Source organism: Dermochelys coriacea, chromosome 23 (assembly GCF_009764565.3).
Source record: "Dermochelys coriacea isolate rDerCor1 chromosome 23, rDerCor1.pri.v4, whole genome shotgun sequence".
In the NCBI taxonomy this organism is placed as follows: domain Eukaryota; kingdom Metazoa; phylum Chordata; order Testudines; family Dermochelyidae; genus Dermochelys; species Dermochelys coriacea.
The window spans coordinates 13,960,074-14,076,431 of NC_050090.1; the positions used below are offsets into that span (position 1 = coordinate 13,960,074).

The 116,358-nt window shown below is 60.4% G+C and overlaps 6 protein-coding genes across 13 annotated transcripts; 1 reads left to right on the top strand and 5 right to left on the bottom strand.

The window, feature by feature from the left end:
- The first annotated feature begins 2,475 nt into the window (after nt 1–2,475).
- On the top strand, nt 2,476–21,148 carry LENG8 (leukocyte receptor cluster member 8). The gene is made up of 16 exons (XM_043501168.1): nt 2,476–2,825; nt 2,861–3,000; nt 6,977–7,148; nt 7,966–8,073; nt 8,323–8,436; nt 9,108–9,354; nt 10,631–10,766; nt 12,483–12,668; nt 12,888–13,193; nt 13,879–14,013; nt 14,344–14,629; nt 15,504–15,605; nt 16,630–16,698; nt 17,048–17,177; nt 17,661–17,868; nt 19,340–21,148. The coding sequence occupies exons 2-16, from the start codon at nt 2,960–2,962 to the stop codon at nt 19,500–19,502; spliced, it is 2,403 nt and encodes an 800-aa protein (XP_043357103.1). The 5' UTR covers nt 2,476–2,825; nt 2,861–2,959; the 3' UTR covers nt 19,503–21,148.
- A 16-nt stretch (nt 21,149–21,164) lies between these two features.
- On the bottom strand, nt 21,165–24,322 carry LENG9 (leukocyte receptor cluster member 9). Its single transcript, XM_038381489.2, has 2 exons — nt 24,078–24,322; nt 21,165–23,851 (listed from the first exon to the last, which is right to left on the bottom strand). The coding sequence occupies exon 2, from the start codon at nt 23,830–23,832 to the stop codon at nt 22,549–22,551; it is 1,284 nt and encodes a 427-aa protein (XP_038237417.1). The 5' UTR covers nt 23,833–23,851; nt 24,078–24,322; the 3' UTR covers nt 21,165–22,548.
- Nucleotides 24,323–25,976: 1,654 nt separating this feature from the next.
- CDC42EP5 (CDC42 effector protein 5) lies at nt 25,977–40,517 on the bottom strand. Of its 5 annotated transcripts, XM_043501250.1 has the most exons (5): nt 40,405–40,517; nt 38,321–38,327; nt 37,283–37,287; nt 34,910–35,335; nt 25,977–28,776 (listed from the first exon to the last, which is right to left on the bottom strand). In XM_043501250.1, the coding sequence occupies exons 4-5, from the start codon at nt 34,961–34,963 to the stop codon at nt 28,213–28,215; spliced, it is 618 nt and encodes a 205-aa protein (XP_043357185.1). In that variant the 5' UTR covers nt 34,964–35,335; nt 37,283–37,287; nt 38,321–38,327; nt 40,405–40,517; the 3' UTR covers nt 25,977–28,212. The 5 variants fall into 5 exon arrangements, with proteins under 5 accessions (XP_043357185.1, XP_038237419.1, XP_038237418.1 ...); XM_038381491.2 differs by lacking the exons at nt 37,283–37,287; nt 38,321–38,327; nt 40,405–40,517 and adding an exon at nt 38,815–38,968 and having other exon boundaries at nt 25,977–28,777; nt 35,022–35,335; XM_038381490.2 differs by lacking the exons at nt 37,283–37,287; nt 38,321–38,327; nt 40,405–40,517 and adding an exon at nt 38,815–38,968.
- A 9,093-nt stretch (nt 40,518–49,610) lies between these two features.
- EPS8L1 (EPS8 like 1) lies at nt 49,611–71,214 on the bottom strand. The gene is made up of 21 exons (XM_038381693.2): nt 70,502–71,214; nt 69,853–69,901; nt 69,618–69,652; nt 66,545–66,603; nt 65,777–65,938; nt 65,202–65,351; nt 59,155–59,237; nt 58,452–58,594; nt 58,261–58,304; nt 57,870–57,996; nt 56,979–57,067; nt 56,585–56,659; nt 55,839–55,987; nt 55,118–55,259; nt 54,731–54,759; nt 53,453–53,552; nt 52,698–52,862; nt 52,354–52,453; nt 51,652–51,814; nt 50,603–50,735; nt 49,611–50,399 (listed from the first exon to the last, which is right to left on the bottom strand). The coding sequence occupies exons 2-21, from the start codon at nt 69,867–69,869 to the stop codon at nt 50,313–50,315; spliced, it is 2,052 nt and encodes a 683-aa protein (XP_038237621.1). The 5' UTR covers nt 69,870–69,901; nt 70,502–71,214; the 3' UTR covers nt 49,611–50,312.
- A 7,550-nt stretch (nt 71,215–78,764) lies between these two features.
- On the bottom strand, nt 78,765–102,309 carry PPP1R12C (protein phosphatase 1 regulatory subunit 12C). 2 transcript variants are annotated; one of them, XM_038382161.2, is made up of 23 exons: nt 102,010–102,309; nt 98,632–98,762; nt 97,248–97,366; nt 97,006–97,165; nt 95,888–96,032; nt 95,557–95,631; nt 95,148–95,236; nt 94,695–94,834; nt 94,441–94,526; nt 90,972–91,148; nt 90,614–90,736; nt 89,937–90,022; nt 89,446–89,538; nt 88,991–89,081; nt 88,449–88,580; nt 83,721–83,811; nt 82,750–82,877; nt 82,340–82,425; nt 81,817–81,922; nt 81,311–81,415; nt 80,294–80,344; nt 80,045–80,095; nt 78,765–79,127 (listed from the first exon to the last, which is right to left on the bottom strand). In XM_038382161.2, the coding sequence occupies exons 1-23, from the start codon at nt 102,280–102,282 to the stop codon at nt 79,041–79,043; spliced, it is 2,625 nt and encodes an 874-aa protein (XP_038238089.1). In that variant the 5' UTR covers nt 102,283–102,309; the 3' UTR covers nt 78,765–79,040. The 2 variants fall into 2 exon arrangements, with proteins under 2 accessions (XP_038238089.1, XP_038238090.2); XM_038382162.2 differs by lacking the exon at nt 90,614–90,736.
- A 382-nt stretch (nt 102,310–102,691) lies between these two features.
- Nucleotides 102,692–115,667, bottom strand: TNNT1 (troponin T1, slow skeletal type). 3 transcript variants are annotated; one of them, XM_043501224.1, is made up of 14 exons: nt 115,611–115,667; nt 114,378–114,431; nt 113,954–113,967; nt 111,045–111,080; nt 109,879–109,911; nt 105,878–105,899; nt 105,463–105,526; nt 105,167–105,283; nt 104,790–104,867; nt 104,566–104,676; nt 104,152–104,261; nt 103,326–103,416; nt 103,163–103,203; nt 102,692–102,897 (listed from the first exon to the last, which is right to left on the bottom strand). In XM_043501224.1, the coding sequence occupies exons 2-14, from the start codon at nt 114,407–114,409 to the stop codon at nt 102,852–102,854; spliced, it is 795 nt and encodes a 264-aa protein (XP_043357159.1). In that variant the 5' UTR covers nt 114,410–114,431; nt 115,611–115,667; the 3' UTR covers nt 102,692–102,851. The 3 variants fall into 3 exon arrangements, with proteins under 3 accessions (XP_043357159.1, XP_043357160.1, XP_038237511.1); XM_043501225.1 differs by lacking the exon at nt 109,879–109,911; XM_038381583.2 differs by lacking the exons at nt 109,879–109,911; nt 111,045–111,080.
- Nucleotides 115,668–116,358: the final 691 nt, after the last annotated feature.

A 116,358-nucleotide genomic window follows, 5' to 3' on the forward strand; every position in this document is an offset into this window, starting at 1 on the left:
GGGAAAGCTGGCATCTGGTTGACCACTGTCAGACACAGAAGCCCTAGCTTCCACCTCTTCCCCTCCCAGAGCTGGAGATAGAACCCAGGAGTCCTGGCTCCCAGCCTCTCTCACTCGACCCCGCTCCCCTCTCAGAGCAGGGGATAAAACCCAGGAGTCCTGGCCACCCCTCTGAGCTCTAAGCACTAGACCCCGTCACAGACCCCCAAGCCCTGTTCTCTCTCAGCTCCGTACGGCCCCTGGGAGAACCCCCTTCGGTATGAGAGCCCCCTCCCCCGAGGGTCATCGTTCTCTGGGGTTAGGCCCTCAGGTCCCACCACCTCCTGGGGCTGCACCTCTGAGCCTCCAGTCCGCCTGGCTTTCTCCGTGAGACCCATTCAGGGAGGCCACTCACTCTGGCCCCATGGCACTGTCTACACTGAGAGTTAGGTGGGTGTAACTGCGTTGCTCCGGGGTGTGGATTTCCCCACATCCTCTGAGTGATGTAGTTATACTGGTATCGGTCTGTAGCATAGACCTGGCCAGAGAAAAATTTTCCCGGCATCTGTTTTTATTTCCTTCCAGAATTTCAAGCGGCTGGGATGAGCAGATTTGCAGGTCGCTTCTTCACGGGGCAGTGAGCAACATTTTTGTATTGTGATGTCTGTGTTTCGCCAGCCTTGGTGATGGGCAGGGGCCGATCCCTGCAGCGGGCAGGGCCGTGGATCCAGAGCAAACCTTTTATTACAGCCAGGAAGCAAAAACTTGGAGAAAGAAATTCAAAGTGAGATTAACGCTGGCAGCAACTTGCATCAAGTCTAAACACGGTGTTATAAGTCTAGCACCCCGCTGAGCCCTCCCGACACCCCGGGGAGTGGGACGTTGCCAGCAACGAATTTGGGAGTGCTCAGCTGAGGCCCAAAGCTTTGGGAAAGGCTGGCACCAGGTCAGCCACCATCACATGTAGGAGTCCTGGCTCCCACCTCCCTCCCAGAGCCAGGGAGAGAACCCAGGAGTCCTGGCTCCCAGCCCCCTCCCCCCTGCTCTAACCACTAGACCCCACTCCCCTCCCAGAGCCAGGGAGAGAACCCAAGAGTCCTGGCTCTCAGCCTCCTCCCCCCCCCGCTCTAACCACTAGACCCCACTCCCCTCCCAGAGCCAGGGAGAGAACCCAAGAGTCCTGGCTCCCAGCCCCCTCCTCCCTGCTCTAACCACTAGACCCCACTCCCCTCCCAGAGCCAGGGAGAGAACCCAGGAGTCCTGGCTCCCAGCCCCCTCCCCCCCCGCTCTAACCACTAGACCCCACTCCCCTCCCAGAGCCAGGGAGAAAAACCAGAAGTCCTGGCTCTCAGCCTCCCCCCCCCCCGCTCTAACCACTAGACCCCACTCCCCTCCCAGAGCCAGGGAGAGAACCCGAGTCCTGGCTCCCAGCCCCCTCCCCCCGCTCTAACCACTAGACCCCACTCCCCTCCCAGAGCCAGGGAGAGAACCCAGGAGTCCTGGCTCCCAGCCCCCTCCCCCTGCTCTAACCAGTAGACCCCGCTCCCCTACTCTGACAGCGCCGAGAAGAGAACCCAGGCGATCCCTGGCTCGGAGCCCCTCCCCCAGTGCTCGCTTCCGCCTTTGAAGTGATATGTCCCTCCTACGCCACTATCTCTCTACGGGCAAACACCCTCTTTGATCTCATTGGCTGCTCCTGACGCGCCCCGCCTTTCCGCCCTGTTCGCCAATCTAACCCCAGCTCCTCCCTCCCGATTGGTCAGAAGGTCAGGAAAGGGGGAGGGGAAGCGCAGCGCCGCGCCGCGCCCTGCGTCGTGATGTCACCCCGCCGCTGAACTTTGTGCTCTTTTTCTCGCGCGCGCGCGCGCTCTCTCTCTCTCTCTCTCTCTCTCCACCCTCTCCGCGTGAGTCACGCTACGTGCCGCGCGAGGCGCCCCGGAAGGACGCGAGCGGGGGAAAAAAAAAACAACAAAAAACCAGGGGCTGCCGCCGCCGCCATCTTGAGAGCGCGGGACGGAGCCAGCGCGGCGCGCGAGACACCCCCCGGCCCCGCCCCTCCCCCGCAGCGCAGCGCGCGGCGCCCGGACGTCGGCGGCCGAGCCCGGGCCTGGAGCGGAGCCCGCGGCCGAGGCGCGGCCTGAGGCCTAGAGGAGCCGGCGGGGGTGCAGGGCCCTGGGTGCGGCCTCGAGGGCCCGGAGCCCTAACAGGGCCCTTGGGGCCAGGCAGGACCCTGAGAAGGGCCGAGGCGGGGCCTGAGCCGGGGCAGGGTTTCGGGGGCCTAGCGAGGGGCTGTGAGGCCAGACAAGGCCCTTAAGGCCTTGGGGGCCGCTGTGAGGGGCCTGCCGGGGCCAGGCAGGGAGCGGGAGTCTCAGAGTCGGGGGGGCTGAGGTGGGGGGGTGCTAGGAGCCGGGGGGGGCCTGCGGGGTCCAGGCAGGGAGCGGGAGTCTCTGAGAGTTGGGGGGGCTGAGGTGGGGGGGGCCAGGAGCCAGGGGGGCCTGGAGAAGCAGGGCAGGGAGGCTTGTAGGGGAATCAGGGGCTGGAGGCCTGGTCGGGCCCCGTCGCTGGGGGGGGGGGGATAGCGGGCGTAGGCCTGGGGAGGGGGTCTGCACCCCTAAGAGGGCCGTGACTGAAGGGGGAGCTTTCTGACGCACGCCCTGCCGGCCTCCCGACCTGAAGGGGCCTCGGTTTCCTGCCCTGAACAGTGGGGCTGGGCAGCCTGAGTTCCTGCCCTCCCAGACCAGCGCCCAGCAGGCTGAGCCGGTCCCCCGCCGCCCATACAGAGAGAAGGGGAGCGCCCCGGATTCTTGCCCGAGGAAGTACCCGGAAGGCACACACTTGAGGCTGCCGTGACTTTTTACCCTGCCCCCCCGGGACATTTGAGAGCGGGGGCACCACCCCAGGGTGCTGCGTTCTGTCTTCGGAGCTGGGTCGGGGAGCGACAGCTATAATCCCAGATTCCCCCCCTTCCACCAGCGACTGCATGATGGCAACCAACATAGGCGACCAGCGATCCTCTGAATGGTGATCATTGCATGTTGGGTGCTTGGATGGGAACAGTAGAGGTTGCTCGTTAATACACTGCTGCTTCATGTGCATGGTGTTGACGTATTTGTGGGGAAGGGGATTAGAGGAAACAGTGAAATGTCTCTAGCAGTGACTGTCTTCGTTTGACAGAAGCCTGGATTTATGGGCCTAAAGCAAACTAAGCTCTCCTTATTCTCCCAGGCTGCCACATGCCCTAGTCAATTAGCTGGGCTGAACCGTCTTGTCACCAAATAGTTACAAAGGAATCTTCTATTTCAGAACATAAGCTAGTGACTCAGAAGGGACAGGAATGGATCCTTGTTCTCTGTGTATTGTAGCGAGCCGGACACAGCAGCTTGCTGTGCTCCTTCCTCTGAAGCAAGAGCTAGTAAGCGCACAGGATCATCCTTGTCTTGTGTACTTATCATTTTAAATGGAAGAGAATGTTGACTTTTTCAAGGCAAGAGTTACCATGTGCTATATGGGACCCTGACCCTGTTGAGGCTCTTTTTTTACTGCAGCATAGAAAGGCCCATCTTTTCTCACGGCATTTGAAAATGGGGTGAAGAAATGCTGGAGGGAAGACTGGTGGGTTAAGCCACACAGATTTTGTACTGGTATAGCTGTTTCCATTAGGGGTACGATTGATATTGCTGAAATAGTTATGTCAGTACAACCCTTAGAGTGGATGCAGCTATGCCAGTATAAAGGTATACCAGTATAGCTAATTTCCCTCATGTGGGAATGAGCTGTACCAGTATAAACACTTTGATAATTGAATCCATGCTGGGAAGATTAATGCACTGGCTTTAATTATACTGGTATCAAAGTGGTCCAGCTTTTGTGTCTAAACAAGGCTTCTGCATCTTGGTTATGTCAAGTGTGACTAGAGTAGATGAGTGAACCCCTTTAAATGCTTTAGTAAGGTGGGATGTTTATTAGTACTGACAGTGTGGGGATAAAAATTCCAAGCACAAATCTGAAAGAGCCAATCAAGTGACCAAGGAAGCCAGAAGCAAATTAATGAGCTCATCACTAAAGAGTGGCAGTAAAACCTTTTAAGTGGTCTGTGGATTTCACATAATTTTAGGGGCGGTTTCTCTGTCGGAAACATTAAATGAAAGGCGTAGAAATATAGCACAAAGCAGACTGCCTTAGTACAAGAACCTGTCAAATTAGTGTTAGTCAAAAATGTTGTTTGGCTGACTTTGGTATTAAGCGTAATATTCGTGATTTGCATGGCTGGGTTTAGCACCGTGAAATTCTGAGCTCTAGTTCTGCAATGAATTCTCCGCAGGGCAAAACCACTTGGCCCATGTGGGTCCCCTGTCAATTTTGTTCGGGGAGGCCCATGCTGTGCTCATTGCAGAATGGGACCCTCCTGGAGTGGAAATAACGCACAGGTTTTCAGTTCCTTTCTAAAGGCTTCAAAACTATGTGTGAACCGTTTTGCTGCATGCCAGGGTGTTGTGGGTTTTAACGGTTGTCAGGGATAGGAGGAAAACGGAGGATGTTTCTTTTTTTTCTTGTTTTGTGATGTATAAAGAAATCTCTCCTTTACCGTTAACTGTTTATTGGGGTTTGCCTGTGTTTGAGGGGGAGGTTTATGTGGTAGGCAAGGGGGCCATAGCTTAGCAAACTTTTAAGGCCAGGAGGGACATTAAATCATCTAGTCTGACCTACCATTTAACAGGTCATAGAATTTCCCCTAATTCCCCTTGTACTGATCCCAATAACTTTCATTTAACTAAGAAAGCATCTTTCAGAAAAGCATCCAGTCTTGATTTGATACCATCAAGAGATGGAGAATTCAATTCAGCACAACCTGTGGGAGGTTGTTCTATTGGCCACTGACCCTTACTGTTACAAATTTGTGACTTGTTTCTAATTTATTTGGCTTTAACTTCCAGCTACAGGGTCTTGTGCTGCATCATGATGTGGATCAAAACCTTTTTTTATGAAACCAAGAGGATGGGTGCATTGGATAAAGATTCAAAGAGATCTTTTCTCCTAACAATCAGTTTTGAGTTAAATCAGTGTTGGAAGGAGAGTCTGACGATCTTCGCCTTCCCATTGGCTTAGAATCCTGCAAAGACTTAATTTTCCCCATGTCACCTTGGTACCGGTGATGTCATAGTCCTGCCAGTTCTCCAGCTGGATGAATAGATATAAAGCATGATTTGATTCACCAAGTGGAAAGCCTCAATTTAAACCATCGATTTAAATCAACTTTTCCATTTGTACTTCAGTTATTTTCTAATGAAAGGTGCATTCTCATTGATTGATACATCCATTAAAATGTAGCACCTTTACAGTAGATGTGTTACATCCTTTTGCTATCTTTGGGTGTACAGTATATCTATATACACTTATTTAAACAGTAATATAGTTTTATGTTTTCAGATTATTAATTGTAAATTTTAGTATGTTGGAAAAAGGTGAATGAGATATTGCTTAGTTATTACTATTGTGCCATATATTTAAAGTTTGACGTCAAAAGTTAATGTTTTTCCCCCGGATTCTTTCTTTATCTAGAAAAGAAGCTTTTAACTCAGAGTTTTTTGGTAGAAGCTCATGAATTCAGCAATTTTATTTTTTAATTATTTAGGCCTACCATATCTTGTATTAAATTCAGATTTCCTTTTAAACAGGTTTATTTTTAAAAAGTAAACCTTATTAAAGTTTAAATAATCAAAAAATCTGATTTCATAAAAATAATCTTTGGTCAACCATAGAGTCTTTCAGGAAAGAACTGGGTAGACAAGACATGAATTTCTACCATAAAACCTCTTAAACCCTTTATTATAAGTAAAAGGAGACATAAAATTGGTATGAAATCTGATCCATTTAGGGGCATTCTACTCAGCTTCCTAAAATATCTTCTCCCTGGCCAAGCAAGATGACTTTGCATAGTTTTCTTCACAGTTCAGTTGGGAGTTTTCTAAGCCCTGGGGCTTGCCAGATATTGGACAACTGAAAATAAGTCGTGTAATTTTGAAGTGGGAAGCATGCTTCTTTTATATTTTTTAGAGATTCCTTTTTTATTTAAAAAAAAAACTAAATTGACAGCTATTTGAAAGTCACTCAGAGGTTTGATGCATAGAAGTATTTCTGGCAGCAGGTGGATTAATGAGCAAAATGCAGGTGAGAAGGCCAGAGGTATAATACGCTGTAACGTTGCCCTCTGACTTGCCTGTGAAGACGAAAGCTTGTTTGTGTAGTCATAAAGTCACTCCTGGGCATCTAATGTAATAGTCCCAGTGAGACTGGTGTGGCTATCTGGGCATGTGCGCCTCTTTCACAGCAGGCCAGGTTTCCCTAATGGGGAAGGGGACTGGCAGTAAGGGACAGAGCTAGCGACTTCTAGGTTTGACTCTGGATCTCATGCGTGAAGGCTTCTCCCCTCTGGCAGTTTAGTGATCTGTGTGAAATGAAGTATCTCAGTCTAGTTCCTAGTGGCCATATCGTGTTTGGCTGGGGGGCGGGGGGGTCATGGAGACATGACTCCCAGAGTAGGATGGACCTAGTGATTAGGGTTCCTTTCCCTCCTAGCCTCTCTGTGCCTCAGTTTCCCCTCTGTAGCATGGGGATAATAGCCCTGCCCAGCCTCATAGGGCTGCTGTGGGGATTAATACATTAAGATTACAAGGTGCTTAGATACTACAGCGGGGAGGGGAGGGTGGGGCAGATAAGCATCATAGTGTGTCCTCATTAGTTACCATGTGTGAGCAGGAGACCCTAGAGTGGAGGAGGAGGGCACAGCGGCAGAGTTGAGGTGTGTGCAATATGGTGACTGCCAAGAGAATCGCTGTATTTATCCTCTAGATAGTACTCCTGCCTCCCTTCTGCTCTTAGCTTAAACTGCAGCTTGCTTTACCCTCGACTGCCTGGGGCTGACCCTTACCTGTGCAGCCAGGGCAGAGGGATTCCCAGACTCCAAGCGTAACTCTCATCTTTCTCTTGACGTGTCCAGGGCTCCCCAGTACAATCTAGGGAACAGCACAGCCCGGGAAAACAGCATGGAGGGGCAGGCGCACGAGAACCCTGAGTGGGAGAAAGCCAGGCAGGCACTGGCTAGTATCAGCAAAGCCAACGCCGCCTCTGGGACCAACAAGGGCTCCAACAATGGACTGGCTAACATGCAGGTAACAGGCCCCCCTGCTTTTTCATGGGGTTCTGGTCTCTTGGGAGCCAGCATGCCGGGAGATCTTACCCCACCCCAGCACCCAAGAGAAGGATCAAAGGTTTAATTTCCATGCCGTTTCACTTAGTTCATTACGTGACTCAGGCTGCGGGTGTGACCTAGTCAGTAGAGTGCAGGACTAGAACTTGGGGGAGACCTGGCTTTGCTGGGTGAACCCTGGGGAAGTCACTTACCCTCCAGTCCCCTTCCTCTACCCGTCTTGTCCATTTAGAGCGTCAGACTCTCTAGAGCAGGGACTGTCTCATGTAGGGACAGCGCCAAGCGCTGCGGAGCCCCCATCTGGTCCCACAAATCACTCAGACCACTTGGGATGACTGCATTTTATACCTTGCTGATTGGACGCATTCGCTCTTCTTTATCTACGTGGCTACCGCCCTCAGGAGCCACAGTCATGGATTGGGGCCCCGTCGTGTGAGCTGCTGTACAAACCTAGAACAAGCCCCCCAGGGAGCTTCCAATCTGTCGACTGACCCGGTTTGGTGGTGTCCACACTCTGGTTTTAGACACAGTCTTCTGTCGACCGTGTCTTGTGTGCATGCGCCTCCCCTGCGCTACCTTACTGTGCATGCTGGGGAAACCCTGGGTTGCTATCCCCTGCTGCCGCAGCAGCAGCTCATATCCAGAGGTCTGTTACCCGGTGCAGTGCACCCTGGGATAGCCAGTGGAGGACTAACCGCAGCCCTGCACAAGGCTAATGGGGTCCAGTCTGCCCTCCCTCATCACTGTCTTTCCTGATGATCCCCTGTGTTTCTCTGCAGTATGCCTCCCAGCAAAGCGACCCAAACGCTATGCAGCAGCAGCAACAATATTACCAGTGGTACCAGCCATACAGCTTCGGATACCCCTATAATTACTGTTACCCAATGGTGAGCGATTTATCCCCGTCCCTGTGTTTGTGATCTCTTAGGAGCCCTGGGTTCTAACCCCAGCTCATCTCTTGCTAAGTGACTTAGCATCAGCTCATGAGAGGTGCTGGGTGGTGGGAGCTGACTTTGGGACATGTGGGGGGCATTTAATGTCTTGGGGTGGGCGGGGGGGGTTAGCCAGCATTTGTTAAACTCTTGCCAAGTGCTGTGTCCTGATGCAACTCTGTGGGGCTGGGCTCTTCTCTGCAGAACGTCTACCCAGGCTACAGCTTCCCCAACCAGTATGGGGTCGCGGGGTCATATTCCTCTTCGTCAGCCCAGCAGCCGCAAGGTCCGGGCCAGCACCAAGGGAACATGAGCCAGGTAGGTCCCAATGTCCCAGCCCTCGCAGAGTACTCAGGGGTCATGGTACCCAACCTTCTGGACAGCTCTTGGTTCTTTCCTCCCGCCCGGGGCCAGGTGTCACATCAGGATTGTGGCCTAGTGGTTAGAACAGGACTTTGAACACTTGGGTTCTGTCCTTGGCTCAGAGGTGCAGTGTTCCCTGGGGGTTGGAGTAGGAGGGACTGGGAGTGAGAAATCACTGGATTCTGTTTGAAGCTCTTGGCGGGAGTGTTGTCTAGTTAAAGTGTGGGGCTGGGAGTCAGGACTCCTGGGTTCCCTCCCCAGCTCTGGGAAGTGGGCAGGATAGAGCACAGGGACTGGGTGTCAGGGCTGCCACCTGCCAGTTGTATGACAGCAGGCAAGAAACTGAGTTAGAGACTTTTCCTCTTGAACCAGGGGCTTGTAACGCTTGGCCAATTCTTCCCCAACCCTTCCCCAATTCTTAAGACAACAGGCTGAAAATTGCTGTTGGCCCAGTTTTCCCCTCCTTGCCCCGTGAAGGCTGTGGGGCTACACTGGTGTATCTGGTACGGGGGATGGGCCAGTTTGTCTACACCTCTACCCGTAATCTGCTTCTCACCGGGCCTTGAAACCTGTGCAGGACAGTCGTGTGCCACACTCCATTGAGAGCATCTTCCTCTCCCTTCCAGCCCCCAGTCCCTGGCATGGAGGAAGGCATGGCCTACCCCAACCAACAGCAGCAGATGGCCACCTCCAACCCCCCGCAGCCGCCTCCGCAGCATGGCAGCCATCCCGGGGGCGCCATGGGCCAGCAGCAGGGTGGCTCGTCTGGGGGCCAGCACCTGCAGCAGAACTCGGGTGCCTCCTACAGCCAGCACGCCTACTCAGAGGGGCCCAAGCCCAAGAAGGGGCAGCAGCTGTGGAACCGCATGAAACGTGAGTCCTGGCCCTGGGTGCAAATGGCTGCTCCTGGGTACCAGGCCTAGGTGGGTGGGGGTGTCAAAGGATTAGACAAAGCAGGGGAGGCTGGGAGCCAGGACTCCTAGGTTATACACCTGGGTTTGGTGGGTTAGAGCAGTGGGGAAGGGGCAGAGAGGCAGGAACAGACCCAGACGTCCTGGGGGAGCGTGTTCCAGTGGCTAGAATGGGGAGCGAAGGCTTCTGGATTCTGTTCCCAGCTCTGGGTGGTTCTTAGGGGTTAAAGCAGGAAGGGAGATGGAACGGGGGAGACTGGTGGTCAGGTCTCCTGGGCTCTACTTCACTTTCCTCAGCCGAGTGGCTGGATGAGCTGGAGTGGGTCTCTCAGCACAGCTCCTTGGAAGTGACTAACTCGCCAGCCCCAAGCCTTGCATCTTCCCCGTGGCATCTGCACGTGCTCCTGACTCAGGTCAGCCGCTCATCCCCATTGGCGGCACAGAGCCAGCCCTGCCCTGGCAGCGGGAGCAGGACTGTATATTGGCTCACACAACATCCCAGCTGTTGATGATGATCCCGTTGCTGACCCTTTACTGGTGGTGGACGTGAGAGTTGGGGCCCAGCGCAATTTTCAGAGCCTAGGTGAAGTTTGTGGCCCTGGTAATGAGGAAAAGCATCTCTTGACTTGTAAATGAGCGCGTGCAATTATAAATCAAGACATGGTAAACACAGAGCTGTGTACACAGCTCTTCAGAGCATAGCAGCACTTTGTACTCGCTCCCCATCTGTCAAACGACAGTAATACCCCTTCCTACCTCATGGTGGCGTGCTCTGCAATGGAGACATTCCTCTAAGGGGCATCAAGTGTGTTAGGCTTCTGCCTTCTCTCTAGAGGCACTCATTTCCCCTCCTGTGAGAAGTCAGTATTGCTTTCCCTGTGTTTGCATGCAGTCGCATCTAGGGTGGAGTGTGGGACTGGCTACACAGAGGTCCCTCACCTGATGCAAAGATGAAGACACCTCTGGGATGCGATGTGGGGCTGTTTATACAGGGGTTTTACCATCAGCACAACAAGACAACATAGCAGTTCAGGACAGGAAGTGAAGGAGATTCTCTTTCCAAGTAAAATTAGAGAGATGGTGGATTGGCTTAAATCAAGTCCGACAGATGTTGGGGTCTCGTGTATCTAGTTTTGGGGCTTGATCTCGAGTGAGTCCCTCAAACCCAAGGATTTAATAATCTCGGAACTCACCTCCTGCTTCAAGCCATCCGGTAAACTTCTCTCTTGTCTCAGCAGAAGCCCCTGGAGCCGGTGGTCTGAAATTCAACATCCAGAAACGCCCCTTCGTGCTAACGAATCAGAACTTTGGGGCCTCGGACCAGCACTGCAACTTCGGGCCACAGCAGAACTCGGAGAAACATCACAACCAAGGGTACGTATCTCGCTCCCCTGCCACTCCGTCAGTCATGCTCACAATGCCTAAGGGAAGTGGGATGGTCTACAAAGGGGGAAGCGACACAGGGCTAAGAGTGACAGCTGAGTTAGATTCCCAGCATTGCCCCTGAACTCCCTGTGGGCAAAATTTTCTCATAAAATCAGCTGTCTGCTCCCCGATGGTCCTAGCAGCCCTTCTCTGCCCATCTGGCTTGGATTCCTCTTCCTTGAATTATTTCCAGGGAGTTCTCTGATCTGTGTTAAAGAGATCCGACTAGGTGATCACAACGGTGCCTCCTGGTTTTGGAATCTGTGGGGAGGAAAACCCATGGGTCCCCGAAATGGGACACAGTCCTCCGGTTGGGGGCTTCCCAGTTCCTTGTCCAACAGGTCAATACTTCCCATTGTGATGAGTTGGACCCCCCCTTCCAGGGTGCCACCTGATGTACTGGGGTCCCACTGAGCCCACCCGTTCCACCAGCCTGGCCTCACCTGTCCTGCTGCACACACACACACGGGTAGGGACACACTCAGGTGCAGAATCACACACAGTCTGCAATCAGCTCTGCGTGGGAAGACTCAGCTCAGGGAATTGCCTAGCACTCTGGTGCACACGCCCTGTGCAGTGTAAACCCGAAATTATATTGTCTTGTGCTGTATAGAGATCTATGAATTGCACAATCTGGGTTTCAGAATAAACAAAAAAGTTTATTAACTAAAGGTAAATTGTATGTGATTCTGATAGATAGCGAACAGAACAAAGCAGATTACTGAGCAAATAAACAAAACGCAAACTAAGCTTAATACACTAAAGAATATTGGCTACAAATGATGATTTCTCACCCTAAATGTTGTTTCAAACAGTTTGCAGAGTTTCTTGAAGGTAAACTGCATTGCTTGCAGCTTAAATCTCCAGGTATTCCTTTCACAGGCCAGACCTTTCTCGCCTGGGCTCAACCCCTGCCGCCTCACCCCTCAGCATAGTTCCTTTTGTTTCTTCAGGTGTTTTCAGCAGTCTTCCTTCTTGGGCGGGGAGGCAATGGAGAAGAACCAAGATTAACTCACTTCCCCGCCTTAAATAGGATTTGCATATGGCAGGAATCCTTTGTTTCCCTGTTTGACCCCCATCCCCTCTTAATGGAAAAACACTAGCAGCCCAAGATGGAGCCTAGTACTAGGTGACATGATCACCTGACCCTGTAATGTCAAAGCGGCATCCCAGGAGACTTCTCTGGAAGACAGGAGAGATTAGTATCTTCAAAGTCCTATTGTCCTTCCTAATGGCCCATCCAGGCTGTTTGCATGTTCCCTGGGTTTACACACAGTTGTAATTGTTACATAGTCGGTATTCCTAACTTCAGCTATAGAAATGATCCATGCATACAAATAGGATAATCATATTCAGTAAATCATAATCTTTCCCATGATACCTCATATGACCCATGTTACATAGAACATACTTTAGTTATACTGTATCCATATCATGACCATATCTCTATGAAGAATATGGGGCGTCATGTCGCACCCATATCTTCTGGAAACATCTAGCCTGATCTATTCTAGGGTTGCCCCATCTTGGGATCTATAAGTCCCATCAACTAGGAGCTAGTCTATGCCCTGGACCGCATGAGTTTATCTCCCATCCCAAACCCTGCTTCAGTGGCTCACCTTGGGTCTCTAACGTCTGGCTTCTATTCTGGTCCTTCCCCTGCAGCTCATCTGCCGGCAAACCAGAGGACTGGCCCCAGGACATGAAGGAGTATGTCCAACGCTGCTTCACCGCCTGCGAGTCAGAGGAGGACAAGGACCGGACGGAGAAGCTGCTGAAAGAGGTGCTGCAAGCCAGGCTGCAAGACGGCACGGCCTACACCATCGACTGGAGCAGGGAGCCACTGCCGGGGTGAGCCATGGTGCCAGAGGGCTGAGGGTCGGGGGGCGGAACAGTGCGGGGCTGGGAGCCAGGACTCCTGGGTTCTCCAGATACTGTCAGGAGTAGGCACTGTTGGAAAACTGGTGATCTCAGCCCCACAAGAGGCAGGTAGCTGAGGCTCCCTCAGCGAACACTAGCGACGCTCTGACCCTCATCGGCCTCTCTTGTAACGTGTGCTCTCCCCTCCAGGCTGGGCAGGGACAGCACGGCTGAGAGCCCCAAGAAGAAGCGCTGGGAAATGTCTTCGCTTCACACTCCCCGGGGCCCCATGCCTTCCGGCCTGTCACCGCAGCAGAGGGGCAGCAGTGGGGGCGGCGCAGTGGGCTCCCAGTCCCAGCGCGGGGGGGGCGGCGGCGCTGGCCGGGCCCGAGGGAACAGCTTCCCCACCAAATTCGGGAACCGCAACGTCTTTATGAAGGAGAACAGCTCGTCCTCCAGCGCTGGCTCCCGCTCCCGCTCGTCTTCTCGCTCACCCAGCCGCCACTTCCGCCGCAGGTAGGGACTGCAGGGCTGGGGCTGCATGGGGGCCCAGCCAGTCCTCGGGGAGTCATCATCAACCCGGGATACCTGAGGGCTGAGCCCCTCAGACAGCCCTAGCTAGACCCCGAGGGCGTGATAGGATTAGAGACAGGATGAGACCTCAGGGGCTAGTCCTACCTGGTGTCCTGCCCCCTCGTCCTCCCCCTTCCCCCAGTCTGGTCCCTGGGCCTGTCTAGCCTGGTATTCCCCACCCCGGCCGCCTCTTGGATCAGACCAAGAGACCTAGCCAAGCTGGTATCTCTGACACCACGCTGGCTCAGCCCCTCGGGCCCCTCCAGGACACTTAAAAGCTAAGTTAACCTGCTGCCCTGGTGGGAGACAACACTGGAAATGGGACCTCGGTGTGACCGGCACGGCGACACCTGCCTGAGTCTGCGGAGAGCCTGAGCCATTGCTCTGAGAGTGGGGGAAGAACTTCCTGTGGATCCCAGTGCCTCTCCTGCTCAGGGGGAGCTCTCACCCCCCATGTAGGGGACTCAGGGGGCAGGGGGGACAGCTGAGGAAGAGCCCTTGCCCCCTGCCAAATTTCAGGGGTGGGCTGGCTCTCGGGGCGGGTGACACCAGGACTGCTGTGGGCAGGCCCTTCAGAGAAGGGGGCAGGGCTGAGATGCTGTGTTCTAACCCTGCCTCTTTCGGGCAGCGATTCCCATTCGGACTCCGACAGCTCCTTCTCCGGCACCGATTGCCGTCTGGCCAGCCGCAGGAGCGTGCCGAAAAACCGCGGCCGAGGGGGGCACGTGGACCGGGGCCGCATGAGGATGCAGAGGGGTAAAAGGTAACCCCGCCGTGTACCGGTCTTGGGCACGCCAGCCAGGAAGTGGTTAGGTGGGGGGCTCTTGGGGGTCGGGACCAGCCTGCCTTAGCTTGAGGTTGGTCCGTGGCTTCAGTGTACAAAGAAGCAGAGTTTGAGCCCAGATGGGGAACCAGGACTCCTGGGCTCTCGGTGGGGAATGGGGGCTAGTGGGTTAGAGTGAGGGCAGAGTGGGAGTCAGGAGTCCTGGGTTCTTCCCAGTTCCTCCCACAGATTTGCCATGTGACCCTGGGCAAATCTGCTGCCCCCTCCACTTGGCTGCTGAGCTGAGCCTCCCGGCCACGTCCCTTTCAGGCATGACCAGGGCCCTTCCAAGCGCAACCGCCGGCGGAACGCCATGGACTACGAGGACCCCGAGAAGGAGTTCAAGAAGCAGCGGCGGGCGGCCCGCTTCCAGCATGGCCACTCCAAGAAGCTGCGCCTGGAGCCCCTCATCCTGTCCATCAATAGCCTGGACCCTGCTGGCTCAGAGAGCCTGGACTGGAATGAGCTGAAGATTATGGGCACCTGTCAGGAGATCACCAAGCACTACCTGCGGCTCACGTGTGCCCCTGACCCCTCCACCGTCCGGCCTGTCTCGGTGAGCGCCAGGCAGCCTCCACTGGCCCCAGATGGGATTGGAGAGGGGACCATAGTTCTGGGAGCCGAGGGGGTATCCCAGCTGAGATCACAGCTCCGAGGGTATCCTGTGACCCAGCAAGGCGAGGAGCTAATGCTCTGCCCCGTGAAAGCTGCTGGTGCCATTGTGTGCTAGTGGACAGAGCACCGGACTAGAGTCCAGGATGCCGTGGGGGAGGGGAAGCCACTTCCCTGTTTCCTGCCTCAGTTTCCCTCCCAGGCTTTGTCTATGTCATACTCCAGCATGGGGACTCTGTCTAGGCAACAGCCCACATATGGAAGCTGGGCCTCTGGTCTCAATTTGGGCCTGTGCGGTGTGATTGGGACCCCCAAATTTTTCATGGCATGTTTGTGTGGGGGAAGGTGGAGGCCTGCTGTGATAGTGAGCCCTGATCTGGGGTTGGGAGGGGCATAGGGGATGGGTTTATGTCAGAGGGGGTGCAACGTTGCGTCTCAGGTCCTGGCAGGGTCGGTATGGGTCAGATCCTGGGGTTGGGGTCTGTGCAGGGTGAGGGTGGACCCTGGATCTTGGTTGGGGTCTGGGCATGGGGGGCTGATCTTGGGTAGGGGTCTAGGCAGCCCCTGGCACTATGGTCATCACCCCCAAAATCACACCCCTCCAAAGCAGCCATCAGCCTGCTCGTGGCCTGGGGCCCAGCCTGGCTTCGTGGCCTGCTGTCTCATGAAGCACTGGGGCTGGGAGCTGAGGCTCCGCTCCCCGTGGCAGCCAGGGCTCTAACACCGTCCTGTCTAGCGAGGGCGCTGCTGTCCCCGGGCGTCGCCGCTCTCACGCGCGTCCCCTGTCCCCTGCTCACCCGGGCGCTCTGCGTTCCCAGGTGCTGAAGAAATCCCTGTCCATGGTGAAGTCGCACTGGAAGGAGAAGCAGGATTACGCCTTTGCTTGCGAGCAGATGAAATCCCTCCGGCAGGACCTCACGGTGAGCTGCCGGCCCCTCTCCCGGGAGGGGTCCCCGGGGAGCAGAGCTGCAAATACAGGTCTTGGCAGAGCCCTTTTCTCTGGGGGCTCCTCTGCGCAGGGAAGCCAGTCGCTTTGGACACAGAGTAGTGACTCCAGTCTCCGGTGTCTTCACAGGGTCACACTGGATCATTCTTCTGCTACAGCCGTGTTGATTAACTTCTCAATGTAGACAAGCCCTAAATGGCTAGACATGGTGTGACTTGGGGCTCCTGGGTTCTCTCCCCGGCTCTGGGAGGGGAGTGGGGTCCAGCGGTTAGAGCAGGAGGGGGCTGGGAGCTGGGAGCCAGGACTCCTGGGTGTTCTCTCCAGCTCTGGAAGGGGAGGGGGGTCCAGTGGTTAGAGCAGGGAGGGTTGGGAGCCAGGACTCCTGGGTTCTTTCTCCAGCTCTGGGAGGGGAGGGGGGTCCAGTGGTTAGAGCAGGGAGGGTTGGGAGCTAGGACTCCTGGGTTCTCTATCCAACCGTGCCATTTACTTGCTGTTTGACTTCAGTCAAAATTGGTGTCAGCTACAAGCAACTTCCTGTCTTGAGTCGGGGCGGGGGGGGGGAATTCTCCCTTCCTAGACAGGTGGCTGTGTGCGTTGCTGTATCACTATATTGTGTGTACAACCTCTTCCTCCCGGCCCTTGGATCCACCAGCGCTGACTCCTGGGCTGTGGGGTTAACTTCTCCTAGCTCTTCGGAGCTGCCCACCTCGCTGGCTTGCCCTGTTGGCACCCCTGGGGGAGCAGCTAGTCAGAGCAGTTAACGTGGCAGCACTCCGTCAGCCGGGTTACTGGGAGCCCCCGACATTCCCTTTAGGAGGCCCCCGACCTCTGCCACTCTCAGTACAGGAGAAGTGGCTCCATGGGACAGTCTGGTGGCAGGCCACTCATCACCGGGGGAGGGGGTTGTGTTCGAATCCGACCCTGATGATGCAGGCTGTAGAGTGTCCCCTGGGGATCCCTGCTTGTCTGGAGTAACCCCTCTCCCCTGCTCCATGCAGGTTCAGGGCATCCGCACAGAGTTCACGGTGGAGGTGTACGAAACCCATGCCCGGATAGCGCTGGAGAAGGTGAGGTGGGGGGGGGGGGTCTTGGTTGTTGCCTGCACGTTTGCTCTGTCGTTGAGGGTAGGTGTCAGGAGGCGGGGGCAGGATGTCTGTCCACTGAGATAAAACCAGAGCATTGGGGGCAACGTGGAATGGGCCAGGTGTAAGGGGGACAAAAAAGGGCAAGTGGGCTTGAGCATCCAATTGGACTCCTGGGTTCTATCCCTGACTTTGGGAGAGGAGTGGGGCTTAGTAGTTAGAGCAGTGGGGGGCTGGGAGCCAGGACTCCTGGGTTCTCTCCCCAGTCCGTTGTCAATGCGCCTTGGGTGAGTCGGGCCCTGGCCCGGTAACAGGAATTCCCATCTCTCCCCAGGGAGATCATGAGGAATTCAACCAGTGTCAGACCCAGCTCAAGTCTCTCTATGCAGAGAACCTGCCGGGCAATGTGGGGGAGTTCACTGCCTACCGCATCCTCTATTACATCTTCACCAAGAACTCCGGCGGTGAGCAAGCTGGGCAGGCCCTGGCCGGGGACGGGACTAGGAGGCTCATGCAGTGTAAATATGCAGAGCTGCCACCTTGGCATAAGTCCTCTTTGGCGGCTGGCCCCACATTCCCTAACCATAGAGACCCTGCCCCTAGAGTGGTGTCATCCCCCCCAGCTCGGCCCTTGGCCGCAGAGCAGGGCTTCCCAGCCCTCGGGTGGGGCCCCCCCTCCCTTGGCCCCAGAGTGGCTGCCTATGTAAGTGCCACTCTGTCCGTCACCCTGCTCCAGTCTGGCACTCTATGGTGAGCCTTGGAGGACTCCCCAGGGATTCTGAGTTATAGAGCCCCCAGGGATGCCCAAAGAGCCAATGAAAATGGCCATCTGAGATGGAAAGCCTCCCAGCCAGTACCAGGAGACCGCATCCGCTCTGCAGTGCCCCCAGGGCTAGGAACTGGCCTGTGGCCAGCCACGATAACCGCCTGCCTCCCGTCTCCTGCAGACATCACCACAGAGCTGGCCTACCTGACCAAGGAGCTGAAGGCGGACCCCTGTGTGGCCCACGCACTGGCCCTGCGCGCCGCTTGGGCCCTGTCCAACTACCACCGCTTCTTCAGGCTTTACCGCCAGGCGCCCTGCATGTCCGGCTACCTCATTGACAAGTTCGCCGAGCGGGAGAGGAAGGCGGCACTCAAAGCCATGATCAAAACGTATGTCGGGCCGGGAGGGCGCCCCGCCCGCTAACCCCACCCCCTGCCTGGCGGCTGGGCTGTGGTGCCCCCTCGCTGGCTGAGTGCTGTCCTCCGGAGGCGCCTGGCGCCTCCTGTCCGAATCGGGGTAGAGATGTGGGTGCATCCAGTCACCTCTCCCCCGGTCGTCTCCCAGCTCGCTGTACGGCTGTGTCCGATTGGCCAACTAGGGCCAGGGTTAGGAAGGATCCCACACTGGTTGGGGGGGTGACCTAGCTCGGTGGGGAGAGTGGGGATCGTCCATGATCTTAACCAGCTCCTCTGGTTCCGAGTAGCCGTCTCCCTCCAGCAGGTAAGTAGAACGTAGCCAGTGTGCAGCGGGGCCCCATCAGGGACTCGTCTCTGCTCTGTGTCCAGATGCTGTGTAGCCCTTGGGTCAAAGCGGGGAGCTGGGACCGGCCTGGCTTGGGCTGAGTTAGGGGATTGTATCCCAGCAGCAAATCTTCAGAGTGTGGGGGGCTTAATTCATGGGAGATAAAGGTTCGGACCTTGCCAAGCGGTGGCAGAGCCAGGTGTCCTAGTGCCGTTGCCCCCGGACAGAACTGGAGGGGAGGGGTTCCCGTGACATTGGCAGTTGTAGCACCCAGGTCGGGATCAGGGTGGTGCCATGATGCTGGATGGTGGCACTTTTCTGGAGGTCAGATCTCCTGAAACCTTCTCTGTTCTGATTCGGAAAGCGCTGGGGAGGCTCGGCTGGGCTCGGCTTCTCTCAGCTGCCCTCCCTCTCCAGCTGAGATTCACAGGGGCCAGGCTGCTGCCTAAAGTGGTGGAGGCCACAAACTTCCTGCTGTGTGGGGCGAGGAGACAAAGGCAAAGCTAGAGAGGGAGGAGAGTTGGGAGTGGCCTAAGTGGCCACACATGAGATTCTAGCAATCAGATCGGCCCCATGGCAGCTGCCTTCCCTGCTCTTGAAACCAGGGACCTCGCGCTGCCCCTTACAGGCGTGGGGTGCATCCCCCCGAAGAACATGGGTGCAGGGGAAGGGTGTATCTGCTACCCACTGCTTGACCTGGGATGCGGATAGTTGCTGGCGGGGGTGCAGGCTACTGAACTGACTGCAGTGATTGGTGGGAGCTAGCAGTTTGGGGCAGGCAGTTACCCGTTTGGGTTTGATCTTTGTTGCGGGGGTGCTGCCTGGGGGTCAGGTCTGGGAAGGGCGTGGGGGGGATCAGAGCTGCGGAGGGAGGAGTGTGTGTGCAGGCTGTTTGGGAGTCGGGTCCGGGGGGGAATGGTGGTGTGGGGTCAGATCTAATGGGGCAGGCAGGGCATTGCGGGGGGCAGATCTGAGGTGGAGGGGTGTACTGGCTACATCCCTGAGGCCGAGATCCATTAGGTGGTGGTTCAGTCTGTGCTTGTCCTAACCTGTCTCCTGCTGCGTTTTCCCCCGTTCCTTGGTGGGTTTTGTTTATTTGTTTCGTTTTGTTTCCTTCAGTTTCCGCCCGGTGCTCCCTGTCTCCTACGTTCAGTCGGAGCTGGCCTTCGAGGCTGCGGAGGAGTGCCAGCTCTTCCTAGCCGCTCTGTCCCTGGTGTACACAGGCACCGACGCAACCAAGATTGACTGCAGGCAGAGCTTAGCAGTCCTGGCCAACTTCTAACCTACCCCCCACTCCTCCAAAGCCCCCCTCTAATCGCAACCAAAGGGTAATGGCGGCTTGGTGTGTGCCACAGGCCAGCCTCCAGGGCATTCCCCCTTGCCCCCACGCACCTCCGCAGACGGAAGAGGGTAAGACGGCCGGCCGCTGGACAACTCCTCCATGGCGTGCCGGGCAGGGGCCCACACGATGTTAACGCTTTTCTTTAGTCTCTTGCCAGCGGATCATTCTCCTGGGGCGGGGAGGGTCAGGGAACGCAGCCTATCCTCCACAGCAAAATGCCCTCACCTAGTGTGAACGCCGTTCCGTTTGGCCATGCCAACCCGCGCCATCTCAGTCTTCGGCTCGGCGCAAACACGCCCGTGTTCGAAGAACCGCCCCTACCCCAGCTGATCTGTGCAAATTGTGTCGGGAGAAATCAACTACGAAACACAACACACTTTCCTTTCCTCCCGCCCGGAGCAATCAGAAGTGAACTCCGGAAGGAAAGAAAAACCCAGAGCTTAGCCGGGCTGCCTAGTTAAACAACCCTAGCAACAGGAAGCAAACGTCTAGAACCGGCCGGTCTGGAAGTCTTTTCCAGAACTGTCTAGATCCTCCTGGCACTTTAAAAGCCAAGGAAACCATTTCCTCTGTGCAATGCTAATCTCTTCTTGGAAATGTGATTTCTCAGTGTATATTTCTTCAGGATACGCTGTACAGAACCCCACCCTTCTATGATGTAAATAAGGAGAGAAATCCATTGTATTTTGTAAAGTATCTTTTCTACTTTTTTTAATGATAAACTTTAGCAGGTCGGGTTGTGATTTTTCTTTTGTTGACATTGTTGGGGTTTTTTTGGTTTTTTTTAAAGAGTAAATCCTTTGTTGGATGTTGTGTATATTTCCACTTTGATCTGAAACTAACGTTGTCTCAGTTTTTTCTCTCTCTCTCTCTCTCTCTCTCTCTCACCCCGCTTCTGAGCTTTTTGGCCAGCCTTCGAAAGAAAGCCAAACCAAAAAAAAGCGCATCTGGGCAAAAAGAGAAAACAAAGAAAGAGCCGAAAGCGCAGTGGAGGAGAATGAAAGCCGAAAGATCGAGCCCCGATCGGCTAACCCCCCGCCTCAGAGACTGTTGCTTAGAGACATTGTAAGAATCGGGGGGACCTGATGCAGAGAGAGAGTGGAATTGGGGTGATGCAGACCACACAGCTGCCGGGAATTGGTCGTCCCTTCGCTAATGGATTCAACCAGTCGCCAGCAAATCTTCCAGTCATGTCTAAGTTTCACCGTTTCTGTGTCCTGGAGTTTTTTTGTCTATGCTCAGTTTAGTTGGTTTTTATTTATTATTTTTCCCCCCATTTCCTCAGTTTCTTTACAGGTAAATTGGTAATGATCCATTCCCTCCCCTTTCCCCATCCACAGTTTAATTGGTTTTTTGTTTTTTTTTCCTTTCTTCCTGTAGTCTCTTTAGCATCTCATTCTACTTCCAAGCCTTCCCCCTTCCTTTCTTTTTGTTGGACATATGTAACTTTCTGATGTGCACTCGACAGCATGAATAGCTGGATTTCAAATGCTCTTTTTTTTTTCTTTCCAGAAACTCTCTTCCTTTTTTGAGGAGTATTTTTCTCGAAATTGAAAATTAATAAAAACGACAAACGTAGGAAGAAACGCCTTGGCCGCTGTCTTATTTTTTTGAGGCTGGATTGGGGGATCCCATGTGGGATTTGGGATGCCGGCGTTTGCCCTAGTGCCTGTGACCTTGGGCAAATCGCTCCTGGCCAGATTTCCAAAGGGATTTAGATGCCGAAAGATGCAGACAGATGCCTAATGTGACATAAAGTGACAGGGCTTGTTTAACCTTCAGTGTGCTAAGCTGGTTTGGGGAATCCCGCTGGACTCTCCGCATCTTTGATCATCATTGAGTCTGAACTGTAGAAGACAAGCCCCTACCCCTGCTGTGAATTAATTCCTGCTTGAGCGAGAGCCATTAGTCTAGTCCTTCGTTAGCATCAGCAAAGGCCGCAGATCGGCCTGTTCGTATCCGTAGCAAGAGGCTGGAACAGGTTAGATGTTTTTATTGGGACGCAGCGGTAGATGCCAATTTCACCATCTGCACACGCTGACCAAAGACCGTTTCTAGCTCCAGCTATTTGAATTTAGAGAAAGGCACAGAGAAAACTGCTTGAGAATGGGTGTTTCCTTGGTACGGGTTGACCCGGGCTGTTACCAGTTTGGGTATAAAGGGGAGGAAGCAGCTGGGAAAACTGCCATTGATTGTAGAGAAAATTGCTTAAAAAGAAACATCCGTGTTGTGGGGCAAAATGATCTAAGAGCATCAAATTCTTCCCAACAACACGTGCAAACCCCCAGGGTTGAGGGGAACAGACCGGGGCTTGACTCTCTGTCTGTCTTCCACCTGCACAGCTGAGCTTGCTTGGCCGGAGCCTGGGTTGTGGGACCCTTTGCCATGGGGCAAGGCACCTGGCAAAGGACTAAAGGACCAGAGGCAGGAGCTCCCTAGGTCCACCCCAGGCAGGTTGTACAATGAGCCGGGCCCTGCATCTCAGCTAGGAACTCCTTCCTGAGAGGCTGCTGGCTGGGTGAATGACTCGGGGTTTAAGAAAGGGGGGAGATGCCAGGGAAGGGAATTATATGCATGGGGGCAAGGTGAATTGGGGAGCAGAGCTTGGGGCTAGAACCCAGGCGTCCTGGCTCCCAGCTGTCCCTGCTCCTCTCCCAGAGCTGCAGATAGAACCCAGGAGTCCTGGCTCCCTACACTCCCACTATAATCACTCAATCCTATGCTCCTCCCAAAGCTCCACATGGAACCCAGGAGTCTGGCTCTCAGCCCTGCCCGTCCCCATAACTACTAGGCCCCATTCCCCTCCCTGCAGTGGGGAGAACTCAGGAGTCCTAGCTCTCACCTTAATGAGGGGACCTGAGAGAAGAGCTGCCCTCCCCTAAAGTTTAGATTTGGTGTGGGGGGGGTGGATTGGATCCCAGGATAGAAGAGTCAGTGGAGTCCCAGCTCTTCCGTTCGGATTTGGGGAGGGGCGTGGGGTACCCCCTCAGTACAGATCCAGCTCCACGAGGGTGAAGTAAAACCCATCTGCCCGTCTGCCCCTGCCCACCTGGCACAGACATAGTGATTCCACTGCCTGGGTCCCCAGCTCCTCCCCGGGGGGCTCTGCGGGCAGGCTCAGCCTCGGCTCCCCACCCACCGGGATCTTGGCCACAGTGAGATGGAAGCAATCATGGGCTGGGAGCGGGATGACAGTCAGCCCCTTGCAGGCAAATCCCTGCTCCAGGGTGTGGGCCAGCCCTGCCAGCTCCGGGCCTGGCGCAGGGATGGCGTACAGCACCCGGCCCTGTAAGGTGCCCAGACCCTGGAAGCGTAGGAGCGGGGCGGGCGGCAGGAAGCACCGGTGCTCGGCCTGCAGCTCCCGCAAGGCGGTGACGGCTGCCTGCATCTCGCCAGCACCGTCCAGCCGGAGGAGGCAGATGGTGAGGTGGAGGGTGGGCAGTGGGGAGCAGAACTCGGCCAAGCCGGGGTTGGCCCGGGTCAGGGCCTCCTGGAGCCGGGCCACTGAGCCCCGCAGCTCCGGGCTGGTGATGCGCACGGCCACGAAATGGGTGGGGCGTGGGGGCCGCAAGGCCACTGGGGGGCGGCTCAAGGCTCCTGGCTCAGCTTCGTCATCTTCATCCTCCTCTTTGCCCTCCGGAGCTATGGCCTCCTCTGGCATCCCAGCTCCACCGGCCGGCGGGTATCCTCCAGCTGAGCCACCATCCCCCATTTCCACGGCCTGTTGGCGCCCGGCCTCTTCCTCCATCACCTCCAGGATGGTCCGGCCGCCCCCGGTGGAGCCAAAGACGTCGTCCAGCCGACTGGCTTTGTCCCACACTACACGGCTGCGGTATTTGAAGTACTGGATCCTGTGCTGGGGTATGGCCAGCACCTCCGGCCCAATCGAGGCCAGGTCCTCCCAGGAGAAGGCCGTGAAGGCATCTTCCCGCACACCGGAGAAGCGATCCAGGTGGCCCACGGTGAACGCGCCAGGCGGCAGCTGGTGGTCCCAGAGGATGCGGGAGACAACATCCCCGGCTGTCTTCATGGGGGGCTTCTTGCTGGGAGGCTCGGGGGGCGGCTGGGGGGCAGCAGGCGGGGAGCCGGGGTGGGGGTTCCGGCAGCGGGCGCCGAAGCGGCAACTGCCCGCCAAGAAGAAGCGGCAGACGGGGCTGAGCATGGGGGCTGGCTCTGTAACCCCCGGCCCATCGCATCCCGGTTCCGGGGCTCCCCCTGTAGGGTTGGCTGGGGGGGCAGCAAAATCTCCCCCAGCGGCCGGGCCCTCCATTGCTTCAGTGGAGTCCAGTCTGCAAGGCAAAGAGAGAGTTAGCACAGGGGACAGGGCCTTTCCCCTTAATGGGGGGCAGGCCCGGATCTGGAATGGGACACGGGGCCTTTCCCCTCTAGGGGACACTGGCTTCTATCCGGTCCCAGGGCGGGGGACTGGCTGGTTCAGGGGGGGCAGGGACTCCAGCCTGTCCCCGCTGGGAGCAGGCTGCAGGGGCCGATCCTGCTGCATTGATCAGGAATTACCTGCCCCTGCGGGGCTGGGCCTCCCTGAGCCAGGCCTGGATGAGGCTTTCCTGCTTTGGCCGTGCCCCTCCCAGCTGGGCCACTTGCCCAGGGCTATAAAGGGAGCTGCAAGGGCTGATGGGAAAGGCGGTGAAATTTTTATGGCTCTAAACCCCAGGCCTCCAGCAGGGGGCAAAGAGCAACCATGGCGAATGTGTAATTCGCTGATTAGCCCCGCCCAGAGCCAGCAAAGAAACCCAGGAGTCCTGGCTCCCAGCCCGCCCCAGACCCCACTCCCTTCCCAGAGCCGGGGAGAGAACCCAGGAGTCCTGGCTCCCAGCCCCGCCCCTGCTCTTACCATTAGCCCCCACTCCACTCCCACAGCCAGGGAGAGAACCCAGGAGTCCTGGCGCTCAGCCCCCTCCCTGCTCTAACCACCAGACCCCACTCCCCTCCCAGAGCCCGGGAGACAACCCAGGAGTCCTGGCTCCCCGCTCCCCCAGGGAAGATGCCCCGTGCCTCATTCCCCACCCCCACCCCGAGCCAGCCATGCTGATGTTGCGTCAGGCTCCCAGCTGCTCTGTTTCACTTGGGCACTTAGCTCCCTGTTCCTGGCAGGGCCGGCCAGGCTTCCTGGACAATGTCACCCCCCCACGCCCCGGCCCCAGATCTGTTTACAGTGGAAATCGCCCAGTGCCAGGAAATTCACAGAGCACGACTGGGAGCCCAGGGCACCATTGGGGGACGCTAACCCAGCCGGAGGGGAGGGGGAGGCTGAACAAGGTTTTGGGGTGGGGGGGCATTAGTGGTGAAGTCCTGGCTTCTGAATCCTGGTGGGCTGACAGGCCTGAGCCCCCTGCGGGAGGATTTACACTTGGGCCGGGGGGCAGGGAAACAGGACCCTAATTCTCCGCTGGTCTGGGGCAGTGGACAATGCCAGGGTAGCACAGGGCAAGAGGGATCGCATGTGAGGGTGGGGGGGGGGGATGGACAGAGCGGAGCTGGGGCGGGGGGGGGGCGGGTGGAGGAAGGATCAGGTAGAAGGGGACCTGTGAGGTATCTCAGGAGGAAAAGACAGACCCAAGCCAAGCAAGCTGGACAGATGTCTCTTGTCCGCCTGGCTCTGGCGAGGGTGGCGCACTGGGAATCCCTAGCTAGAAATCCCTAGCTAGGCAGCCAACGGTCTAAGGGCAGGGAGGTGAGACAGTGACAGAGCCGGGGAGAGAACCCAGGAGTCCTGGCTCCCAGCCCCCCCGCTCTTACCCACCAACCCCCAAAGAGCTGGGGAGAGAACCCAGGAGTCCTGGCTCCCAGCCCCCACAGAGCCGGGCAGAGAACCCAGGAGTCCTGGTTCCCAGACCCCCCTGCTCTAACCCACCAGACCCCCCAGAGCTGGGGAGAGAACCCAAGAGTCCTGACTCTCAGTTCCTCCTGCTCTAACTAGGGTGACCAGACAGCAAATGTGAAAAATCAGGACACGGGGGGGGGGGGGGGAATAGGAGCCTATATAAGAAAAGGACCCCAAAATCAGGACTGTCCCTATAAAATTGGGACATCTGGTCACTCTAGCTCTAACCCACCAGCCCCCCCAGAGCTGGGGAGAGAACCCAGAAGTCCTGGCTCCCTGCCCCCCCTCCCGCTCTAACCCACCAGCTCCCCACTCCCCTCCCAGAGCCAGGGATGGAACCCAAGAGTCCTGGCTCCCACCCATGCATCCCACAGCTCTGAGAATATTTTCTTCCCACTCCCCCCGTTTTTCCATTGTGTTTCCCTCCCCCTGTGTGGCCAGGACTGACCCCACTGTGTCCCCTCCTGGCTCTAGGCAGCAGATTACCCAGTTTGCAAGGCGGGGGGGGAGGATCATGGGGGGGCGCTGTGGAATGGATTCCAGGGGCAAAGAGGCTCAAAAACAGGCCCAGCTCCGGACCGAAGGTCGCGCTTTAATGGTAAGAAATACAAACATTTCTCTCTCCCCACAAAGCTTTGCTGGAGAGTGAACTCGAGGCAGGGCTGGGGGAGGGGAATGGACATTTATACACCGCGGGGGGGCAATATACAGAGATATAAAAAAATATACGCAGAGATCCATCCTGCTATTTAACATGGGGGGGGCAGAGACACGGAGGGCCAGGGGCAGGCGTTAAGGTCAGCGTGCCAGGCCTGGGGCTCGCAGCGGACACACCGAAGGACTGGGGTGAGGAGACCCAGCAATTAGCACAAGATCAGACCATGGCCCTGCCCCCCCGCCCCCCCGTGGCAGACTGGGGGTGGCTCCGGATGGAGCTCAGGTCAGCCTCCAGCCCTGCCCCCCCCTTGCACTCAGTTGCTGGGAGGTGGGCTCATCCCTAGCACCCAGGTAGCAGCTTTCATCAGAGAAACCCAACTTCCTCCCTCCCCACACCGCCTCCTTGGGGCAGCATCATGAGCTCCACTTTAGAGGGGGAAACTGAGACACAGACTGACACATGGACTTGCCTGGGGACACACAGGGGATCAATGACAGAGCTGGGGATAGAACCCAGGAGTCCTGGCTTCCAGCCCCCACTGCCCTCACCACTAGACCCCTCTCCCCTCCTCCAGAGCCAGGGAGAGAACCCAGGAGTCCTGGCTCCCAGCCCCCCTGCTCTAACCACCAGACCCCATTCCCCTCCTCCAGAGCCAGGGAGAGCACACAGGAGTCCTGGCTCCCAGCCCCCCTGCTCTAACCACTAGACCCCACTCCCCTTCCAGAGCCAAGGATAGAACCCAGGAGTCCTGGCTCCCACTCTTCCCTCACGTGCTCTAACCACTAGAACCCCCTCCCCTCCTCCAGAGCCAGGGAGAGAACCCAGGAGTCCTGGCTCCCAGCCCCTCTGCTCTAACCCATGAGACCCTAGGCCCTCCACCCCTCGTGAATATAATCCATTAATGTCTCAAGTAACTTTCCTTCCATGGGGGTGGAGCCCCAGGCATAAAATAGAGGGTGGGGGAGGAGGGAACTCAAGTCATTTTCACAGCGTTACCCAAATCACTTTTCTCATGGCTGATCCTGCCCCCCAACCAGTGCCACTGCTCTTGTCCAAGTCCATCTCTTGTGACCCCGGAGTCCAGATGGGGTATGAGATGGTTACACATAAAACCAACATCAAAGTGTCTCTTCTTTCCATTCAGGAGTTCCTTCTCCCATTGGGAGAGGGGAATGAGGGAGAGGATGGGGGATGCTGACTGACTGGTGGATTATTTGGTCAACTGCTGAGATGATTGGTGGAATGACTGGTTGATTAATTGATTAGTTGATTGTTCCACCGGTTGATTGAGTGGTTGATTGGTGGCATGATTCTTGACTATTCCATTGATAGGTTGGCTTATTCGATTGGTTGATCGTTGACCATTCCACCGACCAATCGGTTGGTTGATTGTTGACTATTCCACTGGTTGGCTGACTGGTCAATTGGCAGGTTGATTCCTGACTAGTCCGTTGATGGGTTGAAGGGTTGCTTGGTTGATTTTTGACTGTTCCATGGGTCAATTAGTTGGTAGATAACTTAGTTGGCAGGTCCATTGGTTGGTTGATGGGTCCATTGGCCAATTGATGCGTGAGGGGGGGGCTGACTGTTGATAGCTCATTTTGTCAGCCAATGGGCCGATTGTTTTTTGGTGGTAGTTTGATGTTGATCAATTGACGGGTTGATTTACAAATGGATTGACAGGTGGGTTGGTGGATTGATTAAAGGGCTCATTAATAGATAGAGGTATTGATGAGTTGACCAGTCAACGGATGAGTGGGTGGATTAGGATTCCAGAAATCCATACAGACAAGGAGGTGAAAATTAGGATCAAACACATCAGGCTTTCCATTGAAGGTAGGATCGCCATCCTCGGAGAACCGGTACTGTCATGGGGAGGGGGCCGGCTGGGGGGTAAGAATAAGTGAACAAAAGAAAAGAATGAAAGGAAGAGATGGTGGAAGAGGGGAAGGGAAAGAGAGCAGGAGCAAAAGAAAGAGAAGGGGGAAGAGCATGAAAGAAGGGTGAGGAAGAAGGAAAGAACAAGAGAACACATGCAAGGGAAGAGGGGGATGGCTGAAGCATGGGGGGCGTGGATGAAGGGATGGGGAGCAGAAAGATGGATGGGTGGAGGGAATAGGGGGGAATGGAGGGGAGCTGAGCCTCCTCTCCTATAGCCCAATCTCATCATCCAGCTCATCATCAAATGTGTATCCATGCCCGGAGCCTTCCTCCTCTTCTTCTTCCTCCTCCCCTGCCTGGGGAGCTGCCCCATGGCCCAGCTCCTGTCCCCCCACCGGCCTCTCCGCCCTGACGTCCTCGCTCCGGGGCTGCTCCCCGCCCTTGTCCATGACCCCCAACACCTCATCCAGAATGGATGGCCCCAGATCCAACTCGAAGGAGAAGAGGGACTCAGCGTGTTGCAGTTCCCCCTCCCAGCCATCAGGGGGCAAATCCAAGGCACCAGGGCCACCCCCCAAATCAGCCGGGCTGCCGGAGGACCCCGAGAGGCGGCTGGGGGACTGAGCCGGTGCCAAGGCCTCGGTGGTGGGGGGCAGCCCGTTGGCCTTGGGGCCCCCATGGTTGCTGAGAAAGGAGGTGTCCCCGAAGGCGTCCCCGCCCCGGCCGACGTGCATGGTGTGCCGGAAATCCCCCAGCGGGGCGCTGATCATGTCCCGGCCAATGCGGGGCCTCTTCTTCGACTGGGAGATGGGGGACTGCTTCAGAATCGGCATCTGGGGGGCACAGAGAGAGAGACATGGGGGTCAGGGAGACAGGACCCCGTGCCTCTAGGGGGCACCAGCTCCACTGCAGGACTGGCTGTCTCAAAGGGGGTGGGGAATGGGGCACGGGGCCTTTCCCCTCTAGGGGTTGCTGCCTCCCATCCAGCCCCAGGAGAGGGACTGGATGTCTCGGGGGGCTGGGAATGGGTGACAGGGAAAGGGTTTCTCTCCTGCACCCCCATATCTTTGGATAAATAGGGGTCACCCACTAAGGGTGTTGATCCCCGGCAAAATATCCCCCACTCTGTGACAAGGGATTATTTCAGAGGGCGTGGAAGGCAGGACTCCTGGGTTCTCTCCCCGGCCCTGGGGGGAATGGCAGGGAGGATGTAGCTCTAGCCCAGGCCAGTGGGGATTGAGAGGGATGGGGGGGGAATCGAGGGCTGGACAGCTGGGACGGTGGGGGGAGGTGGCATTTCCTGTCCTGGGGAAGTGAAGTCAGTTTCCTCTGGCTGTTCTCCCCCAAGCCAGCTGGGAACCCTGGCTTTGTGCCAGATCAGAGCTGGCAGGGGGGAGCTCACATCGGGGGTGAGGAGAGCCCAGCTCGGGCAGGTGATGGGGGGTTCCAATTAGGGGGAGGGACAGCTAGGGGGGCAGGGGATTGGGGGGAGACAGCTGGACAGGATGTGGGTTGCTCTGATGGAGGGGGTGGTAGGACAGGGCCAGGGATGGGGCAGATCAGATGGGGGGCTGGCTGGACAAGGCGGGGTACAGGGTGGCACAGAGGGGGGGCACTGGATGGACAAAGCAGCCCCATCTATCAGAACAGCTGGAATCCAGAGCAGCTGGGCTGGGGTTCCCCACCCCCATGAATGGACAGGGAGACCCCTCTGTCTGTCTGGGACTGGGGGGGTTGTAATGGGGGGAAGGAAAGAGAGATGAAAGTGTGAGTGAGAGAGAAGAGAAGGAAAAGGAGGAAGGAGACAATGACTAGGGAAGAGAGGGGCTAGAAGGGGCCTTTCTGATGGAGATACAGTGGGAGGGCAAGGAGCAGGGAACCCACACCCCCATCCCCATCCCACCTGGTTCCCATGAGTCACCGCCCCCCACCCCACCCCCAAGCCGCTCCCCTGGGGAAAGGAGTGGGGTGGGGAACCTGTCTGACCAGATTCCTGCTCCGCCCCGCTGCCAGGGGACCCGGATCCAAGCTGAGCCCAGTGCCACAACAAACAAGGGGGCTGGGAGCCAGGACACCTGGGTTCTCTCCCTGGCTGTGCAAGGGGAATGGGGTCTAGTGGTTTGGAGCAGGAGGGGGCTGGGAGCCAGGACTCCTGGGTTCTCTCACTGGCTGTGGAAGGGGAGTGGGGTCTAGTGGTTACAGCAGGGGGGTGTTGGGAGCCAGGACTCCTGGGTTGTCTCCCTGGCTGTGGGTGAGTCATACTGCAGTGCTGGCAGTGGGATCCCAGCTGGCAGTGGCTGGGAGGGGATCTAATGGGTAGGGTTGATTCAGGCTTCAGGGGAACAATGATTCTGCTGGCGGGGGCAGGACAGGTTTTGGTCCAGCCCCATCCCCAACAAGTGGGAACAAGAGGTACAGCCAGTCCCTGGGAGCGCAGTCAGCAGGGCTGGGAGGCACAGGACAGAACCCAGGAGTCCTGGCTCCCAACCCCCCTCCTGCACTCTAACCAATAGACCCCACACCCCTCCAAGAGCAAGGGAGAGAACCCAGGAGTCCTGGCTCCCAGCTGCGCCCCCCCACCCCCACCCACCGCTCCCTTCCCAGAGCCACCTCTAGCTCAGGGATTCCCTTCAGTGCCCCCCATTCCCCACCCCATGACAGTGCCTAGCAGCCCAGTCATGGGCCTGGCCCCCGCAGTGCTGGGCATGGAACGTTACTAGGTCTATTATGGTAGCGCCTAGGAGCCCCAGCTCTGGATCCCCATTGTGCTAGGTGCTGCACACTGTTAGGTGTATTACAGTAGCACCTAGGAGCTCCAGCTCTCAACCGTGACCTCATTGTGCAAGGTGCTGTGTGTTGTTCATTAGGTGAATTATAGTCGCACCTAGCCCCTTCCTCCCCCCCACCATGGCCGCATGGTGCCAGGCCCTGTACCTTTTATTGCTATTAGGGGTATTATGGTAGCCCCAAGGCACTGCCCCTCTCTCGCCCCACCAGCTATGCGAGAGAGGGGCAGTGCCTTGGGGCTACCATAATTTCATTGCTATTAGGTGCGTTACAGTAGCCCCTGGGTGCCCCAGCCATTCCCCAGACCCCCCAGGCACTGTACATTTCATTGCTATTACGGTAGCCCCGAGGCACCAGATGCGGTACATTTTATTGCTATTAGATGCATTACGTAGCCCCTGGGGCGCCAGGTGCTGTACATTTAACTGCTATTAGGTGTATTACGGTAGCCTCCAGTGCGCTGCACAGACCCAGAACAAAGAGCCCATCCCTGCCCCAAGGAGGTGATGGACGGACAGAAGGATGGGGGGGCGCACATGGCAATGCCCCGTTGGCCAGCGTGACAAGCAGGGCGCTCAGCGCCGGGACCCAGGAGGGACCTGACAGCTGCTGCTCCAGGGGTGTTTACGGGGAGCATCTCCCCAGGGTGTGGGGCAGCTGGGGAGCACCCAGGGGCAGCTTGGCTGTTATCCAGCAGGCAACAGCAGCAGGGACCCCAGGCCCCTCAGAGAGGGATGGGGAGAGGATCAGGTGGGCGGACGCCATGGAGAAGGGGAAGCCAGCAGCGGGACGCAGAGAGGGGGCGACGGAAACAAAGCGACAGGCTCAGGGCCGCTGCTGAAACGGGGCCCGGCTGGTGCGGGGCACAGCCTGGGCGAAGGAAGATGCAGGAATCGGGGTGCGAGAGGTGGAGAGTTTGTGTGCGGATGGATGGGAAAGGCCTTGGCCTAGAGGTCTAAGGCAGGGGTGGGCAAATGATGATTTACAGGCCAGATCTGGCCCACCAGTCGTTTTAATCCAGCCCTCGAGTTCCCGCTGGGGAGTGGGGTCGGGGGGCTGCTCCTTGTGGCTCCTCGAAGCTGCGGCACATCCCTCCTCCGGCTCCTACGCGTAGGGGCAGCCAGGGGGCTCCACTCTGCCTGATGCCCCCGCCCCAAGTACCGCCCTTGCAGCTCCCATTCACTGGGAATCGCAGCCAATGGAAGCTGCAGGGGCGGCGCCTGCGGACAGGGCAGCGCGCAGAGCCACCTGGCCGTGCCTTTGCATAGGAGCCAGAGAAGGGACGTACCGCAGCTTCCAGGAGCCACTTGAGATAAGCACCACCTGGATCCTGCATCCCTGAGCCACCCTCCCGTGCCCCAAACCCCTAGCCCAGCCCTGATCCCCCTCCTGCCCTCCGAACTCCTCTGTCCCAGCCTGGAGCGCCCTCCTGCACCCAAAACCCCTCGTCCCCAGCCCCACCCCAGAGCCTGCACCCCCCAGCTGGAGCCCTTTCCTGCCTCCCACCCCTCCCGCCCCAGCCCAGAGCCCCCTCCCGCACCCTGAACTCTGCATTTCTGGCCTTACCCTGGAGCCCTCACCCCCTCCCACACCCCAACCCCAATTTTGTGAGCATTCACCATACAATTTCTATACCCAGATGTGGCCCTCAGGTTAGAGCAGGGGGGGGTAGGGAGCCAGGACTCCTGGTTTTTAGCCCCAGCTCTGGGAGGGGAAGTGGGTCTGGTGGGTTAGAAGGGGAGGCTGGGAACCAGGACTCCTGGGTTCTCTCCCAGCTCAGGAAGAGGAGAGAGGTCTAGTGGTTAGAGCAGGAGGGGCAGGAACCAGGACTCCTGGTTTCTATTCTTGGCTCTGGGAGGGGAGTGGGAGTGGAGTGGGGTGGGGGATCAGAGAGGCAGGACTCCTGGGTTCTCTCTGCAATCATCTGCTCTGACCTCCTGCATCACACATCGAATGGCCCTGACCCTGTTCACTGTACAGCCGAACCCTTGGGAAGTTGCCCCAACGGGTCATTTTCCTCCCCCTTAAAAAAAATCGGCCCCTCGTTTCCCGTCGGGAATTGTTGAGCTTCAACTCCCAGCCATTGGTTCGGCTTAGCCCTCGGGCCGCTAGGCGCCCGGGCCAGGCCTCAGGACGCAGGCCGAACAGCTGGGCGAGGTTTCAGCCCACAGACCGAGAGAGGCGCCCGAGCGGAAGACGACACCCACATTAAGGGCCAGGCAAGACAGGTCATGGTTGTAGTGACAGAAAGGAGGGAGGGGGGCGGACTGGAGGTTGGGGGGGGGAAGATCAGGAGCTGATGGCTGGACATGCACAAGGAGACGACGAGGCTGGGAGGGAGACAGTTCTGCAGGAGACCCGACACCGAAGGGGCTAATGGGATCACATGCTGTGTCCCCAGGGAACTTCAAGTGCGAGCAGAGAGGGGATTTCTCCTCTGGATCTAGCCCTGGGGCGACACTGTCGGGACCCCGTGTTGGAGAAGAGTCACGCAGACGATTGAAGGGTTCCAAACCTGCCAGGGCGTGAGAGACGCCAGAAGCTCCAACTGTTTAGCTGAGCAGAGAGAAGGTCCAGGGGGAACTCGATCCCGGGCTATCGGTACTGACATGGGGGACGAATATTTACTAACGGGATCCTCGGTGGAGCAGAGGAAGATCGGACCCGATCCCACGCCTGGAAGTTGAAGCGAGACAAACCCAGCCTGGGAACACGGCAGAAGTTTTTGCATGCTGAGGGGACTTAACTGTCTGGATAATTAACCAAGAGACGTGGTGGATTTTCCTCCAGCCTCTCAAAGACCTGACCTGGATCAGCCAGGACTGAATTTGGGGCAGCGCCATGGGCAGGGTTCTCCCGGCACTCAGGCGAGCGGCTTGCAACGGGCCCCGTCTGGCTGTGGGATCTAGGAGAATGGAGAAGAAGCTGCTGGGCTGTGGATGAGCTGGCCTAGAGATGAGAGGCGACCGGAGTCTTGGGGAACCCAGCCCCAAAAAGTGGAGGAGGCCAGCGGGAGGATCTTCCAAGGGAAACACTGAAGGAGCAATTAGAGAGGAAGGAAGAGAACCAGGAGAGACCAACTAGAAGAGAACCCAGGTGTCCTGGCTCTCAGCCCGCCCCTGCCACTCTGACCACTAGACCCCACTCCCCTCCCACAGCCAGGGATGGAACCCAGGAGTCCTGGCTCCTAGCGCTCCACCCCCACTCCAACCACTAGACCCCAGTCCCTTCCCAGAGCTGGGGATGGGACCCAGGAGTTCTGAATCACCCACCATCTGGCCCCTTAGCAATGAGATTATAGCTTCTCCCATGGGATTTTCATGTTTCCATCAGAGAAAGTCTATCGGATGGAGTATGGTCTACTGACATGAAGGTAGGGGTTGGGAGACAGGACTCCTGGGTTCTATTCCAGGCTCTGGGAGGGGAGTGGGGCTAGTGGTCAGGAGTGGCGGGCGGTGGGGTGGGAGCCAGGACTCCTGGGTTCTACCCCCAGTTCTCCCAATGACTCTGTCTGGGACCAAGAGGTGTAAGGCCCCTCCTCCTTGTTTTGGGCTGGTACCAGTGGCCCCTTCTCTCGTCTCAGGGTTGGAGCCCCTGCTAGCGAGGGCTGTCTGCTTAAAGCTCCCACTCCCACCCTGGCCCTAAGATCCAAACAATGGTCAGGTCTCCTGGACCGCCTCTAATCTTATCCAGCCCCCTGCAGATTGGAGGGAGGAGCCCTCCCTGGGGTTGGGCAAGACATATAGGATTATAGCACATTCACATGACCCCACTCCCAGTCCAGGGCTGGGGCGAGAACCCAGGTCTCCTGGCTCCCAGTCCCTGCTGCTCTAAACCCATTGGATCCACATCCCCGAGCCAGGGAGAGAAACCCAGGCATCCTGGCTCCCAGTCCCCCACCCCAGCTCTAACCCACTAGACCCCACTCTCCCTCCCAGATCCAGGGAAACGAACCCAGGAGTCCTGGCTCCAAGTCTTCCCTCATGTGCTCTATACCACTAGACCCCACTCCCCTCCAGATCCACGGAGAGAACCCAAGAGTCCTGGCTCCCAGTCTTCCCTCACGCGCTCTAATCTCCAGTTTCCACTCCCCTCCCTGACACAGGACCCAGGAATCCTGCCTCCCATTTGCCCCAACCCCACAAGCCCAAATTTTCCACACAGCGGCTCTTCCTTTACCTCAACCCACTGGCTCGGTGATCTCAAAGCATCCGCTCTCCCCTCCGCCGTCATGGGGCCGGATTCCCTCCGAGGCCGCCGAAAAGAACTTGGAAAAAAATTCCTTACTCACCTGTACGAATCCCAAGTCCGGAGATCAATGAGTCACGCACAGAGCAAGCCAGAGTCTCCGTCTTCCTGTTTTGTAATCCAGAAACGGAGCTCGCTTTCCCGAGGCCAATTCCACCGCCACCCAAGCCCGCGTGGGTCCGGGGTTTCGCTCTCTATCTGGTCATTTCTCCGCACCCCGATGCAAACGCGCCAAAACTCTCGGGGTGGCCGGCGAGTGGCGGCCTTTCATTTGCCTCCTCGGCGCCTTTGCCCTTTTTTGTCCACTTGTGGTTTCTCTCCTCCCTCTGGGGCGGTGGCGGCTGGATCTTTATTCACCTGGCTCCAAAAATGAGAGGCATAAATAAGTTGGGGGGGGAAACCTACCCACGCCGCTCGTCCAAATGTACACACACCACCCGCCTCCGCTTCAGACCCCAGGCCGCCGGCTTTGCCAGGAAAGTCGAGATCCAGAAGTCAAGCAAATATTATCCCATGGGATGGGGGTGGGAGGGGGGAGAGAACCTGCACAAACTAAGTTATAAAGTTCACTGCATTCCTGAACTCCGGGAGGTGCGAGTGCCAATTGGCTCGGGGCCGGGCTCTGTTTGCAAACAGGGTCGGGGAGCAGCCAGGGGCTAGGCGCAGAACAACTTGATGGTGGAGTCTATTGAAAAACGAAGTCATGCCCAGCGGGGTACGGAGGGGAAGGCAAGCGGTGAGATCTATTTTATAATAAGGGGATGGCAGAGCCAGCGGTTCCTAGCGGGGCGGGATGGATGGATCAGGGGAGGGAGGGAGGGAGCGGTGTGTAGGGGGATAGACAGCTACTCGGGGTGGGGGGAAGGGTATGGAGAGATAGAGGGGTGTGGATGGGATGGATGGGTGGGTGGATGGATGGATGGGGGGCTGTATGTGTGGGGATGGAGGGAATAGATTTAGATAATTTAAAGTAATTATTCCCGGGTTGATCTGAAAAGGACTTTAAGTTATGGGACTGATTTAAAAATATGTGGAGGGATAGAGTAGATAGATAGATTAGATAAAGGTGGTGTGTGGGGATAGATAGATGGAGGGGGTGGACAGGGATGGATAGATAGATAGATAGATAAGGGGGGTGGACGAAGATAGATAGATAGAAGGGGTTGATGGGGATAGATATATAGATAGATAGATGTATGGGGTGGATGAGGTGGATGGGAATAGATAGATAGAGGGGGTGGACGGGGATGGATGGATAGATAGATAGATAGAGGAGGTGGACGGGGATGGATGGATAGATAGATAGAAGGGGTTGATGGGGATAGATAGTAGAGGGGGTGATGGGGATAGATAGATAGATAGATAGATGGATGGGGTGGATGGGAATAGATAGATAGAGGGGGTGGACGGGGATGGATGGATAGATAGATAGAGGGGGTGGATAGATAGATAGAGTTGATGGGGATGGATAGATAGATAGAGGGAGTGGATGGGGATAGATAGATAGTTAATGGGGATGGATAGATAGATAGAGGGAGTGGACGGGGATGGATGGATAGATAGATAGATAGAAGGGGTTGATGGGGACGGATAGATAATGTTTGACCGCGCTCCACAGGGACCAGGAAATGCAGAAACTGACAAAAGACCCCAGGACGGGAATGGGGAAGGCACGGGACAGCCGGCACAGGTCCCAACGGAGGGGTGGACAGAGCAAAGTCAGCCATGGCTCCGGCGCGTGTGAAATTCCTCAAGGGTTAACGATCCGAGGGATAAAATAAAGGAGTGGGATCAAATTAACTCGGAGACCCAGTTACAGCGTCAATAACCAGTCAAGGTACAGAATTAAGATTGCTCAGATAAAGCAAAGCAAATTGCTCCCTAGCTAATTTTAAGCACCATCACGCCTGCTCCTAACCACTAGACCTCACTATTCCCCTCTTAGTCAGGATAGAAACCCAGGAATCCTGGCTCCCAGCCTCCCCTCTCCCTTCCATGGACAGGACTTGAGACCATGTTTAAATGCGGGCTGACACATGCAGACTTTTAATCCCGCTCAGGGCGAGTTTTCGCCGGTAATGGGCGTTCGCAGAATCAGGGGTCAAAAATAAACTCGGTTTGGAAGAGAAGATTTTGGGGAAAGATGTGGCTGGCGACTTTGTGATTTCTGCTGGGGTCTGGGCAGCCGCCTGTGACACACCCAACACAAGGCAGGCCCCAGCTTGTGGTCAGGGCCTGGCAGCGCGCCCCGGTGTGACGGGAGTCTTGGTTTGGGTCGCTAAGTGGTACTGGAACACAAGTAACTACTACTAAATCATCAAAAAAACCAGATCAAAGCCAGCTGAAAAAATAGTAAATCACAAATCACTCAAACAGCCAAACGAGTCTGATGGCAAGTAAGTTATAAAGCAAACTAGGAAAGAAGTCAGAAGTTTTCATGGCAAAGACAATAATTGCAAGCTAGCACGGTAAACAGGAAATTAGCAGGAAAGTTAAATAGGAAAGCCGCCATTTAGCAAATAGCAAATAAATAAGTTATACAGCAAAGCAAGCAAACAAATAAATAACCTCATTTGCTAGTTTTGCGACAGAATTTGTTACTTCGTTGCTCGTTTGCTAATAATAATACCAAATAATTAACATGTTAATTATTTCCTAGATTGCTCTATATTTGCTGAATGACAGTTTTTGCTATATAATCGACTAGCCAATTCGCTAGGTATGGGCTAGCTTGCGGTCTGATTTCTGGCTCTAAGACACATCGGCTAGATTGCAGCATAGCAAGTACATTATACAGCAAGTTAGCAAATAAACTATATAGCAAAAGAGCAACTATATTCTGTGGGCACTAAAAGCTGTCGCAATTAATAGCGAGAGAAGAAAGAGAAGGGCCTAGCGAAGGAGGAAATCAAATTAGAAACAGCCCATAAATGACAGCGCCAGACCACCAGAAAGCCAGAAGCTAAAACCCAGCATAATTGGGCTACTGTTATCAGATAATAAAACAGCTCCTGCCCACACCCTGTGTCACAACAGTGGGCGCCTGCCTGGCATCTCAAGGCAAGATGAGCAGGTTTCGAACATGCTTAGAACATGCCCGGGACCCGTGTGACCTAGGTCAGGGTGGGGACCCAACAGGGGCCCCCGCCTAGACCATGCAGGGCCAGGGGAGGCTGAGTCTGGGATGGGGACGGCACACAGGCTCCTGCATCCCTTCCCCCGGCCACACATATGTGCACCCTCACCCCCACACATGCGTGTGTGTCCCCCCAAAGTTGCGCCCCACCCCCCCCGCCCACCAAATCTTCCCCAATGTTCCTCTTTCTTTCCCACCCGTTTCACCTCCTGCCTCCGTGAGCTGCCGGAATATTTCCCCTTCCCCCCAGCTGTGCCCCACCCCCCAGAATCCCCACTCCTGCCCCCCCAGCTAAGATGCCCCCAGCTGTCAATCCCCCCTACCCTCAGACCCCCAGCGGCTCCCCCAATCCTGTCCCCCACCCCAGATCCCTCTCTACTGCCCCCATTCATATTGCTCCCCAGCTGCCCTCTACCACCACCCCCAGATCTTCCCAGCTGCCCCCCAACACTGATCCTCCCCCAGTTGCCTCCCTCTTTCCCCTCACTTCACAGATCCCTCCAACTCTCCTTACCCCAGATCCCCCACGCTCAGCCCCCCAGCTCTCCCCACCCTCAGCCCCCAGGATTCCCCCACTCCAAATCCCCCACGCTCAGCCCCCCAGATCTCCCCACTCCAGATACCCCCAATCCTGAGCCTACACCCCAGCTGCCCTTACCCTCAGCCCCTTTGCAGCTCCCCCACCTCAACTGCCCCCCACCTCGAGCAGCAACGTGCATCCTCAGTAGGGCACTGGCCCGGCAGGGCGGCCTCTCAGCTCTGCTCAGCTGGGGTCCCGCAGCACAAGGGACGAGAAAGTCAGCGCCTGGCTCAGAAAAAAAAACCTCTCTCATGTGAAGGGTTAAAGGGGCGGGGCCTCTCCCCCCTCCGCCCCCTTCTCCAACTCTCTCTTCTTAAAGAGACAGAGGCTCGAGGTTGTTTTTTTTAAGTGAGAAGTTCGGGGGGGGGATTACCGCCCCCCTTTCCCGGGCAAAGGTTGTGTGAAGGAAGGAACGGGGAAGGAGAAGGATGGGGAGGTGGGGGAGGAAATGGTGGGAATCCCACACCAGGGGGTGCCACCCGCGCCCCGCCCCGAGCTGGAATTTCCTGAAAGGGGGGGGGGGGCGTCCCAGCCAGTAACAACTTCCAGACCCCTTGTGAGCCACGGTGGGGGGGCAGTGGGAGGAAGAGGTGGGGTGTATAGGGATAGATAGATAGATAGATAGAGGGTGTGGAGGGGATAAATAGATAGATGGGGCGGATGGGGATGGATAGATAGATAGATAAAGGGGGTGTATATAGATAGAGGGGTGGATGGGGATGGATAGATAGCTAGAGGGGTTGGAGGGGGGTAGACCGATCTCTCTATCCCCACAACCCCTCTCTATCTGTTCGCCCACCACCCAGCCTCGTACACACCCTCCATCAGATAAAAGAACCGGGGGACTTGTGGCACCTTCGACACTAACACATTTATCTGAGGTTTCAGAGTAGCAGCCGTGTTAGTCTGTATTCGCAAAAAGAAAAGGAGTACTTGTGGCACCTTAGAGACTAACCAATTTATTAGAGCATAAGCTTTCGTGAGCTACAGCTCACTTCATCGGATGCATTTGGTGGAAAAAACAGAGGAGAGATTTATATACACACACAGAGAACATGAAACAATGGGTTTTCATACACACTGTAAGGAGAGTGATCACTTAAGATAAGACATCACCAACAGCAGGGGGGGGAAGGAGGAAAACCTTTCATGGTGACAAGCAGGTAGGCTAATTCCAGCAGTTAACAAGAATATCATTTATCTGAGCATCAGCTTTCGTGGGCTCCAACTCGCAGCTGATGCTCCGATAAATGTGTTCGTCTCGAAGGTGCCACAAGTCCCCCGGTTCTTTGTGCGGATACAGACTAACAGGGCTGCGGCTCTGAAACCTGCCATTATCCATCCGATAAGTGGATCTAGGTAGACAGAGGGGCGGACAGCCCAAGCTCTGGGAGGGAGCGGGGCCTAGTGATTAGCGGCAGGGAGCCAGGACTCCTGGGTTCTCGGCTGGGAGAGGTCTAGTGGTTGGGGGGGGGCGGGGGGACATTTCTCCTTTTCCCATCGTAGCGGCTCTGGATCCTGAGGCAGGAAATGCAGCGGGGCCGGGAGAGGGGGGACGCGCCGGGTCCGCCCGGCTCCCTGCCGCCAGCATCCTACGGGGCGGGGGGGGGGGGCTGATAATTAACCCCTGCGAGCCAGGGAAGGACCAGAGACGGGCCGGGGGCGGGGGAGTCTGGTGCCCAGCTCTGTCAGCGCAGATAACAGCCTTACTACTGCTGCCAGCGCAACCAGCCTGTCCTGCTCCAGCACGGGGGATGCGCTCTTCCTCCGGGGAAGGGGGGGGGCGGGGCTGGGGTTCAGGTCTCACTGCCACCATATGAGGGATCACCGAGATACACAGCAGCTCACAGCCCCTCCCCCTCCTTAATGCCCAGGTGTCAGCCAGACCCGCCCCCCCAGACAGTCACACCTTGGGGGTAGGGGCCCAGGCGGGTGGGGTTATTGTTTAGTTAATTAAGATAAAGTGGGTGAGATACCCACCCCACTCCTCACTACATTAGGTTTCCAGGGTTAGTGGTCAGGGTGGGGGCTGGGAGGCAGGACTCCTGGGTTCTCTCCCTGGCTCTGGGAGGGGAGTGGGGTCTAGTGGTTAGAGCGGGGGAGGGGAAGCCAAGACGTCTGGGTTGTCTCCCCGGCTCTGGGAGGGGAGTGGGGTCTAGTGGTTAGAGCGGGGGAGGGAAAGACGTCTGGGTTGTCTCCCCGGCTCTGGGAGGGGAGTGGGGTCTAGTGGTTAGAGCGGGGGGGGGGGGGAGCCAGGACGCCTGGGTTCTCTCCCCGGCTCTGGGAGGGGAGCACTGTCTATCAATACAGTGGACACCCAGCTGGGGAGGGGGCCAGAGCCTGCGATCTGGCCCCCTGCGGACTCGGCCGCATCCTGCCGATAAGCGAACAGCTGGAGTTCATTTCCGGCCCAGGGCGGCCCCCTCCCCCCCCCATTCTGTCCCTCCCCCTTCCCGCCCAGGGTACGTGGCCCTGGTGATGAATTGGGGCGGGGGCGGGGGCAGCATAGACCAGGTTGTGTAAGAGACGCCAGAGCACAGAAGCCGCCAAGCTCGGGTACTGCCCAGAATTGCGCCCTGCCCCCCCCCCAGCCCCACTTCTTGTGGGGGAGGGCATTGAGACAGGGAGGGGAAGTGGGGGGTGCGGGATGGCTGGAGGATTGACAGCCCTCATCTTCTGTTCCATGCCCCCCCCCCCGAGACAGGGAAAACCTGTGGGAGAGGTGTCTCTGCATACCCAGCCCCTGCGCCCCACCCCAGAGCCAGCTGCATCTCAGTGCCGGGCCAGGGGTCCCCGTATAACTAGCGGTCCTGGCTAGGGCCAGAGCTCTCTCCTGGGTGGCCCCTCACTCCAAGGCGAAGGGCAGCAGCTGTTTAGCCTGGTTCTTTGGCAGCAGCCTCAATTATTTGTTTCCCCCCCCCCCAAAAAAAACAAACAAACAAAAAGAAACAGATCAGTAGCTTTTTGCTTCTGGCACACGGTTCCCTAGCGCCAGAGCCCAGCCCCTGTTCTAAACACTGGACCACCCTCCCCTCCCAGAGCGGGGGAGAGAACCCAGGAGTCCTGGCTTCCAGCCTCTCCCCCGCACCACCCCACGCCCTCATGCGGGCCCCCAGCACCCCAAGTTGGCCCAATCGCCCAGGCTTGGCGCCAGCTCAGTGGGGCAGGCTGAAGATTGTACCAGACTTGGGGGATCAGTTCCAGGGGCCCGAGGCTCCGGTGTGGGGGGCAGAGCCAGAGGGGCAGGAGAAGGGACCAGGAAGGTACCTCTGTGCCCTGGGATTTCCCCAGCCCAGCTCAGCCACCTCCTGCCTCTGAATCATCAGCGCAGGGCCCAACCATGGCTGGAGAGACTCACTCCTGTTTGTCACCCTCTCCCCCGCCCCCCACAACCCTACCGGTGCCCCTCACTCCTGACCTGCAGCCCCCTGCTAGCCCGGCCCTGGGCTCTCCCCACCTCTGCCGGTGCCCCTCGCTCCCAACCCACAACGCCCTGCTAGCCGGGCCCTGGCTCCCCCCAGCCCTGCCGGTGCCCCTCACTCCCGACCCACAACGCCTTGCTAGCCCGGCCCCGGACTCCCCCAACCCTGCCGGTGCCCCTCACTCCCCACCCACAACGCCCTGCTAACCCGGCCCCGGACTCCCCCAACCCTGCCGGTGCCCCTCACTCCCAACCCACAACGCCCTGCTAGCCGGGCCCTGGCTCCCCCCAACCCTGCCGGTGCCCCTCACTCCCCACCCACAACGCCCTGCTAGCCCGGCCCCGGACTCCCCCCAACCCTGCCGGTGCCCCTCACTCCCCACCCACGCCCTGCTAACCCGGCCCCGGACTCCCCCCAACCCTGCCGGTGCCCCTCACTCCCCACCCACAACGCCCTGCTAGCCTGGCCCCGGACTCCCCCCAACCCTGCCGGTGCCCCTCACTCCCCACCCACAACGCCCTGCTAGCCCGGCCCCGGGCTCCCCCCAACCCTGCCGGTGCCCCTCACTCCCCACCCACAACGCCCTGCTAGCCCGGCCCCGGACTCCCCCCAACCCTGCCGGTGCCCCTCACTCCCCACCCACAACGCCCTGCTAGCCCAGCCCCGGGCTCCCCCCAACCCTGCCGGTGCCCCTCACTCCCTAAGAAGAAAAGAAAGAAACAGGGAGAGACTCTGTGATTTCCCAGAATGCCCTGCAGCAGCTCTGTGGTTCAACCCCCCTCCCTACCAGACCAGGGCATCCCATCAGGAATGAGAAGAATCTGCTCTTTAAACATCCGGCCTAGGGCTGGTCCCTGCTCTAACCACTACACCCCCTTCCCCACCCAGAGCCGGGGAGAGCCCAGGCTCCCAGCCCCCCTTGCTCTAGCCACTAGACCCTGTCATGGAGTCCCTGGGCGATGCTTTGGGTCTGCTCCCTACGAAGCCAGGCAGGACTCCGGGGAGTCTCCTCTCCGGGAGCAGCCGGTCTGCAGGACACACAGCTCACCCGGCTGCCCCCTTCCTGGGGCTGACCCCGGAGCATTCAGCATCCTCTGCCCCTCCGGGCGCTTCCCACAGCCAGTCCACCCAGGTGGGGTCCTGGGGAAGCCAGAGGGGTCCTGCCCCTCAACTCCACAGTCAGACGTGACTCTCAGCCAGCCAGTAAAACAGAGGTTTATTAGACAACAGGAACATGGTCTAACACAGAGCTTGTAGCTGCAGAGAACAGGACCCCTCAGTTGGGTCCATTTCGGGGGACAGTGAGCGAGACAACCCCGTCTGCACTTCGCTCCATGTCCCCAACCAGCCCCAACTGACTCCCCCTCCAGCCCCCCCTCCTCTGGGCTTTTTCCCTTTCCGGGGCCAGGAGGGCACCGATCCCTTTGTTCTCCAACCCTTTAGCTCTCACCTTGCAGGGGGGAAGGGCCCAGGCCATCAGCTGCCAGGAAATAGAGTGTCGGCCCTTCTCTGTGTCCAGACCCCTGCCCACACCTGCCCTCTAGGGCTCTGCAATGATCAAACACCCTTATTCCACCACCTAGATACTTAGGAACTGCATAGGGGAAACTGAGGCACCCCACAATATTCAGAGGAAACATTAAGAACAGTCTCGCTTCATCACATCTCTCCCCCCTTCAAGATCGAACTGAGTGGAGTCACTTTAGCCAGTGACCTGGAGAAGTTCAAAGCCACCAACGTTCCCATGGATGCCCCAGCATCTCTCCCATTCCTTGGTGGGAGTTACACCAGGCCCTTCCAGTTTTACACACTTCCAGTTTCACGCCCTCCCTTAGGTCAGGGGGTGGTCAATAGCACTCGTATGCAGGATAGTTTATGTGGCCCGTGCCCTTTGCCACCCCAAAACCCCTGGGGTCAAACTGGGATCAGGTCTTCTCCCAGCGCTCCAGTCTGGAGGGCTGCAATTCAGGCTCTCTTGGTTAAGAGCCCCCATCTTGACATGGGCCACATACTGTTCACATACAGACTGAGCATGGAGACATCCCTTTCTCAACAGCCTTGTCTCCCCAACAAGCTGGCCAAACACAGCCACTTGGTTATAGGACTGTTTAACTTTCTTGCATAATGACAGGTTTCAGAGTAGCAGCCGTGTTAGTCTGTATTCGCAAAAAGAAAAGGAGTACTTGTGGCACCTTAGAGACTAAACAAGTACTCCTTTTCTTTTTAACTTTCTTATCAGCTTTCACTCCATCTGACACCCTCTCAAAGCTATCCACACTGGATCTTTCAACAGGAAAGTCAGTGGCTTCATTCACAACAGAAAAATTCTGGCTGTTAAGAACGGAAACTTTCTTGATTAAGAAAAGGAGTACTTGTGGCACCTTAGAGACTAACAAATTTAAAAATTTTAAAATTTTTAAATTTGTTAGTCTCTAAGGTGCCACAAGTACTCCTTTTCTTTTTGCGAATACAGACTAACACGGCTGCTACTCTGAAACCTTTCTTGATTAAATCACTTTCCCACCCTTCAGTTGCAGTAAACTGTTTGCAAAGACTCCATGAGGATTCCTTTCCCTAGGGGCTTTTCTATGCAACAATTCACCCTTCACAGAAATTCTGCCCTTACCCTCTTCACCTAGGGTTTGCTCTAGAGGAACACTTTCCTGAGCAACAACAAACTCTTTCTGGGTCTCACTTACATCCAGAATTACCTCTGGCCCATCAGGCGGATTCCTACACAATCCCCTTTCAGGCAAACTGACAGACTTCTTAGATAAAAGGTTAGAAGCCTTCTCCTTCCCTTTGCCACATACAAGTTCAGGGGAGGGATAGGATACAGAAGGACCTAGACAAATTGGAAGATTGGGCCAAAAGAAATCTAATGAGGTTCAATAAGGATAAGTGCAGGGTCCTGCACTTAGGATGGAAGAATCCAATGCACCGCTACAGACTAGGGACCGAATGGCTCGGCAGCAGTTCTGCGGAAAAGGACCTAGGGGTGACAGTGGACGAGAAGCTGGATATGAGTCAGCAGTGTGCCCTTGTTGCCAAGAAGGCCAATGGCATTTTGGGATGTATAAGTAGGGGCATAGCGAGCAGATCGAGGGACGTGATCGTTCCCCTCTATTCGACACTGGTGAGGCCTCATCTGGAGTACTGTGTCCAGTTTTGGGCCCCACACTACAAGAAGGATGTGGATAAATTGGAAAGAGTACAGCGAAGGGCAACAAAAATGATTAGGGGTCTAGAGCACATGACTTATGAGGAGAGGCTGAGGGAGTTGGGATTGTTTAGTCTGCAGAAGAGAAGAATGAGGGGGGATTTGATAGCTGCTTTCAACTACCTGAAAGGGGGTTTCAAAGAGGATGGCTCTAGACTGTTCTCAATGGTAGCAGATGACAGAACGAGGAGTAATGGTCTCAAGTTGCAATGGGGGAGGTTTAGATTGGATATAGGAAAAACTTTTTCACTAAGAGGGTGGTGAAACACTGGAATGCGTTACCTAGGGAGGTGGTAGAATCTCCTTCCTTAGAGGTTTTAAGGTCAGGCTTGACAAAGCCCTGGCTAGGATGATTTAACTGGGACTTGGTCCTGCTTTGAGCAGGGGGTTGGACTAGATGACCTTCTGGGGTCCCTTCCAACCCTGATATTCTATGATTCTATGATTCTATGAATCTTTTCCTTCTTGCTACAGGTTTCCACACTCTCAGTAGGTAACACAATCAAATCCCCTTTCTGCTCTCCTTGTGCCCTGGCTAGGATCTCACCCTGATTAGACAGAGTTGCTACACCCTTTCCCAACAACACACTAGCAACGGGTAAAATACAAGCACCAGAATTGTCTGGTCTCTGGGATTTTACATAGACACTAACTGGATGCGACCTAGTTACAGCACCATTCTCCCGAGGAGACACAAACTTAGGGCCATTCCCCTCCTGCGCTTTAGCTGAATCCAGAACCAACTCTGAGACAACTGCACCGTTCTCAGGCTGAAAGGCCCCTTCTGTCTGCTCCACACACAAAGAGCCGGACACACTTTCTCCGTTCCCAGACACACAGCTTGGGATCTCATTCCCCTGGTCCCAGCACACAGGGCTGTTCACAGACAACTGCTTGGAGACCGGGGTAGCTCCCTCCATACCCCCGACAGACACAGGCACGTTTCCTTCACTGTCCCACTTCTCCACCCAGCTAACAGGTAAGGTCCAGGGACACTCTCTGCCACTCTCCTGGCCTTCCCACCCTGCTGACTTGACAAAGCCACCAACTCACAAGGCTGCCTAGGCTCTTCCAAACTTTCCTTACCAAGCACCTTGCCACTCCCAACAGATCCCCTGCCCTGCCTGTGTCTCCCCCCCACACACCTCAGCTGGGGTCTCAGCTCCCACTGTGGGACCGAGGGGTCTGAACCCAGGAGACTCCAAACAGACATGTAGGTTGGGACCAGGAGCGGGAGCCTGTCCACCTCCCCACCCATCTGGCTGACGGAGTCTATGGCCTTGGGACCCAGCAAGGGAGCTAGACACTGGGGCTGTTCCGCAGTATCCCCCTCGTTCAAATCACCAGCCTGCTCAAAGGCAGTGAGATGGGCATCCACATCCCCCCTCTCCTTAACCAGGGGCAGCAATTTAGTCTCGAGGTTCCCTGCGGAACTGGCACCCCGGGGTCTATCCCCACTCACCCCTGGGAGGTCCCCTCTGCCTCTCCGCTCCACCATCGCCAGTTCATGCTGCTGCTGCTCCTGCAGCTCTTTCTCGGGCTCTCGCTGTCTCTCACTGTCCTCTCGCTCTCTCGGACTCAGCTCCAATCCCGTCCGTCTCCGATCCCCCGATGGGGAACCCGATCATGAAGACCCCCATCTGGTTGGGGACAGGAGCCTTGGGGATGCCTGGCTACTACTCCAGCTGCTCCCAGATCCTGCTATATCCCCATCTGGGTCAGGAATCTGCTCCTTAGAGCGGTCGTCCTCCTCCAGCTGCACGATTAACTGTGCTTTGGGGAACTTTCCAATGCGCAACCCTCTCTTTTGTACAGGGTTACAATGTCCTTCTTGAGGAGATGGTGACAGGCCATCACTCTGCTGTTCCCAAGTTGATGTGGACTCACAGGCCTGTGTGCTCTCAACTCCCCATGACTTCCAGGGAGAACCCCTAGTGTGCCAGCCCTTCTCGAGGTCACCACCTCTTTGCCAGGGCCAAGCCGCAGGCTCGTCCACCCCTGGGACTCCTCACCACAGTCCCCAGGGGGACCCCATTACTGCACAGTCCTGCTCGCTGGTCACACACTCCCAGGGGTTAACTGTCCCCCCCGAAACCACTCCTCTCTGAGTCTTCAGCGTGCCAGGTCCTCGTCAATCCCCCTTCGTTTTACTGCTCCCCAGTCACTTACTGCAGGAAGTGCCATCCATGGGGTGCAGTACATCCCACCGCTGCCACCAGTTGTCAAAGAGTCCCTGGGCGATGCTCTGGAACAGCTCCCTACGAAGCCAGGCAGGACTCTGGGGAAGTCTCTTTTCTGTGAGTGTGAGCAGCCTGTCTGCAGGACACACAGCTCACCTGGCTTCCCCCTTCCTGGGGCTGACCTCGGAGCATTCAGCATCCTCTGCCCTCCGTGCGCTTCCCACAGCCAGTCCGCCCAGGCGGGGTCCTGGGGAAGCCAGAGGGTCCTGCCCCCCATGTCGCAGTCAGACGTGACTCTCAGCCAGCCAGTAACACAGAAGGTTTATTAGACGACAGGAACATGGTCTAAACCAGAGCTTGTAGGTGCAGAGAACAGGATCTCTCAGTTGGGTCCATTTTGGGGGGCAGTGAGCCAGACAACCCCATCTGCACTTTACTCCATGTCCCCAGCCAGCCCCAAACTGACTCCCCTCCAGCCCCTCCTCCTCTGGGCTTTGTCCCTTTCCCAGGCCAGGAGGTCACTGGATTCTTTTGTTCTCCAACCCTTTAGCTCTCACCTTGCAGGGGGAAAGGGCCAGGCCATCAAGTTGCCAGGAAAGGGGGTGTTGGCCATTCTGTGTGTCCAGACCCCTGCACATAGCTGCCCTCTAGGGCTCTGCAATGATCATACAGGAACTGCCTAGGGGAAACTGAGGTACCTCCACAACATTCAGAGGAAACATTAAGAACAGTCCCGCTTTGTCCTGGCTCCCAGCTCCCCCTGCCCTAGCCACTAGAGACCACTCCCCTCCCAGAGCCAGGGAGAGGATCCAGAAGTCCTGGCTCCCAGCTCCCCCTGCTCTAGCCTGTAGAGACCACTCCTCTCCCAGAACCAGGGAGAGTCCTGTTGATGTGACCCTAACTACAACTGGGGCAGAGAATCAGCAGCTAGAACATGAGCTTACAACACCCGCTGTCCAGTTTGAAGAACTCTCCAAAATGGCTAGGAGAGGCAGGGAATGGGGCACGAGGCCTGTCCCCTCTAGGGGGCGCCGGCTCCCATCCAGCCCCAGGGCAGGGACTGGCTGGCTCAGGGGGGCAGGGAATGGGGCCTGGGGTCTTGCCCCTCCAGCAGGTGCTGGCTCCCATCCGGCCCCAGGACAGGGATTGGCTGGCTTAGGGGGGCAGGGAATGGGGCCTTTCCCCTCCAGGGGGCGCCGGCTCCCATCCGGCCCCAGGACATGGACTGGCTGGCTCGGGGGGGTGGGGGCGGGGAATGTGGCTGTTCCCCTCTAGGGGGCGCAAGCTCCCATCCGGCCCTAGGGTGGGGACTGGATGGCTCAGGGGGGCAGGGAATGGCACTTTTCCCCTCTAGGGGGTGCTGACTCCCATCCAGCCCCAGGGCAGGGACTGGCTGACTCGGGGGGTGGGGAACGTCTCAGGCTGACGTGCGCCATAACTCAGACCACACACGAGCCTCCTGGTTGCACCATGTTTTATTCACGTGAAAGAAACGCTACCCAGATTCATCGCCCCGTATAAATATTGCACTTGTGAAAAGGCTCCAAGGGGTCAACATTTCCCCCAATTCATTGCTTTTCGCCCCAGCACGGAGCCGAGCAGCCCCGAAGGATGCATAGAGGTGTGGAATTGGGCCTTCCAACCGCATCACGGTGCCCAGCAGGCTGCAACTGAACGTGTATGTCTCCCCTCTGTCAGCCTCTCTCTCAAAAACGGCTGAACCAATTCACCCTGAACACTTCCCAACCCCACCTGCTGCAGAGATGGAGCCTGGGAAATTTCAACCCCGGCAGTTATGGTTTGGCTGAATTATAAGCAGCCTCCCTAAAAAGGGGGCTGGGAATGGAAACTGTTAAGCAACCTTAGGGCTGGCAGCTCTGCAGCGCTGACTAGCACAGAGTGTCCCCCTCTGGTGGTCGCAGGGCATACTACATGCAATGAGTTCCTCTGATTCCCTGCTGCGTCTCCCTAGCCCCAGGTCTGCACCAATCCAAACAGGAGGTGGGTGGATTCGGTTTGTTGGTGGGGACTGAACAATGGGGGCGGGGGGGTCATATCATTTCACGGGGGGACGTGGAGGGGGCACTGCGGAGAATGAGGTACCTTTTAGGGGGCAATGGGGGGTTTCTAAGGCTGGGGAGTCACACCGTTTAGGTGGAAATGGGAGGATTGTGGAGAATAGGGTACATATCAATTGAGAGAAAACAGGGGTGGTGGTAGTGAAGGTTGTACCATTGGGGGGAAATTGGGGGGAGAAAATGGGGGGACATACCACTTGAGATGAAAAGGGGGTGTTGGAAATTATACCACGGGGGGCTCTGTGCAGACTGGGGGAGCTGTACCACTTGGGTGGAAATGTGGGGGGGGGTTGGAGTATAGGAGTTGTACCAGTTCGGGGGAACCGGAGGGGGGATTGTGGACAAGGGAGGTCATACCATTTGGGAGGGGCAAGGGAGGGGCTACATTTTAACATTTGCCCCCTTTCTTAAATAAATAGTGGAAGTAAAAAAAACAACAACAAAAAGATGCCCAGAGGTAGGAAATTGGAATGAGCAGCATAAATGCGCTGGGGGCTGTTCCATTAAGAGGCGTGGTAGCCCCAATGGAGCGGGTGGTAGCCAAGAAATCTAACCTACTGAGGTCCTTAGTGTGTCTAGTTTCGGGAGACACCCTCACAGAGAGTTGGGGGGGTGTCTGTGAGCCGGGGGGGTCCGGTGGGCCAGGCCCGCCCAAGCAGCACCCTCGCCAGTAGGGGGAAAGCTATGCCAGCTTGGGGGCACCGTGTCCTTGGCTTCCTCACGAGCAGGAGGCTTCTGTCTCGCCCTCCAATTTCCTCTTCTGTTTCTCCATCACAGCTTCCAGTTCCGAGGTTTTCCTAAAGTCCTGGAAGAGCAAAGACTGCGTTAGTCACGGCCCTAAATACCTGCAGCCCCCTCCCCGAGCCAGGAGAGAACCCAGGAGTCCTGGCTCCCAACCGCACCTGCTCTAACCACTATACCCCGCTCCCCTCCCTGAGCCAGAGAGAGAACCCAGGAGACCTGGGGGGGGGGGGGGGGGAGCAGGTGGGAGGGGGCAGATCGTGGTACCTCCAGCATGGCCTTGTGTACGGTGACCTGGCTGTAGACTCTGGCTCCTTCCTCGGGGCTGACGGCCTGGAACTCGGCTTTGGACAGTGAGAAGAGCTGAGACCCGTTTAGCACCCCCAGGGTGCTCACCGTCCTGGGGGGGGCAGAGGGGGCAGTCAGACCAAGTGCCCCACAGAGCCCCCTCCCACTGATACCCCCCTCCCGGCACTGCGAGCTTCCCCCAGCAGTGCCCCCAGCCGGGGACCCTCCCAGTGCTGCGAGATTCCCCCCAGCAGTGCCCACAGCCGGGGACCCTCCCAGTGCTGCGAGCTTCCCCCCCAGCAGTGCCCACAGCCGGGGACCCTCCCAGTGCTGCGAGCTTCCCCCCCAGCAATGCCCCCAGCCATGATCCTGGTGGATGCCAAGGCAAGAGTGACTTTAAACAGCACCACGCATCCGCCCCTCAACCGCCACGTGATTGGTTAATGCCCCCCCATCCTCTTTTCTGATTGGTTCAATTAGTTATTAGCACTTTTTGCCTTCCCTGGCTGCCCAATTAAATGTGATCATCAAGGATTCCATGGGAAGGCACCACCCAATCGCGGCTCACCCGGGCTCCAGCCGACCAATCGAAGGTGGCAGTTGTGAGCCGCCACCAATCAGGGAGCAGCAAGAGCACAAGTGGGCTCCTCCAGCAGGGAAGAACCAGCCAATCAGAGCGGAGAGGAAAGTTGATTCAAGCAATCAAGGGGAGGAGGGGGTGTTCGTGAGTTCCACGAGCCAATCAGAAGCCACGAGGCTCCAGCCCAACCAATCAGAGGAGAGAGAAAGGATGTGTCTCCTGCCGCAATGTCACAGCCCTTCCCTCTAACCAATCAGAAACCGGGAGCTGCTGAGACAGCCAATCAGAGTGGGGATAGGGCGGGCAAGCAGAGGCTGGCCGGGATGCCCCCGTCAATCAGAAACCAGGAGGTGCCACGCCAGCCAATGGGGAAGCAGAGACGTTTCAAGCTAGCCAATCAGGGCGCGCCATGTGCTCGCGCCCATCCCGGCGCCCGACGCCCACTCACAGGGGCTTGAATCCCTTGGCCTCCAGCCAGGCCTGGACCTGGCCGGGGTGGGAGTCGTGGTCCAGCGGCACGGCCGTGTCCGGAGCCCGGTGCACCTGGAAGGGCTTGGCCGGGGTGCCCCGGCCGGCCGCCAGGCGCTGCAGCAGCTCCTCGTTCAGCCGCTCTGCGGGACAGAAGCCACCCGTTACCCAGCATGCACCGGGAGAGGCCACCGCACCGAGGGGGCGGGGCCTGGGGAGCCCCCCTGGATACCTCCCCTCCTCCCCACACTCAGGGGGCGGGGCTTGGGGACCCCCTCTGGGATACAGTCCCCCCCTCCTCCCCACACACAGGGGATGGGGCCCAGGGACCCCCTGCTGCCATACCCCCCCTCCTCTCCACCCATAGGGGGCGGGGCCTGGGGAGCCCCTCTGGATATGCCCCCCCACATCCTTCCCACACCCAGGGGGCAGGGCCTCCCATAGGGCACACACCACCTCCCCCCTCATATAAAGGGTGGGGTCACCATGGGGAAGCTATGAGGGGCGAGGCGTGAGGTCTCTATGGGGATACTCTCCCCTCCTCCCCACGCACGCACACACACAAGGGGCGGAGCCTGGGGTCTCTATGGGGGATCCCATTCCCCCCCCACACACAAGGGGCAGGTCCTGGGGTCTCCATGGGGTACTGCCCCTCTCCCCTCACATAGAGGGGCCTCCTTACCTCTCTCATTGGGGTCTAGGCCAAGCCCCTCGGAGCCGTTGCACTGGGTCCCGTTCAGGGCCAAGAGCTTTTTCTTCGGAGCTGGCAGGCCTGGGGGGCCCTAGTCAGGATCGGAGGCAGGGGGAAGAAATATTAGTGCCCCATAGCCCCGTGCCCCATTCCCCGACCCCCTGAGCCAGACAGTCCTCTCCCTGGGGCCAGGTGGGAGCCAGCGCCCCCTAGATGGGACAGGCCCTGAGCCCCATTCCCTGCCCCCCTGAGCCAGCCACTCCCTGCCCTGGGGTCGGGTGAGAGCCAGCGCCCCCGAGAGGTCGAATTCTCCACTCCCGTATTGCTGGGCTCACCGGGGCTTGGGCCTGGCGGGGGCTGGCGCTGCCGATGCTGTTGAGCAGGTCGCCCGGGCTGCGGTTCTGGGGGCCCGGGAGGGGGCTGAGGATGTTGAAGGGGACGTAGCCTTGCTGGTCAGAGCGGTTCTGAACCTTCCACCACTTCTTGGAGTTGTCCAGCACCTGGAGGGAGAGACGCTGAGCCACGGGCACTGTCCCGGCCAGGGCGGGGAGGTGTGCCCAGGCGCTGCAAGCTTCCCCGCAGCAGTGCCCCCAGCCGGGGATCCCTGATGTTACCGCACTTCCCCCCACCAGCGCCGCAGCGATGTGAGCTTCCCCCCAGCAGTGCCCCCAGCCGGGGATCCCTGATGTTGTGTACTTCCCCCCGGCAGTGCCCCGGTGCTGTAAGCTTCCCCCCAGCAGTGCCCCCAGCTGGGAATCCCTGATGTTGCATATTTCCCCCCAGCAGTGCCCCCGGCTGGGGACCCCTGATGCTGCAAATTTTCCCCCCAGCAGTGCCCCGGTGCTGCCAGCTTCCCCCCAAACAGTGCCCCGGCACTGTGAGCTTCCCCCCAGCAGTGCCCCCAGCCAAGGATCCCTGATGTTGTGCACTTCCCCCAGCAGTGCTCTGGTGCTGTGAGCTTCCCCCCCAGCAGTGCCCCCAGCCGGCAACCCCTGATGTTGTGCACTTCCCCCCCCCCCAGCAGTGCCTCGGTGCTGCAAGCTTCCCCACAGCAGTGGCCCCAGCTAGGGAAACCCACAGATAGACTCACCTCCAGAACCTCGCCCTGCTGGACAGACAGCTCGTTGCTGTTCCTGGCTACAAAGTCGTACTTGCAGCTCATCAGCCTGCATTCTTCTGTATGTCTATGGCTGGGGGGAGAGGGGAGGAAAACTGGGTCAGGGGGAGGGCGGTCTAGTGGTGAGAGCGGGGGGGGGGAGGGCTGCGAGCCTGGACTCCTGGATTCCCTTCCCGGCTCTGGGAGGGGAATGGGGTCTAGTGGTTAGAGCAAGGCGGGCTGGGAGCCAGGACTCCTGGGTTCTATCCCCAGCTCAGAGTGGGATTGTCCCTTATTCCCCTGCCCCGCCCCAGGGTGCAGAACCCTTCCCCCCCCGCTGTACACATGCTGCAAAGTCAAAGCGTCTGCACTGCGCCAGGGCCCGAGCGTTCGTGTCCCGCAATGCAGGGGGGACGGTGCAGGGGCACCCCCAGCAGCCAAGCCCATGCAGGGATCAGGGGGAAGGAGGGAGAAAGGTCTATGCCCCCCCAAGTCCTCCCCCCCCACTCCCTACCTTGGCTGGGCTGCTAGGGGGGTGGGGCGCTGGCAGGACGGCTCACTCTCCTCCGATGTCTTCCTGTTTCGTTCCCTCCTTCCTCTCTATCTCGTCAAGTGGCCCTCGCTATGACATCTGGGGCAGCCCTCCCCACCCTATGCCCCCCCAGTGTGTCCCCTTCCCAGTCACCAGCCCCTCACTGAAATCTAGGGTCCTATGTACCCCCCACTCCCCTGCCCCCCAATATCTTATCCCCTCCCTGCCCCCAACCAACCCCTAACACCCATCTATCTCACCCCCTCCACTGTCCCCTCCCTCGCCCCATCCATCTAACCTCCCAGCCTGAATCCCCTCCCTCCCCATAACCACCCTACACCCCCAAGCCAGCCCCCCAACCCCCTCTGCCCCGCAGCCTCCCTCCCACCCCCTAACCTTCCCCCGCCCCCCTCACCACCGAACCCACCTGCCCCCCCCCCCGCACACACACACAGACAAAGAGAAACAAAGACAGAAAACAAAGAAAAGGACTTTTAGGTTCCTCAGCTCAAATGCCCCCCCTCAGACCCTCCCCCCAACCTCAGCTCCTTCCTCCCCCATCCCCCTCCCACTCTGGGACACCCCCCCAACCTCTCTGCACCGAGCCCCTTCCCCCCACAGACCTCTCTGAGCCCCAGCACCCCACTCCCGCCTGCCCCCCATGCAAGGGGGTAGGGACAGCTTTGAGGGACTAGGGGCAGTGTGCATGGGGGGGGGACACGGGCTGGAGAGATACGCACCCATTGGCTTCAATTGGAGGAGCCGATTGCTGCAGAAAGAAAGGGGGGATGGAGTGAGTGGGGGGAGTGACCTCTCCGCTGTGACCCCCCGTACCCCACTGCACCCCCCAGCCCTCTGACCCCACCTCCCACCCTCTGATCTCTCTTATACCCATTTCCTAGTCACCCCCTCCCCTCACTGTGCCCCCTAATCCCCACCCTTCCCCCGACCACACCCTCCCTCCGCACCCCACATTCCTGCTCCCATCCCCCCAACCAACCCCCATTTATAAGCCCCTTCCCCTCCCCCCCACACACCTGCCTCCTCCCCACCCCATCTTTTCCCTCATCCCACACTCCGCTCTGCCCTCATCGGATGAGGGGTCGCCTCTCCCCCACGTCAGTCACCTGTGCCCGGCGCGCTTCATGCCGGTGCTGGGTCTCCACTGGATCCTCCCAGGGCTGCCCGTCGGGGCCCCGGTGCGGCGGTGCCCAGCCGCATTGGAAGGTCAGGGTGTAAGGGGCGGCGTAGTCCCTGGGGAACTCCACCCTGTGGGGAGAGACAGACCCACGGAGGGCTGGAACCAGGGCAAACTCCGGGAATCGTGGGCAGAAATCAACGGGCAGAAATGGAGGGTGAAATCATGGAACCCTGGGCAACAATCATGGATGAAAAAAAAATCACAGAATCCGGGGCAAAAATCATGCGTGAAAACCATGGGCAAAATGTGGAATCATGGGGGGGAAATCACAGAATGTGGGTGAAAATCATGAGTGAAAATCACAGAATCGTGGGTGAAAATCACAAGCAAAACAGTGGAATCGTGGGTGAAAAAAATCAAGGAATCACAGGCAACAATCACGGGTGAAAAATCACTGGACCATGGATGAAAATGAAGGAACTTTGGACAACAATCATGGGTGAAAATCACAGACTCGTGGGTGGTAAATCAGGGGTGAAAATCAGGGGCAAACCAGTGGAATCATGGGGGAAAAATCAAGGAACCCGGGGCAGAGCCCAGGCTTGGCAGAGTTGGGGTCAATCACGGGCAGAGATCATGGAGAACCAAAAGCAGCACCCCAGATCTACCCCCCCGCCCGCCCCACTAGCCCCAGGATGAGCAAGTACCGGGGCCGGGTCCAGTTGTCACCCAGCGAGCCCCACAGCACGGCTTCCTGGGCCCCCAGGCAGCCCCGCAGAAGGGTGACGGCCTCCAGGGTCAGCATGGGAGAGCGGATCTCGCTGGCAAACTCTGGCCCCCCCGACGACTCCACCACCTGGGGGGGTGGGAGGGAACGGGGAGAGGTGAGAGAGACCCCTGGATCCCAGCCCTCTCTTGACCAGGGTCAGCAAGAGACTCCCCGCTGGGATACATAGCCACAGCTCTGCCCCTTCCAGCCTCCCACTATCTCCCCTCCCGTCCCCTGCAGACCCCCATATCCTCCCCACCCCCCAGCCCTTCCAAGGAGACACCAACTGCCCCCCTCCAGCCACACCCCTCCTGGAGCCCCCCCCAAGATGAGATCCCTCTCTCACCCTCTCCAGCTCCCCCCATGGTGGGATCCCTCCTCACAATCCCCCCACACCCAGATCCCTGCAACTCCCGACCCTGCGGTCCCCTCCTCTCCTACCCCCCCCAGCTCAGAGCCCCCAAACACCCAGCTGGGATCCCATCTTCTACCCAACCCCTCCAGTCCCGCCCTTGGCCACTTCAGATCCCCCCAGGCTCCATAAAAGCCAGGGTCATTCCCCCCAATCCCAGCTCCCGCAGGCCCCTCCCTTCCCCCCGCCCAACCCCAGCACTGCAATTCCAAGCCCCAAAGCTGGGGCTATGGCAGCCCCACCCCACTTCTGCCCCCCAAGCCCCCAGTCACCATTTTCAGGGGGCCAAACAGGAAGTGAACCAGCTCCTCCGAAGTGGGATTCGAGATGTTTGACCGGAGTCTTGCCTGGGGAGAGGGGAAGGGAGAGAGACCCCCCCACTATGGTCAGTGAACCCCACAAATTCCAGACGGGGAGGGGGAGGGAGAGTGACCGAACTCCTGGGTTCTTTCACTAGGGAGTGGGGGTCCAGTGGTTAGAGCGGCGGGGGCTGGGAGCCAGGACTCCTGGGTTCTACGCCTGGTTCTGGGAGGGGAGTGGGGATTAGGCAATTAGAATGGGGAGAAGGGACACTAGGAGCCAGGACTCGGGGTGGGTCGCATATGGGGGTCCCCATTGCGGGGGGAGATACAGGGCCGCGTTCCCCCCTCCCCAGCGGCCACTCACCAGGAGGCTGAAGGAATATTTCATCTTGGCCAGGGTGTGCTCGAACTCTTCCATGGCGGGTGGCCTGGCCCGAAGGGTCAGCAGCCCCTCTGCAGGGGGAGGAAAGGGTTAACCTGGCGCTCTGGGGTGGGGGGCGCGGGGAGAAAGGGATGTCCGAGGGGGGCTGCAGAGGAAGATGGGAGGAAGCTCACCCCTAGCACCTGCATCGGGCAATTCCAAGTAGGGGGTGTATTGGTGGGGCAGACAGGGGAGATCTCGGGGGGCAGAGGGGTCTCTCTCTCACCCCCAGCTCCTGGCAGGGCCCCTTGGCACGGACGGTTCCCAGTGGCAGGTGTATGGGGGGAAGGAGGGGGTGGAAGGCAGATGGGAAGGGGGGTTCCGGGGAGTCTCACCCCCTAGCTGGTGGCGGCACCCCCGGGGCATGGGAGGTTCCCAGTGGGGGGTGTCTGGGGGCAGGAGGAGACAGGAGGTCTCGGGGGGCAGACGGGGGATCTCAGGGTCTCTCAGCCCCGGCTGGCGGTGGCACCCCCAGGGCATGGGCAGTTTCCAGTGGGGGGCTGTCTGGGGGCTGGAGGGGGTGGGGGGATACAGGAGGTCTCAGGGGGGCCGACGGGGGGATCTCAGGGTCTCACCCCGTGGCTGGCGTCGGTGCCCCTGGGGCATGGGCGGTTCCCAGTGGGGGGGCTGTCTGGGGGCAGGAGGGGGTGGGGTGAGACAGGAGGTCTCGGAGGGGCCGACGGGGGGATCTCGGGGTCTTACCCCCTGGCTGGCGTCGGCGCCCCTGGGGCATGGGCAGTTCCCAGTGGGGGGGCCGTCTGGGGGCAGGAGGGGGTGGGGCGAGACAGGAGGTCTCAGGGGGGTGTCCGAGGGAGGGGTCTCGGGGTCTCTCACCCCCTGGCTGGCGGCGGCGCCCCCGACTGGACCGTTTCAGCTGCTCCAGGACCCGCGAGGCCTCTGCTGATTTCTGCAGTTTGGCCACAAAAACTTCGATGTCGTCGAAGACTCGGTTCAGCAGCTCCTGGAGGGGGAGCGGGGGGCTGGGAGTGAGTGGAGGGGGCCTCTCTGCGCAGCCCCCAGAGCTCCCACCCCCAAGTCCCTGCCAGCTCGGGGGGTGGGGCTGCAGCAGATCGTCCCCGCCACGCCCCACCAGGGGATGGGGTGAACATGAAACCTGAGCCATCCCTCACCCCCCAATCTCCTCTCCCCCTACTGCCTCCCAACACTTCATCCCTTGTACCCTAACCCCCAATACCCCCAAATCCCACCCCCCAGCCCAACTCACCACATTACACTCAGTCCGCAGCACACCTGGGTCCAAGGGGTCAGCTGGGGGGCAGAAAGGACAGGGGGGTCAGGTCTCCTGGGTTCTCCCTGGGCTCGGAGGGGAGGAGTGGGGTCTAGTGGTTGGGGGGGCTGGGAGCCTGGATTCCTGGGTTCTCTCCCTGGCTCTGCCCCCCCCCCCAACACACACACCTGCATCTCTCTGACTCTGCGTCTCCATCTTATTCGGGGTGACCGAGGGTGTGATCACCACCTTCCTGGGGGGAGGTGGGGGCTGGGAGCCTGTCCCCTCCGAGACCGGTGGTGCCCCATTCTGCATCTTCTCCTGGTTCTCTCTGTGAAGGATATGGAGTGGGGATTGATGGGCGGGGATGGAGACACCCAAAAATGTACTTGAGCCCCCACCCCTCAGAAAGACACCCCCTGGCTCCCCAGCCTGTCCCATCACCCCCAGCCTAGAGGGGGTCCCCCTACACCCCTGTAGTTCCATGTCTCCTGGAGGCTGCCTCTGTCACCCCCCTTCCTCTTTCTCCCACCCCCAACTTCCATCAGCCCATGTGGGGGTCCCCCTTTCACTCCCTCTGGACCCCCCATAATCCCACCTCTATTTGCTCATGTCTCTGTGTGGCCCCCCATAACCTCACCCCTCTGGTCCGCCCCATGACCCACATACACTATGGAATCCCTCCTTTATTTCAGCCACCCCAGAACTCCTCCAATGACATCCTACATTGGGCTTCCACTTCACCCCAAGGTACCTCTGTACATCCTGCATCCAGGCCAGAGCACTTACACCCCACGTCCTGCCCCAGTATGGGCCCCCCCCCACTTCCTGGGATTCCCCCCAATACACTCGCCCAGCCAAAGTCCCCCACACTCCAGAGTCCTGCCCCACCTTAGCGCCTCTTTCCTCTGAGTGTTGCTCCCCGATTTGAAGTCTAGCAGGGCACTGTTAATGTCGTCCCGGATTGGCTCCACCTGCGGGTGGGGGGAACCGTACAGGTCAGATACCGGGGTAGATGGGCCCATGAGTTTGTCCTGAGGGGGGTGGGATACCAGGGTAGACAGGTCTATGGGCCTGATCCAGGGGGCAGGGAGGGGGCGGGATACCAGGGCAGATGGGCCCGTGGGTCTGATCCAGGGGGTGGGAACAGGATAGCAGGAACTCCCTTGTGTGGATCCGTGCCAGGTGTGACGAAGTAGGACTATTCTTAATGTTTCCTCTGAATATTGTGGGGATGCCTCAGTTTCCCCTATGCAGTTCTTAAGTATCTAGGTGCTGGGATAAGGGTGTATGATCGCTGCAGAGCCCTAAAGGGCAGGTGTGTGCAGGGGTCTGGACACAGAGAATAGCCAACACCCTGTTTCCTGGCAGCTGGTGGCCTGGGCCCTTCCCTCCTGCAAGGTGAGAGCTAAAGGGTTGGAGAACAAAGGAATCCGGTGATCTCCTGGCCCAGGAAAGGGACAAAGCCCAGAAGAGGGGGGGCTGGAGAGAGTTTCAGTTTGGGGCGGGCTGGGACATGGAGTGAAGTGCAGACGGGTTGTCTGGCTCCCTGCCCCCCAAAATGGACCCAGTTGGGGGGTCCTGTTCTCTGCACCTACAAGCTCTATGTTAGACCAAGTTCCTGTCGTCTAATAAACCTTCTGTTTTACTGGCTGGCTGAGAGTCACGTGTGACTGCGAAGTTGGGGGGCAAGTCCCTCTGGCTTCCCCAAGACCCTGCCTGGGTGGACTTGCTGTGGGAAGCTGAATGCTCCGAGGTCAGACCCAGGAAGGGGGAAGCCGCGTGAGCTGTGTGTCCTGCAGACAGGCTGCTCACACTCACAGAAAAGAGACTTCCCCAGAGTCCTGACTGGCTTCATGGGGAGCTGTTCCAGAACATCGCCCAGGGACTCCGTGACAACTGGTGGCAGAGGTGGGATGTACTGCACCCCGTGGATGGTGCTTCCTGCAGTAAGTGACTGGGGAGCAGTAAAACGAAGGGGGATTGACAAGGACCAGGCGTGCTGAAGGCTCAGAGAGGAGTGGTTTCGGGGGGCAGTTAACCCCTGGGAGTGTGTGACCAGCGAGAAGGACTGTGCAGTAATGGGGTCCCCCTGGGGACTGTGGTGAGCAGTCTCAGGGGTGGAGGAGCCTGCGGCTTGGCCCTGCAAGAGAGAAGGACTTTTGCAGTAACAGGGTTCCCCTGGGGATTGCAGCGAGCAGTCCCAGGAGTGAAGGAGTCTACAGCTCGACCCTGGCAAAGAGGTGGTGACCTCGAGAAGGGCTGGCACACTAGGGGTTCTCCCTGAAAACCATGGGGTGCTGAGAGCACACAGGCCTGTGAGTCCACAACAACTTGGGAACAGCACAGTGATGGCCTGTCACCATCTCCTCAAGAAGGACATTGTAACCCTGTGCAAAAAGAGAAGGTTGCACATTGAGAAGTTCCCCAAAGCACAGTTAATCGTGCAGCTGGAGGAGGACGACCGCTCTAAGGAGCAGATTCCTGACCCAGATGGGGCTACAGCAGGATCTGGGAGCAGCTGGAGTAGTAGCCAGGCATCCCCAAGACTCCTGTCCCCGACCAGACGGGGGTCTTCACGATCGGGTTCCCCATCGGGGGATCGGAGACGGACGGGATTGAAGCTGAGTCCGAGAGAGCGAGAGGACGGTGAGAGACAGCGAGAGCCCGAGAAAGAGCTGCAAGAGCAGCAGCAGCATGAACTGGCGATGGTGGAGCGGAGAGGCGGAGGGGACCTCCCAGGGGTGAGTGGGGATAGACCCGGGGTGCCAGATCTGCAGGGAACCTCGAGACTAAATTGCTGCCCCTGGTTAAGGAGGGGGGGATGTGGATGCCCATCTCACTGCCTTTGAGCAGGCTGGTGATTTGAATGAGGGGGACCCTGCAGAAAAGCCCCAGTGTCTAGCTCCCTTGCTGGGTCCCAAGGCCATAGATTCAGTTAGCCAGATGGGTGTGGAGGTGGACAGGCTCCTGCTCCTGACCCCAGCCTATATGTCTGTGTGGAGTCTCCTGGGGCCTGGGTTCAGGCCCCTCTGACCCCCAGTGGGAGCGGAAGGTGATGGTCAATGGGGAGACATTCCTGGGGTGGTGAGATCCTGGGACACAGAGAACTGTTGTCAGGCCCCTGGTGGTGCAGCCTCAGACGCTGAGGGGCTGTGTGAGCTGGGTGAGGGTCCCAGGGCTGAAGCCCCTCGCCCTGTCTATGGCCCAGATCCCTGTGCAGACCCAGGAGGGGTGGGGCTGGCTGGTCGTTGGGGTTCTCCAGGATACCAGCTGTGAGACCCTGTTGGGGAGTGACTGTGTCTCTTTGGGACAGGATCCAGGCCCTGCTCCTGTAATGGCCGAGGGTTTGAATTTGAATCCAGGGAACCAATCGGCGGAGAGGGAAATGATCAGTGAAAATGCAGATGACCTGGCTGGCAGCAAGGAGGAGCTGCTAGGCTCAGGATACCTGCCTGCCTGTAACCAGACCCCTGGGGCTGGGTGGGACAGAGAGATGCTCCCACCGCCTTGCACACCGGAGTGGGGGCTCACGCTGGCTCTGATGCTGTGAGGAAAGCAATGAGCTCGAGCTCGCTACCTACCCCCACTGGGACAGCAAGGGCAGCACTGAGCACAGTGGGAGCTGAGACCCCAGCTGAGTCGGGGGAGACACAGGCAGGGCAGGGGATCTGTTGGGAGTGGCAAGGTGCTTGGTAAGGAAAGTTTGGATGAGCCTAGGCAGCCTTGTGAGCTGATGGCTTTGTCTAGTCAGCAGGGTGCAAAGGCCAGGAGAGTGGCAGATGAGTGTCCCTGCACCTTACCTGTTAGCTGCGTGGAGAAGTGTGATAGTGAAGGAAATGTGCCTGTGTCTGTTGGGGGTATTGACTTTCCTATGGAGGGAGCTACCCCGGTCTCCAAGCAGTTGTCTGTGAACAGCCCTGTGTGCTGGGACCAGGGGAATGAGATCCCAAGCTGTGTGTCTGGGAACGGAGAAAGTGTGTCCGGCTCTTTGTGTGTGGAGCAGACAGAAGGGGCCTTTCAGCCTGTGGTGGCTGAGAACGGTGCAGTTGTCTCAGAGTTGGTTCTGGATTCAGCTAAAGCCCAGGAAGGGAATGGCCCTAAGTTTGTGTCTGCTCGGGAGAATGGTGCTGTAACTAGGTCGCATCCAGTCAGTGTCTATGTAAAATCCCAGAGACCAGACAATTCTGGTGCTTGTATTTTACCCGTTGCTAGTGTGTTGTTGGGAAAGGGTGTAGCAACTTTGTCTAATCAGGGTGAGATCCTAGCCAGGGCACAAGGAGAGCAGAAAGGTGATTTGATTGTGTTACCTACTGAGAGTGTGGAATCCTGTAGCAAGAAGGAAAAGATTCCTGAACTTGTGTGTGGCAAAGGGAAGGAGAAGGCTTCTAACCTTTTATCTAGGAAGTCTGTCAGTTTGCCTGAAAGGGGATTGTGTAGGAATCCGCTTGATGGGCCAGAGGTGATTCTGGATGTAAGTGAGGCCCAGAAAGAGTCTGTTGTTGCTCAGGAAAGTGTTCCTCTAGAGCAAGCCCTAGGTGAAGAGGGTAAGGGCAGAATTTCTGTGAAGGGTGAATTGTTGCATAGAAAAGCCCCTAGGGAAAGGAATCCTCATGGAGTCTTTGCAAACAGTTTACTGCAACTGAAGGGTGGGAAAGTGATTTAATCAAGAAAGTTTCAGTTCCTAACAGCCAGAAATTTTCTGTTGTGAATGAAGCCACTGACTTTTCTGTTGAAGGATCCAGTGTGGATGGCTTTGAGAAGGTCTCAGATGGAGTGAAAGCTGTTAAGAAAGTTAAACAGTCCTGTAACCAAGTGGCTGTGTTTGGCCAGCTTGTTGGGGAGACAAGGTTGTTGAGAAAGGGATGTCTCCATGCTCGTTCTGTAAGTGAACAGTATGTGGCCCATGTCAAGATGGGGGCTCTTAACCAAGAGAGCCCAAATTTCAGCCCTCCAGACTGGAGCAGTGGGAGAAGACCTGATCCCAGTTTGACCCCCGGGGGTTTTGGGGTGGCAAAAGGGTACGGGCCGCATAAACCTTCCCACCTGTGGCATGTGAGTGCTATCGATCAACCCCGACCTAAGGGAGGACGTAAAACTGGAAGGGCCTGGTGTAACTCCCACTAAGGAATGGGAGAGATGCTGGGGCATCCATGGGAACGCTGGTGGGTTCGAACTTCCCCAGGTCACCAGCTAAAGTGACCCCGCTCAGTTCGGGTCTCGAAATGCAGAGAGATGTGACGAAGCGGGACTGTTCTTAATGTTTCCACTGAATATTGTGGGTGTGCCTCAGTTTCCCCTATGCAGTTCTTAAGTATCTAGGTGGTGGGATAAGGGTGTTTGATCGTTGCAGAGCCCTAGAGGGCAGGTGTGGGCAGGGGTCTGGACACAGAGAAGGGCCGACACCCTGTTTCCTAGCAACTGATGGCCTGGGCCCTTCCCCCCTGCAAGGTGAGAGCTAAAGGGTTGGAGAACAAAGGAATCAGGTGCCCTCCTGGACCCGGAAAGGGACAAAGCCCAGAGGAGGAGGGGCTGGAGGGTGAGTCAGTTTGGGGCTGGCTGGGGACATGGAGTGAAGTGCAGACGGGGTTGTCTGGCTCCCTGCCCCCCAAAATGGACCCAGTTGAGGGGTCCTGTTCTCTGCACCTACAAGCTCTGTGTTAGACCATGTTCCTGTCATCTAATAAACCTTCTGTTTTACTGGCTGGCTGAGAGTCACGTCTGACTGTGGAGTTGGGGGGCAGGACCCTCTGGCTTCCCCAGGACCCTGCCTGGGCGGACTGGCTGTGGGAAGTGCCCGGAGGGGCAGAGGATGCTGGATGCTCCGAGGTCAGGCCCAGGAAGGGGGCAGCCGGGTGAGCTGTGTGTCCTGCAGACAGGCTGCTCCCAGAAAGGAGACTCCCCGGAGTCCTGACTGGCTTCGTGGGGAGCAGATCTAGAGCATCGCCCGGGGACTCCATGACACCAACCGGATCAGAACACCCCGCTTTTGCCACCTGCTACCCAGCATGCCTCGGGATGGCTGGCCCCCTTGGCATGGGGAGTGGAGGAGACACACCAACATTATCCCCTCTGGGGAAAAGAGCCCCACCTTCCCGCAGAGTCAGACCCCCACTTCCCCACTAGAGGTAGGGGCTGACAGCTGTCAATCCTCCATGGGGAGGTGGGACTTCCTAGAATGCATCCAAGGCCCTTTGAAGCTGATTGGCTGATGCAGCAGAGAACTCCCTCCCATTGGAAGATGGGACTTCCTGCATTGGACCCTACAGTCCTAAGAAGCTGATTGGCTGCTGCCAAATTGGCTTCTTTCCCAGAAGGCGGGACTTGCTGCGATGTACTGGCTCAAGATGTTTATTGGCTGACGCTGCCTGGAAGTTCCTCACACTGGCTGGAAGGTGGGACTTTTTGCAATAGAGATTGTGGCTCTGGAAGCTGATTGGCTGCCGCTGCCTGGAAGTCCCTCCCATCAGAAGGCGGGACTTTCTGCCATGTGGGAGCCACATCCTGATTGGCCAATGAAGGCTTGTCCCTAGGGGCAGTGGTGGAGCCCCTGGGGACATGATGCAAAAAAAGGGGTGGAGCTATCACTGCCCAGGGCTGTTCAAAGGCAACCCAGGAGTCCGGGTGAATGCCAGGGCAGGAAAAAAGGGGGTGGGGCTAAGGATGGCATCAAATGGGCGGGACCAGTGGCTCCCAGTGCCCTATAAAGGCAGCGGGTGCATTGTGGGGGCATCCCTGGAGGAGGAACCCAGGAGTCCGGCTGCAAAGGGGTGGGGCTAATGCGTTCAAGTGAAAAGGGCGGGGCTAGTTATGTCAACCAAAGGGGGCAGAGCCAGTGGCACTTAAAGAGGCAGGACCCCCAGGGCAGAGTAGGAACCCAGGCGTTCGGGCGAGAGTCCCTCCCTCCCCCCCCGCGGTCCCCGAGGGCAGCTCCTCACCCTGATGTGGGTGCACTGGAAGAAGTGGGCGTCGGGCTGGGTCTGCTGGGGCTCCTGGCACACGAGGAGCAGCAGGGAGCGGGCGCGGGCGCTGGGCAGCACGGCCTCGCAGCGCAGGACCCCCGCCAGCCCATAGCTCTCCAGCTCCTCCTGTGGGGGGCGACAGAGTCACGGCCAGCCCGGCACCCCCAGAAACACCCCCGGACCCAGCACCCCCAGACCCAGTGCCCCCGCCAGCCCACAGCTCTCCAGCTCCTCCTGCGGGGGGCGACAGAGTCATGGCTGGACTGATGCTCCCAGACCCTGCCCTGGACCCAGCTCCACCCAGCCCAGAGCCCCCAGACCCAGCTCCCCTGCCAGCCTGTAGCTCTCCAGCTCCTCCTGTGGGGGGCGACAGAGTCACGGCCAGCCCGGCACCCCCAGAAACACCCCTGGACCCAGCACCCCCAGACCCAGCGCCCCCGCCAGCCCACAGCTCTCCAGCTCCTCCTGCGGGGGGCGACAGAGGGATGGCAAGCCCAGCCCCCCCAGAAATGCCCCCAGAGCCAGGCCCCCCCCAGCCCCCCCCCACACACCTTGGAGTGGACGTCGAGCAGCCTGATGGCCGACCCAGTGACCTGCAGCAGCATCTCCTGGGCCCACACCTGGCCCTGGGCCTCCATGGCGGCCACTCTGCGCACGGCGTCCTCCACCGAGCGCAGCTCCGCTGTCTCCCCAACCGGGAACGTCACCAGGTGCTGGAGGGGGCAAGGGGTGAGCCCAGAGCCGCCCCCATGCAGCCCCCTGGCCCAACGCCCCCTAGGCAGCCCCCCCATCCCCACAGCCCCCCCAGGATCCCAACACCCCTCTCCCCAGCCCCCCTGGCCCAACACCCCTTAGGCAGCCCCCCCATCCCCACAGCCCACAGACCCTCCAGGCTCCCAACACCCATCTCCCCAGGCCCGCGACTCAATGCCCCCTAGGCAGCCCCGATCCCCACAGCCCACAGACCCCCTAGACTCCCTCTCCCCAGCCCCCCTGGCCCAAGGCCCCCTAGGCAGCCCCCCCAATGCCCACAGCCCCCCAGGCTCCCAACACACTCCCATGCAGCCCCAGCCACACCAGCCCCGAAGCCCCTTTCCTCCAAACAAACACCAACGCCTCCCCCACCAGCACTACCTCCTGCAGCCCTTAACACCCCCCTTCGGGGTCCTGCCCCATCCCCCCCCACCAGACAGCCAGTCCCCACCCTGGGGCCAGATGGGGGCCGGGGCCCCCTAGTTACCCTCTCCCTAGTGGGGCCCATGTGACCCCCAACCCTTGGTCCTCCCCCCCCAACTGCACCCCCAGAGCCCCAGGCTCACGTTGACTGTGTATTGGGAGACGTCGGCCATAATGAAGTTGGAATATTTCTTCCTTTGCTCTGTGAAAAGAGACGGGGAAATTATAAAGGGGGAATGGGGCCCGGGGCCTGTCCCCTCCGGCTCCCGTCCGGCCATAGGGCAGGGACTGGCTGGCTCAGGGGGGCGGGGAATGGGGCCCGGGGCTTGTCCCCTCCAGGGGCCCCCGGCTCCCATCTGGCTGCAGGGCAGGGAGTGACTGTCCCAGCATGCCCTGGGGAAACCAGTTTGGCGGCTGCAACTGGGGATTAGCAGGACCCCCCCCCCCCCCGTTTGGCTCATACCTGGGCCTCCCTCTGTTTCTCTTTCGGTTTCCCTCCTTGGGCAGGGTGGGGGGGGAGAAACACCCTGGGGCGGGGGGGGCAGGTCCTGGTGATCAGACCAGAGGAGAAGTCGGGGGGGGGGAGATAAACCCTGGGGCGGGGGGGGGCAGGTCTTGGTGATCAGACCAGAGGAGAAGTGGGGGGCAGACATACATGCTGGGGCGGGGGGGCAGGTCCTGGTGATCAGACCAGGGGAGAAGTGGGGGGGGGATACACCCTTGGGCGGGGGGGGCAGGTCTTGGTGATCAGACCAGGGGAGAATTGGGGGGGATACACCCTGGGGCGGAGGGGGAGGTCCTGGTGATCAGACCAAGGGAGAAGATGGGGGGAGGGCGGGGGGCGGGCGGTTCAAGCACTTTATTTCCTTTTGGGATTTTGCCAGGTCGGCCTCTGGACTGCTCCACCCCGAGTGCCGGAGGAAACGCAGTGACTGCAACCAGCGGGGTCTGCATGAGACCCTACAATAACACCACCCCATGGACCCCCCCCGCCCAGCACAGAGACCCTACAATAACACCGCCCCATGGACCCCACCCCGCCCAGCACAGAGACCCTACAATAACACCGCCCCATGGACCCCCCCCCGCCCAGCACAGAGACCCTACAATAACACCGCCCCATGGACCCCACCCCGCCCAGCACAGAGACCCTACAATAACACCGCCCCATGGACCCCCCCCCGCCCAGCACAGAGACCGTATAATAACACCACCCCATGGACCCCCCCCGCCCAGCACAGAGACCCTACAATAACACCGCCCCATGGACCCCACCCCGCCCAGCACAGAGACCCTACAATAACACCGCCCCATGGACCCCCCCCCGCCCAGCACAGAGACCCTACAATAACACCGCCCCATGGACCCCACCCCGCCCAGCACAGAGACCCTACAATAACACCGCCCCATGGACCCCCCCCCGCCCAGCACAGAGACCCTACAATAACACCGCTCCATGGACCCCCCCCCGCCCAGCACAGAGACCGTATAATAACACCACCCCATGGACCCCCCCCGCCCAGCACAGAGACCCTACAATAACACCGCCCCATGGACCCCACCCCGCCCAGCACAGAGACCCTACAATAACACCGCCCCATGGACCCCCCCCACCCAGCACAGAGACCCTACAATAACACCACCCCATGGACACCCCCCGCCCAGCACAGAGACCCTACAATAACACTGCCCCATAGGCACCCCCCCCGTCCAGCACAGAGACCCTACAATAACACCACCCCATGGACACCCCCCCGCCCAGCACAGAGACCCTACAATAACACCACCCCATAGACCCCCCCCGCCCAGCACAGAGACCCTACAATAACACCGCCCCATAGACCCCCCCCGCCCAGCACAGAGACCCTACAATAACACCACCCCATGGACCCCCCCCGCCCAGCACAGAGACCCTACAATAACACCGCCCCATGGACCCCACCCCGCCCAGCACAGAGACCCTACAATAACACCGCCCCATGGACCCCCCCCCACCCAGCACAGAGACCCTACAATAACACCACCCCATGGACACCCCCCGCCCAGCACAGAGACCCTACAATAACACTGCCCCATAGGCACCCCCCCCGTCCAGCACAGAGACCCTACAATAACACCACCCCATGGACACCCCCCCCGCCCAGCACAGAGACCCTACAATAACACCACCCCATAGACCCCCCCGCCCAGCACAGAGACCCTACAATAACACCGCCCCATAGACCCCCCCCCGCCCAGCACAGAGACCCTACAATAACACCACCCCATGGACCCCCCCCACCCAGCACAGAGACCCTACAATAACACCGCCCCATGAACCCCACCCCGCCCAGCACAGAGACCCTACAATAACACCGCCCCATGGACCCCCCCCACCCAGCACAGAGACCCTACAATAACACCACCCCATGGACACCCCCCGCCCAGCACAGAGACCCTACAATAACACTGCCCCATAGGCACCCCCCCCGTCCAGCACAGAGACCCTACAATAACACCACCCCATGGACACCCCCCCCGCCCAGCACAGAGACCCTACAATAACACCACCCCATAGACCCCCCCCACCCAGCACAGAGACCCTACAATAACACCGCCCCATAGACCCCCCCCGCCCAGCACAGAGACCCTACAATAACACCGCCCCATGGACTCCACCCCACCCAGCACAGAGACCCTACAATAACACCACCCCATGGACCCCCCCCCGCCCAGCACAGAGACCCTACAATAACACCACCCCATGGACCCCCCCCCCGCCCAGCACAGAGACCCTACAATAACACCACCCTATGGACACCCCCCCTGCCCAGCACAGAGACCGTACAATAACACCACCACATGGACACCCCCCCACCCAGCACAGAGACCCTACAATAACACCGCCCCATGGACACCCCCCGCCCAGCACAGAGACCCTACAATAACACCACCCCATGGACACCCCCCCCCGCCCAGCACAGAGACCCTACAATAACACCACCCCATGGACACCCCCCCCGCACAGCACAGAAACCCTACAATAACACCGCCCCATGGACACCCCCCGCCCAGCACAGAGACCCTACAATAACACCACTCCATGGACGCCCCCCGCCCAGCACAGAGACCCTACAATAACACCGCCCCATGGACGGCCCCCCCCAGCACAGAGACCCTACAGTAACACCACGACTCATCCTCCAGTCCTCCCCTCGCTCCCCACCAGAGACTCACCGTAGATCTCCCTGGCACTGGGCTTGGAGACCTCGCTGCGGAAAGGGGGAAGGAGAAAGAGAAAGTTAAAGGAGAGCAGAGCCAGATTGCTGGGGTCCCGCTCCCGTCCAAGAGTCAGGGAGAGGACCCAGGAGTCCTGGCTCCCAGCCCCCCACTGCTCCAACCACTAGCCCCCCTTCCCCTTCCACAGCCAGGGAGAGGACCCAGGACTCCTGGCTCCCCACCACGTACTCACCTGCCTGAGGAGCTCATGGTGTTGACAGGATCCACAGTTCACACTTCACCTTGGAAGTTCAAAGACAGGGAGAGAATCGTTGACAGAGTCTGGGGGTGGCACCCTCCCCCCTGCAGAGCTGGGGAGAGAACCCAGGAGTCCTGGCTCCCAGCCCCCCCTGCTCTAACCCCTCGCCCCCACTCCCTTCCCAGAGCCAGGGAGAGAACCGAGGAGTCCTGGCTCCCAGCCTCCCTCTGCTCTAACCCCTGGCCCCCACTCCCTTCCCAGAGCTGGGAGAGAACCCAGGCGTCCGGGACGGTCCAGCCTCTCCTCGTGTCACGCCTCCCATGTTTCGCCCCACGCGGAACTGGTCTGTTTATCAAGGGTGTGGGAACAGACTATTTCCCTCCACCCGCAACCCACATCCATGGGGGGGAGCCCCACGCCCCAAGGGGCAGCCCCCCAGCCCCACATCCTGTCCCCAGACCAAGGCCAACACAGGAGCCTGGGCAATATTGACTCAGGCCTGATAACCTGCAATTTCTTGGCATGGGGCTGAGCTGGGGGAGGGGGGGTGACTGTCCTCTCAGCCCACATGCTGACCCCATCCCTGGGGGGCTGGGCTCACCCCCTCCAGTCTATCCTGCCCGCTTCCCCTCCACATACTTACCCGATCTCTCGCTGGCTATTTCGACGTTGCCCTGCCAGGGGTGGGAGAAAGAGGCATCTCAAGTGTGTTGGGGGGAGATACGGACAACGGGGCGGGGGGCACCCCTCAGTCCCACCAGATCCGGCTCTTCGGTGTCCAAGGAACCGTCCGTTCCCCTCCGTCACCTGGGCACAGGTGTGTGGTGCGATCCCCAGCTGCCGCGCCCCGCAGTATACCTGGGCAGGTAACCATGGGCCCCGCCCCCACAGCCTTCCACCCCCTTGTCCCCGCGCCAGCTGCTCAACCAGCTGTGAAGACGCAAAAGAACGCCCCCTCAGCCCTGGGCCGGGGGGGGGCTGGGAGCCAGGACTCCTGGGTCTTCTCCCTGGCTCTGGGCGGGGAGTGGGGTCTAGTGGTTAGAGCGAGGGGGGCTGGGCACCAGGACTCCTGGGTTCTCTCCCTGGCTCTGGGCGGGGAGTGGGGTCTAGTGGTTAGAGCAGGGGGTTGGTGGCTCCAGCACAGAGTAACAGCTGCAGCGATGGGGCTAGAAGAGCCTCTGATGTGTCTCCCTGGCCGAGCCGGAACCGAGAGCTGGGTGCGCCGGGGCACAGAGCGGGAAATACCAGCCCAGCAGGTCAATCGCCACGGCCAAGGGTGCAGCCGCCTCTGGGGTGGGGCAGAGGGGCTGTTTATACAGGGACCCCTGGCCTAGGAGTGACTGCCACAGGAGTGAGCCCCCACCCTACTCCCAGCAGCCCAGTGCCCCCTGCCGACCCCCCGCCCCCCTCCCCGCAGCCCAGTGCTCCCTGCTGACCACCCACCCCGCAGCCCAGCACTCTCTGCTGACTCCCCGCCCCGCTCCCCGCAGCCCAGGGCCCCCCACCGACCCCTCGCCCCGCTCCCCACAGCCCAGCGCTTCCTGCTGAGCCCCCGCCCTGCTCCCTGCAGCCCAGGGCCCCCCGCTGACCCCCCACCCCGCTCCCCGCAGCCCAGCGCTCCCCGCTGACCCCCCGCCCCGCTCCCCGCAGCCCAGCGCTCCCTGCTGACCCCCCGCCCTGCTCCCTGCGGCCCAGGGACCCCCGCTGACCCCTTGCCCCGCTCCCTGCGGCCCAGCGCTCCCCGCTGACCCCCCGCCCCGCTCCCTGCGGCCCAGCGCTCCCCGCTGACCCCCCGCCCTGCTCCCCGCAGCCCAGGGCCCCCCGCCGACCCCCCGGCCCGCTCCCTGCAGCCCAGCGCTCCCTGCCGACCCCCCGCCCCACTCTCCGCACCCCAGAGCTCCCCGCTGACCCCCCACCCCGCTCCCCACAACCCAGGGCCCCCCAATGACCCCCCGCCCCGCTCCCCACACGCCAGGGCCCCCCACTGACCCCTTGACCTGCTCCCTGCAGCCCAGGGCCCCCTGCCGACCCCTTGCCCTGCTCCCCGCAGCCGGGGTCAGAGTGACCAGGCAGCTCCGGCTGGGACTGGTTGAACCGGGATCGAATTCCCACGGAGCCGGACTTGGGGAGAACAATGGAGGGAAACGGGAGCCCAGCCCAGCTTGGGGGGAAACCGACCTGGCCCAGAACAACCCTCTCTTTGCAGAGACAGACTCTGGGGAGTGTGTGTGTGTGTGGGGGGGGGGATGAGCCAGGATGCCTGGGTTCTTGCCTGGCTCTGGGAGGGGAGTGGGGTCTAGTGGTTAGAGGGCGGGGGGCTGGGAGCCAGGACTCCTGGGTTCTCTCCTCAGTTCCCTGCCTGGCCTAGTGCACCTCCCTATCCCATCCCATCTTTGCTTTGGTGGGCCCAGGGAGGGAGGCCCAGTTCTGCTCCGCTCCCCATCCCCGGGCCTGAGCCTGGCCTGTATTAACCTTTTCACTCCCCCGACCCCCATGCTGCAGAGGGCCCCCCCAACTGGCCATTAACCCCACAGCCAGGACTCCTGGGTTCTCTCCCAGCTCTGATACCGGAGCGGGGTGGGGTCTAGTGGTTTTGGAGCAGAGGGTGGGGCTGGGTGCTAGGACGCCTGGGTTCTACGCTGTTGTCTTGCAGAGGGATTGCTTCAGCTCAGTCTGCGACACCTACGAGCCGGGTGGGGGAAGGAGCCAGAACGGGCTGGGTGGCAAAGGTGGCTGCAGGGCGGGTCTGGCTGGCTCGGGAGTTTACATCCAGGTGTGGCAGGTTCAAAGCTACGTCAGCTGGAGCTGACCTGGGTGTGGAGCTCGGGTGTGTTTGTTCTGGGGGCCCGGGCACTGTTTTAGCAACACCTTTGGGCAGGGAACCTATTCACTGTGCAGGGCAGGGAGCCAGGACTCCTGGGTTCTCTCCCAGCGCTGGCAGGGGAGTGGTCTCTAGTGGTTAGAGCTGGGGGGCTGGGAGCCAGGACTCCTGGGTTCTCTCCCTGGCTCTGGAGGAGGGGAGTGGGGTCTCATGGTTAGAGCAGCAGGCCTGGGAGCCAGGACTCCGGGGTTCTCTCCTTGGCTCTGGAAAGGGAGTGGAGTCTAGTGGTTAGAGCAGGGGGGCTGGGAGCCAGGACACCTGGGTTCTCTCCCTGGCTCTGGAGGAGGGGAGTGGGGTCTCGTGGTTAGAGCAGCGGGGCTGGCAGCCAGGACTCCGGGGTTCTCTCCCAGCGCTGGCAGGGGAGTGGGCTCTAGTGGTTAGAGCTGGGGGGCTGGGAGCCAGGACTCCTGGGTTCTCTCCCTGGCTCTGGAGGAGGGGAGTGGGGTCTCATGGTTAGAGCAGCAGGCCTGGGAGCCAGGACTCCGGCGTTCTCTCCTTGGCTCTGGAAGGGGAGTGGGCTCTAGTGGTTAGAGCTGGGGGGCTGGGAGCCAGGACTCCTGGGTTCTCTCCCTGGCTCTGGAGGAGGGGAGTGGGGTCTCGTAGTTAGAGCAGCGGGGCTGGCAGCCAGGACTCCGGGGTTCTCTCCCAGCTCTGGGAGGGGAATACATGGGAGCCAGGGCTCCTGGGTGTGACGGTGGCCAACCAGGTGCCCGCTTTTCCCAAGGCTTTAGGCCTCAGTTGATCACTGACCCATTCACTGCTTGAAACCCGGCTGTTTCCCCTGGGCCTTGGCCCGATTAAGGTGGGTCCTGGACTTCTCCCAGCGTGTTTAGATGCTACGAAACGCTGCTTCGCTGCGGCCCGTCTCCCCTGCTGGCCCGGGGCTACCTCCGTGTCTGCTCCCTCCGTGAGAAATCCTGGGTTCTGAAACCATGTGCAAGTGGTCTCGGCCCCCAGCCTGCAATTCAGGAAGAAAGCCATAAAAGCCCGGGGCCCGAGAATGGCCGATCCTTCGCTCGCTGCTCTTTGGACTCTTGCAGGAGCCAGATGCCGAGACCCCCGGCGTCCCCCTGACGGACGCTCAGGGCTGCCCCCTTGCTGCGAGACTGTCCCCTTTGGGAACCACGGACGTACGCAGTGGGGTGGACACGGCCCCGGCTTGAAGCAGCCAATAACTCCTTTCCTTGTCCTCCTCGTTACATCTGCAGGGAGTTTGCGAGCGGCCGGGCTGCCCACTCTGGCTTCGTGTCAAACCGCCCCGGGCTCAGGGCCTGATCTCTCGGGACAGGGAGCGACCTGAATATTTTGGGCTCGTTGGGGCAAGTGACTGTGGATCACTTAGTCCAGCTTGCCCAGCCGGGCCGGAGCACCCCTGGGGACGCCCGGGTCCTTCGTGGTTAGTGAGCCAGGAGTTCGCCCTTGGTATTGGGCAGGGGGAGTTGAAGCCTAAGAGACACCCCTGGGTTTGGGGGTCTCTGCCCCACTTCTTGGCCCTGGGCGGCCTCATCCTATTAGGGCCCAGCCTCCCTCGCTTCAGAATCAAGCCTGGAACCACTCAATGTTCATTCCTTTCAGCGCCGGTTTCTCCACGGCCCAGCCAGCCAAAGGGGGATATTTCCTTAGCGGAGCATGTAAACTCACCGGGGTTAGGGCAGGCTCAGGCTCCGTGTTCTGGGTTTGGTCAGCACCCAGCACGATCTGGGAGCAAGACCAGGACTGTCGTATCACACTGAACAACATCCAGCTGGCGGGGAGCTACTGCCCTACTCCACTTATGTTGATCAGGGGTGTGGAAGGGCGTCCGTACGAGGAGAGATTAATAAGACGGGGACTTTTCAGCTTGGAAATGAGATGCCTAAAGGGGGATACGACAGAGGTCTATCATGACGTGTGTGTAGAAAGTAAATGAGGGCGTGTTTTTTACTCCTGATAACACAAGAACGAGAGGTCACCCAATGAAATGAACAGGCAGCAGGTTTAAAACAAACAAAAGGAAGTTTCTTCACACAACGCACGGTCAACCTGTGGAACTCCTTGCTGGAAGAAGTTGCGAAGGCCAAGACTGTAACTGGGTTCAAAAAAGCAGTAGATAAGTTCATGGAGGATGGGTCCATCAATGGCTATTAGCCAGGCTGGGCGGGGATGGTGTCCCTAGCCTCTGTTTGCCAGAAGCTGGGAATGGATGACGGGATGGATCACATGATGATTCTCTGTCCTGTTCATTCCTCTGGGGTACCTGGCATTGGCCACTGTCGGCAGACAGGATACCGGGCTGGATGGACCTTTGGTCTGACCCACTCTGGCCATTCTCATGTGCACCTATGAAGTTCTGGGTGCAGAGCAAAGCCACGAAATTCCAGGGCTGCAGAGGGCACCTGCAGCAGGCAAGGGGTTTAGCTGACCCAAGAGGCAATTTTATACCATGCATAAACACCTGCAGGGGGGAGAAAATATCCCGGCTCAAAGGGCTCTTCTTCCTTGCCGTGAAAAGCAGGGCCCAGCCCCAGCCCAACTCCAAGTCAGGCACCGGTTTTGCGTAGCGCCCGGCTGCCCCGCTGGTGGACTCAGAGTCAGCCCAGGGGCCTGCCCCGGGGGAGAGCCGTTTGTCAGACTTGCCTGCTGCTGCGAGAAGTTGCTGTGATGCGTTTATGAGCCTGCCCCGTGCCTCAGTTTCCCTCTCGGCTTTGCACGGTGGTTAACGCAGCGGCGGAAAGGGAGCCAGCCGGCCCACATGTGATGCCTGGCCGGCTGGGAGCAACAAAGAATGAAGTGACACCCCCACAACTTGAAGAAGTGGAGCCGCCGGGGGGAGGAAAGGGGTAAAGGCCCAACCCCTAGGGAGCCATGAGACATTTCAGGGGGCCATATGGGGGTGTAACAGTCCTAGAAATGTCAGGCCAGGAGGGAGCACGATGGGAGGATGCGCCAAGGCAGGGCCATGTAAACCCGTATCCTCCCGACAGGCGCGGGTCCAACCTGTTCTGAAAACCCTCCTGCGCCGGAGATGCCAGGTAAGCTGGGCCGGAACGTCGGTCCGAATATCGCCCTGGCTGCAAACTCCTGCTTCCTTCTTCTCCGCCCCCGGCTGGACGCGGGGAACAATCGTCGTTCTCCTGCCAACCTCAGAGCCCCACTGGCTGTTCCCACCTCTGCCCCTCAGCCTCCTCCAGCTCCGGGCCCGAGTCTTTCAAGCGGTCAGTGGCCGGGGGTGGGGGGGGTTGTCGGTTTTTCCGGGGAAGACATCAGCAACCGTCACTTGCGCCAGCGAAAAAATACTGCCAAGGGGTTGGGGACATTTCCCGAGAAGCGGAGACGGAAAATGGCAGCTGGGGAGGGTGGTGATCTGGCTTTGAATCATTATAGAGCTTTCAGCCTCTCACCCCCTCCATTAAATAATGATTGCGTGCGCCTCCCCCCCATTCACACACACACCCGGACTCCTGGGTTTTCTCCCCAGACCTGGGTGGAGAGTGGGGTTTAGTGGTCAGAGCAGGGCCTGGGAGCCAGGACTCCAGGGTTCTCTCCCCAGACCTGGGTGGAGTGGGGTCTAATGGTTAGAGCAGGGGGGCTGGGAGCCAGGACTCCTGGGTTCTCTCCCTGGCTCGGGGGAGTGGTAGATTAAGATGGGGTGGGGACCAGAATGGCCTCCGGCATGTGGATACATCTCTCTTACCCCAGCGGTGCCAGCTGCTCCAGTGCCCATGGGCGCTCCTCTATGCCCCAATGTACCAGCAAGGGTTATATGCCCCGTGGGTCCGTGGGGGGAGCGCTCGGAGCGGCCCCACGCCAATCCCCGGTGTGTCCCCCCCATCTTTGAAGTGGTGGGCGCTGTGGAACAGACTCATTTCAAAGGCCTCAGTGTCAGACCCCCAAACTGGGGTAAAGAAGCAGCCTGCTCTGAGAGACTCATTGGGGAACAGAGCCCCACACATCTTGTGCTAGGCCCCCACATGGAAGCCCCCCGAGTGGGCCCAGAAGCCTGTTTTCTCTGGGACACTTTCGTCCTGAACAACCAGGCCTGGCCACGTGGCCCCGGCTGCTGGAATCCACCCACCACAGCAGTCTCTCAAGGAAGCCACAGAGGGGTGCAGCACCCCCCAGGATCTGTGCCACCCCGTTATTCACACATCCAGCCCCCGCCCCGGTTAACCGAGCCCTTTAAAAAAAAAAAAAAAAAACACCAGCAGGGAGGGGGGCGGGCTTTAAAATATTTTTTTTTTTTTACGCTTTCATTTTTGTAAGATTTTTTTTTTTCTATCCCTGTGCTTTAAAGATCTGCAGCCAGGCTGCTAAAATAAACAAATACAATATATAGAATTTCCTTTACCGTATTGCACACGTTGTATCTTTCTGGGGGGGGCGCCGTATAGAAAATACTTTCCTTTATATACAGATATGTTCACAGGGGTGTCATGGGGGGGAGCGATTGCATGGCATATAAATGGGGGGGACCCCTCTGCAAACTTCATGGGGATTTTCATTTTGCTGAGGGATGGGGGGGGCGGGGGGAGATGGTTGCATCTGCAGATGCCAGCTGAATCTGGGGGAGTGTTTTTTGCTGAGGGGGGAAATCAGTTGCATGGCACAGAATTTAGGGGTCCCCCCTGGGTATTGGGGGGATTTTGAACTGAGGGAGAGAATAATGGCTTGGAAATTTGAAGTTCCCCTACAAATGTCAGGGAGACATTTCAGCAGGAGGTGTGGTATGGCACAGAAATTTGGGGTCCCCCCTCAAACTGTGGGGGGGACACTTTCCCGGAGGCCATGCTCTGGGGCCAAATGGACACAAATCCATTTGCATGGCAGGTTTTAAAGGGAGCCTGAACCCTGCTTTTTTTGCACTTGCATCTGTCCAAAGCACCCCCCCACCCCCTTTTCAAGGGGTGGACGAGCAGTGCTTGGGGTCCATTAAGGGGTCAGAAAACTGGGATCTGACCCCCCCCCACACACACAGCACATTGGGGGGGCCTGAAGCAGCGTTCTGAGATCCAGGCCCCCCCAAACACACTGGGGGGGCAGCAGATCTGCAATGCCCTTTGTCTTACCTGAACCCCATAATCCTGGGGGCACCCCCAGCTGGGTTTGCGATAGAGGCAAGTTTGGCAAAGTCAGGAACCCCCATTCGTTTCGTGTGTCCAGGGGGGGGACATTAGGGAGCTGGGGGGCACCCCCCTCACTTTGGTCATGTGGTTATTGGGTGCCTGCTCCCCCAAATCTACAATGGAAGAAGCCCTTACGAGGAAGAATTGGGAGGCACCACCCCCCTGCCATCGACAGGCTTTGGCCCAGATACTGCAAAGGGGAGGGGAGGGGGAGTGACTAAAGTCCCGCCCCCTTTTAACACTAAGATTCCGAGGGGGTGGAGCCGAGACAGGAATGTGGGGCAGCACAGAAGATGGGCCCCGCCTCCTTTGGACCTAAGCAGCGCACACTGGAGATGCCCCAATGGGGCTGTTTATTTGGGGGTCACCCTGAATCCGCTGCTGGGCTCCTCTGGGGCCTGACCCTATAGTAGCCCTCCCCGGAATCCCCCGTTTGTCCCCAAGGGCCCCCCCCAATAATGGCATAGCCCCCCTTCCTGCTGCCCCCAACCCTCGCCTGTGTGCCAGCCCCCCCACTTACTGCCACTTGGGGGGAGCATGGCACAATGCTCCCATGGGGCAGGCAGGTGAGAGATCCTTGGCAGCTCCTTGGCATCCATAGGGGGGTGCTGTGGGGCAGAATCAAAGCTGCCAGGTGGCAAGGGAGTTAATGTTCTGGGATTTGTTTAGCTGGGGTGGTGGGGGGGGGATTGAAGGGGCCTTAAAAAGTGGGGGGGCCTTGGAGTACCCCCATCTTCGCTAACACCCCCATGATAAATGGGGCAGGAATCTGCCCCCCCCCCCGCTACTGACAATGAGCATCACTTAACAAGTAGCAGGAATTGTAAAGAGCCACAAATAATAAATATTTGTCCCGGGGGCGGAGGCTGGATTTTGTTGTTGGGTTTTTTTGGGATGGGGGGCGGGTTTCCACTCAGAGCGACGGGTGGGGGTGTGTATGTTGGTCTGATTATCAGGGGCTCAGACACCCCACCCCCAGTGGAAAGATTTTTGGGGGAGATCAGCAAGGCCCCTGATTTGAGGGGGAGGCCTAAGGGGTATGGTCCCTCTGTGGAGAGGAAGGGCCTTTTTCTGGTTCATAGACTCCCCCCTCACATGGCACCTTCGCAGGGGAGCTGGTCTGGAGTGTGGGGGGCTCCCTGACGGTTGGAAGGGGCTGCCCAGAAAGCGGGGCGACTCCCTGCCCTGGGCGAGGGGCATCACTTGGAGAGTTTGCTGATGACCCGGATCAAAGCCGCGTTCTCGTCTTTCAGGCGCTGGTTATCGGCCTTCAGGTCCGAGAGAGCCTGGGGGAGAGGATGGGGGTCAGCATCTGATAAGCCCCCTGGGCCCATCTGCCCCGGTATCCCGTCTCCTCCTTTCCCTTCCCCCGGATCAGCCCCCCGGGCCCATCTGCCCCGGTATCCCGTCTCCTCCTTTCCCTTCCCCCGGATCAGCCCCCCGGGCCCATCTGCCCCGGTATCCCGTCTCCTCCTTTCCCTTCCCCCGGATCAGCCCCCCGGGCCCATCTGCCCTGGTATCCCGTCTCCTCCTTTCCCTTCCCCCGGATCAGCCCCCCGGGCCCATCTGCCCCGGTATCCCGTCTCCTCCTTTCCCTTCCCCCGGATCAGCCCCCCGGGGCCATCTGCCCCGGTATCCCGTCTCCTCCTTTCCCTTCCCCCGGATCAGCCCCCCGGGGCCATCTGCCCCGGTATCCCGTCTCCTCCTTTCCCTTCCCCCGGATCAGCCCCCCGGGGCCATCTGCCCCGGTATCCCGTCTCCTCCTTTCCCTTCCCCCGGATCAGCCCCCCGGGCCCATCTGCCCCGGTATCCCGTCTCCTCCTTTCCCTTCCCCCGGATCAGCCCCCCGGGCCCATCTGCCCCGGTATCCCGTCTCCTCCTTTCCCTTCCCCCGGATCAGCCCCCCGGGCCCATCTGCCCCGGTATCCCGTCTCCTCCTTTCCCTTCCCCCGGATCAGCCCCCCGGGGCCATCTGCCCCGGTATCCCGTCTCCTCCTTTCCCTTCCCCCGGATCAGCCCCCCGGGCCCATCTGCCCCGGTATCCCGTCTCCTCCTTTCCCTTCCCCCGGATCAGCCCCCCGGGCCCATCTGCCCCGGTATCCCGTCTGCTCCTTTCCCTTCCCCGGATCAGCCCCACGCCACAATGTCCCACCCCCTCTCCCCACACACTGTGGCCCATCCAGTCAGGTGCTGAACCAATTACCTTCAGCTCCTCTTCCAGCTCTGCTGCCTTCCGCTCCAAGGCCCGGCGCTCCTGGGGGGCCAGAGAGAGGGGGTGAGTGCATGGAGGCAACAGCCCCAGCTGAGGCTGGGGCGGGGCAGCTCACACCCCGAGGCTCGGAGGGTGGACTCCTCACCAGGAGCAGAGTGAAGACCCGAGCTGGGTTGGGGGTGGGGATGGGGGGCAGCATCCTGGGGGCACGGTGCCTCCCATAGCAGGGCAGGTACTTACAAATCTCTCCAGCTCCAGCCGTGCCGGCCGCTCGGCAAAGCGCTCCTGCCTCTGCCAACGACACCAAGCACAGGGTGTGAGACAGCGCCCTCTGGAGGGGAACCGCCGCATGACCAATTGCCCCCCCCACCCCGGCCCCAGCCAGTCCCCTGCCCCGGGGCCAGATCCAGGTGCCTGCTATACAGAGGATCCACCTTAAATTCTGCCCCCCCCGGGCAATAACTGGCCAAATGGCTGGTGACTCAGAGCAAAAGCAGCAGGCTGGAGAGGGACCAGCCCAGCCCAGCGCCCTGGGTCAATATTTGCTCAGCGTCTCTGGGCAGCGGGTGTAACTGCAGGGGGGCTGCCAGCGGGGGGAGCTGTGTGGGGGCCGTGAGACACTGGAGACCGATGCCCAGCTCCCCACCCTGTCTCCCCCTGGCAGCCCAGAGCACCTTAGCGCTGCCCCGGGGCCAGCCCTGCCTGTCGGTAGAGGGGGGGTGGGGGGGCGAGGATCGAAGAGCGCCCCCTGCTGAGCTCCCCAGGGTTTTCCATCCAGGTCTCTCCTCCCAGCCCGACTTTGCCCACTCCCTCCCCCCACCGGGGGCAGTTTGTCTGGGCGGAAAGAGACGCCCCCACGTTGCCTGGAACTTCCTTGTCCCCCATAATGCCCTGGGACACAACGCTGCCGCCCTCCTGTCGCTAGCTATCCCAGAATCCTTTGCAGTGGCAGGCTGTGTGGTCTTCCCTTGCAGTGGGCCCCTCCCTCCCCAGCCTGCCAGGGGAGAGTGTGCCCCCCCCGCCCCACAGAGGTCTCCCATCCAGGGCTGAACCCCCTCGCCCCCACTTAGTGTCTCTCAGGATCCCGTGGCAATGCAGGGGCCGGCTGGTACCTGGATCCCCCGGAGGCCTTGGCCGGAAGGTATCTGGATCCTGGGGTGGTGTCGTTCAGCTGCTTCGCTGGGGCAGAGAGGCTGGGAGCCCCCCACCCCTGGTGCCCACAGTGTTACCCCAGCCCTGGCGCCTCGCCCCTCTCACCTGGGTCACCCGCTCCAGCTCCAGCTTGATCTGCGTCAACTTCAGCTGCGACTCCTGCAGCTGCTCCTTCAGCTTCTCGTTCTCCACCTGGAGATCTTCATAGAGCTGGGAGGGGTGGGGGAAGAGCACAGAGCTGAGCACAGAACCCAGGAGTCCTGGCTCCCAGCCCTCCCCCCTGCTCTAACCACTAGACCCCCCCCCCAGAGATGGAGAGGGCACCCAGGAGTCCTGGCTCCCTCCCCGGCCCCGCTCTAACCACCAGACCCCACTCCCCTCTCAGAGCCAGGGACAGAACCCAGGAGTCCTGGCTCTGCGCTCCAGCCCTAACCACTAGACCCCACACCCCTCCCAGAGCAGGGGAGAGAACCCAGGAGTCCTGCCCCCCCACATCCCTCTCTAATCACTAGCCATCCCAGTGCTTGGGTGAAGGTGTGGTTTCGAGGGGCAGAAGCCCCAGCACGAGGGGGTGGGGTTCAGGGTGCTGGGGGGTTTGGCCCCTGCCCCACCTTTTTGTATTCACGCTCGTCCCTGGCACTGCCCACGCTGCTGAGCCTGGCGCAGCCGTATGCATCCGTCCGGTGGGGCAGGAGGCTGTTCAAGTGGTCGGACGTGCTGGTGAGACAGACAGACACCACCCTGTTATTGTGGGGGGGGAGGGGCGGGAATCCCCACCTCTGCAACCCCCCAGGTCCTCGCCCGGCACCGCGATGCAGCCACCTCTGGGGTGGGATGTTTAGCACAACTGTGTCTCATAGCACCCCCTGCTGAACTCTCTGCCCTGCTCCCTGCAGCCCAGCACCCCCTAGGACATCGGGGGGGGGCCCTGCTTGCCAGGGGAGAGTGCCCCCTGCTGAGCCCCTGCAGCCCAGCATCCCCTCGTGCCACCCTGGGGCATTGGGGCCAGCCCTGCCTGCCAGCAGAGAGTGTGCCCCCCCCCGCCCCGCAGAGGTCTCCCATCCAGGGCTGAACCCCCTCGCCCCCACTTAGTGTCTCTCAGGATCCCGTGACAATGCAGGGGCCGGCTGGTACCTGGATCCCCCAAAGCCCCTGGCCGGAAGGTATCTGGATCCTGGGGTAGTGTCGTTCAGCTGCTCCGGCTCCTCTGTCTCGTCGCCCTAGAGAGAGACCGAGGAGCAGGAATCCATGGGGGGAGGACGGGTTTAACAAACGCACCCCGGGAAGCACGCCCCCGCCCCTCTGGATCTTCCTGCTGGCCCAGCTATGAGCCCCTCATAACCACCTACATGTAATCTCAGCCCCCCTCCTCCCCCAATTAGCCCCCCCAAAAAGAGTCCGAGCCCCAACATCCTTCCCCTCACTCCACTGCCCCCCTCCTTGCTCTGTTATTACCCCCTAGGGAGGCCATACCGGATCTCCCCCCCAGCCAGCAAAGTGGCCCAGCTGCCCTGCCCGCCCGGAGCCTGGCCCCCTCCACTCACCTCTGCGTTCTGCACCATGCCCGTGGAGCGTCGTTCCCGCCGGCCTTTCCGGCGGTCCCGCACGGCCAGCCGGTTCCGCAGCTCGGCCTCCGCCTCGGAGCCCACTCCTGGCCCCTCAGGCTCCAGTGCTGCCGCAAAGATGGGGCAGGTGAGGGGCGGGGACCGGCACACCCCCACACCCCGCAGCACCCGCCTCAGCCTCTTTTCCGGTGTGTTAGTTTCACCCGGCAACAGGCAACCCGTGAGCAGAACAAGCCACAAGGGGCTAATTCAGCTGCTGCATGGGATGTCTAGCCAGAGCTGGGAAAGAACCCAGGAGTCCTAGCTCCCAGCCCCCACCCCCTAACCACTAGACCCCACTCCCCTCCCAAAGCCGGGGAGAGAACCTGCGGTCCTGGCTCCCAGCCCCCACCCCCCGCTCTAACACTAGACCCCACTCCCTTCCCAAAGCCGGGGAGAGAACCCAGGAGTCCGGGCTCCCAGCCCCCACCCCCCCGCTCTAACACTAGACCCCACTCCCTTCCCAAAGCCGGGGAGAGAACCTGCGGTCCTGGCTCCCAGCCCCCACCCCCCCGCTCTAACACTAGACCCCACTCCCTTCCCAAAGCCGGGGAGAGAACCCAGGAGTCCGGGCTCCCAGCCCCCGCCCCCCCCCCCCGCACTCGACCCTCCTAGCTACACACCACAGCGCACAAGGGATAGAACATGTTGCTGTGCTGCCCTCTGCTGGCCACCTCCTGGGACTGCTGGCAGGTGCTGGCTGGATGATCTATGGGGGGCAATAGCATAAATCTGCTCCCCCCATTTCCAGGGGCTGGGCTGGACCCCAGAGGACAAAACCCTCCCCTCCCCCCGGGTTCCACCCACAGAGCAGGCTGTCTGGCTACTGAGACAGGATCCCAATGGGACGAGATGGGGTGTGGGGGTGTCAGTGCCAGAGGCTGGGGGGCCCAGCAGGGGGTCAGACTCACCTTTCTGTGCCTGAGAGTTCACCATGATGGGATTCACAGGATACACCCAGGAGCCCTCGGGGTTGACTGCGCGGCATCGCCCGGCCGAGTCCTACGGAGGGGGGATAATGACCCATGGATGTGGGGTGTCTGCTGGACAAGGCCCGGGGAGGGGGCACGAGTTGGGTGGGGGTGGGGAAGACAGAGACTGGGTAACAGACTCAGCCTCGGCAAGTTGGGATCCCCCCAGATCAGACCCACAGGCCCTGTATACCCAAGTACCCCGCCTCCCCCGGACCAGACCCACGGGCCCATCTACCCCGGTATCCCGCCTCCCCCGGACCAGACCCACGGGCCCATCTACTCCGGTACCCGCCCTCCCCCGGACCGGGCCCATCTACCCCGGTACCTGCCTCCCCCGGACCAGACCCACGGGCCCATCTACCCCGGTACCCCCCTCCCCTGGACCAGACCCACGGGCCCATCTACCCCGGTACCCCCCTCCCCCGGACCAGACCCATCTACCCTGGTATCCCGCCTCCCCCGGATCAGATCCATCTACCCCAGTACCCCACCTCCCCCGGACCAGACCCACGGGCCCATCTACCCTGGTATCCCGCCTCTCCTGGACCAGACCCACGGGCCCATCTACCCCGGTACCCCCCCTCCCCTGGACCAGACCCACGGGCCCATCTACCCCGGTACCTCCCCTCCCCCGGACCAGACCCATCTACCCCGGTATCCCGCCTCCCGCAGTCACACCAACGGGCCCATCTACCCCGGTACCCCCCTCCCCCGGACCAGACCCATCTACCCTGGTATCCCGCCTCCCCCAGTCAGACCCACGGGCCCATCTACCCCGGTACCCGCCTCCCCCAGACCAGACCCCTGGGCCCATCTACAGCGGTACCCCCCTCCCCCGGACCAGACCCACGGGCCCATCTACCCCGGTACCCCCCTCCCCCGGACCAGACCCATCTACCCTGGTATCCCGCCTCCCCCAGTCAGACCCACGGGCCCATCTACCCCGGTATCCCACCTTCCCCGGACCAGACCCACGGGCCCATCTACCCCGGTATCCCGCCTCCCCCGGACCAGACCCACGGGCCCATCTACCCCGGTATCCCGCCTCCCCCGGACCAGACCCACGGGCCCATCTACCCCGGTATCCCGCCTCCCCCGGACCAGACCCACGGGCCCATCTACCACGGTATCCCGCCTCCCCCGGACCAGACCCACGGGCCCATCTACCCCGGTATCCCGCCTCCCCCGGACCAGACCCACGGGCCCATCTACCCCGGTATCCCGCCTCCCCCGGACCAGACCCACGGGCCCATCTACCCCGGTATCCCGCCTCGCCCGGACCAGACCCACGGGCCCATCTACCCCGGTACCCCCCCCTCCCCCGGACCAGACCCACGGGCCCATCTACCCCGGGTACCCGCCTCCCCCGGACCAGACCCACGGGCCCATCTACCCCGGTACCCGCCTCCCCCGGACCAGACCCACGGGCCCATCTACCCCGGTACCCCCCTCCCCCGGACCAGACCCATCTACCCTGGTATCCCGCCTCCCCCCTCCAGACCCACGGGCCCATCTACCCCGGTACCCGCCTCCCCCAGACCAGACCCACGGGCCCATCTACAGCGGTACCCCCCTCCCCCGGACCAGACCCACGGGCCCATCTACAGCGGTACCCCCCTCCCCCGGACCAGACCCATCTACCCTGGTATCCCGCCTCCCCCAGTCAGACCCACGGGCCCATCTACCCCGGTACCCGCCTCCCCCAGACCAGACCCACGGGCCCATCTACAGCGGTACCCCCCCTCCCCCGGACCAGACCCACGGGCCCATCTACAGCGGTACCCCCTCCCCCGGACCAGACCCATCTACCCTGGTATCCCGCCTCCCCCCGTCAGACCCACGGGCCCATCTACCCCGGTATCCCGCCTCCCCCGGACCAGACCCACGGGCCCATCTACCCCGGTATCCCGCCTCCCCCGGACCAGACCCACGGGCCCATCTACCCCGGTATCCCGCCTCCCCCGGACCAGACCCACGGGCCCATCTACCCCGGTATCCCGCCTCCCCCGGACCAGACCCACGGGCCCATCTACCCCGGTATCCCGCCTCCCCCGGACCAGACCCACGGGCCCATCTACCCCGGTATCCCGCCTCCCCCGGACCAGACCCACGGGCCCATCTACCCCGGTATCCCGCCTCCCCCGGACCAGACCCACGGGCCCATCTACCCCGGTATCCCGCCTCCCCCGGACCAGACCCACGGGCCCATCTACCCCGGTATCCCGCCTCCCCCGGACCAGACCCACGGGCCCATCTACCCCGGTATCCCGCCTCCCCCGGACCAGACCCACGGGCCCATCTACCCCGGTATCCCGCCTCCCCCGGACCAGACCCACGGGCCCATCTACCCCGGTACCCCCCCTCCCCCGGACCAGACCCATCTACCCTGGTATCCCGCCTCCCCCAGTCAGACCCACGGGCCCATCTACCCCGGTACCCGCCTCCCCCAGACCAGACCCACGGGCCCATCTACAGCGGTACCCCCCTCCCCCGGACCAGACCCACGGGCCCATCTACAGCGGTACCCCCCTCCCCCGGACCAGACCCATCTGCCCCGGTACCCCCCTCCCCCGGACCAGACCCATCTACCCCGGTATCCCGCCTTCCCCGGACCAGACCCACGGGCCCATCTACCCCGGTATCCCGCCTCCCCCGGACCAGACCCACGGGCCCATCTACCCCGGTATCCCGCCTCCCCCGGACCAGACCCACGGGCCCATCTACCCCGGTATCCCGCCTCCCCCGGACCAGACCCACGGGCCCATCTACCCCGGTATCCCGCCTCCCCCGGACCAGACCCACGGGCCCATCTACCCCCGGTACCCGCCTCCCCCGGACCAGACCCACGGGCCCATCTACCCCGGTATCCCGCCTCCCCCGGACCAGACCCACGGGCCCATCTACCCCGGTACCCCCCTCCCCCGGACCAGACCCATCTACCCTGGTATCCCGCCTCCCCCAGTCAGACCCACGGGCCCATCTACCCCGGTACCCGCCTCCCCCAGACCAGACCCACGGGCCCATCTACAGCGGTACCCCCCTCCCCCGGACCAGACCCATCTGCCCCGGTACCCCCCTCCCCCGGACCAGACCCATCTACCCTGGTATCCCGCCTCCCCCAGTCAGACCCACGGGCCCATCTACCCCGGTATCCCGCCTTCCCCGGACCAGACCCACGGGCCCATCTACCCCGGTATCCCGCCTCCCCCGGACCAGACCCACGGGCCCATCTACCCCGGTATCCCGCCTCCCCCCGGACCAGACCCACGGGCCCATCTACCCCGGTATCCCGCCTCCCCCGGACCAGACCCACGGGCCCATCTACCCCGGTATCCCGCCTCCCCCGGACCAGACCCACGGGCCCATCTACCCCGGTATCCCGCCTCCCCCGGACCAGACCCACGGGCCCATATACCCCGGTATCCCGCCTCCCCCGGACCAGACCCACGGGCCCATCTACCCCGGTATCCCACCCTGGATCAGACCCACGGGCCCATCTACCCCGGTATCCCGCCACAATCAGACCCACGGGCCCATCTACCCCGGTATCCCGTCACAATCTGACCCACGGGCCCATCTACCCCGGTATCCCGCCCCAATCTGACCCACGGGCCCATCTACCCCGGTATCCCGCCTCCCCCGGACCAGACCCACGGGCCCATCTACCCCGGTATCCCGCCTCCCCCGGACCAGACCCACGGGCCCATCTACCCCGGTACCCCCCTCCCCCGGACCAGACCCACGGGCCCATCTACCCCGGTACCCCCCTCCCCCGGACCAGACCCACGGGCCCATCTACCCCGGTACCCCCCCTCCCCCGGCCCAGACCCACGGGCCCATCTACCCCGGTACCCCCTCCCCCGGACCAGACCCACGGGCCCATCTACCCCGGTACCCCCCCTCCCCCGGACCAGACCCATCTACCCTGGTATCCCGCCTCCCCCAGTCAGACCCACGGGCCCATCTACCCCGGTATCCCGCCTCCCCCGGACCAGACCCACGGGCCCATCTACCCCGGTATCCCGCCTCCCCCGGACCAGATCCATCTACCCCGGTATCCCGCCTCCCCCGGACCAGACCCACGGGCCCATCTACCCTGGTATTCCGCCTCTCCTGGACCAGACCCACGGGCCCATCTACCCCGGTACCCCCCCTCCCCTGGACCAGACCCACGGGCCCATCTACCCCGATACCTCCCCTCCCCCGGACCAGACCCATCTACCCCGGTATCCCGCCTCCCGCAGTCAGACCCACGGGCCCATCTACCCCGGTATCCCGCCTCCCCCGGACCAGATCCATCTATCCCGGTATCCTGCCTCCCCCGGACCAGACCCATAGGCTCATCTACCCTGATATCCCGCCTTCCCCGGACCAGACCCATAGGCTCATCTACCCTGATATCCCGCCTTCCCCGGACCAGACCCACAGGCTCATCTACGCTGATATCCCGCCTTCCCCGGACCAGACTCCCAGGCCCAACTACCCCGCCCTCTCCCTGCCCCCCATTACTGAGAACCCCGGGGCCATGAACTCACTGAAGCCCTTCACACAAACCCAGCTCCGCTACCTGACTGCAGCGCCTGGAGGCAGGGAGTCCTGCAGGTTAACGACACAGCTGCAGCTAGAGCCAGGGTTGACTGGCTCTGGCTCTGCCCCTGCCCTCACCGTGGTATCCAGCAGCTGCTCCCCTTCTCGGCCCTGCTTCTCGTCCTCCCCGATTCGCTGCTCGGTGGCCCTGGCGTCCCCGGATCGGCCAATGGTCTTCTCGGCCTCCTTCAAGTCTGTGAGGGTGACACCCTGGGAGGGGAGCAGGTGGGTCAAGGAGGGGCATGACCAGGGCTGGCACCCCTGGGGGAGCAGCATCGCTGGCCAGGGCAGCAGTAACCCCCACAGGAAGGGAAATGAGCTACAGCACCCCCAGGAGGTGGAGTAGAGTCACTGCACCCACAACACACAGAGGGAGGGACCGGGCCAAAGTCAGCCACAGAGCCAGGAAAAGAACCCAGGAGTCCAGGCTCCCAGCCCCCGTGCGGCTCCAACCCACTAGATCCCCCCTCCCCTCCCAGAGCCAGGGAGGGAACCCAGGAGTCCTGGCTCCAAGCCCCCCTGCTCTAACCCACTAGACCCCACTCCCCTCCCAGAACTGGGGAGAGAACCCAGGAGTCCTGGCTCCCAGCCCCCCTGCTCTAACCACTTGGTAGAAGTACCTGGGTGGATCGCCGGGACTGCCTCATGAGACGCGACCGGGCTTTGCGCTGTGATTCTGACTCCTCATCCCGCACGGGGGTCTGATACGATCTGGTTGCGGGAGAGGGGGGCAGTTAGTGACACCGGCTGGACCGGGGACCCCTCGCCCAACGTTGGGACACAGCCCCCCTTTGGGGTTGAGCGTGGGAGCTGGGTATACAGGGAGCCCTCGCCCAGATGCGGCCCCTCTGTGGCGGGGCAGCAATTTCACAGCAACACCAGTTGTCGAGCCTGCTCTCTCCCAACCACCATCGTGGCCCCACCCACACTAGCTGCACCCACAGCCAAGGTAGGACCCAGGAATCCTGGCTCAGTTGGGGGGCGCTACAGGAGAGGTTTACCCCTGCAGACACCGTGCTAGTACCCCCTGAAGGTAGAGCTCCATCACCCCCACGCCCCTCTGGCTGCCCCCTACCTTCGGCGGTCGCGGGGGTCTGTGCTGGAAGTGGGAAGCTGGTTGGGGGCAGGACCCACATCGATTTTCATGTGCAGGCCATCTTCCAAGCTCCTATAGTGAAGCCACAAGAAGAGGGAGCGTCAGACAGGGTGTGCTGAGCTACCAGACACACCGCCACTCTGGTAAACCCCACTCCCCTCCCAGAGCCAGGGAGAGAACCCAGGAGTCCTGGCTCCCAGCCCCCCTGCGCTAACCACTAGACCCCACTCCCCTCCCAGAGACGGGGAGAGAACCCAGGAGTTCCGGCTCCCCGCCCCCAACCACTAGACCCTACTCCCCTCCCAGAGCCGGGGCTGAGAACCCAGGAGTTTGGCTGCCAGTTCTAACCACTAGACCCCACTCCCCTCCGAGCCAGGGAGAGAACCCAGGAGTCCTGCCTTCCAGGTCCCTGCTCTAACCACTAGACCCCACTCCCCTCCCTGAGCCGGGACACCACCCAGGCGACTCACGCTCGGCTTGGCTCTGCGTCAGGCAGGGTGAAGATGCGCCGGGTGGGCGTCGGCGGGACCCGGGCCAGGCGCGGCAGCTCCTTGCTCTGGCAGGGAAGCAGAAAAAGGGCCTGTGAATGTCTCGCCTAAAGCAGGGCACTCAGGGCTACCCCGGCCTCCAGCCAGGAGGGGGCGGTGCCCAGAGCACAGCTCGATACCCTCTGGGAGGCAGGGTGTCAGTCCCTTCTGCAGCTAATGGAGTGGAGGGGGAAGGGAAAAAAATGGGGTCTAGTGGCGAGAGTGGGGGGGCTGGGAGCCAGGACTCCTGGGTTCCGTCCCAGCTATGGGGGTCTAGCAGTTAGAGCACAGAGTCATGAATCAGGAAAATTAAGGAGCAAGAAATAGAACAGGACGGGGGGCAGAGTTAAGGGGAAAACGCAGGCCTGGAGAACAGACCTCGGGATTGAGGGATCCAGTGGGATCCTAAGTGATCCCTGCCTGATGCTCCAGGATGGGATCCCAGCCCCCAAGACGCCCTATGGTGCCCCCCACCGTCCCCAGAGCAGAAGGGCAGCTCCAACTAAGCACCTAACAGCAGAAGGCGTCCCAGAATGCACCAGGACACCGCTGACAAGGGCAAATAAGCAGGTGGGCGGGAGGGGAATAAGGCCACTCCCCCTATGGGCGGAGCCTCCTACCAGGTCACCTGATGAACTCCCTTCCTCCCGACTGGCTAGCTCTGAGGCTACGCTCCTATTGGCTAACCCCGGGCCAATCAGAGTCCTGTTCCACTTCTGTAGGATTTCCCAGATGTCCTGTGGCTGAGGCGGGAGGGAAAGCAGGAGACAGTTAGTGGGAGAGAGAGACAGAAAGACAGACAGGCACGAGAAGTCTCAAAGGCCCGCTTTGCATTGTGGGAAAACACCTGCCCTCCCAGAATCCTCTCTGCTGTGGCATTTACCACAGCGAGAAAGGGAGGGGTCTGTGTTTCAGTGCCCCCTTGGCTAGAGTATCGGGGTCGGGTGCCCCCCATGGCTACAGGGTTCCCCCCCTCACCTTCTTCTCTGTGTCCAGTCTGGGGCTGGACGCCGAGCGCTTGATCCTGCCCTCCTTGGGGAGCCCCTCGTCCAGCCGGGCATCCTGCAGCACCCCGAAGCTGCCCGTCTTCCGCAGCCCCGCCCTCCAGGCGGGCGCCGACGTATCCTCTGGCGCGGTGGGGCGGCCTCCAGAGAACTGGGGGGGGGGGAACGGGGGACGAGAAAAATGGGGAGGGGGGTTGGGTGGGGAGAAGGGGGTGGAGTCAGGATGGGCGGAGGGAGCTGAACCTCGGGGCAGGGGGGTCGCGGAAGGGGATCGAAAGGCAGCGGACGTGCTACACTGGTGGGCGCGGTCTGCCCATGACACCCCCACAATCCCACACGACCCCCATGCACCCCCAATCCTCCCTACCTTCCACCAACAGACATCCCCATTCTCCCCCCACCCACTGATCCTCCCACCTTGACCCCTCCTCACCCCACTCCCCCACAAATCCCCATTGAAACCAACATGCACCACCCCACACTCCTCACATTCGCCATCTCCATCCCACGAAGCTGGGGTGGGGTGGGGTGGTGTCATTAATTAACCCCCCCGACTCTCAATTTCCCCTCACAACGCACTGGCCTTCGATCGCTTTGCGTGCTAGGCTACGGGTAAGAAGCAGGGTGGGGGCGCTCGGGGGCGGGGGTGGAGATACCTTGCCCCCTCTGTCCCCTCATTACATAGGGGCAGGAAGGCAGATGTCCTTCCCCAATCTGCCCTCCGCCCCTGCCATTATATGGGGACAGGGCTTAAAAGAGGGATCTTTAGTCAATTTCAGAACGCAAGGGGATTGGGCTAGAAATTAACCAGAGTGGGAAAGGGGGGGCAGCATCCCCCCAGAAGGGGAACACCCCCCCGCCATGCACACCTGGGGGGGACCTGGGGGGGGAAAGATGCCCACCTGCCTCATGGGCTTCCCCCTGCTGCGTGCCCCATTCCCCACCCCCCTGAGCCAACCAGGCCCTCGGCCCTGGGGACAGATTGAAGCCGGCGCCCCCTAGTGGGGAAAAAGTAATCCATTATTGCGTCTCCAGAGCTATTCCCTTTCCAGCCAAGAGGACATCCGTCCTCTCAGCAAGTGTCCCCCCCAGAAGGGGCCCTGCCCACCTAGTGTATCTCAGCACCGCTGCCTGTGTAAGGTGGGTTCGAATGGCTGGCGGGACCCCTGCTATGACCACCCGCAAACCCTCCCCGTACGCAGGGCCATGGGAACAGGATCAGAGCCCAAATCAGAAAAGCAAACTCAATATCCCGCCACGTGGTGGGAACAGTCTGGGTCCGATCAAGGGTCTCAAACAAGCGTTAAACCCAGAGGGAGGCTCCCACAGAAGGGGTGACGCGATTGCACGCCGTCGGGGATGAGATACCAGACTAGATTCGGGGTTGGGGGATAAGGGGTATTTGAACCCCGGTCTCTCACAAAGCAAGGACAGCAGAACGCCAAGCCAGGTATCCCTGCAGAACTAGGACTTCTGGCTTTTAGACGGTGCACTGCGGGTCCCTCTGGCTCAAATAGATACCAAGATACTGGCTGAAAACCAAGTGGCAACTGGCCGGGCAGAGCCAGCAGTCATCGGAATGAGGGGATTTTGATGTCAGACACGTCATTAGAAGCCAGGACACATGGGCCCCGAGCCAGGGAACCTCTTGCCCCATGGCACCTAGCAACCAGGCAAACCAAAGGTACTGCGGGGGAGGGGGGGGCTTTCCCAGGCCATCAAACTTTTGGGGCGTCGTGGAGATCAAACGGGAGCGGGTCAGAGTTAAAAACAACACAGTGGAGGGTATGGTGCGCTGGAGCGGGGCGTGGAGACGGAGAGGGAGAAAAGGATCCGAGAGGCAGGTCTGCCCTCCACACAGCTCCAGTGACTCGTCTTCTCTCCTCCCCCAGAGCTGGGAATGGAACCCAGGAGTCCTGACTCCCCCATCCCCCTCCACTCTAACCACTAGACTCCTGGGTTCTCTCCTCCGCTGAGGGAGGAGCGAGGAATCCTGGCTCCCAGCCCCGCCCCCCGGTCTAACCACTAGCTCCCACTCCTCCCAGAGCTAAGGAGAGAACCCAGGAGTCCTGGTGCCCAGTCCCCCAGCTCTGACTCACTAGATCCCACTCCAACCAGTCAATCCTAGAAGACACCAGAATGGAGGATGCTGCTGGGAGGTATCTAGAACCAGAGACACGCCCTCGCCCCCCCCCAACCTCTGCCAAGGCCCCTTTGATCCCCACCCTCTGTGTCCCCCAGCCTGGGGCCCTGTGATCCTATGAACAGCAAGTAGAGTCAGGCGGCTGAGCCTAGCCAACTCGTGACACCGCTGGAGAGCCAGACCCCTCCCGGCCTCCTCCGAGCCACAGGCCTCGGCCAAAGGGAAGGGAGAAGAGGCTCTCATGCTGGGGGGGGGGGGGGGGAGTGTCGCGTCACTCACTGTGGCTTTTTCGCCCCCCTGCGGGACCAGGATGATGCCCGTTTTGCGTAAGCTTTGGCGCCACAGTGCCGGCCCCAGGGTGTCCAGGGCGGGCAGGGTGGGAGAGGGGCAGGCCAGTGGGGACTGATGGCGTATAAAGGAAAAGGCGGGGGGGCCATGGGGTCGGCAGGATCCAAGCAGTAGAAGGACAAATATGGGGTGCGGGCAGGGGAGAAATACAGGGCAGAGATAGGAGAAAGTCTAGATGTGGCCAAATTGGAGGGGCGGGACCAAAACAGTGAGAGGGTGGGGCTGGGGCCCCTAGATCGTGGTGACAAGGGGCTGGAGGGAGACATCCTGCCCCGTTCCCGGCTGGTCAGTTTCAGTGCCCCCCTCAATGGTTAGAGGTGAGGAAGGAGGGTGGATTGTAGGGTTTGGGCCCCACCCTCTTGGGTGAATCACTTAGTGAATCACAGAACGAGCAGGACAGGACGAGAGAATCAGCATACAAGGAGGACAGGGGAACGTCAGTGTCACGGGGGCATCCTGGGATCAAGATCCAGTTCACATGCGGCAGGGTCTATCCACATGGGGGGGCATTAGACTGGGGAGAGAACCCAGGCATCCTGGCTCCCAGCCCCCCCCCACTCTAACCACTAGACCCCACTCCCCGCGCAGAGCAGGGGGATAGAACCCAGGAGTCCTGGCTCAAAACCCGCTAGACCCCACTCCCCTCCCAGAGCCAGGAATAGAACCCAGGAGTCCTGGCTCCCAGCCCCCCCCCCACCATTCAAAACCCACTAGACCAGAGTATTGTGACTAAGCTGAGAACTTGGTTGTAATGGGCGGGGGGCAGAAGGAGGGACCTTTCCATGGAGCGGGAGGAGCCCGTCCATGAAGCTGCCCCCACAAGGGAACTCAGCCACCAGAGGGAGTCAGCACCCCTTAGGCCCCTCGCAATCCAGCCCTGGGGAGAAGGGGGGAGGGGGGGACAGGAACGGGGACCTGGGGTGGGAAGGGGGGCGTGTTGAAGGCAACTCACCTTAGGCCCTGCAGGCATGGGCGAGACGGGGGGCAGGGTGACCCCATTCAAGCCGCTACTCTCCTGCAGGAGGGGCTTCGTGGTCTCTGTGGGGAGAACGGAGGAGCTGGGGTGACATGGGGGCCTGGCATCGCCCCCCCCCGCCATTCAGCCCCACGCAGCCCGGCACCTCTCCCCATGATCTGCCCCATGGGCCCACCATCCCCCTCCCGGCTCAGCCCCAGGCCCCGCCCCAGCTCACTAGCCCCACCTACCAGTGGGTTTCTCCACCTCGTCCCCCTCGGAGGCAGAGCTGTTCTCCTCGTCCGGGACGATGGGGCCCAGAGTCTTGCGCTCCTTGGACTGGTCCTGCACCGAGATCTTCTCCCGGCTGCTCATGCGGCACACGGAGCTCCTGAGGGGGGTGGGGGGGTCAGCAGGGGCGGGGCCCGTTAGGCACCCTGCCAGCAACTGAGCAAGGGGCCGTACCCCACCCACCTGACTGGGTGGCAGCAGGGAGCTCAAAGTGAATCCCCAGACTCCTGTGGTGCCGGTGCCCCCCACTCCTGACCCGCAGCCCCCTGCCAGCCCAGCCCTAGGCCCCCCCGCCACAACCCTGCTGGTGCCCCTCACTCCTGATCCGCAGCCCTCTGCGAGCCCAGCCCTGCCCTGCCCCCCTCAGCCATGCTGATGCCCCTCACCCCCGACCCACAGCCTCCCACACTCACCGTCTGTGCTTGGCGCTGTACACTGGCTGCTGCTCGGCACTGGTATCGATCACCGCCTGCTTCAAGTGAGCTTCCTTCTTGCTGCGCAGCTGGGGAGGGAAGGGAGTATTCCTGGGAAGGTCGCTGTATTCCTGGGACCCCCCCCCCCGAAATCCCCACCAGGCGGGGAGGATGCTGGAAGATCCAGTGGGGTTAGGGCCAGGTGTCACTGGACAGCCGGGGGAGAGCAGCAGCGGGACGGTGACAGCCCCTCATTATGGCTGCCCCCTTATCTGGCTGAGTGGGGGTCTTGGCCATGCTGCTGAGTGGACAGGCAGGGCCAAGCTGTGCTGCCCCGATCTGGGGGGGAGGGGCACAGGAGTAGTGGGAGGGAGAATAGGGCTAGAGGTGGGGGGAACCCCTAACTCACATCCTCTTGCTTCTTTTGCAGCTCCTCCAGCAGGCTGAGTGTGTCTTCGTCGGCCAGGTCATATGGGCGCTGGCCCTGGCAGGGAGCAAGGGGGCAGTAGTTGAGAGGGGCCCCAAGCCTCCATCTGCCCCCCCAAACTTCCCTTACCCTTCTGGCCTTCACCCTGCCCCTAGCCCCCACCCCAGCAGCAGCTGCTCACTTCCAGGCCTCCTCCTCCCACCCAGTCGCTTCACTGCCCCCACCCCCCACTTCCCTTCCCATCACCCCTAAAGCGCCAGGGCTGCTGTGATCCAGTAGATCCTGTGCCTTCCCTGCTGCCCCACCCCCTCACCACATTGTTGAGGGTGTCCATGTCGCACAGATGCTCCACCAGCAGGCGACAGGCTTCTTCCACCCCCCAGTGGGCCGCCGCGTGCAGGGGGGTCCAGCCGTCCTTGTCCCGCACGTTGGGGTCATAGCCAGCCTGCAGGAGCAGCCTACACAGCGGGAGAGAGAGAAGTCAGGACTCCTGGGGTCTCTCCCTGGCACGGGGAGGGGAGCAGGGTCCAGTGGTTAGAGCAGGGGGGCTGGGAGCCAGGACTCCTGGGTTCTCTCTCTGGATCTGGGAGGGAGTGGGGTCTGGTAGTTAGAGCAGGGGGGGATGGGAGCCAGGACTCCTTCTTTCCAACCCCACCAATCTTGGGCAAGCCATTTTCCCTCCGTGCCTCCGTTTCCCCAGCTGTAAACATGGGCCACACCTGTCAAGAAGGACCTACCGGAGGTGGGGTAAGGGGGCTGGGACATGAATGGCTGCTCCCAATCCACAGCTGAATCCCCAGGGTGCCTCACACACTGCTTGGGGGAGGGGGCTGGGCTGCTATTCACTGGCCCTGGGACTCAAGGTGGGGGCAGATCTGAACATGCTAACTCCACTCCCCAGGAGGGACTGAGAGCCCCTCTGACCTGCCAAGCTGGTCGGACTGGGAGGGGCAGCACACACCCTCGGGGGCTGGGCGGGAGGGACTCAGCAGCCAACGCAGCTCCCATGAGCTTCTGGGGGGGGGGCGGGGAGAGAGGAAGGCAGCTCCCCCAGCCCAGTGGGGGTGGGAGCTGGCAGGAACTGGGGGCCGGAATTGCAAGGAGAGCAGGGAGCACAACGAACTCCGCCAGCCCGTTCATCAGTGATGCCCAAGGGCGAGAAGGAAGCTTGCAACATGCACCCACAGCACTGCCTGAAACGAGCCAGAGGGGAATGGCTGGGACAAGGGGCCTTTCCCCTCTAGGGGGTGCCAGCTCCCGTCTGGTCCCAGGGCAGGGATTTGCTGACTTGGGGGGCAGCAAATGGGGCCTGTCCCCTCTAGGGGGCACAGGCTCCCACCCAGCCCTAGGGCGGGGACTGGCTGACTCGGGGGGCTGCGAATGGGGCCTTTCCCCTCTAGGGGGTGCCGGCTCCCATCCAGCCCCTCTCACCTCATGACCTCGATGTAGCCCTTGGCAGCGGCCACGTGCAGGGCGCTGGCTCCCGTCTTGGGGTGCCGCGTGTCATCGATGCGGCCGGCGTTCAGCCACTGGCGCGTGTCCTGCAGCATCAGCTCCTCCTCCTCCCGCTTGGCGGCCGCCACGTCCACCCCTGCGGGGACAGGCCGGGCATGAGGGCGGGGCCGGGCGCCCCGGGGCCCCGCCCCCTCCCGCGGCCCCGCCCTTCCCCTCACCTCGCTTGGCGATCTCCTCCCGTAGCAGGGCCTCCATGCCGTCATCCTCGGCGATATCCAGGGGAATCTCCCCGTCGCTGTTCACCGCCGCCACCTGAGCGCCGTGGGCCAGCAGGTACCTGGGGACAGGCGAGAGCGTCGGACCAGAGAGCCCGCCCCTGGCCCGTGGAGGCCCTCAGGGCCAAGGGGCAGCCCCACCCCTCCCCTGACCTGACCCCTTTGCGGTAACAAGGCTGCAGGCGGACCCGGCGCTGAGCCCCTGGCTTTGGAGGGGGCTGCAGGACACCAGCTTCCGCCCCCCGAGAATTTCCCTAGTTGGAGCGGGGGCCCATCAGAAGGCGCCTGTCCCACCTGTGGGAAAGAGGAGGAAATTGATGGGGGGGCAGCAGGGGATGGGCACAGGGGAGCAATGAGGGGGGGCAGCAGTGAAGGGGTGCTCACAGCTGTGGGGGTAGCTGTTCAGGGCAGGGTGGGGATGGGAGCTGGGGGGAGATCAGAACTGGGCGGGGGGGGGGGACTTTGGAGCAGGAGGGGGGAGCCTAGATCTCTACCACCGACAGGGGGGGAGATTATGTGGCACATGACCAGGGATTAGCGCCATGTGACAGGGATTACAGGGTGTAGGGAGGATTGGGGTCAATGTGTGGCCGGGATCCCAGCGACTGACCTATGGGACTAGCAGCGTGGGCAGGCGGGAGAGGAGAGACCCAGCAGCCCACAGGGCACGTCTGTTCCTTATGCCCAGAGTCCCCCACCCTGCTGCAGCCCGTCCCCGGTGGGGGCACCCACATGAGACTCACCCTGCACTTGCCCAGCCAGGATGGGGTCCCTCCTGCACCCCACCATCAGACACATGCACCCACGGAGCCCGGTTCTCCCCCCCTGCACAGATCCAACCTCTGAGCACATCTAGCCCAGTGTGAATTCAGGGGGTTGTGACAGGGGGACTGTGGAACTCCAGGCTGGATGGGCCTGTGGGTCTGACCGGGGGGCAGGCAGGAAACCAAGGTAGATGGGCCCATGGGGCTGATTCGGGGAGAGGTTGGAACTAGGATACCAGGGTAGATGGGCCCATGGGGCTGATCCAGGGGCAGGGTGGGGGCAGGATACCGGGGTAGATGGGCCCGTGGCTCTGATTCGGGTGGCAGGGAGGGGCGGGAGACCGGAGTAGATGGGCTGGTGGCTCTGATCCGGGACAGGGAGGGGTGGGAGACTGGGGTAGATAGGCCTGTGGGGCTGATCCAGGGACAGGGAGAAGGCGGGATACCAGGGTAGATAGGCCCGTGGCTCTGATCCGGGGGCAGGGAGGAGGCAGGATACTGGGGTAGATGGGCCCATGGGGCTGACTGCACCTGGCCATGCCCCACACACCCTGCCCACTCACTGGGCGATCTCCTTGTAGCTGCAGGAGGCAGCAACATGCAGGGGCGTCCAGCCCTCATTGTCCGCCTGGTTCACGTTGGCGCCGTTCTCCACCAGGAACTGCACCACCTCCAGGTTCTCGTCGATGCAGGCCTGGGGGAGGTGGCGGGGGGGAGTCAGAGACTGAGCAGATCCAGCCCCCCTGCTCTACCCACTAGACCCCACTCCCCACACAGAGCAGTAGATAGAACCCAGGAGTCCTGGCACGCAGCCCTTGCCATTACACGTTCCCGCATCCATCTGTTTGGCCCTAGGCCAAAGCAGCCCTGGGGCTGGACTGAGACAGGACAGGTTAACCGGGCCCTGCAGCCCCTGGGACATGGGGGGGGGGACGTGGGATCCGGCATCAGCACCGGCTCCCAAAGCGCAGCCAGAAATAGCCAGAGGGGGGTGGGTTTGCCTGGCAGAGGCACTGCTCTCACCAGCCCTGAGCGCCGGGCGCATGAACGAGGCTGCGGGGTGGGAGCGAGGGACACCAGCAGTGCCGGAGGGGGCTAGGGGAGCTCAGGTCCAGAACAAGAGGAGCGGGGCCCCACCCTGGTGCCCCTCACTCCTGACCTGCAGCTCCCTGCTACCCAGCCCTGTGCTCCCCCAAAGCCCCGCTGGTGCCCCTCAATCCCAACCCATGGCCTCCTGCTGTCTCAGCCCTGGGTTCCCCCCAACAGCTCCGCTGGTGCCCCTCACTCCCGCCCCAGGGCAGCGAAGACAGAACTCCCAACCTCATTCCCAGTGGGCTCTGTGCAGTGCCCGGGGACCACCCACCAGCCTGGCACGCAGCCAAGAAGTGGGGAAATTCGGGGGGACCTGGGTGAAGCTAGGCAGCAGATGCAGGGGAGAGGGGGATGCCCAGTGGAGGGACCAAGAACTGACACAAGCAGCAAGAACCCTCAGTTCTATGGGGCTGAAATCGCAGGTGGTGCTTTGGCCAGGCACCGGTGGCTTTCACCTTCCCGTCAGGCTGGGGAAGGGGCACAAACCGCCCAGCGCAGGGGGATTCCCCCAAACCCCCTGGCCAGAGAGCTGAACCCCAGGTGGAGCCGAGCAGCCTCCGGGGATCTGGAGCTGATTTCAATTCAACCACAGCCGTTTCATTGGCAAACCGAGTCCTGGAAGAAGTTGCCTCAATGGAAGATTGAGGCGGGGTGGGGGGGGAAGCGTGTGGATCCCTCAGCTCCATGGGCCCACCCAGAATGCCCTGGGGTGGAAGGATATGGGACACCCCAGATTGACTGTAGGGGATGGGTACCCCACTCCCATGGGAAGATGGTAACAGGTTGCTGGAGCATATGGGACCCAATGCTGCCCCAGGAATGGGCACCAGGAGACCCCCAAATTTACTCTCACATGGGCACATGCCCCAGAATTCACACTCACTGGGGTGTGTAACCTCATGGGGGGGAGGAGGCTGGGCTGCACTGCTGAATTCATAGCTCTGCCTCGCTCAGCTAACAGCCCCCTCCTGTGCTCCCCCTTACGCCTCCCCCGCAGCTCCAGTCCCCTGCCCACACTCACTGACGCACCTCCCCCCCAGTTCTCCTCCCTGGCTTTGCCCCTATAGCAGGGTTCGGGGTGGGACTGGGCAAACCGCCATGCAGGGAGATCTGCAACAGGGATTGAGCTGAGGGGGGCTCCCCGAGCGGGGACAGGCCCCGCACCCCATTTGGTCCCCCGGGCCAGCCAGCCCCCTGAGGCAGAAGCTGTCGGCCGCCAGCCCTGCTGGGAGGAGCTGGGGGCGGAGGGAGGCTGGGGTCCAGGGAAGGAAGCCAAGGCCGTCAGGGGAATGAAGTCATGGAAAGTCGGGGCGGAGGACGGACGGAGGGGGAGCTGGGAGCTTCCCTGATGAGAAACCCAGAAAAGGACTGGAACCGACTGGCGCCTAAAATAACCTCCCAGATGGGCCCTGGCGTAGGGATGGCCTGGATCCTGGGGGGCTGAGGGGGGCAGAGCTAGGACACAGGTGAACGGAGACAGCCCCACCCCCTGTACAGTTCTACAGGCCCTGTCAATGGGTCACTCCTCTACAGCCCCCCAGGATCACAGCTGTGCCGGGCAGCCAACAGCTGGGCTAGCAGGGGGCCGCGGGTGCAGGGGTGAGGAGCAGGGCTGGGGGCGGAAGCCCAGGGCTGGGTGCGGGGGGCACCGGCAGGGTCTGGGAGGGGCTGTTCAGTTGGAGCTCACCGTGGCTGGTGGTGGCGCACGGTGCTCCGACGGGGCGGCTGGCAAACCCCGGAGCTGCTGGTTCGTACCAGGCTCTGTTGCCTGGGCGCAGGTTGGGGGCCACAACAGGGCACCAGGGTGAGGCCTCCCTAATTCATTGCACAGCCAGGGACAAGTGAGATGGGAACAACCTGGGGCCGGATGGGGGCTCTGTCGCTGCGCATCTCCCCGCGGGCCAGAATCGGGGCCTCCCATTGTACTAGGTTCTGCACAGACCCCTGCGCCTCGGCCAGGATTGGGGGTGTCCCCACACGCAGGGCACAGCACAGACTCCACTGGGGCTGGGAGTTCGCTGTCGGGCTGGCCACTGCCCTGAGAAGCCTGTGGGGTGGGGTCGGGGGGAGCCCAGGGCTGGGCTGGCAGGGGGCTGCGGGTCGGCAGTGAGGGGCATGGGCAGGGCTGGGGGGAGCCCAGGGCTGGGCTAGCAGGGGGCTACGGGTCGGGAGTGAGGGGCTCGGGCAGGGCTCCTCACTCCAGTCCACCCCTCCCCCAGGAACCCCACAGAGGATGGTGGATTGGAGACTGGTGGGTCACTTGAACTGCGATGCTTCCCCTGCATTCAACACAAGGGGGCTGGGTGCCAGGACTCCTGGGTTCTCTCCCGGCTCTGGGAAGGCAGCCAAGTCTAATTCTATAGAGTCCCGGCACCGCAAAGCGCTACGGGGGGCCGAGGCTGTTTTCCGCACTGGGCCCCCTCCCCCGGCCTGGAATAGGACCCAGGCGTCCTGCTCCTTTTTCTGCCCCCCCAGCCGCCGCCGCCACCTGCTCAGTCCCCCCACCCCCCAGCCACCGCCAAGCCCCACAGAGCAGGTGCCGCCCGGCGGGCTGACAGCTGGAGACAGCCCCTGCCCCCTACGCCTCTCTGGGGACAGAGCGACCCCCAGCTCCCCGCATCGCATCACCCTGTCCCCACTGCCCCCAGCTCCCCGCCCTGCTCTGCCGCCGCCCCCACCTCTTGTGCTGATCCACCCCCGCACCTGCCCCCTCGCCCCGAGACTGCCCCTGCCCCCACCCCTGCAGATCCCCCCTTGGGGGCCTGTCCCCTCCCCCCAGTGTTCTCACTGCCCAGCCCCCAGCTCCCGCTCAGACCTGCCCGCCCCGCCCCGCCCCGCCCCGCCCCCACCTGGTGCAGGGCGCTGATCCCGTCCGCGTTGGTGCCGTTGACCAGGCCGGGCACGGGCCGCTCCCCGCCGGGCCCCCCCCGCAGCATGGCCCGGGCCTCGCCCAGCTCCCCCCCCGCGCAGGCGGCCAGGAACTCGGCGGCGCGCTCGAAGCGCACGGCCCGGGCGCGGGGCGGCCGCGGGGGGCAGGGCGGGGGCGGCGCCGCCTCCCACTGCCGGAGCTGCTCGCGCCGCCGCTCGCGGGCCGCCGCCGCCGCGCCCCCGTCCGCCGCCATCTTCCCGGCGCGGCCCGCCGGCTTCCGTACCCCGCCCCCTCCCGCGCCGGCTTCCGCTCGGCTCAAGCTCCGCCCCCTCCCGCGCCGGCTTCCGCACCCCCGCCTTCCGCTCGGCCGGGCCCGCCCCCTCCTGCCGGCTTCCGTCCACTCCCTGGCCCCGCCCCCTCGCGGGTTTACGCAGGGGCTCATGGGAAATGGAGTCTGGGGAATCTCCCCGCCCCCCCGCCGTGGCTCGGGCCCCGCCCCTGCTCAAGGACCCCTCCCCCGGGACGCCCTTTGTGGGCGGGGCTTGGGAGAGTCCCGCCCCCACCCGCATCCTGGGGGGTGTCTGTGCACGTGGGTTGCCGCGGGGGGGGGGGTCATTCTCCAGCCCCCCGTCGCCCCCCCGACAAAGCACTCGGAGGCGGCGTCTGTGCGGGCGGGAGGCCGGTTTATTGCCCGGGGCGGCTGGAGGCACCAGGCCATGCGGGGGGGGGCACAGGGGGAGGCTCCCCCCGGCAGATGGGACGCGGGGGAGAGTTATCCACGTGGGGGGCTGGGGGGGGGCAGAGGCTGCTCCGTCTCCGGGCTCATTTCCAGCGGCCGCCCAGGCGGCCCTTGGCGGCCCCCTTCTTGCTGCGGAGAGAAAAGGGGAGGGGGAGGGGAAAAGGCGTCAGCAGCGCCCCAGATTCGCGCCTCCCCCCCTCCCCCCACAGTGCCCCGGGCCCAGCCCAGGCCTCACCCCCCCCCCCGCCAGCTGGTCTCAGCTTTCCTCGCGCCCCGCCCAGCGCTGACCCCCCCCCAGGAGCTGGGAAGGGGGAAGAAGCATTTGCGGGGGTTGGTCTCGCGATCGGGACGCCCCCCCGCGAGGCCCGAGATGGATACCACGGCGGCTACTCACAATTTCTGGGCATGGCTGATGCTGTTGTAAAGGATGTTAATCTGCAAAGGGGGGGGAGAACCAGTTATTACCCAGCTGGGCCAGCCTCAGTTCCCCCCCCCCCGAGCCAGCCCATGCCCCACCCCAGGGCTGGATGGAAAGGCCCCCTGCCCCCTCCTCTCACCTCGTATTTCTGCCGCTTGAGCTTCTCCATGAGGTCAAACTTCTCCGACTCCAGCTGATGGATCCACTCGTGCAGCTCCTTGGCCTTCTCCCTGTGGGGCCGGACGCAGGCGCTGTCGGCATCGGGGCGGCTGCCAGTCAGCCCCCCTCCCAGCACGCGCCCCTCGTACCCAGAGTGCCCCGGGAAACGGGAGGCATGTGCTGCACGAGGTAGCCCTGCTTGCTAGCCCCAGGGGCTCATGGGAACAACACGCAGAGCATCATGGGAAGTGGGGGCATAGACGGGCCAAGAGGTAGCCATAGTTGCTAACCCCAGGGGATCATGGGAACAAAGCGCCGAGCATCATGGGAAGTGGGGGCATAGACGGGCCAAGAGGTAGCCATGGTCACTAACCCCAGGGGATCATGGGAACAAAGCGCCGAGCATCATGGGAAATGGGGGCATAGACTGACTAAGAGGTAGCCATGGTCGCTAACCCCAGGGGATCATGGGAAATGGGAACCAAGAGCAGAGCATCAAGGGAAACGGACACAGATGACCAAAGTAGCTACCAATCAGGTTGCTAACCTCAAGGGATTATGGGAAATGAGAACCAAGTGCAGAGCCTCATGGGAAATGGGACCAGAGACTGCCAAGGTAGCCATGGTCGCTAACCCCAGGGGATCATGGGAACAAAGCGCAGAGCATCATGGGAAATGGGACCATAGATGGCCAAGGGGGAGCCACAGTTGCTAACTGCAAGGGATCATGGGAAATGGGAGCCCAGAACAGAGCATCATGGGAAATGAAGTCCCCTGAGCGCCCACCCCCACCGCACCCCCTGTACCTCAGCTCATCCTCCCGCATGCTGTCGATGTTTAGGGGCTTCCGTCGCTCGGCCAAGATCCGGTTCTTCATCTCCCGCCCCGTCTGCCGCTTGCCCCGCTTCTGCTCGGCCTGGCAAACAGGGCATGGGGGTCACGTCAACACGGGCTCCCTCCAGAGGCGGCCCCGCTGGGGTGGGGCTCAGGGGGCTGGTTATAGTGGGGCCTGGGGGTGGGGCGCAGGGGGCTGGTTATACAGAGACCCTTCCCCCTGTGCTGAGATGTGGCCGTCTCTGGGCTGGAACGCCAGGTTATATGGGGATCCCTCACCCAGCGCTGAGATGCAGCTGCCTCTGGGGTGGAGCAGCTGGTGATTTTCAGACCGCTCCCCATACTCCTCCGCCCCGCACACCCTCCCTGACCCCCCCTCCCCTCACCTTGACCAGATAGCCGCCGAAATGAGGCATGTTGGACAGAACCTTCTTCTTCTTGGCGTCGTCTTCGGCCCGTTTCTTGGCCTCCTCCTCCTCCTTGCGCAGCTTCTCTTCCTGCGTGTGTGGGGGGGGGAGCAGAGCTGTCAGCCACGCAGCTGGGGAGGGCACAGACTGGAGGGGATGACCCCACCCCAGCCCAGGAGGGGGGGAGATGTGGGGGGACTCACCGCTAGCTTGGCCTGGCGTTCCCGCTCCTTCTCGGTCCGGACCCGCACCTGCTCATTCCGTTCCGCTCGGCGGCGCTCCTGCCAGGGGTCCGGGGATGGGTCAGGGCATGGCTGGCCACCCGCAGCGCCCCCCGGCCAGCCCCACTTCTTCCCCCGAACCCACAATCTGCCTGGCATGCCCCTGGTACCCACAATCCCCTGCCCTGTCCCCTGTACCTACAATCCGCCTGGCCCACCAGCCTCCCGGTACCCACAATCCCCTGCCCTGCCCCATGGTACCCACAATCTGCCTAGCACACCCCCAGTACCCACAATCCCCTGCCCGGCCCTATGTACCCACAACTGCCCTCCCCCGCCCCGCACACCCAAGAACCCACAATTCTCTCCATCAAGCCGACGAGCTCCTCCTCCTCCTTCTTCCTCTGCTCGAAGTGCACATCGATGAGCGTCTGCAGCTCCAGCAGATCCTTCTCCATGCGCTTGCGGTGAATGTCCTGGGGGGCAGAGACAGCGTGAGCTGGGGTGCACCCCACATGGGGGGGAAGGCCCTCTGCTGAGCCCCCGTGCCCCACAGCCCCTGCTGAGCCCATAGTCCCCCACAGCCCAGCACCCCCTGCTGAGCCCCCCCACCCTGCTCCCCGCAGCCCAGCGGGATCCTTCTCACGACACTCACATCAAAATCCACTCTCTCCCCATCGGGGATCTTCGGGGGGGCCAGCTGGGGAACTAATGGCCTGCTGCGGGTGGGGCGCAGGGGGGAAGGGATAAGAAACAAGACAAAGAGGAAAGGGTTTAACGATTGACTATTACAAGTTCAGACCTCTCCCCCGGTGCCAGGACTTGGACCCTCTGGGGTGGGGCACGGGGGCTGGGTACATGGACACCCCTCGCCCTGCGGTAAGATGCAGCCCCTCTGGGGTGGGGCACGGGGGCTGGCTATACAGAGTCACTCAGTGCATTGGGACAGCACTCCTGTCCAGGTTGTGGGGTTCCCTGCTCTGACTTGTGGGGTGCAGGCTGCACCCCAGGTGTGAGTGGAAGTGGGGGATCCCCTATCTTAACCTCCCCCCGATGGATACCGCAGTTACCTGGGTTTGGGACGCTCCTCTTCTGTGAAGAGAACAAGAGAAACATTGTTATTAGATAGGGAGAGGGAAACAACTTGTGTGGGGGGAAAATTGTGGGGGACTGGGGAGGACACCCCAAAAACCTCTTAGCAAGAAAGCTCCTGATATGCTCCACCTGTATCCAGTTCAGATGTCGGGGTACCTTCATAAGGGGAGGTGAGAATTGATGTGTGTGTGTGTGGGGGGGGAAATCCATGGACAGATGGCCCCCCTCAGGCGGGGTTGGAGAGAGTCCTGGCTGTTAAATGAAAAAAAGGAAGGGAAAAAAAGGGAGGAAGAAAAATGTATCCCTGAAGAAGAGAAGAAAATCCGTGAGGAGTGCAGGGGGCTGCAAGGTGGGGTGCAGGGAGTGGCACTGGAGATCCAAGGGGGGGTGTCATACCGGAGAAGGGTTTGGTGGAGGATGATGCTGGAAGAAGCCAGAGCAAAAAAGTCCTTCCAACAGAAGGTTTTTTGAGGAGCAAGTGAAGGGTTAGAGAAGGAGGGTGAGGAGGTCGTGTCCCCCGGAAGGGGCCTGCAGTGGGGGGGGCTCCCCCACCCCAGGGGACACAGACCGTGTCTCTCGTGAGTAGTTTTAGAGGCAAGCAAGCTCGGCAGCTGCTACGTCTCTATATAGATAGAGGCTCATATACATTCAGCGCCCCCCCAGCAGCTCCCCTTCCAGCCCCCTCCTCCCCAGTGTAGTCAGAGGTGACTCCGGATGGACCCGGGGGGAGCTGAGATCAGAATCTGGCCCTGTCCCCACTGCAAACAGAAGTGACTCCGGATTCGGGGGTGGGGGGGAAGGACTGAGATCAGAATTCGGCCCTGTCCCCACTGCAAACAGGAGTGACTCCGGATTTGGGGTGGGGTGGGGGGCAGGACTGAGATCTGAATCCAGCCCTGATCCCACTGCAAACAGGAGTGACTCTGGTTTGACCCTGGGGAAGCTGAGCTCAGACCTTCCCCCGTGACAACAGAACCCCGTGAATGTATATTTGGGTCATGGCCATGCACCCGGGAACCGAACTGTATCCCATACGGTCGCCAGGCATAGCGATCCGTTCTTCCCGCCAGGCCCCAGGCTGCACCCCGGACCCGTCACGGATACATGGGGAGCACACGCCCTGCCGCCCATGTATCGGGACCCGCGCCGGCTGGCCACGCACACGGGGTTTGCAGGAGTCCACATCTATATCCCAGCCCAGCCTGGCCGGCGAGGGATTTACCACCTGCCCCGACCCCCAGGCTGAGATATAGAGAGAAACATACGGGGCGAGGGGGGCACCCCTGGCAGAGCTGGGCAGGGGCCATGCCAGGGACCCAGGGACCAGGCTAGAGTGGGAGGGTGGAGATGTCAGTTACTGGGGTGCAGGGATCCCTGGCCTCTAGGTGGCGCCCTCCCTCCATGCCAAAAACCAGCCATTTCTAGGCAAGGCCCAGCCCCCCCCATCCAGCCACTGCCCTCTATCCACCCCCTGCCCCCCAGCCATCCTCCCTCTATTCACCCCCTCTATCCACCCCTGCCCCCCCCAGCCACCCCTCTATCCCCCCAGCCATCCGCCCTCTATCCACCCCCTGCCCCCCAGCCACCCTCCCTCTATTCCCCCAGCAATCCCCCCTCTATCCACCCCCTGCCCCCAGCCACCCTCCCTCTATTCACCCCCTCTATGCACCCCTGCCCCCCCAGCTACCCCCTCTATCCCCCCAGCCATCCCCCCTCTATCCACCCCCTGCCCCCCAGCCACCCTCCCTCTATTCACCCCCTCTATCCACCCCTGCCCCCCCAGCCACCCCCTCTATCCCCCCAGCCATCCCCCCTCTATCCACCCCCTGCCCCCCAGCCACCCCCTCTATCCCCCCAGCAATCCCCCCTCTATCCACCCCCTGCCCCCCAGCCACCCTCCCTCTATCCCCCCAGCCATCCCCCCTCTATCCACCCCCTGCCCCCCAGCCACCCTCCCTCTATCCACCCCCTCTATCCACCCCTGCCCCCCCAGCCACCCCCTCTATCCCCCCAGCCATCCCCCCTCTATCCACCCCCTGCCCCCCAGCCACCCCCTCTATCCCCCCAGCAATCCCCCCTCTATCCACCCCCTGCCCCCCAGCCACCCTCCCTCTATCCCCCCAGCCATCCCCCCTCTATCCACCCCCTGCCCCCCAGCCACCCTCCCTCTATCCACCCCCTCTATCCACCCCTGCCCCCCCAGCCACCCCCTCTATCCCCCCAGCCATCCCCCCTCTATCCACCCCCAGCCACCCCATCCAGCCACCGACCTTTATCCACCCCCTGCCCCCCAGCCACCCTCCCTCTATCCCCCCAGCCATCCCCCCTCTATCCACCCCGTGCCCCCTAGCCACCCTCCCTCTATCCACCCCTCTATCCACCCTCTGCCCCCCAGCCATCCTCCCTCTATCCACCCCTCTATCCACCCCTGCCCCCCCAGCCACCCCCTCTATCCCCCCAGCCATCTCCCCTCTATCCACCCCCTGCCCCCAGCCACCCTCCCTCTATCCCCCCAGCCATCCCCCCTCTATCCACCCCCTGCCCCCTAACCACCCTCCCTCTATCCACCCCTCTGTCCACTCCCTGCCCCCCAGCCACCCCCTCTATCCTCCCCAACCATCCCCCCTCTATCCACCCCCTGCCCCGCAGCCATCCTCCCTCTATCCACCCCCTCTATCCACCCCTGCCCCCCAGCCACCCCCTCTATCCCCCCAACCATCCCCTCTCTATCCACCCCCAGCCACCCCATCCAGCCACCGACCTTTATCCACCCCCTGCCCCCCCAGCCACCCTCCCTCTATCCCCCCAGCCATCCCCCCTCTATCCACCCCCTGCCCCCCAGCCACCCTCCCTCTATCCCCCCAGCCATCCCCCCTCTATCCACCCCTTGCCCCCCAGCCACCCTCCCTCTATCCACCCCTCTATCCACTCCCTGCCCCCCAGCTACCCCCTCTATCCTCCCCAACCATCCCTCCTCTATCAACCCCCAGCCCCCCAATCCAGCCACTGCCCTCTATCCACCCCCTGCCCCTCCAGCCACCCTCCCTCTATCCCCCCAGCCATCCCCCTCTATCCACCCCCAGCCCCCCATTCACCCCCTCTACCCACCCCATCCACCCCCCCTCTATCCACCCCAACCACCCCCATCCAGCCACCCCCCTCTATCTACCACAGCCACTCACGCCCAGCCACCCCATCTATCCACCCCCATCCACCCCCAATCCAGCCACCGCCCTCTATCCATCCTCAGCCCCCCCAGCCACCCCGTCTATTCACCCCCAGCCACCCCCAATCCAGCCACCGCCCTCTATCCATCCCCAGCCCCCCTCAGCCCCCATCCACCCCCCCTTATCCACCCCACCCACCCACAGCCACCCCATCTGTCCACCCCCATCCACCCACCCTCCTCTATCCACCCCAGCAACCCCCCACCATCCACCCCCTGCCACCCTCCATCCACCCACCCTCTCTATCCACCCCAGCCACCCCCTCTATCTACCCCACCACCCCCACCATCCACCCCTGCCACCCCCATCCACCCACTCCCCTCTATCCACCCCATCCATCCACCTCCCATCCAGCCATCCACCCACCCACCCCCTCTATCCACCCCCAGCCACCCCCCATCCATCCACCCCCTCTATCCACCCCCAGCCACCCCCCATCCATATCTCTCTATCCATCCATCCACATACACCCCTGTGTCTGTCCCTCCACCCCCGGACCATCGTAGCCGGGACTGGACAGTGCGGACGGACAGGTGGGGGGAGGGGCGACACCTGAGAGGCCCGGGCCCGGGGGGGGCGTGATTTACCCTGGGGGGGGATAAGGCCTGGGGGGCCCAGCCCAGCTCTGCCCATCCCCCACTGCGCCGGCGCCACCCCCCCACCCTCAGCCGGTGGGGGCAGGGTGGCGCCCCCCCGAAGCCCCAACCTCGGGGGTATTTCTCCAAGGAGGAAGCGAAGCAGGAAAATACCTGGCTCAGCGGCCGGCTGGGGTTCCTCAGACACTGCACAGCCATGGGGCGGGGGGCAGGGGTTTAAGGGCAGGTATGGGGGAGGGGGAGGGGAGGGAGGATTGGGGAGGGGGGGAGAGATCAGGGGTGGGGGGAGCGAGCATGGGAGAGAAACGGAGAGGCGGTTAAACCAAGGCAGCTCGGCTGGGGACCCGTTAAATCCGGTTACTCGTTAGTGGGGGGGACGACTGCCCCCTCTGCCCCCCTTTCAATGTCCCTGCCCATCCCCCTCCCCCACCCGGGTGAGATCACAATGTGCCCCCCCAACACATGCGAAGCGAGATGGGATGTGAGGGGAGAGGGGCAGTGATGCAGTGAGGGGGGAAGGGTGCTGCAGTGGGGGGGCAATGATGCAGTGGGGGCTGTGGGGGAAGGGCCCTGCAATGACACAGTGGTGGGAGGAGAGTGAAGGGCCCTGCAGTGATGCAGTGGGGGACAGAGATGCAGTGGGCAGTTGTGGGGGAAGGGCCTGCAGTGACGCAGTGGAGGGAAGGGGGGAAGGGCCCTGCAGTGATGGGGATGGGGGAAGGGCCCTGCGGTGACGCAGTGATGGGGACGGGGAAGGGCCCTGCAGTGGCGCAGTGTGGGGGAGGGGGAAAGGGCCCTGCAGTGGAGCGGAGAGGGGAAGGGCCCTGCGGTGGAGGGGAGTGGGGAGGGCCCTGCAGTGATGCAGTGTGGGGGAGTGGGGAGGGGCCCTACAGTGATGCAGTGGGGGGATGTCCCAGGTCAGGAACACACCTGGCATCCTCTACACTGCCCCCACCCTAGCTGATGCCCCCGTGGCCGCTCCACCCCCAGCCCCCAGGGGAGGAAAAAACCCTTCAGCCGACAAACCAGAAAGGAGGAAGCCTGTGAAGAGAAAACCTAACATGGACGAGAGCAAACGTGATGGGAACAGAACCCAGGAGCCCTGGCTCCCAGTCCCCTCTTCTCTAACCACTGGACCCCACTCCCCTGCCAGAGCCAGGGAGAGAACCCAGGAGTTCTGGCCCCCAGCCTTAGCCCCCACTCCCATCAAGTTGCTTGTTCCTGATTCCAGCTGGAATGTGAGGTCTCTGCTCCTGGTGACCTAGAGGAAAGAGGGGGGTCCCCATGGCATGGGGGGCAGGTGTGTGCAGCCATCTCACCTTCCTCCTCCTCAGCCTGCTCAGCCTGTTCCTCTTCTTCAGAGAGAGAGAGAGAAAGAGAGCAAGGGGTTAGTGCTGGGCTGTGTGTTCCCAGGGTCCCATCTCAGGGGGCAGATTGCAGGAGTTGGGGGGAGGGGAGGGTGTCTGGGGGGAAGGTTTTGGGGGGTGGGGTGTAAAGCTGGGCCACATAAGGTTAAGCAAATCAGCAGGCTAGGTGACCTGGAAACAATCCTTAAGGATGTTTCAAAAGGGCACAGCCACGGTGAACAAGGCCATTCCTGGTAGACAGGTATCAGAGCCGTGTTGAGGAGCCTTGAGCCTTTAACCCGTTTGCCAGCATTGTTAGAGACACAAAGAGCAACTGCTAAATGTGTCTCCGTTTACTGCAAGCTGCTGGTGGGATCGAATTAGCTGGTAGACGCTGCATCCATCCCGTGCCTGTCCCCTAATGCTCCGTCGCTGTCTTCTAGCAACTCGGAGAGCAAATCTTATCCCCCGGATGGGATATGTGGTGTAATAACTCCTTGGGCCTCATCTGTCCTCGAAACCAGCAGTTCACCCTTTGGGACCCTTGCCTTTTATTTTTCCTAAGCAGTCTCAGGTTTTGGGGTTGAGGATTGGCCATGAGCGTGTGTTTGGGGGTTGGGGGGGCGAGATCTGAAATATTCATTGACCGGGGAGCGATTGTGTCTGATCCTTTGGGATTAGAAAGAACCTCACCCAGGGTAAAATGGGCTTTTGAATAACCTCTCACTATATTCGATGGGGCTGACTGGATGGGAACCTAAAGGGGGTGGCGTTCGGCTTCGGGTTAACCGGCCTGGTGCTGCAGAAGCCAGTTTGTTACCGGCTCAGTTAATCTGATTGTAAACCACCAGTTTGGAGGTGGGGCGGCTGCCCTGGTTCTTGCAGTCTGCCCTCAGGGTGGCCTTCTCAGTGCGGCCCATCCAGGCAGCCGGTCACAGGGGGAAGGTTTTTTGGGGGGGGAGTCAGTGGGGGGGTGGAACCTTGCAGGGTCTCCCTGAGGCTGTGATAGCCCCGGCCAAGAAGCCGGGGGCTCCGTCTCTTCCCCTGCAGCTGCCTCCTCTGGGGCGAAAAGACAGACGGTCAGAGACAGATGTTGGGGGGGTGGGGGCTGGAACCCTCCGTCCTTGCTTCCTCCAGCCATCCCCCCACCCCACCCTCCCCCTCACACTGGGGCCAGGCCTAGAGCATATTTAACTTCAGACATAAATTTGATTATTTAAAGGGGAACAGGGGCAGGGGCATAAGCCCCCCCACCCCACCCCCAATTCCATTCAGAAGAGCTGCTATGTCTGTGAAAGAAGACGGATTCCTGGCCAGGCAGCCTTGCCCTTTAAGAAGGCTGGCCCCTACAAATACTTGTCTGCAGACAGAAATTGAAATATTAAAGGGGAGTTGGGGTGGAGCATAGGGAGCCACTTTGCCATCCTGTTTTAGGGGCGGAATATGTCGGATGTGACTTTCCCTTTAAGAGGGCAGGACCTACCAATATTTGTCTGCAGACAGAAATTTAAAAATTAAAAGGGAGTTGGAGGGTGATTCTAATGATGCCTCTAAACCCAGTCCCTCCCAAAGCAGCACTTGGGGCAGCCATAAGATGTGGGTCAAATAAATAACCATAAATAATTACTAATAATATCCATACAAAATAGCCTTTAAGAGAAAGTAGCAAGCTCAATAATGTTGATACTTAGGGTTAGGGTTAGAGTTAGGGTTAGGATAGTAATTCTGATGGATAGTAATTATTAACCTTCAGTCATTAAATACTAAAATGTGTATATAGTACATTAGTAAGAATTTATAATTGATTATTAACACCCATCAGCAAACATTTCAATATAAAATATCTATATAAATTAATAATTTTATTGATTAACCATATGTTGTTAAATATTTGAATATAAAATATACAACTAAATGATTAGCCAATTATTATTTATAATTATTAACCATCTGTTATTGATATTTAAATATTAAAATATGAAGATAATAAATTTTAACCATTTCTTATTGTTAACTGTTAACTATCTGCCATTAAATATTTGATGGTTAAAATCTGTATAGAATCATTAAATTATGAACCATTTCTTATTGATAGTAATTACCACCTATAATTAAATATTTGAATAGTAAAATATTTAAATAATAATTGCATTGTTAAGATCATTACGATTAAGATCATTAAGATTAACCACTTGTCATTAACTAAGTAAACATTAAAATTGTATGTAACGATTAAATTACCAATCATTATTGATAGTCATTATAACCTGCTATCATTAAATATTTGAATAATAAAATATTTACATAATAATTATACTCTCTGTTACTGTTCGTCATTATCAGCCCCCAATAAATATTAAAATCTAAACAGGATAAGTAAATGATTAATCATTTAGTATTGGAAATAATTATTAGCCACTGGTCATTGATTATTTGTCTGAAAACACGGCTACTCAATGATGAAGTTACTAACCATTATTTAATCACTGATTGGCTAGTGACGGGTTATTAACCACACTAGATTGTACCTATTGCCCTATTAGGTAAGAAGAGGTTCATATGGTGGGACGAATCCCTGTATGTCCATTGTAACACGACCCGATTATCCATGAGCTACGGACGCCGGTTGGCCTAAGAACAAATGGGGATGGAATGACTGAGAAGGGAAATACCTGGCCTGACCCATCTGAGGGGTTCTTGGCCTCTTCCCTGGCCGCACGTTCCCTCAGTGGCTCAGACGACTCCTGCCCCAGACTGACCCACTGAGGTCTTCTCCTCCTCTCTCACTGACAGCAGAGGCCCCAGTCATTAATAAGGGCTAATTAACAGAGACCAGGGATTAACTGATTGTGGCGGTGGGGGTGGGGGGAAGCGTCACGTACCTTCATGCTGCTCCCTGCGGAGAAAAGGAGAGAGAGCGAGAGAGAGAGAGAGAGAGAGAGAGAAAAGCTTGTTGCATATTAGTGTAGCCAGCACCTGGCATGGGTCCTGACCCATCCAGGGCTGCTGTGTGCCAGGGACCCCCCTGCCTTCCCAGGGTTAAGATCCAGGGGGCAGCCCAAATTAATTCAGTTCCAGGGCAGGGACTGGCTGGCTCAGAGGGCAGGGCAGGGAATGGGGCACGGGGTTTTTCCCCTCTTGGGGGCACCAGCTCCCATCCAGCCCCAGGGCGGGGGCTGGCTAGTTCAGGAGAGACTGGGGGGGCAGGGAATGGGACACAGGGCCTTTCCTCTCTAGGGGGCACTGGCTCCCATCCGGCCCCAGGGCGGGGGCTGGCTGACTTGGGGTGCGGGGGTGTTCACTTACTCCTCATACTCCACCTCTTCTACGTCAGACATGGTGGTGGCTGATGGGGTTCACCTGTGGGGGGGGAGAAATAGACACAGATCATCAGCACTTTGGTGGTGGGGGAAGTTCGGTGGGGGAAGGTTTCAGGGCTGGGCGAGCAGGGGGCTGTGGGTTGGGAGTGAGGGGCACTGGCAGAGCTGGGGGCGCAGGGCTGGGCGAGTAGGGGACTGCGGGTCGGGAGTGAGGGGCACCATCAGGGCTGGGGGGAGCCCAGGGCTGGGCGAGCAGGGGGCTGCAGGTTGGGAGTGAGGGGCACCAGCAGGGCTGGGGAGAGCCCAGGGCTGGGCTAGCAGGGGGCTGGGGGTCGGGAGTGAGAGGCAACACCAGAGCTGGTGGGGGGCAGGGCTGGGCTAGCAGGGGGCTGCAGGTCGGGAGTGAGGGGCGCCAGCAGGGCTTGGGGGACAAGGTGGGGGGCTGGGCTGTGCTTGGGGTGGCCTCAGAGCTCGGGGCGTGCTGGGAGGGGGGAGCTGGCAGCTGCCGAAAGGTCAGAGCTATTTCGGGGTCTGGCTGCCTTTGTCTCCTGCATTTGTCTTTCTGTGTCTCTAAATAACAATGCGGGCGGGCGGGTGGCCAGGTGCTGGGATCTGCCCTGTGCCAGCCCCCCCACCAGGCCCCCCCGCCGTCACTCCTGTGCCAAGTGTCTCGGTCTCAGCCGGGCCGAGAGATGCAGCCGCTCCGCTCTCCGGGCCTCTGGGGGCGCTGTCCTCTGGCCCCTCACACCCCCTGCACCCCAGCTGCCCTCCAGCACCTGCCTGGCAGGTGTGAGTTGGGGGCCAGGTTCTGGGGTGACTTTGGGAGGGAGTATTTGGATGGATCAGGGGTGACTGGGAAAGGGTTGAGGGGGTTGGGGTGACTTTGGGAGGGAGGATTTGGAGGGGTCAGGGGTGACTGGGGGAGGGCTTGGGGGGCCAGGTGGGAGTTTGGGGAGAGGGTTCCAGGGATGAGTTTGGGGGGAAGGTTTGGAGGGGATGGGGGTGGGGATGGGGACAAGGTTTGGGGGAGTCGGGGCATGACTTTGGGGGAAGTTTATAGGGTGCATTCAGGGGGAAAGACTAGGAGGTCAGGGGTGAGTTGGGGGACAGGGTTGAGGGGGTCTTTGACAGTTCTGTATTTCACCATGGATCCCCCCACAGTGGGGGACCCCAGGTGCCCCCACCCTGCAGCCCTCCCAGAACCCCACAGCCCTGGTACCTGGGGATGGGCAGTCGGTTCAGGGCTCCTCAGGCTCCGCACAGAGTCACTCTCTGTGCTGTGGGAGGGGGATTTATTAGGGAGAACCAGACACCAGACCCCCCAGCTCCCTCCCACATGATTGGCTGGAGGGGGTGTGACATGCCTGTGATGTCATCAGCAAATTCCTAGGGGAAAAAAATCATATTAATAGGAACAGGGGGACATGACCAGACAGATGGATTTTTGGGGGTGTGCTGTGAGCTTCCCCACAGCAGTGCCCCAGCCGGGGATCCCAGCACTGCAAGCTTCCCCACAGCAGTGCCCCAGCTGGATATCCCAGTGCTGCAAGCTTCCCCACAGCAGTGCCCCAGCCAGGGACCCCAGCGCTGCGAGCTTCCCCACAGCAGTGCCCCAGCTGGGGACCCTGGCGCTGCGAGCTTCCCCACAGCAGTACCTCCAGCAAGGAGGGCAGAAGGTTGGGGAGAGTGAAAGAATAGACACTGTTGGGTTCTGATTCCATTGTTCCAGGGATGCCTGGGCTGAAATGTCAGGGTAACCCGAGCCTCCGCAGCTGTCAGAGGGGAGATAAACATAGCCTGGGGGGTGTCCCGAATGAGGGGCACTGGCAGAGCTGGGGGAGCCCAGGGCTGGGCTAGCAGGGGGCTGCGGGTCGGGAGTGAGGGGCACCAGCAGGGCTGGGGGCTGGGCTAGCAAGCTGGGGAATTCTGTAGAAAGAATCCATGCCTCCCAGATACAGCGTGGGGGG

Coding starts and splice junctions, on each gene's coding strand:
- EPS8L1 (XM_038381693.2), bottom strand. Junction 65,939..66,544: donor TCTCCCAATACACAGTCAAC/GTGAGCCTGGGG, acceptor TGCCCCCTCCAG/CACCTGGTGACGTTCCCGGT. Junction 52,454..52,697: donor CCCGCCAGGCCCAAGCCCCG/GTGAGCCCAGCA, acceptor GATCCTGACTAG/GGCCCCCCAGGCCTGCCAGC.
- PPP1R12C (XM_038382161.2), bottom strand. CDS start 102,282: ATGGCGGCGGACGGGGGCGCGGCGGCGGCGGCCCGCGAGCGGCGGCGC. Junction 94,527..94,694: donor CGAGGTGGAGAAACCCACTG/GTAGGTGGGGCT, acceptor TTCTCCCCACAG/AGACCACGAAGCCCCTCCTG. Junction 82,878..83,720: donor GAACTCTCAGGCACAGAAAG/GTGAGTCTGACC, acceptor TCTTTGCGGCAG/CACTGGAGCCTGAGGGGCCA.
- LENG8 (XM_043501168.1), top strand. CDS start 2,960: ATGATGGCAACCAACATAGGCGACCAGCGATCCTCTGAATG. Junction 13,194..13,878: donor AGCCGCCACTTCCGCCGCAG/GTAGGGACTGCA, acceptor TCTTTCGGGCAG/CGATTCCCATTCGGACTCCG. Junction 15,606..16,629: donor CCCTCCGGCAGGACCTCACG/GTGAGCTGCCGG, acceptor TGCTCCATGCAG/GTTCAGGGCATCCGCACAGA.
- LENG9 (XM_038381489.2), bottom strand. CDS start 23,832: ATGGAGGGCCCGGCCGCTGGGGGAGATTTTGCTGCCCCCCCAGCCAAC.
- TNNT1 (XM_043501224.1), bottom strand. CDS start 114,409: ATGTCTGACGTAGAAGAGGTGGAGTATGAGGA. Junction 104,262..104,565: donor TCGGCGGCTATCTGGTCAAG/GTGAGGGGAGGG, acceptor CCTGTTTGCCAG/GCCGAGCAGAAGCGGGGCAA. Junction 103,417..104,151: donor ATGCGGGAGGATGAGCTGAG/GTACAGGGGGTG, acceptor CCGGCCCCACAG/GGAGAAGGCCAAGGAGCTGC.
- CDC42EP5 (XM_043501250.1), bottom strand. CDS start 34,963: ATGACGGCGGAGGGGAGAGCGGATGCTTTGAGATCACCGAGCCAGTGG. Junction 28,777..34,909: donor CACCGAGCCAGTGGGTTGAG/GTAAAGGAAGAG, acceptor TGTGCCCCCCAG/ATGCCGATTCTGAAGCAGTC.